This window comes from Camelina sativa, chromosome 17 (genome assembly GCF_030686135.1).
Source record: "Camelina sativa cultivar CO46 ecotype springtype chromosome 17, ASM3068613v1".
Classification (NCBI taxonomy): domain Eukaryota; kingdom Viridiplantae; phylum Streptophyta; class Magnoliopsida; order Brassicales; family Brassicaceae; genus Camelina; species Camelina sativa.
Genome location: NC_141896.1, coordinates 20,788,278 through 20,910,173, shown reverse-complemented (window position 1 = coordinate 20,910,173; position 121,896 = coordinate 20,788,278). Strand labels below are relative to the sequence as shown.

The window sequence follows — 121,896 nt, the reverse complement described above, 5'->3', positions numbered from 1 at the left end:
TATGTAACAAGTAGTCTTTACCAATCATCAAGTCCTGAATAGACTCCTGAAGATAACAAGAATCAGGAAAGAAATGAGCAGAGCCTCGATTATGCTGTAAAAGACTACTAATAGAAATGAAATTAAATTTGAAAGATGGGACATGTAAAACATTGTGCAAGATGAGTGTTTTTGTCAGTTGAAAAGAGCCAATGTGTTATATCCACCTTAGCCTCATTCGGTAACGAGACTGTGACACTTGAGATAGTAACTGTTTCACTAAAAAAGGTCAAATCAGAGCAAACATGGCTAGTTGCTCCAGTATCTATGATCCAACTACCATGAGGAATGTGTTTGGATAGAGATGATAGACATTGATGTTGAAAAGTAAGGCAGTTGTTCTCAAAACGTAAAGAGGAGGAAGAAAAACGAGTTGGAAATGTTAAAGGATTACCAGATGAAGACTGAATAGCCATAGCACCATGTTCTTTAATGGACGAGACTTGAGAAGATGAAACTGGACCATCCAAAGGTTTAACCTGAGCATTCAGTTGTTGAATAAGGGTTTGTATCTGATCACCTGTCAGAGTACTCACATCAAGATTGGAGGCAGCAGCAGGAGCAGATTGCAAATGAGAAGAAGTCTTTGTAACAACATTTGCAACCGTGTGTACTGGAGGTCGAGGGTTAGGGGAATGTCCTCGGAATTGATTCCCCGGTGCGGATGCTCGCTGCTGATTCGCTGCTTGGTAGTTAGCAAAAGTGCTCTTGAATCCTGGTATGTAACCCGGAGGATAACCATGGAGCTTGAAGCACTTTTGTACCACATGTCCAGTTTGACCACAATGGGTACATAAAGGTCGAGAACCTCGAGGGTGATAGGTATTCTGAATAGCAGCAAAAGTAACATTGTCGAAAGGAGCTAGATAAACAACATTGTCTTGAGTGGGAGCAGATGTTTGAAAGATCATGGTATCAGGCTTTGGCTTGATCGACCTCTGCCTTTTATCAGAAGTCACCATGTTAAAAGCCTCTTCTATACTTGGGATAGGCTTTAGCATCAGAATGTGCCTTCGTGTGGATGCATAAGACTCATTGAGACCCATCAAGAACTTAGTCACTTGACTCCGTTCCTGTAGCTTTTCCCACAAAGCAGCTGCATTACATTCACATTTACCACAAGTGCAAACAGGTAGCTCGGCATAATTCTTGTACTCTTCCCATAAAGTCACCAAAAGAGTGTAATATGAATTAACATCCAATGAACCCTGTTGAATAGAATTGAGCTTTTGTTCTATCTCAAAGATATGCGGTGCATCATCTTGTTTAAAGCGAGACATGAGATTTTTCCAGATGCCTTCGGCAGTAGGAATGAACAACAAACTAGCACCAATCTTCTTATCAACGGAATTGATAATCCATGTGGATACAATATCATTACAGCGTGACCAAGTACCAAAATCACGATGATCATCAGCAGGTTTCTTGAGAGTTCCATCAATGAATCCAAGTTTATTCCTAAAATTAAGAGCTACTTGAACTGACCTTCGCCAAGAATAAAAGTCTGCTCCAGACGAGAGACGATCAGAGACAATACTCATCCCCGCATGAAACTGCACCATGTTCTTTGGTGGTAGTGAAACAACATCGAAAGTATTGGAACGCTCCATGTTCCCCAATTCCACATTCATAGCTTGTGTCCACTTCAGAGATGCTATAGTTTCTTGAAAAATTTTAGGTTCTGTCTCGAGAGTAACAGATAGAATGTAGGACTTATCAAGACGGTTTCAGATTAGAATAGGTGAGATAAGATGATAAAGGATAAGGAGTGGTTAGTGTTTTAGTGGAAAGTGGAGCTAAAGAAGATGAAGATGAAGAAATTTGTGCGAGAGAACAGTGATAGTCAGAAAGATAACCTGGTGCTTTAGATGATCGCCTTGGCCTGACATTTAATGGTGAAACAATGGTCGTCCCGGGAGTCACAGTCTCATCATCAGAAGAGTCACCAGTAGGATTTTGACTTGTGGATGCTCGAGATGTAGCAGATGATGATGTATGCAAAGAACTAGAAGTATGAGATGATGAATTATGAAAGTAATCTATATTATAAGGAAGGTTCAATGGTAAGATAGAAGCATCAAACAAATCAGAAGAGCGGGGATCATGTGAACTATCAAAGAAAGGAAAAACATGCTCATGAAAAATAACATTGCGGGAAATAGAGACTTGATTGGTTTCTAGATGGAGGACTTTGTGACCCTTATAGCCGAAGGAATATCCTAAGAAAACACACCTATCAGCTCGAGCACTAAATTTTTGATGATCCTTAAGAAGAGTAGAAACAAAACAGAGACAACCAAACGAATGTAAAAAGGTATAATCCGGTTTCTTTTTATTAAGTAATTCATAAGGCGTACGATTCATTAACAATGGAGAAGGAGTCCTATTTATAAAAAACACAGCAGTAAGAAGACAATCTGTCCAGTAAACTAGAGGTACATTCGACTGGAAAAAGAGAGCTCTAGCAACATTAAGGAGGTGCTGGTGTTTCCTTTCGACAGAAGAATTCTGTTGAGGTGTATAAGCACAAGAGAATTGGTGAACTATTCTATGTGTCCTAACAAGATCAGTAAAGGCAAGTTCTGGGGCATTATCTGTTCTTATTTTTTTAATTCTCGTATTATACTGAGTAAAAACATAAGACACAAAAGTTGGAAAAATAGTAAGAACATCATTTTTAGTTCTTAGAAGATAAACCCAAGTAGCTCTAGTACAATCATCAACTATTGTAAGGAAGTATCTATATCCCTCTATAGACTCAACAGAAAAAGGTCCCCAGATATCTAAATGGACTAGATCGAAAGGAGAAGAAGCTAAAAAATTATTAGAAATGAAAGGTAACCGTTTCTGCTTAGCTAGAGGACAAATAGAACAAGGAGTGTCATGCTTGGGACTAGATACATGTAAAATACCAGTAAGAAGCTTTAACTTGTCAGGAGATGGATGTCCAAGGCGTTGGTGCCAAAGATGTCCATCGACTTCCAAGGATCCAGTGAAATGAGCAGGAGATGCGAATGCCAATAACTCAGGGATGATTGCAGGAGACGAATCAAGATGCAGAACGTAAAGATTATGTAACAAGTAGTCTTTACCAATCATCAAGCCCTGAATAGACTCCTGAAGATAACAAGAATCAGGAAAGAAATGAGCAGAGCCTCGATTATGCTGTAAAAGACTACTAATAGAAATGAAATTAAATTTGAAAGATGGGACATGTAAAACATTGTGCAAGATGAGTGTTTTTGTCAGTTGAAAAGAGCCAATGTGTTATATCCACCTTAGCCTCATTCGGTAACGAGACTGTGACACCTGAGATAGTAACTGTTTCACTAAAAAAGGTCAAATCAGAGCAAACATGGCTAGTTGCTCCAGTATCTATGATCCAACTACCATGAGGAATGTGTTTGGATAGAGATGATAGACATTGATGTTGAAAAGTAAGGCAGTTGTTCTCAAAACGTAAAGAGGAGGAAGAAAAACGAGTTGGAAATGTTAAAGGATTACCAGATGAAGACTGAATAGCCATAGCACCATGTTCTTTAATGGACGAGACTTGAGAAGATGAAACTGGACCATCCAAAGGTTTAACCTGAGCATTCAGTTGTTGAATAAGGGTTTGTATCTGATCACCTGTCAGAGTACTCACATCAAGATTGGAGGCAGCAGCAGGAGCAGATTGCAAATGAGAAGAAGTCTTTGTAACAACATTTGCAACCGTGTGTACTGGAGGTCGAGGGTTAGGTGAATGTCCTCGGAATTGATTCCCCGGTGCGGATGCTCGCTGCTGATTCGCTGCTTGGTAGTTAGCAAAAGTGCTCTTGAATCCTGGTATGTAACCCGGAGGATAACCATGGAGCTTGAAGCACTTTTGTACCACATGTCCAGTTTGACCACAATGGGTACATAAAGGTCGAGAACCTCGAGGGTGATAGGTATTCTGAATAGCAGCAAAAGCAACATTGTCGAAAGGAGCTAGATAAACAACATTGTCTTGAGTGGGAGCAGATGTTTGAAAGATCATGGTATCAGGCTTTGGCTTGATCGACCTCTGCCTTTTATCAGAAGTCACCATGTTAAAAGCCTCTTCTATACTTGGGATAGGCTTTAGCATCAGAATGTGCCTTCGTGTGGATGCATAAGACTCATTGAGACCCATCAAGAACTTAGTCACTTGACTCCGTTCCTGTAGCTTTTCCCACAAAGCAGCTGCATTACATTCACATTTACCACAAGTGCAAACAGGTAGCTCGGCATAATTCTTGTACTCTTCCCATAAAGTCACCAAAAGAGTGTAATATGAAGTAACATAATATGAAGTAACATCCAATGAACCCTGTTGAATAGAATTGAGCTTTTGTTCTATCTCAAAGATATGCGGTGCATCATCTTGTTTAAAGCGAGACATGAGATTTTTCCAGATGCCTTCGGCGGTAGGAATGAACAACAAACTAGCACCAATCTTCTTATCAACGGAATTGATAATCCATGTGGATACAATATCATTACAGCGTGACCAAGTACCAAAATCACGATGATCATCAGCAGGTTTCTTGAGAGTTCCATCAATGAATCCAAGTTTATTCCTAAAATTAAGAGCTACTTGAACTGACCTTCGCCAAGAATAAAAGTCTGCTCCAGACGAGAGACGATCAGAGACAATACTCATCCCCGCATGATCGAAGCTGTGCAAGAAGAAAGGATTCTCATTCGGAGCCATAATTCAGATCGGAGGAATGAGACTGTGCGATAAGAGGCAACAATCCAAGCTCAATCAAGCGAAAGAAAAGCAATTAAACCCAATACGATGCGGGTAACAATCGAAGAACACCGAACTAAGACGATCGCAACAAGATTCGCAACAAAAGACGTGAGAATCTGGAGATTGGAAGCGCTCATCGGAATATAACAGAATCGGAGCTCCGGGAACAAAGAAGAAGACAGGATCAAGCTTAATCAAGGAGAAAAAAAGCTCAAATCGAAGATAGAGAAGCTCAATATCGCCATCAATGGCGATTGAAAAAGTTTGTTACGCGGAAGAAAAAATGAGAAAATTGATTTTGCTCTGATACCATATTAACTTTGATAAAAGGACATTTTCTCATTAATGAACCAGTGTATCATACAAGAGGTATTTATACTCTATACAAGGCTTCTACTGGTAACCATTAGAGGAACAAAAGGAAAATGAACAAAAAGAACAATGCAGAACGGAATAAACAATTTTTAAGGAATGAAAAGAAAAGATGTAGAGAAGGAACAAAATAATAATTGGTGAACAAACAATAACAATATTTTTAAAATATATTAAATATTAAATAAACAATCAATAAAAATACTAATACTACTTTTAATGTATAGAAAATAAATTTTACATTTGATTTAAAAATAATTTTTTTTGAATTAAATTTTAGATACATCATATTAAATACTGATAGTTAATCTTAACCTATAATAAAATTTTAAGAATAATTTAAAATATTCATTATTTTTTATTTACGATATAAACATCTTTTAAATTTATTTTATTATTCATACAATTTCCAAATAAAGCATTCAGAATAATTTAACATGAAATTTTGTATCAAAAATATTGTTCTGCCAATATACTGTGAAAATATGAATATTATTGCATTATAAGATTGAAATATTATTAATAAACATAATTTTTATTCATTTTAAAATAAAAAACGAATTTAATATTTGTTTTTTTTTTTGTTCCATTTGTTCCTCATCAATTTTGAGGAGGACCATTTTTGTTCTATTGTTATGAGGAATGTAGAGGAATGATGAGGAAATAATACTCTTTGTAAATGGTAAAAAATTTGAGGAATGAAGAGGAATATCATATTCCTCCTCATTCTTTTCCTAAATTATAGTGTATAAAGTAAGAGCTAAGGGAGACTCTACTATGTTGATACACCATTATAAGTCAATATTTGTTAATCCGCAATGCAAATAAATATCTCGGCATAATCTTGTGGACACAGCTTCAAGGCTTCTCCCCAAGTGTGAACGACTGCTTCAGCTTTCTCTTACCATCTCTATATTTTTGCTACCTATTTTTCTCAACTTTTCAACAAACAACAACGATGTCAAACCATTTTCAAAATCCCTTAACCACCTCCCTTAAATCGGGTCTAATCAAAGAAGAGCAACAACTTGACAAAGAAACATTGAGCTTGCAAGCGGAGAAGATATTGTATACTATGGGCTTCCCTATGGTTTTCAAAACGGCGCCGGCCTTGGAGCTTGGCGTCATCGACACGATTGCTGCTGTAGATGAAGGCGTGTGGCTCTCTTCTACAGAGATCGCGCTACGTCTCCCTACCAAACCCACCAACCCGCAGGCACCGGTATTGTTGGACCGTATACTGGCTTTACTTGTCAGTCACTCAATCCTAAAGTGCCGTATGGTCGAAACGGGAGGAAGCGGTCAAACCGGAAAAGCCGAGAGAGTTTATGCTGTTGAACCGGTTTGCATGTTGTTTTTCTCCAACCGTGGCGGCGGCTCCGGTGCTCTTGCATCTCTCGTCATGGTAGCCAATAGCGAAGTCTATTTCAAGACTTGGTACGTTCTACTTTATTATTCACAAACAAGCCAAATAACTAGTTATTTATATGAATTGCATTACCCTTCACTATATTACCCCGTTTTAATAAAACCAATTTGCAAAAAAAATCGCAGGACACATCTCAAAGATATGATATTAGTAGGAAAAGATGCATTCACCTCTGCTCATGGCATGCGACTCTTTGAATACTATATTGGTTCAAACCAACGATTCGGTGAGATGTTTAACCGGGGAATGTCAGAATCTTCCACCATGACCATGAATAGAGTTCTAGAAGTGTACAAGGGATTCGAAGATGTAAACACTTTAGTGGATGTTGGAGGAGGATTTGGACACGTCATAGGTTTGGTGACTTCCAAGTATCCTCATATTAAGAGCATCAATTTTGACGTAGCCAAGGTTAAGCTCCTCTTTATCCAGGTACACTATATATACTAACTCATAAAGTCAACAAATTGTACTTGAAATTGCTAATTCTGATAACCATTATTTTAATTTTGTTTAATATATAAGATAATTTATCTTTCTCATATTAATGTTTTATATATAGGAGTGGAGCATGTTTCAGGAGATATGTGTAAGAATATTTATATTCTATGTGGCCTATGTGTCATTCGGTTTAATTGTAAAGTTCAAGTTCATAAAAACGTTTATGAATTCTAATATATAAGATGACACCGTAATGGATTGGTTTCAATTAATGATTAGAATTGGGTGTATTGATAACCCTCATTCCTTACCAATATATATAGTTAATATCTTTCTATGTTATTCGTTTATATATGATAATGTGTAATTAATCTGCAGTATTATATTAATTACATGAAAGGTCATTACATATGTTATTAAGTGGCTGTTAAGTAAGTGATGGTTACGTGAATGGTCACGTGGGTTCACTAGTGACTTTTGGTCACATATAAGAAGTGAGCGAACATCATTTTAATATGTCGTAACAAAACAAAAGAACAACAAAAGAAAACATAGAAAGAGAAGAGTGTGGATTCCTTGTCCATCAAAGGAATCATAAGAGAGAAAGGTCAAAGGAAAGAGAAAATCAATTTGAAGACTTGGATCCATCATCAAACATAACCAAGCAATGGATCAAGGTTAGTGTTTCTTCTTCTCTATGAAAGTGTTTATGGTTGAATTAAATTAAAATCTAGATGATCTTTGGGATAGATTTCATGAATATAGAAATCTAAAGTTTATATTTGGTATCAGAGCAATCTAGATTTGTTTAGTTCACCATCTAACGCACGACATGAAAATCTAATGCTTAACGGTTCGTAAATCAATTCTGGAATTTTTGGTGTGTATGAACCATCGTAACCGTACGTATAAGTAACTGCCATATTCTTCTAAATCGTTTCATGCATGCATGAATGAACATAACAGTTTAATTCACTTCGAATAATATTGTGTGTGCATGTAGAAACATGATTAGAGGTTTCTGGGTTATTTTATTATTCTGATTAGAATATATTATTATGAAATCGGTGTTGATTTTGTGCATGATTAGAATCTGGGTCACTATTGATAATTATGCTTACGGTTATTGCATCAATTATGTTCTTTGATCTGTGATGGTGCTAAACGGTAACCGGTGATTATGGTATGTTGAAAATACCATTAGCGCCACCGTAAAGTCGTGATCAACAGTGGTGACTTGTAGGATAATGGCTTGTAGTTTGCTTCCGCTGCAAAATTTTTAGTTTATGTTAATAACCGGATAATTTGTTATGTACGTAATATTAACAGAATATAAAACAGTTTATACCCATTAAATAATTAAATATTTTAATGTTTCTATGTATATTACTTGTTAATCATCAAAGGGGCCTTGTTATATTACATATAGACGATAAATTTAAAAAGAGTTATTAATTGATCATGATTAACGAGATGCTAAAAAAATGACATAAAAGTTTTTATTGGTCAATTATTTTGTTATCTATTTTCTTGCAGATCACCCAAAGGTGGATCACTGAATATAGGTAATAATGTGAAAAAAATTAATCATTTTTAATATAGGCAATAATTTGTATATCCAAAGGTAAAAAATTGATTTCATTAATACGTGATTTGATTAATTATAAAATTATAATTTTAGCATCAGCAAAAGTGTTTAAATATTGCCCAAACATTATTTAAATTCATGCATTAAATTTAAGGTAGGTTTTAAGAGTCTGTATAAAAGTGTCAAAGCACTAATAGGTAAGTATGTTTACATGTTTGCAGCTTCTTCAAACTTGTAAGCATCTGCTAACTCTGTCGTAAAGTTCAATGGACTGAATTATGGTGAATGGTCTGACCAGATCCGGTTTGCATTGGGTATCATGGCTTTGGACTCTGCAATACTAACATATGAGGAACCTGCAGCCATTACAGGAGATAGCTCTGAAACTGAAAAAATATCGTTATGAAATTTGGGAAAGATTTAACAGGCTGAGTCTGAACCTCATGAGAATGACGATGGCAGAAAATGTTAAGCCATCTATGCCTAAGACAGAGAAAGCAAGGGAATTCATAGATAAAATTAAGGAGTGTTCACAATCTCATTTGTCTGACAAGTCAATTGTAGGAAGTCTCATGAATGAGCTTACTACGAAAAAGTTTGACTGGTTACAGCCAATTCATGATCATGTGACCCACATGTCTAACTTGGCAGCAAGGTTGTCAACCTTGGGAATGGAAGTTCATGAGAATTTCTTGGTCTAATTCATTATGAACTCTCTATCTTTTGAGTTTAGCCAGTTCCAGGTGAACTACAACACCATTAAAGATAAATGGAACTTTAAGGAGTTAAAGGCTATGTTGGTTCAAGAGGAAGGGAGAATTAAGAAAATGAAGGATCATGTTGTCAACCTTGTGGGCTATGAAAATGCTAGCAGCAATAAAGGAAAAGCAAGTAGGAAGGACAAGATGATGGATAAAGCTTTCATGAAAGGCCCTGAAAGTCAAATCCAGAAGGAAAGGAAGTGTTTCTTTTGCAAGAAAATGGGACACTTCAAGAAAGACTGTCCGAAAAGAAAGGCATGGTTCGAAAAGAAAGGTACGCAACATATTTATGTTTGCTCTGAATTGAACTTTGTTGAAGTTCCTAAAAATACTTGGTGGTTAGATACTCGTGCTACTACTCATGTGTCTCATATTAAACAGGGATTCAGTTTGATTCAACCCATAAGAGGACCTGAACAATTTTTGTTCATGGGAAACAGAATGAAGGCACAAATTGAAGGCATTGGGACTTATAAGTTGATCTTGGACACTGGATGTCATGTAGATCTTGAAGGGTGTCTCTATGTACCTTAGTGTGCTAGAAATCTTGTTTCAGTTAGTAGGTTGGATAATTTAGGTTTTGTTTTTAAGATTGGACATGGTGTTTTCTCATTGTACCAAAATGATAACCTTAATGGAAGTGGTACTTTGTTTGATTCACTTTATCGTTTCAATCTTGACATAAAGTTTTATGAATCTTTGTTTAATATTGAAAGTCAAGGCATTAAGCGTAGTGCATCTGATGAAAGTTCAGCTTTCTTGTGGCATCAAAGACTAGGTCACATTTCCAAGGAAAGAATTATGAGGTTGGTAAAGAATGAAATTCTTCCTCACTTGGATTTTAGTGATCTAAATGTGTGTATAGAGTGCATGAAAAGAAAGCAGACTAAACACATTACAAAGAAACCAGCCAAAAGAAGTACTCAAGTTCTTGAGTTAATTCACACCGATATATGTGGTCCGTTTGATGCTCCATCTTGGAGCGGTGAAAAATACTTTATCACCTTCATTGATGATTAGTCACGTTATGGTTATACTTATCTGCTGCATGAAAAATCTCAGTCCGTGAATATCCTAGAGATATTCATTAATGAGGTGGAAAGGCAATTAGATAGAAAGTGAAAGTAGTGAGATCTAATAGAGGTGGTGAGTTTTATGGAAAATTCACAGAAAATGGACAATGTCCTGGTCCATTTGCGAAGCTACTTGAGAGTAGAGGCATTTGTGCATAGTATACAATGTCTGGTACTCCTCAGCAGAATGGTGTAGCTGAAAGGCGGATTCGTACTTTAATGGAAATGGTTAGGAGCATGATAGTAATAGTTCTTTACCCCTTTCATTGTGGACATATGCATTAAAGACTGCAACGTATGTCTTAAACCGGGTTCCTAGCAAGGCAGTTCCTAAGACTTATTTTGAACTGTGGACAGGAAGGAAACCTAGCTTAAGACATTTACGTGTTTGGGGATGTCCAGCAGAAGTAAAGCCATATAATCCACATGAAAAAAAACTTGATTCGAGGACCGTCAGTGGATTCTTCATTGGCTATCCAGAAAAATCAAAGGGGTATGTATTTTACTGTCCTAAGCATAGTACGAGAATAGTTGAAACGGGAAATGCTAGGTTCATTGAAAATGGTCAAACTAGTGGGAGTGGTGAACCAAGAAAGGTGGACATTCAAGAAATTCAGGTTGAAGTTCCTTCACCTTTTGTCACACCTAAGGTTGTTGTTCCTATTGTTTCAGTACAGTCAAATGAAGCAATAGAACAACATGATGATGTACCAATCCCAGTAGATGAAGGGGCAATTAATGAACCTGTCGCTGTTCATGAAGAAAATGGTGTACCACAAGAACCATTAAGGCGATCTGGAAGGAACCAGAGATCTGCCATTTCAAATGACTATGTGGTTTATGCTGTTGAAAGTGAATGTGACTTAAGCATTAACGAAGACCCGAACACATTCCGAAAAGCCATGGAAAGTGACAATTCTGAAAAATGGTCTATTGCCGCGTAAGAAGAAAAAAAATCTATGGGTGATAATAATGTTTGGGACTTAGTAGAGTTGCCAAACGGTTTCAAAACCGTTGGTTCTAAATGGGTCTTTAAGACTAAACGCGACTCGAAAGGTAACATTGAAAGATACAAGGCTCGTCTTGTTGCTAAAGGTTTCACCCAAAAAGATGGCATTGACTATAAAGAGACCTTCTCTCCAGTTTCAAAAAAGGATTCTCTTAGAATTGTTTTGGCTTTGGTGGCTCATTATGATCTGGAACTTCACCAAATGGATGTGTAAACCGCCTTTCTGAATGGAGAGCTTGAGGAAGAAGTATACATGGATCAACCTGAAGGGTTTGTGACCACAGGAAATGAACATCTGGTGTGTAAGCTGAAAAAATCAATATATGGTCTTAAACAAGCTTCCAGACAATGGTATTTGAAATTTAATGATACCAATACGTCATATGGGTTTGTAGAAGTTATCGTTGACCGATGCATCTACATAAAGGTCAGTGGGAGCAAGTTTGTGATTTTAGTCTTATATGTTGATGATATTTTGCTTGCTGCAAATGACATGGGTATGCTACATGATATAAAGAAATATCTATCTAAGAACTTTGCAATGAAAGATATGGGTGAGGCATCTTATGTGATCGGAATAGAAATAATTCGAGATAGATCACAAGGATTGCTAAGTTTGTCTAAGAAAGGATATATCAATAAGGTCTTAGAGAGATATAGAATGAGTGAATGCTCTGCTGGTAAAATTCCAATTCAGAAAGGGGACAAGTTCAGTAAAATGAAATGTCCAAGAAATGAATTGGAACGTAAAGAAATGGAAAGAATTCCTTATGCATCAGTGGTTGGGAGTTTGAACTATGTTCAGACATGTACTCGACCAGATATCAGTTTTGCTGTTGGTATGTTGGGTCGATATCAAAGTAATCCCGGAATGGATCACTGGAAGGCTGCAAAGAAGGTTATCAGGTACTTGCAAGGCACCAAAGAGTTCATGCTTACATACAGGAGATCTGATGACCTCGAGGTCATTGGATATTCAGATTCAGACTATGCCGGATGCGTTGGTAGTAGGAAATCGACGTTTGGATATTTGTTCTTGTTAGCTGGAGGAGCAATATCGTGGAAAAGTGGAAAGCAGTCTGTCATTGCTTCTTCCACTATGGAGGCCGAATTTGTGGCATGCTTTAAGGCCACAGTTTATTCATTGTGGCTGTGGAACTTTATCTCAGGGCTTCAGATTGTCGACAACATAGAGAAGCCGCTGGGAATTTACTGTGATAATTCCGCAGCTGTCTTCTTTTCAAAGAATGACAAGTACTCGAAAGGTGCTAAACACATGGAGATAAAGTACTTGTCTGTCAAAGAAGAAGTGCGGAAACGCAGAGTGTCTTTTTAGCATATAAGGATGGATATAATGGTTGCAGATCCGCTAACTAAGGGATTACCACCCAATGTGTTCATTGGCCATGTAGAGCATATGGGTGTTATCGATAAGACCTTGCTGTTTTGATTATAGGATGCTTATTATGTATGAGACACTATGAATTCACGTAAAGTTATGTTTCTGTTTTATTAAACATGTTATCATTAAAGAATGTGTACACATTTATGGTTTGTAGATAACATAAGTATTTTGAGAATGAAGATTCTTCTCAATATAAAAGAATAATATAAAATTGGAAATTGGTTTGTGATACATGGAAGGGAGCATGTCGTTCAATAACTTGTGACCACCATGATTCGATCAGTTCTGATTTTATTATGGTAAATAAATGTAAAATCCGCGAACCAAATGTTGTGGTTTTGGTGTGGGTGTCGATCGACACCCTTGGTGTATCGATCAACACCACGTGTTTCGGTTTGGTAGGGTTTGTTTTAATTGCTGTTTGGTTTGGTTTGGTTCAATTATAATCCCTAAATCGTATTTATAAGTGACTAAACGACGAATTAAAGGGTTTTAGGAGAGTTTTGTTGTCGCCGTTGAGTGAGAAAAGAGAGAAAAAGGAGAGAAAAAGTTTATGTGAGTTTCTGGGCTTGTTCTTGGTGTTTTGGAGAGATCTGTGGCTATAGAAGGAATAGTTGTTGCTGGGAACGAAGGAGAAGCTCCTGGAGGTGTTGTTTCCATCGATTTCTCACTCCAATCTTCCTGTATTTGAGGTGAGTTCTTAACCATGGTTGATCTAAGCATGAGATCTCTTTTGTTTGGGTGTTTCTTTGTTGTTTGTGTTGTTTGCTTGCTTGCGTTCGTTGTTTTCGTGATTACCAGAGATTCCTGAGGTGTTTGGGTGAGTTTGAGACGGTTTCGAGGTGGATTAAAACGGAAGTTCGACGTTCGTGTTCGCGCAGATCGTGTCTGCAGAAGAGGCATCGATCGACACCTTATTGTGTAGCATCGGTCGAAGGACGTAGCTGACTGGGTGGCAAAGTGTGACACTTGCCAACTAGTGAAGGCGGAGCATCAGGTTCCGGGTGGATTATTACAGAGTTTGCCCATTCCAGAGTAGAAGTGGGATTTGATCACGATGGACTTCGTGGTGGGTTTGCCTGTGTCGAGGACGTTTGATGCAATTTGGGTCATTGTGGACCGTTTGACTAAGTCTGCGGATTTTCTGGCCATCAAGAAAACTGATGGAGCAGCGGTTTTGGCCAAGAAGTACGTGAGGGAGAGAGTCAGATTGCATGGTGTGCCTGCTAGTATTGTGTCTGATAGAGATTCCAAGTTCACCTCGGTGTTCTGGAAGGAGTTTCAGGCAGAGATGGGCACGAAGGTGCATATGAGTACAGCCTACCATCCTCAGACGGATGGTCAGTCAGAGAGGACGATCTAGATTTTAGAGGATTTGCTGAGGATGTGCGTGTTGGACTGGGGTGGTCATTGGGCAGATCATTTGAGCTTGGTGGAGTTTGCTTACAACACCTGCTACCAGGCTAGTATTGGGATGGCTACTTATGAGGCTTTGTATGGGAGGCCGTGTCGTACACCATTATGTTGGACTCAGGTGGGGGAGAGGAGCATATATGGTGCGGATTTTGTTCAGGAGACCTTGGAGAAGATTCGGGTTCTAAGGCTGAACATGAAGGAGGCTCAGGATCGGCAGAAGAGCTATGCTGATAAGAGGAGGAAGGATCTTGAGTTTCAGGTTGGTGATAGAGTGTACCTCAAGATGGCCATGTTATGGGGCCCGAACAGGTCATTGTCAGAGACTAAGTTGAGTCCGAGGTACATGGGTCCGTTCAGAGTGGTTGAGCGGGTGGGACAAGTGGCATACCGGCTGGAGTTGCCTGAGGTTATGCGTGCGTTCCACAAAGTATTTCATGTGTCGATGCTGAGGAAGTGTCTTTACGAGGGTGATCGGTTGTTGCCTAAGATTCCTGAGGATCTTCAGCCCAGTATGACTTTGGAGGCGAGACCGTTGAGGGTACTCGGGAGGAGAGTCAAGGAACTTCGGAAGAAAAAGATTTCTTTGATGAGAGTCCTGTGGGACTGTGATGGGGTAAAGGAGCAGACTTGGGAGCCCGAGGCGAGGATGAAGGCAAGGTTTAAGAAGTAGTTCGAGAAGCATGCCGCGACTTTAGCTTGTCTAGCCGGGTCCAAGTTGTAGTCCGTGGCTGGAGCGGGTACGGAGTATTCCAGCCCATCTCTCTTGATACTTGGTTGCTTAGGGGTGGTTGGTTGTGCGACTAAGTACCAAGATGAGGTGGTGCTCGGAATGCAAGTGGATGACTTGGATTGTTGTATCTTTTTCTTCTGTTGTATTTTCGTTGAGGTTGTAACGATTATGACATTTTTGAGATTAATGAAATGAGTATTTTTCTTTATGTTTGACTGTTGTTGTCATGGGAACAAGAGAAATAGCTCGGGTTCTATTTTTGGAAGTTTCCATAAATAGAAAATTTCCACAAAAGGAGGTTTCCAGATTTAGAAAGTTTCTAAAAAGAGAATTTTTGTGGGAAGTGTTGATGTCGATCTAGCCGGGAGATACTCGATGCCTGAGCATAAAAACCGTACCCGAATACCCAACCCGGAACCCGATCCGAAAAACCGGGTTCGGGTTGGGTTCAGATTTACCTATAAAACCCTATTGGGTTCTATTTTCTAATACCCATGGGTTCGGGTTAGGGTCGGGTAATATCCGGTACCCATTTGGGTACCCAATAAACCCAAACATATAAATATATTTATAATATTTATTATTAATATAATGCAATTACCCTAAACTTATGATTATAATTTTGAATATTTCATTTAGTTTTATACCTAAATATCAAAAATAATCAAAATATCTAAAATATTTTATCACATAAGTCAAACTTTAACTAAATTTATTTAATTTTAATTATATTTTTTCGGGTACCCGGTAGTTCGGGTACCCGGTAGATTGGGTACCCGGTAGTTCAGGTAATAATCGGATTCTAAAATTTGTAACCCAAACCGACCCAAACCCGATAGTACCCAAACCGAACCGAACCCATATATCTAAAAATACTCAATGGGTTCTAATTTCTTAAACCCGTTTACCCGAACCCGAATGGGTAATACCCGAACCCAAACGGGTTACCCGAATGCCCAGCCCTACTCGATGGCATCAGATTTGTTTTTGCTCAAGGCCGTGTGGGCCTAACTCATGTGATACCGATAGCTCGATGGACTTTGTGGCCAGAGAGTGGGAGTGGTATGATGCTTCGGATGATGATCCGAGAGCGCGCTCGAGGGTGACGACCCCAGAGCGGGATATTTGAGACTCCCTGGATACCGTAGCTGTGAGCCGCGGCTCGGCAGTGAGCCGGTATGTCTCGAGGGTTGTGACCCGAGAGCGGGGGGGAGTGTGTGTGAGTGACTTCCTGGATGCCGTAGCTTAAGGCGGTTGGCCTGATAGCGAGCCAGCATGATTCGTTGGTTGCGACCACGGACGGGGGTAGCACTGAGTTGTGAGCAAATAGTGTCTTTGATGTGAGTATATTGGCTAGAGGGAGACCTCATGGTTCAGTCAGAGGTGTGCGGGCTGTTGTGACAGTGCACGAGAAACCTTGGCTGACGGTGATTAGTCCGGTCGGAGGACGTGCGGGTCGTGTTGATGGTGGCATGGAGGTCCTTGACGGATGGACGGTGTTGCGGGATTCGAGGACGAATGCTTATTGGTGGGGGAGAATTGTAACATCCGCGAACTAAATGTTGTGGTTTTGGTGTGGATGTCGATCGACACCCTTGGTGTATCGATCGACACCACGTGTTTCGGTTTGGTCGGGTTTGTTTTAATTGCTGTTTGGTTTGGTTTGGTTCAATTAGAATCCCTAAATCGTATTTATAAGTGACTAAACGACGAATTAAGGGTTTTGGGAGAGTTTTGTTGTCGCCGTTGAGTGAAAAAAGAGAGAAAAAGGAGAGAAAACGTTTCTGTGAGTTTATGGGCTTGTTCTTGGTGTTTTGGAGAGATCTGTGGCTATAGAAGGGATAGCTGTTGCTGGGAACGAAAGAGAAGCTCCTGGAGGTGTTGTTTCCATCGATTTCTCAATCCAATCTTCCTGTATTTGAGGTGAGTGCTTGACCATGGTTGATCTAAGCATGAGATCTCTTTTGTTTGGGTGTTTCTTTGTTGTTTGTGGTGTTTGCTTGCTTGGGTTCGTTGTTTTCGTGATTACCAGAGATTCCTGAGGTGTTTGGGTGAGTTTGAGACGGTTTCGAGGTGGATTGAAATGGAAGTTCGACGTTCGTGTTCACGCAGATCGTGTCTGCAGAAGAGGCATCGATCGACACCTTATTGTGTAGCATCGGTCGACACTAGTCTTATCCGAGACTTGTTTTCTTGGTTTGATGTATTGCTTGTGTTTTGTTTGCTTGCTTAAACATGAGGGTCTCATATGCTTGTGTGTATAAACTAGTAGATGGGAGGACGGCCTCACTAAGTATATGTGATAATACTTACGCATCTTAATTGTTGTTTGTGGTGTGCAGGTAAAGGCAAAGTGTGATCGTGGAATCAAAAGCGATGAGGAGGAGGATGTTCTAGAGGCTTGATTGATTGTGGTCTATCGATTGTTAGGTTGCTAGTATTGAGTTGGTAGAACATTGTAGGATGTTGGAACTTTGTTATTTCATTGTTGGTCTGGATTATTGCATTATTGGTTATTGGATTATTATTGTTGGAATTCTTATTGGATTAATGGAATTGTTTTCTTGGTTATCCGCTGTTGTTGATTGTTGCTAGGATGCTAGTGGGTATGGGACTACTAGTGAATTATATTGTATGATAGAAAAAAAACGAGAAGAGTTGTTTCAATAAAGATCAAATGATCTTGATATAAAAGCGCGCATTAAAGTTATTGAACCATCAAGTTGACACAGAAGCCAAGTGGGAGAATGTAAGAATATTTATATTCTATGTGGCCTATGTGTCATTCGGTTTAATTGTAAAGTTCAAGTTCATAAAAACGTTTATGAATTCTAATATATAAGACGACACCGTGATGGATCAGTTTCGATTAATGATTAGAATTGGGTGTATTGATAACCCTCCTTCCTTACCAATATATATAGTTAATATCTTTCTATGTTATTCGTATATATATGATAATGTGTAATTAATCTGCAGTATTATATTAATTACATGAAAGGTCATTATACATATGTTATTAAGTGGCTGTTAAGTAAGTGATGGTTCACTAGTGACTTTTGGTCACATATAAGAAGTGAGCGAACATCATTTTAATATGTCGTAACAAAACAAAAGAACAACAAAAGAAAACATAGAAAGAGAAGAGTGTGGATTCCTTGTCCATCAAAGGAATCATAAGAGAGAAAGGTCAAAGGAAGGAGAAAATCAATTTGAAGACTTGGATCCATCATCAAGCATAACCAAGCAATGGATCAAGGTTAGTGTTTCTTCTTCTCTATGAAAGTGTTTATGGTTGAATTAAATTAAAATCTAGATGATCTTTGGGATAGATTTCATGAATATAGAAATCTAAAGTTTATAATATGTTTAAGGAAATTCCAAAAGGAGATGCCATCGTCATGAAAGTAAGTTCTTTTTTTTTTAGTCACCGAAAGTAAGTTCATAATATTTTTTTTTGGACAAACATATGCTTCATTCTATTAAAACAGAACACAACATACAACAAAAGGATCATTGCAATGGATGTGCTAACAAGTAGTAATAAATGGACGTTGGGCATGACAAGATTGGTTGGAAGATGGAGTTGTCTTGTGTAATGTGTTGTCTCTTGTCATCTCTACTGTCTTTTGTTTTGTGTTTTACATACTATATCAATTGAACATTTCCAGTTGTACGTACGTAAATATATAGTAGCATAAAATTCACACATGCATTTTTTTTCTTAGAAACAATATTGGAAAATTTAAAATCCATATTACTCTGACACGAGTAAGATATGTTAGTTTTAATTTTTAAACGAAGGCATTAGTAAGAGACTAAAAGGTGATATGTATCTTCATAATATAAATGTGTGCATCAATTTTCTTCATAAGAAACTACAAAAACCCAAAAAAGAAAAAGAAAAAAAAAACAAGTAGAATGCTATGACTATGAGTCTATGATAACTCCATTAATTGTTTTTCTTGTTTTTCTTGTTATAATTGACGTAAATAATTTAATAATTGGGTCCATTGAAACGTGATTATGTTTTAATGTCTCCCATGATTGAAATCAGAAAAGATAATTAGACTTTATTAAGTGTGACGAAAAAAATAATCCCCCACTCGTCTTTTTTTGGTGTGACAATTAGTTTGTGAATAAGATTCGTTAACCAAACCAAATCAACGACGTGATCATATATGTGTCCGTCAATAAGCATCTGCCACCTAGCAATTTATACTTATGAGATTGAGAACTATACTAAATTTATTATTATTCCAATTTCCAAAGTTGGTAACTAAAAAGTAAAAACAAACACAAACGTTTTTTATTCTTTTAATTACATAATAGTTGCACATTAAAAACTCAAAACTTTAGTAAACGAAAAACACAATCATAATAAAAAGATCAAAGCTGAAAATCTTAAAGTCAAACAAAGATTTCAAGTTAAAAACATCCAATACGTAAATATTAACAGTCGTATCAAGTAGATAATATCTAATTTGGTATTGTGAGAATGTGTTGAAATAGTATTGCGAAGGGGATATGGCGAAGTAAAGTCATTTATGTCTTTGAAAGAGCTTCTACGTCAACCCATAAGTGTTGATTTGATCGTTTTCCCTGAGTTATGGCTACGTGAATTGGTGAAGAAGTAGTCGTTGTATGCAAAAATGGCAACAACAATTGGGCTATGCGTTGGTGCCTCTGTCCGTTTGATACATGATTGTTGACAGCAACCGAACAAAATATGATTCGTACTGAACGGCGCTGAAACTCTGCTTCCTCGTACTGATCATCTTCTCGTCCATCACTAGATTTGACATTGTTTCAGACTTAGTTTGAAGGAAGCGGTACCTCCACTACAATGCCTCCCGGCTCCCGCGAAAAATCAGCAAAAACTAACTTCATAAACTGTGTTTCTTCAACTTTATTTATCTTTTTCTTTTTCTAAGACCTTCCTAATTTGTTCTCAACAATGTATCATTTTGAAACCTTTTCATCTAGTCCTTAATACTTTATACTTAGATTACCAAATCTATCACAGAGATTGTACAGAGTTCTTATTTTAATTAAAAGATAACCACAACACTTTCATTCACACTCTCTCGACTACCCCTTACCATACAAATATACTACAAAAGTAGACATTCTCTCAGCGAAGATGATGCCTGTCGCAACCAAAGAAGATCTATTGTAAATCAAATCTGAATTCTGACATAGGAAAAAAAAAGGGTACACAACAATTGTTACCTTGGTTCCTTTGCGGATTTTGCAACGTATAGTCGGAAGGCCTAGCTTCTGATGCGCCTCGTACCTATGACAACCCGAGAACCCTGCAACAATCGAGTCTAAAAGGCTTAATTTGATTACAGAGAAATCAGAAAGAATCAATAAAATTTAAGAACAATCACCATAGTAAGTTCCATCAACTTCAATCACATCAATCTGTTCACAAAACGAAGAAAAATATTATATTCATCAATTATATTGAATCACGAATCGAAGCAAGAATTTGAAATCAGAAATTGGATAAACCGAGTAACTTAACCGGAACTTGAAGTACCGATTACACTGATACTATCCATAAGCTCCTTCACTTTGTTCTGATCATTGGATCTAGTTCTCATCAACGGTCTCCGTATCTTCTCCAACGGTAATTCCACTATCATCGTACCTACACCACCGCCGCTTGATCCTCTGATCACCGGCGGCGATCCTGATAATCAAATTTAAAAAAAAAAACACAGAGACTCAGGTTTAGCTCAAGCTTAGATTTTTAATAAACTACTGTCTAATATGGATTAGTGAGTTTGATCGTTACCGTTGTTGGATGAAGAAGCTGAAACGGAGAAGCTCCTTGAGCCAATTGGTAATCTCATCATCAAATTCGCCATTGTTTGTCTCCTTCCTTCCTTCTCTCAATCTCTAATTTGTGAACGAAATATAAAGTTTCAATAAGCTGTCGTTTGCTCACAACTTTTTAAAACGACGTCGTTTGTTCGAAAAATGTTCAGAAGAAAAGGTCTGATCGAAACGGTTAACGAAGCAGCAGAGCTTCTTCAATGGCTGTCACTTCCTCTTCTATGCTGCTGCTTCGGTAAAACTCTTTACCTCTCTCTCTCGAATTGATGGTGGTGTGATGTTGAATTTGCAAATAGCGTTGAGGTTGTTCGTGCTTTCAGGAACTTCTCTACGGCAGGGAAGGTTGTTCAGTCTGTGAGAGCGGCTTCGAGAATTTGCTACTCCACTGGGGAATTGATTAGGGTTCTTCCTTATGAAGTAAAAGATGTTTTATCGAGTCTTAAGTATTTTTATGTTAAGTTTGAAGTGGTCAAGTCGTAGGGTTGTGTCTTCCGTTGTTAACGGAGTAGTTGAATAAGTTGCAGGTTTTTTAGGAGGTAGAGCTAAGTTGTTAGTCTACTATATATTCCTTTTCCTGTAACTCCTTTGATTAATACGGATCATTCAGTTTTCTTTGGTTCTGAGAGCTTTCTTATTCGCAAAGATAACACCTTATACTCGTTCCTCTAGGTGAGATTTTTTTGTGTTATGTGTTATGTGGATTATTGGAATTTGAGCTGATTTTGGTTTAATCGATTGTGTAGATTCATTTGCTCTACTCGTGCTGCTCATAATGAAGAGGCCGCTGCGAAAGCTGCAGCTTCTCTTGCTGACACCAGAGCTCCGACCATGTATGGTTTCTCTTAATTTTTGATTTTGTCGTTCACGTCGCATTGAGATTTTTACATCCGAATTATGAAATTGTGGAGTTGAAATTATCCTATCTTCATATTTTGTGGTTTTTAGATTTGACATGATTATAGCGAAAGAGATTCCATCAGACATTGTCTATGAAGATGAGAACGTTTAGGCATTCAGAGACATAAATCCACAGGCTCCTGTTCATGTTTTGGTTATCCCCAAGTTTAGAGATGGCTTGACCATGCTTGGCAATGTGAGTCTCTTTTAGATTTCAACATTTAAATGATGTTTAATGTGCTCTTGGAGATCTCATCTTGAGGACAATATGATTGTGTTCTGTAACGAGTAATGACTAGTATTATGCGAGTGTTTCTGATCAATATATGAAAATGCTGCTTTATCTTTTGCCTGCCTGTGTTCGTAGTAGACCGATAACACGAGGAACAAGTGAAAAAATCATGTGAAAAAGAGTATTAAGCTTTTCATTTGGTGGAACAGATAAAGATTTTACCAGAATTTATCTAATCCCTAAAACGCTATCGCAGGCTGAACCAAGACACGTCGATGTTCTTGGCCAACTTCTACACGCGTCAAAGATTGTTGCAGAGAAAGAAGGCATCCTGGACGGGTTCGTGTGGTTATCAACAACGGTGTTGAAGCCTGTAAGTCTTTTCTTTTCCATCCAATCAAACATCATTATCATCCTCATCATCATACACTTAACTGAATTAACTTCCTCTCATCCAGGCCAATCTGTTTACCATCTTCATCTGCACGTCCTCGGAGGCCGACAGATGAAATGGCCACCAGGTTAAGAAAAAAACATTCATGTTAAACCAAAAAATTTGTGGCCAACGAGCTCCAAAATTGTCTACTTCAATCCTGTCTTTTATGGTTTATGAGTATTTACCACTGTTAAATTTATCCAGTTGTGAGTTCGTAGAGATTAGATGGCTTCCATTTCCAATTGTAGTCTAGTCGAGTTCTTTTTCTCTGTTCATTGTTAGAAATAATTATCAACATTTTATATGATTTGAGAGTGTTTCTCTCGTAATAGCGTTTTACAGTTACTGTATAAGGATTTATACATTTTAATGAGCTCTATAGAGTTAATCCACTCCACTTATAATTTTAAAACTCCTCAAATACCCCAAGTCTTCTACCAAAAAAGTACTGAATACACAGAATTATATGAGCGGTCCTTTAAAACAAAATGTCCGATACTTTTTTCAATAAAATCAAAATGCTAAAAATTAGAACTCCAAAGTCCAAATAGCATATTCTTACCAAAAACAAAAAAAAGTCCAAATAGCATATGCTTAATTCTTATAAAAGACATGCATGCGACTTATGACTTTTAGTGGTTTCATATGAGAAAAATTGGTGTAAACCAAATTCATTTAGGCCATTAATGGTTGTAGTTTTAAAATGGTTTTTTAAAAAAATTTTGATTTCTTTGATTTTGAGTTTGTAGAATATATATATTGTTTTTAAAAAACTTGAATGGAAGTTTATTTTGTTTTGGGTTTATGTTGATGTATTATATTTTTCTTTGACAAAAAAGTAGAAAACAGAAAAGTGATCCATAGTTTTATAGGGAAAACCCCAAAAAAATATGGATTTTCATTTTTCTTTGAAGTTGTTAAAAACACTCGGAAACTATATTCTTTTTTTTATAGGAAAACTTGTTTTTTCTTTCAAAATCACGAGTGGCATGACAACAAAACAGATTATTGCAAAAATTAAAACAAAAACTACTTCAAAAACCAAATAATATTGATGGCTTTAGTTTCTGGTCTATTGCACATTACTTCTAAATCAGTAAATTATTTAGGATCACCTTTAGGCCTGGAAGTTCGGATATCGATCGGATTCGGTCCGGACTTTCGGATTTTGGATTTTTGGATATTGACTCTAACATCCATTTGGGTATTTATAAAATTTGGATTGGTTTCGGTTCGGATAATTCGGATTTCGGATCGGTTTGGATATGATTATCGATAACCAAAATTAAACCAAAAGTTATTGGACAATGTTTTTTTTGAATACTTTTTAATGTTATTGTACCCAAATAACCATACTAATGGAATATCAAAAAAAAAAAGAATTAAGTAAATAGTTTCATATATAATAATATATAATAATAAGAACTATTTGACGTAGGTATCATGGAGCAGAAGAATCAATCAAGAAATTTGTTTCTAAATAATATCAGGTATTATTTTATATAATCAGAATGCATATATCGATTGTATTTTCATTTATAGTTGATTTAATAATAATTTTATTTATACTTGGATTGTCATATTTGCAGGAACACTATGATCGTTCATATCCATGAATTTGATTTTAGGGTATGTATAAACGAAACTGTTTTAATTTTTATCTTTAGCTTGAATTTTATTTAGATTATTTAATTATTTGAGAATTGCAAATAATTCCATGTATCATTAATTACCAAACAGGTTATACCTAAATAATACTACAATGAGGATGGTCCTGAGAATGATGGTATGATTCCTTCGACGACTACAAAAAATAAATTCACGGATTGGATTATATTCAATACACAAGGTACTCGAGGCAAAAAAATCACTTATGATGAGATTCCAAAACCATTCGTTTGGTGTCATAAAGAGATGATATGGAAGACAAAATCAAAAAGAGACTATTTCCATCACCATACAATATTCCTATGACATTTGTTTCTTTAAATTAATTTAAATTTATTTTAATGTAATAATAATATAATATTTAATTTGACATTTTAAGTGATTTATGTAAAATTTACAAATTCTATGTTATTCAATCATAGATTTTTAAAAGTACATTAAAATCCATTGTTATTGAACTGATGATTAAAAAATCTACTTTAAAATCCACTGTTATTCAAAACAGTTTGTGGATTTGGATTTTATTAAGTTTTAGGATTCTGAAGGATTACAAAAAAATTTACCATAAATCATATCAACTTCCCTAAAATCTATCAAAATTCTAAGGGGGGTGTATTCAAACCATGATTTTGATGGATTTTAATTTTTTTTTTGAAATCACATGTTATTCAACTTGGAAATTTAAAATCCCTTTCTAAATCACCTGTTATTGAAAATGACATTTTTATAAAATCACTCAAAATCACTTAAAATTGCTTGTTATTCAAACAATAATTATTTAAAATCATATAAAATCAACTGTTATTGAAAACATAACTTTCTTTTTCTTTAAAATCACATACTAATGATTTTGGGAGATTTTGAGAGACTTTGGATACATTTTTACACTAGAAATCCAATTTATAAATCACACCTCTACAAATGATATTTTCAAAGAATTATTTTACAAATCAAAAACACTTACAGGCTTTTGTAAATTGTAACATACGGCATTTTGTATGAGGGATCTTACATGCCTCCTTCTCCTCTAGGAACAAATAAAAAAGATATGTTTTCTCCTTAAGAACAAACACCAATCTTTTTCTTCCATATGGCTCATTTGCTGCCTACAAATCATGTTCCTCAAAGTCACGTTTTGCTATCAATATCCAAAAAAACAGAAGGGATTATGCAGTAGCAATTAACAATTAAAACCAGAAGACAAAAATTAATGAGGAAACAAAATTTGGGGGAAAGAAGAAGAAGGAAGAAGAGAATTTCTAAAAAAAACATTCACAACTTCCTTGCCGACTATGGAAAGAAAAGGGACGTACGACCTTCCCTAGAATAAAGGTAGACTTAACATATTCAATTTTGTATGACTGCTCAAGATAGAAACCTATTCTGATTCTAAATGGATACGAGATATTGATTCCTCCACATTTCCTTTCACAAGAGCTGGAAACGGCACTACAACAAATATGCACATTGTTAACCAGAGAAAAACGCTATCATAGGTCTTTGATAGCGTTTTCATGAGCGCTGTTTTAGGGCACTGTTATTATATGTACCCCATATACAATAGCACTTATTACGTATGCTATGTTATAAAAATATAACATAGCTTTAAGAAATTGCTATATTATCAAGATCATAATTTTGAAAAAATTTATACAACATTTGTTTTTTCGTGCTATGTTATAGTTTTATAGCATAGCTCTAATAAACTGCTGTATTATCAAGATTATAATTTTGCAAAAATTTATACAATATTTAATTTTTCGTGCTATGTTATACATATCTAATATAGCTGTTGCGAAATGCTGTTTTATCTTGTTTACTGTGCTATGGTATATTCTTTTATCATAACGTTTACCTGTACTTTTATAGCATTTTCTGATATGTGATTATAGCACACATAACCTGTTTTATAAAATCTCATAAAATCTGATTAATAAACGTCTCAGATCCAAAATACATAACAAAAGTCTCAAGAACATCAGTTTACCATCAAAGTCTCAAGAACATCCAAAATAAACAAGCAATCTCAAGTACTTAACATTACACAATAAAACCATCAGTTTAAGACATAATGACCTTGTTCTCTGGCCAAGCAATGCAGGAGCTAAGTGCATCTTCAATAATCTCTATTTCATCGGATGGCCTCCAAACTTTTACATTTTTCACCTTCACAACATCTATCCACACTTTAACTGCATTAGAACCCAAGCGAGTAAAGTGAACCTTATGTTCTGGATCATTTGTTCCCCATCGTCCTTCAGCCACAACCCTATTCTTTTCAGTTAAATCCATCAACTTGCACTTCTTATTCTCCTTGGAAATAACTTTATTAATGCGCTGCCATGTTTACAATATAAACCATCAGTCATCATATAATTAACAAAAACAACTTCATAACATATGAAAACACTTACTGGAGACTTCCTGAGAGGAGACTGTGATGGTAAAGTATTCTTTATTGGTGATATTGGACCCGTTGCATCATCAACAGGAGACTCAGAACCAGATGCAGACTTAGAAGACATAGATGCAGATTTGGCCTGCGATGCAGCCTTTGAAGCTGTTGCTGAAGTTTTGGACTCTGTAGCAGACTTAGAAGCTGTGGCTGCAGACTTGGCCTTTGATGCAGACAAAGAAGCATGTGATGTAGCATTCTGACCAGTTGGAGTTGAGGGATTTTCAAAATCAACCTTACTCAGGGGCCAAGATACGTAAGCCATCAAACAGTCCTCAAGAAATGACATTTCAGCTGTAGGTCTCCATAGTGATGTATCAGGCTGCTTTACTGAATCCACAAATACTTTAACTGCTTTTGGTCCAAGAGGAATTCCGTTAACCAACGCACTTGGTTCTTGTGTCTCCCAACGCCCCTCAGCAACAATGACGTCACCCTTAGACAAATCCAATAGTTTACATTTGTTTCCTTGTATACCCTGTTAAACACAATCAGTAAACAAATCCAATATAATTAATTAGCATTATAGACAGGGGTAATACATTGCTAACACATTGCTAGAAATTATAAATACCATAGGGGCAATGTCTTCCATTTGGATGTTGTTGTCTACCAGTCTACACTTATCAGTTGGCCATGCGATTATATGTCCAACAGCTTCTTTCATATGAAAGATCTTTTGTGCAGGTCTCCATAGAAATGCATCTGGTTTATATGCAGCTTCAACTAACACTTTGAGATCATAAGGGCCAAGACGACAGTCATTCACTATGTCATCCGGATCAGAAGAAAGAATCCGACCCTCACCAACATTTTCATCAATGTCAGACCAATCAACAAACACACACTTAGGATGTGCTCTTTTGTTTACACTCTGCAACAATTTCATGAGCAACTAAGAATCATAAACGACACTAAGAAGAATCACTTAGCTGATATGAAAAGAAGTAAGAATATGTTACTCTTGCAGCTGAGTTTTCATCCATTTCAGCTTCTGGTCTCTGTAACATAAACAAAAATAACATCAATTTATATTACTCTAACTGGCTGATGAATAGTAGAGAACTCTTAAGTATCTAACCTGATTCTTGATTCTGCCAAGTTCACTTTCCAAGGCATTGACCTGTTTTACTAATTTTACTTGCCGCTCTTCCATTTCAGCCATACACTTGCTCTGCATTTGTAAACAAGCTAATTTGGTCTTACTCATGCCTCTACCCATTGCCCTCAGCCTACCAGAATTGTCAGGTCCTAAAAGCTTGGCGAGGTGATCTTCATCTGGATTTGTTAAAAATGCTGGAGCATCACTTCCACCAATTTCAGCTGCTTTTTGCTGAAAAACATAAAGACAGTTTCAGGTTTTACTAGTCGATAACACACTATTTACTGGTGTACAACTCTATTCAGACTTACAATCAAATCAGCTGCATTCGTATCTACTGGTGTACCATCCTTTTTGGTGCGAGACTTGATCCAAACATCTAGTCTTGTCACGCTGGAAGGATCTTCACTTTCAGCTTTCTGTTCCAGAAAACAAAATTTCAGTAACAGTACAAGCACTATGTATAATAATAAACAACATAGTTGTAGTATATATGCTTGCCATTTCTTCTGTTAGTCTGCTGATCCCTTTACGACTAGTGGTGTGAGGTATCTGATTCTTTCTTTTTGCTTTATATTTCTCACTCACGGCCTAATAATGAAACATGTTAATTACTAATCACCAATCAACTACTAAACAATTATAATCACAAGTAATTACCTTAAATGCAGCACTAGTTTTGAGTTTGACAAATTTTTGCCAATCAACAGGACCAATATTTGGTGGTCTCAAATTCATCCTCTCTTGGTTATTTGCAGCCAAATTTATAGCCTTCACCGTGACAGACTTGTGTGATCGCCACAAATGTCCCATCTGGTGAATCACAGATATCCTTTGCCAATCTTCATCAAGCTCAAACCTTGCCTGCATTCACTTACACTCACACCATAACTATAAAAGTAAACATGTTCAATTGAGAGACTTTTTAAAAACAAAAAAAAATTCTTGTTACCTGAACAGATCTCCAGAGAAGTGTTTTAAGATCTGGACTCACTTTCTTCCAGTTAGGTATGTTGATAGGGATGTGTTCTCGCATCAATGTCCCTACATATGATGCCAACTTGACTGACCCTGGACCAACCGCTACTCCAAGTACATTGTAATCAACTTTCACTCTAACAGATGGATCCTTGGCTAGGTTTTTCATCTTTGTTGGTCCTCGTTTTCTTTTACGCGTAGCAGGCTGCTCATGTTCTTCAGACAACACAAACTCTCCTACTGGTTCTTCTGGTTGCTGTTGAGTTTGTGGTTCTTCGGAATGATGCTCCTCTTCCTCCACATGCTGTTCTGTTGCTACAGGTTGGGCCTCCACATGCTGTTCTGTTGCTACAGGTTGGGCCTCCACAGTACAAATAAACTCAGGTTCGTCATCATCCTTAGACTTTCTCTTTCTTTTTCCTCCACCCTTCTTCCCTCCAACCTTCTTTTTAGTTCCACCCATTTTAATTCACCTGCGTAAACAGAAAATTAATCACTTAGAACAGAAACTTAATCACGTAGAACTTATATAATAGAATACATCATAAAATCTACAACATTCAACAAACATCAACCATAAACAAAAACATATATATATATATATATATATATATATATATATATATATATATATATAAATGAATCAAGAATCTACTCTTGCACATATATGCCTTCACAATCAGATCTAGCATATTCAGCTTCATCCATTTCAGTATCCATGTCAACATCTACTGGCAATGGACCAATTATATCTGCATTTCCAGACTGAACATCTTCTTTACTATATCTTCTTGAAGCACCTCTCATAACAACAGACCAACTTGATCCATCTTCACTTGAATAAAATACTTGCTTTGCTTGAGATGCTAGAATATACGGATCCTTCTGAAAGCTTACTTGGCTCTGATTTAAGTTAACAAGTGTGAACCCATCTTCCACTTTAACTCCATTACCTTTTACTGCCCAGTTACATCTAAATATCGGCACATAGAACACATGGTAGTCCAACAATATGATGTCAGTAATTCTCCCATAATATGACACCAAATCAACTACTTGTGAAGTATCCTTAGCACTAGATCTACACATAGCCGTTGCCTCATAATAAACACCACTGTTCTGACTCTGCCTTTCAAGTGAGTATGTGTGAAAACGTTGTCCATTAACTATATAACCAGTATAGGACCTTGCAGTACACCGTGGACCATATGCTAGCCATTTAACTATGTCTTCATGTCCATCAGAAGTAATAGATATCTACAAAATTAAACAGACTAATCAAAATTATGAATGAGTCTACTATAGATTTATAAACAGACTCATCAAATTCATAACTTTACTCACCTGTCCTTTTAACCAAGCAGCAAAATTCTTAGAATGCATAGACCATAAATATGTTGCATCACGTCTACACCTTGGATTTGAGTCTTGTAGATATTGCAAATGCATACTACCAAATCATAAATACGAAAAGAAACTATCAGCAGCATAATTTTGACCTTATAATTTATAAGGAATGAAATACACAAGTAACTTACTCCACATAATGATCAAAGGCAGCTGTATTTTGAATGACAGCAAGATGGGCTATATTCTTCTCCATTTCAGTAAGAGTGAATGACGTTCCTGCTGATATTGGACGACCTTCTAATATAGAGCTGTTCACATACTCTACATTCCTCTCAGGTTTTTCTTCTACATTGGTTGTCTTTTTCAGAAACTCATTACAAAACAGCATGCTTTCTTCTGCAAGATATGACTCTGCTATACAACCCTCTGGTCTTGCAGGATTTCTTACAAAATCTTTTAGAACTTTCATATACCTCTCAAATGGGTACATCCACCTAAAATGCACAGGTCCTCCTAGTCTAGCTTCTCTTCCTAGATGAACAGTCAAGTGTACCATGATATCAAAGAAGGTTGGAGGGAAAAACCTTTCAAACATACAAAGCGTTTCTACAATTTCAGCTTCCAATACTGTAATAACCTCAATATCAATAACTCTCTGACACAAATGATTGAAGAATGCGCATAGCCGTAGTATTGCTGTTCTAGGACCTTTTGGTAACAATCCTCTAAGTGCAACCGGGAGAAGCTGTTGCATCAAGACATGATAATCATGTGATTTCAGACCTCCTACCTTACACTCTTCTACTGAAACTCCTCTTGAAATATTAGAACAGTATCCATCTGGACCTTTAAAATGAAATAGTCGTTTGCAAAAAATCTTCTTCTCATTCTTGGACAAAGACCAAGGTGCTGCTGGAAGATATGTTCTCTTTCCTTTTGTGGTAGGATGCAACTCTTTTCTTAGACCAAGATGTTGAAGATCCTTACGAGCATTAAGACCATCCTTAGATTTTCCACAATGCAACAATGTGGATACAATGCTGTGAGTCACATTCTTTTCTATGTGCATTACATCCAAATTATGCCGTACTGGTAGATCCTCCCAATAAGGCAGAGTAAATAAAATGGATCTTTTCTTCCACCTTGATAACTCATCTTCATCTACTTCTACTTCCTCATCTTCATCGGATTCACTTTCATCATCATCACTGTCAAACACTGGTTCTTTATAGACAGTTCTCTTTCTCTTCATCCCAGCCTTTTTCACATTTCCGAAATCATTTTGGAAGTTTTTCAGATTCTGATGAACTTCATGACCAGTTAAAATTCTTGACTTTCTCCTATGCTCAACTTTTCCATCAAACCAAGTCTTCTTTTCCCTATATCTGTGTGTTGGAGCCAAACCTTTTCTATGACACATGTAGACATGTTTCCTGCTAAACTTCAACCACATACTATCAGTATTTTTCCCACACATAGGACATCCCATTTTACCTTTTACTTTACAACCAGCAAGATTTCCATACGCAGGAAAATCACTAATGGTCCAGAGAAGCATTGCCTTTAGAGTAAATGTACTTTTACTAAAAGCATCATACGTTAGCTCTCCATTCTTCCACAGATGATTCAAATCCTCAATAAGAGGTTCTAGGTAGACATCAATATTATTACCTGGTTGTTGTGGACCAGGAATCAATAATGTCAACATTATATTCTCCTTCTTCATACAAAGGTGAGGAGGCAAATTGTAGTTTACCAATAGCACAGGCCAGCTACTATAATTACTATTCTTCATGTTGAATGGATTAAATCCATCTGTGGACAGCCCAAGCCGTATGTTCCTTTCTTCAGCTGCAAATGAAGGATACTTCTCATTCATCTGAGCCCATGTAACAGAATCTACTGGATGTCGAAGTTTTCCATCAGTGCTCTTGTTAGTGTAATGCCACCGTAAGTCCTTAGCCATGTCCTCTGATCTGAACATTCTCTTCAGCCTTGGTATAATTGGAAAATATCTTAATACTTTCTGTGGGACACCTTTCTTTACCTCATTAGTCCGCTTATTAGTCTTCCACCGTGAAGCATTACATTTGGGACATTTATCAAGCTTCTTTAACTTCTTTCTGAAGAGGCAGCAATCATTAACACATGCGTCGATCTTTTCATATCCCATATGAAAGCTCTTTAAAAATTTCTTGACATCATACAATGATGTGTGAAAGACATTACCATCTGGCAACATGCTTGGCAATGTCTGAAGCAGTTCATTGAAGCTCTTATCCGACCAGCCATTATGTGTCTTAATCCTAAACAAAGTCACAATAGCCGATAACTTGCTGTGGTTTGAACAGCTAGGGTATAGTGGGGTTTCAGCATCCCGGATCTTTGCAAGGAACTCATCCTCTTGTTGGTCCTCACCCTCTGCAATCTCACTTAAGTCGCCCACAGGTTGGTCAGCTAAGTCACCTCTAAAAGCCAACTCTTGATCAAAAAATTCAGCAGCTTTATATAACTCAAAAACTTCCTCATTCCACTGAGTTGGTTTACTTTGAAATTCATCTACTGACTTCACATCTCCATGATGATACCAATCACTATGCACCTTGTATGCCTCATCCATCCCTCTTATTACAAGATGCTCAACCACAACACTGTTTAACTGTCGTACTACATTACGACAGTCTTTACAAGGACATATTATCATTTCTATGTCACCTAAAGCCGCAGACACATCCCTTACAAATTTCCAAGCTCCACTTTTATAACCAGGATCAGCTCTTCAATGGATAATTAAAGAAAAAAATCATAACTAAAAGAACATCTTAAAGTATCCAAACCCAAAATAAAACCTAATTATGAAATATAATTCCTTACCTGCATAGATGCACCCATGCCTTGTCCAACATTATATGTTATAATATAAATTTTAACCTTTATAGATAAAATAGAGATACATATTATACAAAGCTCACATTAAGCAACAATTCAGACAATACTGCACTACTTCAGACACATACAGATGCTCTTAAACCAATATCTAACTGTGTAAAATCTCACTAATCTAATCACTATTTATACGAATCAGACTCAAAGGACAAAACATAGCAATCACCAATATTCGTGTGTAATAATAATGTTTAACTATTGGTTGAGTGATACTAACCTGTTGTGTGAGTACAGAGAAATGAGAAGCTTCAGTTCCCCAACATTTCAATCACCAACACTTGGGAAAAAAAAAAAATCGTTCAGTTTATGAAGGCGCAAATACTCAAATCCAAAAGCTATTTTTGAGTCAAATCTGTAAATAATCGAACCCTAACAAAACAGATGGATTCGAAACTCCACATTCTCAAAATCTGTAAATAATCGAACCCTAAAAAACAGATAACGAAATAAATCTAGATAAATCGAACCCTAACAAAACAGATAACTAAATCTGACCCTTATCGAAATCAAAAGCTGTTTGAAATCACAAATAATCGAAACAAATAACGAAATTAGGAGGAAGAAGAAAGACATGCCTCAAAAATGGATTCGAGCTATCAATTGCGATGGATATGGAGATTTAGGGCGAAATTGGGGCTTTTCACAAACGGCGAAATTGGGGCTTTTCACAAACGGCGATAAAACTGAAGAATTGATAAGAAATTTAGAAGAATTTGAGCACACACAGAGAATTTAGAAGAAGAAATCTTCTTAGGTTGAGCTTAGGTTGTAACGAGAGAGAGAGAGAGAGTGTGTCGAGTTTTTGGGTTTTTTTTTTATTTGGCGATTAAGTGAATAATTTCACTAAGTATTGGCGGACAAAAGTCACTTTTGTTTCCCGCTACATAATTTTCCTATCATAGCGTTAATAAGATGCTATTAAAAAGTAAGCGAAAAAAAATCTCATCTTTCATAGCAGTGACGGAAAATGAGCTATATCCGTCTGCTATCAATGTACATATTTGTTGTAGTGCGGTGAGATCAGCAGACTTAAGGATCAATAAAAAGTAGCAGAGTGAGGAGAACCAAAAGAGAACATTTCATTCAAACAACAAGAGAACAGCTACTATTAGAGCTCATATATGTTTATGATCTGCATGCTCAAGAAACTTTTCTTGTGTTCTTTTTTTTTATAATAAAATTCAGATGGCCTTTTCTTGAATTTCATATAGATAATCATCCATTTAGGTAATTATATATAACATATATATATATATATATATATATTCTTTGATATATTATTCAAACAATAGTTTTTGCTATCTTTATCTAATACTATATGAGGACCCGCCCGATGTGCGGGTTTAAAATTTTATAAATTAAATTAAAGTTAACAAAAATATATTGAAATTTGTTGTACGTTATTTATAAATTTTATTTTTGTTATAATACACTGATTTATATCCATTTACAAATCTTTTATGTATGTTACTATTAAAAGTGTATTTTTTTTACACCTAAATATACTCTATGTTACAAATATATTCTTTATCACCACCTAGAAAATGTCTATATGAACACATTAAGCCAACTATTTTACTTTCACTTCTGCATAGATTTTTAATTACTAAAATTGTTGGCTCAAAAACCATTTTGAATAAAAAATATATTACATAATATACTAATCAATGATGTATCATCACGATAATGTATGACCACCATGGAGAAAACCCTGGCTCCCCCCTCATCCCTTATGGAGAGAACCTTGCGTACAACCCCCTCCACCATGTAAAGAACCTTGGCTCCGCTTTCCTCCCTTGGAGTGATAACCTTGCGTCCAACCTCCTCCACCTTCCTCCCTTGGGGAGATAACCTTGTGTCCAACTTTCTCCACCATAGAGAACCTCGGTTCTGCCCTCCTCCTGTGTGGAGAGAGCATGTTCACGTCTTTTTGCTATCTCAAAATGGCTTGCTCCGACAACCAATGAAAGTGAAAACCTTTTTCTAACGTCGAATAATCTTTTGATAGTAACTAATGTTAAATTTCACAATGTATTTGTGGAAGTGTGTTTGACACACCATGATATAGCCTGTCTATGCAACGCCTCAACCGCCATTGTGCTTAAAAAGAGCCCATGTCCACTCTTAGTCCATGGGCCCACCTTCCTACGTGGGGCATACATCTATTCCCGGCCCATGGATCCACCTATATTGGATGGCTGGTTTGTTACATCTGGGAGGCTTTAAAAACTTTTCTTGTGCTGTAAATTATTGGTTTTGTCATGTAACGTCTGAACTAATTAAACATCAGAATAATGTATGACCACCATGGAGAAAACCCTGGCTCCACCCTTATCCCGTATGGAGAGAAACTTGCGTCCAACCTCCTCCACCATGGAGAGAACCTTGGCTCCGCTTTTCTCCCTTGGGAAGATAACCTTGCGTCCAACCTCCTCCTCTTTTCAATACACATTTATAGTTGCATAACTTAAGGTTAAACGACAAATCAAAGAGTTTGTGATGAATAAACATATTCTGATATGTTTCAACTTTGGATGCCCCAAAAAAACGCAAGTTAAGCGTGGGCTTAAATAATTTGTCTGTTGTGTTTCTGGTCCAATATTTGTAAGATTAAGCAGTGTGTTTGTAACATGTAAGATATTGAGAAAAGACCAATACATATATTTGCAACATACCAGTTTGTATTAGTAGTAGTACAACTTAAGGTGAATGCGTAACGATCACCCATCATGAAGTTCTCTCAGGACTCTTGACCGAAAAAATAAGTGCATTTTGGTGACATATATGGCCAAATCAATTATTTTAAACATTTCCGCAAACCAAGGTGTCACAGTCTTTGAGCTCCTATGGATCTATCAACAACGATTTATGTTTTTTCAATCTATCTATCTATGTTTGTTGTAAGCTTGTGTTTGATTAGCCTATTTTATCCATCCATTAGGTTGATGAGCTTCTACTTGTTATCTCCCATTGGGATTGAATGAATAATGGTAACAATTATGTTTGAACAATACTTAGGTTCACTCCTAGGGGTGAATCTCTTCATTCACCCCCTTATAAAATAAGAAAATAAAATCTGTATACATTATTATAAAATTAAAAATTTAAACCACTCTTTTATAAATCCAAACCGATATATAATTTTGTTCTAATCGTAAAACCTAAACCCTAAACACCTCATTTGTAAATCCAAACCGACATATAAATTCATTCTAATTGTAAAATCTAAACCCTAACCACTTCATTTGTAAACCCAAACCGACATATAATTTCGCTTTAATTGTAAAATCCAAACCCTAACCATCTTATTTGTAAACCCAAACCAAAATATAATTCCGTTATAATTGTAAAATATAAACGCTAACTACATCATTTGTAAAATAATTTCGTTTGTAAAATCTAAACCAAACCGACATATAATTTCGTTTTAATTGTAAAATTAAAACCCTAACCACTTCATTTGTAAACCCAAGCCGACATATCATTCGCTTTAATTGTAAAATCTAAACACTAATCACCTTATTTGTAAACCCAAACCGACACATAATTTTGTTCTAATTTTAAAGATCTAAACCAATCCAATACTTAAATTTCCTTAATTAAAAGTATACAGAATTTGTTTTCATAATTTGTTTTGCTTTTTAATTTAATTTTGATTTATTTTTTAAATAAAATATTAGATGGAATATTCTGGTTGAGAGGAGAGGTGGTGAATACAAAGGTTGAACCTAAGTATTTTTCATTATGTTTGCAAAAAAAAAGAAGGGTTTATGACCTACCAATCAATATTGAGAAATTAGAAGAAATTAACAAAACCATATTAACTTTTACATATGTTAAAATCTGAAATTGATAAGTTGACACATGTCAAAATCTTGTTAGTTACTAAATTTAAAAACCCAACATTATATAATAAGATAATAGATCCTACGTTTCATTCTTCCTTCTAGTATTCAGATTATTATTATTATTATTTTTTTTCACTAGTAGAAATTTCTCCTATAGCCATGAAAGAGTCACGATCAGTACGTGGCACTTTTCAATTTAGACACGAAAAAGTCACAAAATGCCACGAAATTAAAAATAATGAAATACGTAACATATTCGTGTTTTAATCGTGGCTTAATTAACCACGAAATGGTCTCGTTTTTTACGCAACTTCATTTTCTACGTTATGGTCACGACATATACGTTACTAAGTGGCCACAAATTAAAATTGTGGCTGAACCATGACAAGCTGCCACAATTTATCCATGAGCTATTTGTATAAACTGTGTCTTTTTTTATTACTAATTTAAAATCAAATTATAAAACATATGTTTTCTTTTCAAAATGCTTTCATAAATATATTTAACTAAGAAACCAAACGTAATCAAATAATATTTGGTTTTCCTAGGATAGCTGAATTGTTTGGCACCAAAATATTTGGGTTTCCCGGGTTAGGTGAAAATTTTAACCCCAAAATATTTTCATATTTTGTTTCAGTATAGTTAACTTATTAAAAGTTATTTGTTAGACAAAAAAAAGGAAAAAACAAGAAAACCCTCTCACTCAAATCCCTCGACTTCACACTTAACAAAAAAAAAATGCAGTCACTCTTATATCTCTTACACGAATCTCTTCATCTCCAAGAATCATCATGCCTTCGTCCGGCCAATTCTCCGACCGTCATCGCCTACGAACCTCCGACTTGAATCCACCAGTACGTCTTCTTCATCTCCTTCTTCTCCTTCTCCAGTATTTCATCTCCTTCAATGTATTTGCTTTCTCTGTTTCAACAATCCCTGTCCCTTTAAACCACCAACGCTTTAGGTTCGGATATGTTTGTGAAATTCGACAGTGAATCCCTGATCTTCTGTTAAGTCGGGACTTAACTTGAAGAGATAGGAAATAGAAATGATTAGAGATAAGGTAAGAGAAGAGATAGAAGGATAGAAAGAGACAGGATTAAGAGATTAATACTTGATTCATAAGATAGGAAACCCTACTGTTTCAGGTTCCACTTAAATACACACTTATAATATTAAAACGACAGTGCATTGAAATAACATAACAAGTGAACCCTCTTCTTCACTCTGAAGCTTCTCTTCCTTAAGTCTGACTTTAGCCACTTTCATTGACCTGCTTCTTCTCCCATTGTCTAGCTCTTCTCCCCTTAGTCCTCAACTTCTTCTTCATGAACGCTAAGGGAATTCTCAGCCTATCAATACTCTCCCGAAGTGAACTAACCTTGTCCTCAAGATTAATGTCTGGATACTGGTCGACTAGGGTTGACAGAGGCTCCCAAGTGGATTCTGCAGTTGGTAACCCCTTCCATTTCACCAGAACCTCAGTTCCACCCTTCGTATTGACATCCTTGCGGATATCCGTGATAGTTTCAGGCTCGGTTGCCCACTCCAACGTTGGTGTGAGTATTGGAGGAAGCTCTGAAGCCGTGTGACCATTAGGGACCGCCTTCTTCAGTTGAGAAACGTGGAAGGTTGGATGAATCTGACTCTGAGCCGGCAACTTCAATTTATAGGCGACTCTCCCAATCCTCTCAAACACTTGGTAGGGACCAAAGTAACGCTGTGCTAGTTTCTCATTCCTTCTCTGAACTAACGACTGTTGGCGATACGGCCTCAGCTTCAAATACACCCAATCACCTACCACAAAACTCACATCCCTACGGTGCTTATTCGCTCCCTTCTGCATCCTCTGTTGAGCTAACTCCAGATTCTCCCTCAGCTCCACCAGCAAACTGTCACGGTCCTTCAACAATTCTTCCACCAACGCATTGACAGTAGGTGTGTCTCCATAGCGCAACAGTTTCGGAGGCTCCCTGCCATAGACTGCAAGGAAAGGTGATGTTAGGGTTGCGGAGTGGTAAGAAGTGTTATACCAGTACTCCGCCCATGGTAGCCATTGAAACCACGAGGTTGGTCTCCTACTCGCAAAGCATCGCAGGTACGTTTCAAGGCACCGGTTCACGACCTCCGTCTGACCGTCTGTTTGAGGGTGATACGCCGTGCTTTTGTGAAGTGATGATCCTTGCAACTTGAACAACTCCGACCAAAAACTGCTTAAGAACACCCTATCCCGATCAGATACAATTGTTTCTGGAAACCCATGCAGCCTCACTACCTCTCTTATAAATGCCTCAGCCACGGTTTTAGCAGTGAACGGATGTTTCAGACCAATGAAGTGACTGTATTTAGATAGCCTATCCACCACCACCAAAATAGCATTGTATCCTTTGGACTTAGGCAACCCTTCCACAAAATCTAGACTGATATTAGACCAAATTTGAGACGGAATGGGTAAAGGAGCTAAGAGGCATGCATGAGATAAAGTGGAATACTTGTTCTCTTGACAGACTTGACACTTTGTTATATACTCCACCACATCCTTCCTCATACCCCTCCAATACACTTCCTGACTCAGCCTTTTAAACGTCTTCAACGCCCCTTCGTGTCCTCCTACAACACCAGAGTGGAACTGTTCCAAGAGCCTTGGAATGAAGGGAGATCCCGAAGGTATAACCAAGCGACCTTCTTTTAACAACACATCCTTCTCTAAACTGTAACCCTCCTTTACCTTCTCTCACCTTTCCAAACCTTTTACAATCTCACCGAACTCCTCATCCTTCCTAACGAGCGTCATGAGTTCCTTCTTGTCTACATTCAGGGGAGCCACCAGAGTAATTTGAAGCAAGGTTTCGTTGGGTGGTCTCCTGGACAAGGCATCTGCCACCCTATTCTCCACTCCAGGCTTATACTCTATGCGGTAATTCAAACCAATGAGTTTGGCAGCCCACCTCTGTTGCACCGTTGATACCGCCTTCTGGTCTAAGAGATGCCTCAGACTCCTCTGGTCAGTTTTAATGACAAACTCCCTTCCTGTCAAATAGTGATTCCACTTGGTAACTGCCTTGACAATCGCCAACAATTCCCTCTCGTAAACCGACTTGATGCAGCCTTGAGATGAAAATGCTTGGCTGATGAAAGCCACGGGTCTTCTCTCCTGAGACAGAACGGCTCCAATTCCTACTCCTGATGCATCCGTTTCAATGGTAAACTCCTTCTCAAAATTGGGTAGCACCAGTACTGGTAAGCTTGTTACGGCTTGTTTGAGAGCTTGAAACGCTTCTGTTGCTGCTAACGACCACACAAATCCATTCTTCTTGAGCAACTCCGTTAATGGTCTTGCTATTTGCCCATAGTTTCGCACAAACCGCCGATAGTAGCCTGTTAGCCCCAAAAACCCTCTTAATTCTGTGATTGTCTTAGGCTCAGGCCATTCCACCATCGCTGAGATTTTATCAGGATCAGCGGCTACTCCTTCCCGCGATATCACATGCCCGAGATAAGCAACCTTGGTCTGTCCAAACGAACACTTCTTCATATTGGCGTAGAACTTGTTTTGATGAAGTAACTTGAGGACAACTTCGAGATGTTGCAGGTGCTCCTTCATATTCGAGCTGTAAACCATAATGTCGTCAAAAAACACCAATACAAACCGATGCAGATGTGGTCGAAACAGGTCGTTCATCACACTCTGAAACGTCGATGGGGCATTGGTAAGGCCGAAAGGCATTACTAAGAACTCATAGTGCCCTTGGTGAGTCTTGAAGGCTGTTTTAGCAACATCACTGCATTTAACTCGTATCTGGTGATATCCATACTTGAGATCCAATTTAGAGAACACTCCTGCTCCGTTCAGCTCATCGAGGAGTTCTTCAATAACTGGAATGGGATATCGATCAGGTACCGTCACCGTGTTCAGTGCTCTGTAGTCTACGCAAAATCTCCATCCACCATCCTTCTTCTTGACCAACAGCACCGGACTTGAGTAAGGACTAACACTCGGCCTGATGATTTGTGCCTCTAGCATCTCCTGGATCAGCTTCTCTATTTCGTTCTTCTGCACAAACGAGTACCGGTAAGGCCTCAGGTTGACAGGACCAGCTCCCTCCTTCAAGTTGATAGCATGCTCACGGTTCCGTATTGGGGGTAATTTGTGTGGCATTTGAAACACTGACTAGTATCGATCTAACAGCCTCCTCATCTCCAGCCCATAGGGTTCATCATCCTGTCTCTCCTCATTCTCAAATAGTGCAGTCAGCTCCAATAGGTACGCTACTCCCTTCCTCTTAACCATTCTCTCCATTGAGTTTAAGGAAACTTGAGCCTTGCTTAATGCTGGATCCCCTACAATAGTCACCCACATTGCTCCAATCTGCCAGCTCAGCCTTAGCATGGCCCAGTTCGTTCTAGTATCCCCCAAAGAAGCCAACCACGGAAATCCCAAGATAACATCCGAATCCTTCAGATCAAATAGCAAAAAATCTTCTACTATATCCACTCCTTGGATCTCTAACAGCAACCTCGAACATTTGCCACTACCCTTGAGGATCTGACCTCCTGCTACACGTACCCCAAACCGTCGGTGGCCTGCAACTGGTAACTCCAATTCCTGTACTAGCTTATCAGAAATAAAATTTCGAGAGACCCCTGAATCAAGCATCACAACCACAGACTTACCTTTGATCTTACCTCTCATTCGCATGGACTGCTCACCCGAAAAGCCTCCCATGGATCCCAAGTTTTCTGTCACCAGCTCCTGATCATCGTCTTGTTCCATGGCAAGTTCTTCGGGTTTCTTCTCCTCCAAACCAAATGAGTCATCTTCTTCCTCAACTTCCACGCACTTAAGTCTCGGTTGTCTGCACTTGTGCCCACTAAACCAACGATCTCCACAGTGTCGACAGGGGTTGTACCCGCTTCCCGCAGACGGTTTACTCGCCACCCTCACTGTCTCCACTGGCTTCCTGGGTGATTGCGCTTGGTGAGAGTAGGAGTGGTTCACCGCAGGACGTGAGAAAGTTCGGTTTTGAGCGCTGCTGTTCTCTCCTTCCTGAAACTCCACCAACCGAGCCATATCAACAATAGCGTTCATGTCCTTAGGTCTACTCCGAATGACTGGGTCTCGCAAGTATTTCTTAAGCCCCCTCAGAAAAGCTGCCTCAAACACGTCATCAGTCACATGTGGGAGCTCCACCGTCAGTTCGTCAAACCGATCACGGTACTCATCGACAGTTCCCTGTTGACAAATGGTGAGCAAACGATCCATAGCAGAACAACCTCTGCTGGGTTTAAACCTCTCCTTAAACCGGTCCTGGAAATCCTTCCAAGTTGTAATCCGCATCCTGTCCTCTGAGTTTCTCCACCAAGTGACTCCCGACCCAGTAAGACACGCGACTGCTTCATCCAACTTCTCATATTCAGGTGTGTTGTTCATAAAGAACCCCTTTTCCATTCGAAACAACCAATCGTCTGCGTTCTGACCTTCAAAAAGCGGCAGATCGACTCGTTTGCGAGGCCAACCTCCCCTGTTTTGTTGGTATTCCCACCTCTGAACCGCCGTCGGAGTTGGTAACAAACCCTCGGCAGGAATCTCCACCCGATGTTGTGGATTTGCCAACCGCGTCACCACTGTCGTAGCAGGAACCACCGTTGGAGCTGTTAAGACCCCTTCAGTAGATCTAGGGTTCGCTAGTGGTAAAGCCTTCTCTGGTCGACCTTGCTCTCCACTTCCCGAAGCTGTCACTGGGGTCTGAGGAAGAACCCCAGTCGCCGGAGTGCTGAACCCCGGTGGAGTGCTGCTGCGGTTGAGTGAAATCGCCTGGAGCTGAGCGTTGATGTTGTGAACCACTTCCCACAACATCGACATCTCCCTGTCGCGGCGAGCTTCGCGTTGGTCGGCTGATTCGTTCGGTTGTGGTGTCTCCGCCACCACCCTAGACTCGAGTTCCGAAGAGCCTTGTCGTGGATCTGGTGTGGAAGCCATCGTCTCTCAATGAAAGCACCAAATGTTAAGTCGGGACTTAACTTGAAGAGATAGGAAATAGAAATGATTAGAGATAAGGTAAGAGAAGAGATAGAAGGATAGAAAGAGGCAGGATTAAGAGATTAATACTTGATTCATAAGATAGGAAACCCTACTGTTTCAGGTTCCACTTAAATACACACTTATAATATTAAAACGACAGTGCATTGAAATAACATAACAAGTGAACCCTCTTCTTCACTCTGAAGCTTCTCTTCCTTAAGTCTGACTTTAGCCACTTTCATTGACCTGCTTCTTCTCCCATTGTCTAGCTCTTCTCCCCTTAGTCCTCAACTTCTTCTTCATGAACGCTAAGGGAATTCTCAGCCTATCATCTTCGGCTTGGAATCAACCCTCTCAAAGGTAAATCTCTTTTTTCCTCTGTTTCAGATCTGATTTTTTTCAGATCTGACCATTATATCCGACCATTTCTTTTCAGATCTCGTCGCCGTTCGATGTCTAAAAGGTAAATCTCTTGTATTTACTTCTAAAATCAACAAAAACAATTGGATTTTGTTTCATTTCTTAGGATCCAAAGAGGGAAATGCATATAGAGAAGAATCAGTGACAAAAGGAGAGCGGCAGAAAGGTGGCGGGGAAGAGCGGCGGAGAGCAAATGTCTTTCTCAGTTGAAGCATTTTTTATTTTCTATTTCAATTTTGTTTTGTATAATTAAAATCATTTTCACAATTTAATAAACAAATCATTGTGATATTTTTAATTTTCTGTAATCGCCAATTTTTTTTTTTTTTTTATTAAAACTATATGAGAATGCCGCAGATTATCTGTGGCTAAAGCTAGTAGCGAATTACTCGTGCCAAAACCGTGGCTATTATGTCACGAAAAGACACAAAAATTTTTAGGTCACGATCGTATAGACACAACTTTTTTCCGTGTCTTTCCGTGTCTGTGCGGTCACATAGTCACGAAAATATAGCCTTAGTCACTTAATTTTCCATGTCTATACGAGAAATTTCTACTAGTGTTTTTTTTTTTTTTAGAGTACGCAGAGACTTAGGCAAAAAGAAAATGAGAAATTCAAAGAGCTAAATTTGGAAAAGGAAATAATATCAAAGTAATCTAACATCCAGACCAAACATGAACCAACGTTGTAATGACATGTTTTACTGTAGCTTCAGTTAAATACAAGCTGACAGGTAGGTGAACGCCTGATGGACAATAACTCCTCCTTGATCATCTCAAGTTTCTTCTCGCTGTCAGTGGATGTGGAGGACACAGTTACCTTTTTTAAACAGCTTCCGTTTCTTAAGATATATCCTAGCAGTTCTTTCTCTTCTTCTTTTCCTTCATAGTCTCTACATTCTAGAGTTTCAAAACTCGATAACAAACATTTAGGAACTGAACTCGGTTTAATCCAGCAGGGGCTCGGTTTAATCCAGCAGGGGCTCGGTTCTTCATGGTGCTGATATAAACAGTACATTAGACAATGAATTGGAAAATAACCTGGTCAAAGACACTGAATGAGTTGGGTTGAGATTTACTTATGTACCTGAATAAGTCTGAGAGATCGTAATTTAGGGGAATCTCCAAGCAAACGAAGAAGTAGGTTCAACCACTGCTCATCACATGTGCATAGCGTTAACTCTACAAGATGGTGGAAGATACTACCAACATGATATGCATCCTGCATGCATACAAGACAAAATAAGTACAAGAAAGGTTAGTGACTAGAGACCTGATCGCAAGAATACTAACTATTTCCAATCGTGCAGATGGCAGAATGATAGAAACCACAACTTGCAATTAAGAAGAAAATACCTCTGAGGTTGGTAAACATAAAAAGAGACACTTGACTGACATAATTATAGAACTCAGAATAATCCTCCCACGATGAGTCTGATTACAGTCAATAGATGCTCTTACAATATTAGGCATTTCATTCTCAATGACACAAAACCCATCCGTATAATCAACTATTTCCAACGTCTCCAAAGAAGGAACATCTATCACAAAACCATGTGCATTATCACTATAATGTTGTAATGGTTTCAGCATCCGTAGATGCTTTAGAGAAGGCACTCTAATGGTGAAAATAGTCACATTATCACCAGGAAACTGCATCACAACCAATTTTTCAAGCACAGGACAACTTGATAAAAGCTTGTTGACAAATTCATCACCACCTGGATACGTCAAGTATACAAGATGCAATAACTTGAGGGAAGGGAAAGAAATTGGACAATTAACATCGTCCACAAGAACCGCCTCAACTAGTATCAAGGTAACAAGCATTCTGCACCGTGTGTACAAGCTCCTCGGAAGTATGGTTGGAGATGCATCAGAAGGGCTGACGAACTTGATATGCAGTTCACGCACAGAAAACTTTTCTGCAGCTCTAATCCAGACTCTAATATCTTCAGCACCACATGTTTGACCAAGTTTGAAATACAAAGTTTCTATAACTGGAGCCTCGTGCAGAAACAAAGACCTGTCTACAAAGCGGGAAAATCTTTCATAATCAATGGATTGATAGCTATCATCGTATACCAGTTCTGGCACAAACATCCAAAGAGACTTCCATTGTTTTGACAAAACCATTGTGGCCACAACATCTTTCATTGTAGGCAGAAACGACAATATTCTCAAGAGCAATTCTTCAGGTAACTGATCCATGACTGAGATTTGAGAGCTAACCCTTTCCAAAATTCCTCCACAAATTTCCCTATCAACCCTGAAAACGTCGAAAAAGGAAAACAAGATATAAGAGACTCTCAGTTTCTGTTTTCCTCAGGAACCAAACAAAAATATTCCTACGCAACAAGCAAAACCCTAACGAGGTACATATCACTCACAAACAGAAAGGAAGCAAACGACATCCAATTATCCAAACTCAATGAACGCTTAATGTTCTAAGAATTAAAGAACTTGAAAAATAAGAACACCTCTCTTATTGATTTAGAAACTTCTCAAAACTAAATCTCTCTCAAGTTTTACAGAAGACTATTATATTTATATCCTCCTAAACCTATTAGAATTAACATTATACAACTTATTGATTTTGGAACTTTTTTTTTTTCTATTCTATCTCTTTTGGCAACTTCCTAGCAGATAACTTCTTCTTCAAGTTAGAAATTATCCAACAAATGTTACCCAAAAAAGATATATTCTTCACGAATTAATACTACTTCGAAAACATATATATATATATATATATACACGTTTACCTGTAACTAGTCCGGTACTTTTCTCGTTCAACGAAGAAGAAGGTCTTCTTAATTTATACCCTCACCACTTAATTCATGTTCTTTTTTATATACCTTGTCATATAATTCTAAACCAAGATGGTCCAATTTAACCGAACCAATCAGACCAAAAGAAGCTCAACCGGAAATCGGTAGATTGATTAGTCTAACACTATATAAACTAAACAAGGGAACTCCTTCTTCACTTGCCGGTGCATGATGTCATCATCTCCTTGCCTTTGACACTCCAAGGCACGTACCGGATTGGATAACTGTGTGCTTCCTTCATCCATGAGTATTTCCTAATGAACAGTTATACCAATAGTTAAAAAATGGTCATACATTCTATTCTAAAGCTTAAAAACTTAATTTTTATTTTAGCTATCATCAGATTATAAACCATTGGCAAGAGAACTCACATTTCCCTTTCCCTTATACTTGTCTGTTTGTTGCTGCTGCCGCATGAACTCAAACTACATAATTAATAAACAAGAAACATGAACCATTGAAATTGTAAAAGTTGGGATATGTGTATGTTTTATAAAACTGTTGTTCATCAAAATACATGTTGTATATGAGTCGTTTGAACAATGAAATGTATGTATATAGAGCGTGTATATTATATACCTTACGAGCTCGAGCATTATGCAGAGAAGATTCAAGTTGGATCTCAAAACGAAGGAGCTCGTCGTAGTTTAAATGATTCAGGCTATGTCCTTGGTACAATTGAAGACTCAGTTTAAGATTATCTATCTCTCTCATCATTGATTCTTTCGTCTTCACACAATTTGGACAGTGATCCTAAAAGAAATTGAATATATAATTATAATCATAAGTGAGATGTGAGATGTAAAGGGAGACAGAGAGGAATCAGATAAAAATATGGGAATGGGATGTAAGAACGTAACAACACTTACAGAGTCGTTAATTTCCTGCATCAAATCATCTTCTTGAGTGATCTTCAGAGCATCTCCATAATCATCATACTGATCAAATGTACCGGGGCTTTGCGCATTTCCTTCATTCCATAGACTCTGTACACCCTCTCCACCTTCCCTAACCTGTGTCCCTAGAAACTGAACATCCTCTCCACCTTCAATGTCACCCGCTGACTCACTTCTAGTTAATATGGAATGATCCTCTACCCTTTTGCGTTTTCGAGTTTCATTTGGGGATGCATCAGTGTTAGCCATCTTTTCCATACAGTTGGTGTTAAGCCTGTTTGATCGGCGCAGATTAGATGGTCCTCCTTCAGGTGTGTCCTCTTGTGTTATCACATTTCATCCCAGTTGCAGAAAAGAAGAAAGATTAACAGAGGAAACGTCTACCAAAAGGCAACCTTTCTCACACAAATCACATGAAACTTCAAAACCATCTTTGTTTGGCATTGTTTAAATCTCCATTTGTGCCACACTTGGAACTGTACCACACCAATGAGAATATGTAACATGTCCTTGAAATCAATTCTCAAGTACGAACCAGTAACTGTTTTCATTTTCCGTAGAAACTGAAACATGTGGACTTGCTTCATGAAATGCAGATTTGGAAATTGTTGTTTCTTCATCTTTGCGAGTCCAATTATCAAATACTCTATTTGGAAGGAAGCTGTTAAATGAGGAACACCTTGTTGATCATTTCTCTGAACCACAGTCGAGACCTCATACCCATTGATGGGCTGAAAAATGGCTCGGACACACATCTTATGTATAGGAACCTTCTGCAGTTTATATTTGCACTTCCAAGATTTTGAATCCTTCACCTGTTGCAGCTTTTTTCTGTAAATTGTGCTCTCTAAGAAGCACTCTATCAAAATTTTGATATACGAAGGGTTTTGTCTCCATACTTATTGACTCCTTGTAGTCAGCCGCCACTTCTGCGATATGTAAAATTTCTAATATCCCTTCTTGTTGAGTTTTCAATAGATCAATGCCAAAACCAGAGTGTAAACCATCAAAAGCCAGGTCAGGTTGTGACTGGATTTGATCCAATGATGCATTGGAACAAGTCAATGATGTGTCATCTCCGAACACCTTTGTTTAATTGGAGAGTCCAGTGGCAATGAAGTGTAATAATATCTAGTTTACTCCTTGTACCTTTATCTTAAAATGCAAAAATAAAGAGTTTTTTTTTTAGTATCGATATTTATATTAAAAAAGCTTACAATAACATACATATAAAAAATGAAAACACGATAGAATAACACACAAAGGCAGAGTGTTATGGTATCAGAGCTTGACTAGTAAAGCGATGATGAAAGTTATTACAGACAGAGTGTTATGGTATCAGAGCTCTCCGATCATAAGTGCCTCTCAGAATTGATCTTGTTCTCATTCAATTTCTTTTGGATTTTGCTAATTTCAGCTGTGTTGTCTTCTTCATAAGTGCCTCTCAGAATTCGTCTTTTGTTTGTGTCTCTCTTGATCTGATTTTTTTTCGTTTTCTTTGACCTAATCGAGCTCGGTTCTTGTTATTCTCTTTATTCGACTCGATCTCTTTGTTAATTCCTTGATTCGATACAAGATATGGCGTCTCACTCGTCTTCAGCGATTCCAAATGGTACGACGGCGACTCTGGCGACGAATTCGTCTTTATGTAATGATCTTTATGAGAATCCGTTGTATCTACACAGTACCGATCATGTTGGGCTCCAGATAGTCACTGATTGCCTCAATACTGGAACAGAGTTTCATTCTTGGCGACGATCTGTTCGCATGGCATTGAATGTACGTAACAAACTTGGATTCATCGACGGTACTATCACTCAACTTTCTTCTGATCATCCTCTGTATGGTTCTTGGTCACGTTGTAATGATATGGTTAGTACTTGGTTGATGGGATTGGTTTCTAAGAAAATAGTGCAGAGTTTATTGTATATGCCTACTGCTGCTGCGATTTGGAAGAGCATTATCTCTCGTTTTAAACAAGATGATGCACCGCGTGTTTTTGAGATAGAACAACTTCTAGGATCACTACAACAGGGCTCAATGGATGTTAGTGCTTATTTTACTGAATTGGTCACATTATGGGAGGAGTATACCAATTATATCGAGATTCATGTTTGTACATGTGGACGTTGTGAGTGTAATGCAGCGGTTTTGTGGGAAAGGTTGCAACAAAGGAGTAAGGTCACCAAGTTTTTGATGGGTCTTAATGATGGTTTTAATCAAACTAGGCGGTATATATTGATGCTTAAGCCTATTCCAAGTATTGATGAAGTATTCAACATGGTTCAACAAGATGAATGGCAGCTGAATGTCAAGCCGATTGTCAAGGCTGAGAATGTAGTTTTTCAGACCATTGGATCTTATGATGGAGCAATGTATGAGTCTGGTGAATTTTCTGGTGCTTACAGTTCTTATAGACCAAGGGGTAACAGGCCATTGTGTACTCATTGTGATCAGATGGGACACACGGTGCAGAAGTGTTATCGTCTCCATGGCTATCCTCCTGGATATAAACACTATAATAATAACAATGGTCGCAATAATGGTGGTAATAATTCTGGTTATCGACCTACTAATTCCTTTGCTCCTCGAGGTCAATCTTTCACAACTCCAAGATCCACGTCTAAACCATCTGAGACTAATATGCAACGGACTGTTGCTAATGTGTTTGATGGAACACCGAGTGGGCAGCTTCTGTATTATCCTCCTCCACCAGTTTCTCCAATGAACTTGGATGTTACTAAACTCTCTCAGTCTCAAGTTCAGGGGCTTATTCACCAATTGAATCAGATGTCTGCTCAAGTAGCTGCTTCAGAGCCTCTAGCTCCGATTTCTCAGTCTTCCATTTCAATCTCTGAAAAAGGTGTCATGGCTGTTAATTCGACTTCCGGTAATGTCTTCTCTATTTCTACTAACTTGAGATATGAAAATCATTTGCTTACCTTCCACTATCATTGTCTTTCATCACTACAAACTGTATTGCCTAGTGGTTCTTGGATAATTGATAGTGGGGCAACAAGTCATGTTTGCTGTGATTTGTCTAGATTTAAAGATGTTCGTGTTATATCAGGCATTATAGTTACTTTGCCAAATGGTATCAAATTGCCCATTCATCATTCTGGAAATATACATTTGTATGCATCATTAGTTCTTTATGATGTTTTACATGTTCATGATTTTCATTTTAATCTGATTAGTGTAAGTAGTTTACTTCATCATAATCAATGTTCCGCTCATTTCTATCCTACTTTTTGTTTTCTTCAGGGGTTTTCTCAGGACTCGATGATTGGTAGGGGTCATCTCATGCATCATCTTTATATTCTAGACTTACAATCCCTATCATCTCTCAAAATTCCTGAGTCCTCTTCTTCTGAGTTCTTTTGTGGATCCTTGTCGTCTGATGCGACTCTCTGGCATCATCGCCTTGGACATCCGTCAAGTGCACAAGTTACAACATGGGTTACAACATGAGTTCTCTTGTCCATTTAGATATAGGGGGACCCTTTTCTACAGAGTCTGTTGAACGTTATAGATATTTTCTTACTTTAGTTGATGATTGTACTCGAACAACATGGGTTTACTTCTTAAGAAATAAAAGTGATGTTTGGACTATTTTTCCACAGTTTTTACAGCATGTTTTTACTCAATATCAGGCAAAAATAAAAGCTATTCATAGTGATAATGCACCTGAACTTTCATTTGATGAATTGGTAAAAGAAAATGGCATGATCCATTATTTTTCTTGTGCATATACACCACAACAGAATTCAGTTGTTGAGAGGAAACACCAACATGTTTTAAATGTTGCTCGAGCTTTATTATTTCAGTCGAATGTGCCTCTTGCTTATTAGAGTTATTGTGTTAGTACTGCTGTCTTTCTGATCAATAGAACACCTTCTCCATTATTAGATAATAAGTCTCCTTATGAGAAAATGATGAGTAGAAAACCAGATTACTCTTTGCTTAGGACTTTTGGTTGCTTGTGTTATGCTAGTACTTTACAAAAGGATAGACATAAATTCACTCCTAGGGCTACTTTTTCTATTTTCTTAGGCTATCCACCAGGCTATAAGAGTTACAAAGTGCTTGATTTGGCTACTAATTGCATCTCGATTACTAGGAATGTCATTTTCCATGAAACTGTTGTTCCATATAAAACTGCATCTTTGATCATTCCTGATTTTTTCCAAGCACATTGTATCCCCTGTTCCATCTCCTGATCCTTCCCCCATTCATGATCATTCTTTTCCTTTGTCATCCTCCACTGCATTTGTTCCTTCTAACACTCATTCATCATCATCATCTGATCCACCCTTATTGTCTCCACCTCATGCATCATCTCATTCTACTACTCGACAAAGTAATCATGTAGTGTTTGTTGAAGCATTGCCATCTCAACATTCTAGGCGCTCACAGCGTCAAACTAAGGCTCCTAGTTACTTATCCGAGTATCACTATGCACTTGCACAAATTTCTCCATCTTTACCTTCGAATCACACCACACCTTATCCTCTTTCCTCTGTTTTGACCTATGATAAACTTTCCACCCATTTTTGTGCCAATCTTCTTACATATTCTCAAGAGACATAACCGAAAACGTTTCAACAAGCCATGGCTTGTGAAAAATGGACTGGTGCTGCGAATGACGAACTTACGGCTATGAAACAGAATCATACTTGGGATGTTGTTTCTCTTCCTCTTGGTAAGAATGTGGTTGGTTGCAAGTGGGTTTGGACTATTAAGTACCATTCTGATGGATCTGTTGAGCGTTATAAGGCTTGTTTGGTGGCGAAAGGCTACACACAGGTCGCAGGTGTTGACTATATCGAGACGTTCTCCCCTGTTGTTAAGTTGACTAGTGTGAAGCTAATGTTGGGTTAACGGCTAAAGAGGGATGGTCACTTGCTCAAATGGATGTCTTGAATGATTTTTTACACAGTGACTTGGAAGAGGAGATCTATATGAGCCTTCCTCAAGGCTATACTCCAGGTCCCGATGAGGTTCTTCCTCCTAACCCTGTTTGCAGACTTCGTAAATCCATCTATGGACTTAAACAGACGTCTAGGCAATGGAACAAACTGATTACCTCTGTGTTGCTTAATGATGGTTTTCTCCAGTGTCCATCTGATACAGCTTTATTCATCAAATTTACCAAGAGAGGAATTACTATTCTCCTTGTTTATGTTGATGATATTGCCATAGCGAGTAGCAATGATGAGGATTTAGCTGCTATAAAGAGTGTGCTGCATAAAGCTTTCAAGATCAGGGACCTTGGTCAATTAAGATTCTTCCTTGGCCTGGAGATTGCTCGCTCATCTAAAGGCATCTCTGTTTGTCAGCGGAAATACGCATTGGATTAGTTGGAGAATACAGGTCTTCTTGCTTGCAAACCAAATGATGTACCGATGGATCCATATGTCAATCTTACTCAGGAGACTGGTGTACCTTTGGCGTCTGTGACTTCATATCGTGAATTGATTGGCAGGCTTTTGTATTTGACACTCACAAGACCGGATATTACTTATGTTGTCCATAAGCTCAGTCAATTTCTTCAGGCTCCTACTGATGTTCATCTACATGCAGCACATAGAATCTTGAAGTATATCAAAGGTAATCCGGGACTTGGTTTGTTTTACTCTGCCGTTACAGAGAATTGCTTGAATGCCTTTGCATATGCTAGCTGGGGAGCTTGTCGTGATTCACGACGTTCTGTTTCTGGTTATTGTGTCTTCTTGGGCACTTCATTGATATCTTGGAAATCCAAGAATCAAAAGACGGCTGGTGTACCACTTGACTATGGTGTACCATCTGACTCTGGTGTATCATTTATGTCTGGTGTACCATCTGAATCTGGTTTACCATCTGAATATGGTATTCCATTTGGGTCTGGTGTACCATTTGAATGTGGTGTATCATCTAGATCTAATATACCATCTGGATTTGGTGTACCATCTGGGTTTAGTTTACCATTTAGATTTGGTTTATCATCTAGGTTTGGTGTACCATATTGGTTTAGTGTACTATCTAATTAGTTTTTCAAAATAAAAACCCTACAATCTATACACCAAACTCTATCCCTTCAAAACTATACCCTAAATGTATAATAGAGAACTTAAACCTAAAAAAATCTAAAAACTAACTTTAAAATATTGTATTGTGTGAAATATTGTAATTATGGTGTACAATCTGGGTTGGGTGTACCATCTTGGGTTTGGTGTACCATTTAAATAATTTTTCAAAAATAAACACTACACTCTAAATAATAAACTTTATCCCTTCAAAACTATAACCTAAATGTAAAATAGAGAATACAAAACTAAAAAAAAATCTAAAAACAAATTTAAAATAATTTAATATGTGAAATACTGTTATTCTGGTGTACTATCTGGGTTGAGTGTACCAAAACTAGGTTTAGTGTACCATCTGGGTTTAGTGTACCATCTGGGTTTTGTGTACCATCTAAATAAATTTTCAAAATAAACTCTACACTATAAATACTAAACTTTATTCCTTCAAAACTATAACCTAAATATAAAATGGAGAACTCAAAACTAAAAAAAACAACAATTCTAAAATTTTTGGGAAGTTTATAAAATTTCTAAAAATTAATTTAAAATATTGTAATGTGTCTAATAATGATATTTTGGGAAGTTTATGAAATGTGTGACATAATTATCCATAATACATGTTTTAGTGTTGTTTAGGATATTTCTCAAAAATCAATTACACATCTAAAATTCAAAACACATAAATCCATTAAAAAGGATTTATTAATTTGTAAAGATAATTTTGTTAATTTAGGTTATTGTTTTGGTCATGTCTAAAAAAATAAAAAGTATAACATTCATCAATTATTAAAACATTCCTTTGTTATTGAGCTGATTTTTATTAGGCTGAAATTTAAAAACCAATTTGTCTTTATGTGGATACATAAAGAAAGAAACAAAATGTTAAAAATGGATTATTAAAACATACATTTATTATTGAACTGATTTTTATTATTCTCAAATTTAAAAACCAATTTGTCTTTATATGGATACATAAAGAAAGAAACAAAAGGTTAAAAATGTCATTTTCTAAATCCCTCTCTAATAGAGCTTTCCATAAGAGAGGAAAGAGAAAAGTGTCTACTTCTCAAATTTGTTTTTAAAAGTGTCTACTTTTCAAATTATTTATTGCAAAAGTGTCTAATTTACCAATTAAGTCTTAAGCTATTATTAGGCTTATGTTAGCTTAAGCTTATGCTGTATATAAACAGAGAACACTGAACACTGTACAGTTTACAATTAATGAGAATCATAATCAATTCTTCATCTTGTTCCTTAAGCTCAATTCAGAGTTTGTTAAAGTATATTAGTAATTGCAAGTGTAATTAACAGAAGTCACATACATAGGCAAGTAATAGTTTTTATTTTTATTGTTCCAATCAACATCTATTTATATGTGGAGAAGTATGCATTTTTATACATCTCAAAAGAATGAATACTGTCTAAAACTCCTCTTCCCAGAAAACAAAACTCTCAGATCCATACAAGAAAGTTGTATACAAGAGAAGCATTGTCAATTTGTCATAAGCACATCATGTTTTCCTCTGAGCTTTCGCATGAGCTCCCAAAGTTTAGAGTCACGTCATGTACTGAGAGCCTCAGTGTGTTTGCTTTCGTTGCAGACGTGTCAAGGCACTCACTGAGGTCAGCATCACACGAGACCGAGACCCATTCGCTGTCGTCATCTAGATACTTGAGCTCAAACGCAGCCATTTCGAGCTTCAGCCTCTTAGCCACTTGCTGCTTCAGTTCCATAATGCTTATCGACTCCGGTGAGATCTTGAACCTGATGATGTCTTCTCTGTACGTTGCCTTTATACTCGCGAGCTTATTGTGGAGTGTTGTTGGAGAAGCTGTATATTGGCAGCTTAAGTGTGTCCAAAAATTAGCTATGTTTTTAGAGCTACTGTCCGAATCGTCCAAGGCCGTCTGCCTGGCTGGTTCTTAATTGTGTGTTGGAAGCCGAAAACGCGTCTCGCATATAGGACCCACTGTGGAACACGAGACAGTATGAGAACAATGGTGACGGATCTTGAGATTTTGCAGTAGAATACATGTAGATGATGAAATGCTTTTACTTTTACCTTTGCAAGAAGCACGCGATTTTGATGAACCTGCACCGTCTTCTGCATCTCTGTTTTCAATCTTGACATCTTGGAGATAACTTGGAGGAGATGTAGAAGCTGGAGGGAAGTTCTTTGGTGGTTGGTTTTCGGTTGGAGATATTTGGTGAGACCAAGGGCGAGGGGAGAGGGAGGTCAAATTGAGTGATCCATCAGCACCTTGAACAGAGTCTATAACATGTTTAAGTCGTGTTAGAGATCGGTTCACCTTGTTGATTTTGCAAGATGGCCACCGTGAGATCCCGTGTTGTCGACAAATGCGTTTCATTGTTGTTGGGCAAACAGGAAAAAGAAAGCACAAAGTTCTTTTAGTTTGCCATCAACAATTACAAAAATCAATAGACAAAGTTAAGAGCATACCACCGAGGCTCTTTGCTGCGTCTTTTAGACTACCAGCAAAATATTGTTGAAGCACTTCTATACTGATTGTTTTCTCGGTTTTACCACGCTTCCTTTCTGATTTTTTCACTGTTTTGGCCTCCGATAAAGGTTCAAGCGTTTGGAACCTCTCAAACCCATCAGCTATAAGATCAGAGTTTAAGCTCAGCTTCTGTTCGGGGGCGTTGAGCTCAAGATAATCCTTAGAGATTGGTGCTGGATGATGTATCCTGATAGGTTCATATTTCGAGTAAACCATTCCGTCTTCTGAAGCTTCCAAGACTTCAAGAGATATTTCGTTTTCGCAGAGTTCAGTTTCAGAGACAACCTTGAGACTCGAATAGTGCTGCTTCATTGTCTGAAACAGAGAGCCCAACAGAAAATCTTGCTCACTCTTGTCTGTGATGGCTGGAGGAAGAAAGAATTCAAGAACATACTCATCGTCCCCGGTGAAGGTGCTCTTTAAGCAGACCGCGAAACAGCTCGTCAACTTGAACATGCGTGCATAATGTACTAAGGGGTAGTCGGTTTTGCAGAACCGAGTAACATCCCTAGAGAAGCATAGATTTCCAGAGAGAAACGCCCTCCCAGCAACACCTTGTCCCTTCTGCAGATGGTGTTCCGCACAAGCGTCTCTGAAACCCCAAACATGAGCGTCCACAACATAAACCGCTAAATCACTGGTAGACATACAGAATTTCCCCATACAGCTCCCATCAAAGCTTGAACAGCTTTTCTTAAAACCACCTCCAAAAGCTAGAACACTGCGATGCCTGCAAGGGACCCATGTCTGAGCTAAAGGCAGTTTGTATGTCTCGCACACCACAGTGAGTATCTCCAAAATCTCAGCCAATGCATTTTGGCGACCCTCGTTGCAGATCTGGTATAGGAGAAGTCAAAAGGAAAATGGGGATCAAAACGACAAGGAACAGCACAAAATGAACTCAAGACAGTTCTTGAAAGTTTCTGAAAGAATACTCGAGATTTGACATTTGGACTCGCAGATAACCTGAGTGGTCTCGTGGTTCAATATTTCCGAAGTTTTCAGATTCACAGCCTGCAACACATGTAGAAAACGCTCATATCAGCGCAAGATCAAAGGATACTGATAAAGGAACCCCCAAAGAAAAGGAGAAACGAAAAGCAAACCTCAAGCCCTTTACAAACTTTCTCAAAAATAGGCAAAGCCAAGGTTCCCTGAACATTATAGTGTAAGGCGTGACCAAGGCGGGAGAACTCTTTGCTGGAGTAATACTGCACATTGGGAGTCCACTCAGGCAACTTTTTCCTGAAAACGCGACCGGGAAGGCCGAGGTCACCGTCGCGTTCACCATCAAGGGAAAACATATAGGTCAAGGAAACCATCCTGTATTGATGAAGGCCGTTACTATTGGGAGCAAGAACAAAGGGCTGTCCTGAAGTAGTAAGAACATATCGTCCACGGTTTTTAACAGGCGCCCAAACCTGAGCAATCCTTGAAGTATCTCAGCGCTTGAGTCATCTTGGCTTTGATAGCACAGTAAGAATCTGGATTATTATTCTCGGAGGGCATTATACCATACAACGGAGAAGGAGCATGATTATCAATAATAATCTCCTTGGTCGTGCTATCAGATTCTGAACCTGCATTGCCATCGAGATCCAAATTCAACTTAATCTAAAAGATCAAAGCAATGCAACATTTACTTAATCCGTCAAAATTCGAAACTAAGAAGATTCCAAAGGAGCATATCCACGTCCATACTGGTACTACATTATCCGAATAGGATTCTAAAGTTCGAATCTAAAGAGGAGACAACTTACTAGGAGGAGCAAGGATAAGGGAATAATCAGTGAAGCGAGAGGAAGCTACGTAAAGATCGCCGGCGCCGACATCACCGGCAGCTTCGGAGAAGGACCAGAGAGGAGAGAAAGGCTGTTCGGAAGAAGAGAAGATGACCGGAGACTTGAAATTAGAAGAGAAAGTTATCTGATCTAACGGCCAAGAACCGCTGAGATCCAAATCGTCAAGTTCCATCAAACAACCAACAGCAAGCAAGCAGGCGACGAGAAGACCACACCAACAACAAGAAGAAACTGTGATTCAACTATTCAAGCAAGTTGAGAAGAACGAAGAAGAAGAAATGAGAGAGGAGAAGGAGAAGAGCAAGTTGTAAATATTATAATTGAACAAGACATATAATATTTGAGGATTCCACGCTGTACCATTTTACCCCAACCACTAGAATATCTTCATGCAAATTCTTTATTTTCTATTTTCTTTGGGACAAAAAGCATCGAATTTAAGTTTTTTAATTGGATCATTTCCACCCAAATTCGATTATCTTTTTTAAGATTGGTATTTATTTTACTACTCGAATCCTTCTTTAGTATTTTTTTTTGTGGAAGTTTCTAAAATTAATATATCGATATTGATTGACCATCTCTCTTGACAATTGTCTTTGACAAAATTCGATACACACTTTAATAAGGTGTGGAATCAGAGAGATGATACGATTTGTATCAAATTTCATTAAAAAAAAAAAGAAAAAATGAATTGATTATGTCTAAGACGTTTCTTACTCGTCCAGCACCAACAAGTTAGACGCTTTTTATGCGTCTAAAAAGCCTTTAAGACGTAACTAGATTTAGGCGTCTAAAAAGTGCTGCTTGTTGTGGGTGAGTAGAATATCAACGACTCCTGTTCTTTAATTCCCATTATTATTATTAACTTTCGGAGATGAATAAAAAAGCTAGAAACCACTCAGCCACTTTCAACTACTTACCCATGGATCATTACTTCATCCCTTTTGGTTAAAATTCATATTTGTATACTTATTAACAGTAACGTGTTTTTTCCTAGTGGGGACATCTAAATAGTGCAAGTATTCTTTCTTCTAATGATATCATTAGATTACTAATTTGTTAATTAGCTGTGTTAATCAATCGTTAATCCCCAAACATAAGAATTTGTTGCAACGTATATCCCCACTTGTTTCAAGTTGTCTGCCAAGTTGACAAGTGTTTTGGCTATGGACAAATTGTGTCCTACACGCTCTAAATGACTTTTTCCTTCTTCCATATTTGGACTAGATGGTTAATCAAAGCAAGCCATCGGCTACACTACCTTATGAGAATCTCCAAAACCCGAGCCAAATAACCAAACTGAACTAGTAACTCCATCATAAACAATATAATATGACGTAAGAGGCTTTGGAAAACTATGAAAGAACAGATTGATATCGTAACAAAATCACTTCTTTGAGACATACTTAGTCGCTCCATATCAGTCATTACATGATAACAAAGTTTTATGACCTGGAGATTTCCAGGAACATAATTGAAGACTAAGAGACGAACACTGAGAAAAAGCGGATCTTACACGATATGCTCCAGCTCTCTTGCGTAGCTTAAGAGTCTGGTTGATGAGTTGCAGAGACGGAATCTCTTTGCAAGGTGCAGTTTCTTTGGCTTTCTGGAAGACAACAGACCCGTCCTTCACTTCCCACTCGGGGTGCTCTCCTATAAGATATGATAAAACCTAAATCGCGTCAAGGGTTCATGAAATTTAAAAAGGTTCCAAGTGGTTACACAAAATGTTTTTTTTTTTTTCTTTTACCTCGTTGACATAGTTCAAGAGATCTTGATCAGAAGAGAACAGCAACATCTGCCGAGCGTCACTGATAGAGACATAATCATAAGCTTTCTCACTGCATCCAGCTATTTCATCTCTGATAATTCAGTCATCACAAAAGAAAAAGGTGAGATAACAAGCGAGAAGACATTAGACTGAACTAAACTAGAGAAGGATGGAAGCATTGATGTTACCTTATGGTCTTTGCCAAGAGATCCATGAAATAGACGTAAGTTGCATCAGGCGCGGTCTGTCTAGCACTCAAAACACGGTTATAGGCACCTTCCATGAAAGACTGCTCAAGCTCAACTGCATGCTTGATGCAAGGATTATCCAGTGTAGCTGATGAAAGTAACTCGAGTTCGGTGTGGAGGAATTCAGCAATTCTATTTTGTACAAGCAGCCTCAGAAGGTTCAGACCCAGGATAAGATTCTCCTGTGCGGATGGGGGAAGACGGTTCCTGGTGCAGAGGAAAAGAAGATATGTCAAAAAAAAAAAAAAAAAAAACATTGCATCCAAATGGAAAAGGATAGTGTTCAGAGAAAGTTGCTTATTTCTTCACCTGGCATCCACATAGTAAGGTTTCAACTGGAAGAAATCTCTCTCAAAGGCATCTTGATCCTCGGTTTTTACGCTCAGAACAACAGCATGCTCATAAATGGCCCCTAAAATTCACCAATTGTTAAACTTTTATAATCCATAAGAATAATGTAAACCCAGTAAACAGCAATCTAAAAGCTAACGTCGTCCATAGAGATATTGGGATAGACAGACGAACTAAAGAATAGTAAAGCCTGATACAATCCTCAAGTCTTGTGATACTTTAGAGTTTAGAGGTATAAACCAAAGTAAACTATAAACTCTTGGCAAGAAACAAGTAGTCTAAACCCAATAATGAAATCAGAAACTTACTTGCAATAAGAGTAGTAAATTTGGTGAACTCTCGAACAATGGAGGAAGACTAGCAAATTTGGTCAGAAGAACCAGAAGAACATAACAATCCCTTAAAGTAGAAATCAGCACTTACGCTCTTCTTCTAAAAGATCTCACTAATAACCTAAATTTTTCAATTCAATACATCAAAGCTATCATAGATTCGAGACAAACCCCATCATTTTCCCCAAAATTCATTCAATAAACCAGATATATATGCAAAGAAGAGAAATCGAAACAAACTAGGGTTCAAAGAAGAGAGAGAGATGTATACCTTAAGCTGAGACAACAGATCACTACAGGTATCGTAATCCTTCCTCGCAAACGCCGCCTTGAATCTCTCAAAATGCTGTGAAACTTCCGTTAGCTGCGGATCCATGGCTTGAGCTTTCTGTCTCTCTCTCTATCTTTTTCCTCTTCACCGGCGACGATTCTTTTCTTATAGATTTGATTTGCTCCGAACTGGCTTGATCGGGAAGATAAAAGGTATAAAAACAGTAACATGTGTTTTACAAAATGGGCCTTTAACAGGCCGAATCCAATCTAAAAAGCCCAAAGCGCATCTTAGCATAATGACTAACGTGTACTAACATCATCATCTCTTATTCCACAAACTAGGGATTAGACGCTAATCAGTTTTAATTACTCAGAGTTATATCATTAATTAAAAATCTATATATATACTATTCTATAAAATTATTATAATTAACATTATTTTTTTGAATTTAGTGTTTTTGCACCCTTAGCACATGTGTTTAGTTGGCATTTATTGTGAAACCCCGGTTTGAAATTATAAATTGGAGGTTAAAAAATATATTTTAAATTATATGTTCCAATGAAAGTGGTATTTACGTTAATTTTGTTTTACTGTACAATTATATATAATAGTATTTTGTCTAATTTACCATTTGGTTTAAATGTGCCATGTGTTAGACAATTATCGAAAACATTTTTTTTTCCATTTAATGAGCCTATTTGTTTTTTTAGTATTTGAGTTTTTGCTTATTATGTTTTTTATTTTTTTGGGTTTTGTTCTATAATTATTTACTTCTTATTCCTTTTTTTTTTCTTTGTGACGGTATTGGCTTTGCTCTGTTTCTTTATTTCTTTCTTCTTTCTTCATCCATTCATCCTCCGTTTCCAGCTTCAGCTTTCTCTTTTGTTGTACCAACTTGGATTGCAATTTATGATGTAGTGTGGATGTAGACTAAGTGTGTTTCCTATTTCTTGGTTGGGATAGATTTGTTTTTTTTTTTGTAAGATTGTTTTTCTAAATTTTAACTGTTATATTGTTTGATGGTAATAGGATGAAGAAGGGAAGTAAAAATTTGGTTGTTTGTCAATTTTTTTTGTTTTTAATGCCAAAATATACATAAACATTACGTTATATGTGTGGTTGGATTACAAATCTTACTATACAATTACAATTTGTTTTCCTCTATATCTTCTAAGCACAGTCAATTTAATCCTAAAAAAGTAACAATGTCGGTTAAAGACCATTATTTTTAATTAGTGAAATTGACTAAAAAGTCAATCACGTGAGAGAGAGAACTAAACTTTACCCTCTTCTTTATTTGGAAGCAACACCACATTCTTCTCGCCCAATACTCGTCGGCTCCGATTTGCTCCTTGTAAACACCGGCCGCTGTAGAAACGTTAGTTCTACTTCATCTCTATCAATATTCTCTGACTCGTTAACACTATTGATCTTCTCCATTGGTACCTCTGATTCAGTTTTCTCCGATCTCTGTGATTCAGCTTCTCCTTGTTTTTTTTTTCCCAGAATCTAAAAGCCAGCAACAAAGATCTATATGGTCAATATCTGCTTCTTGTTATACAGACAAAATAAAAGTTGCTAGTGTATACCTAAACTTTTCTAACCCCTAACAAAATAGAGATTTGTTTTCGAATCCTGAAATTCTTGACAAGAACAAAATACAAAACACAAATTAAGCATACAAAAGAGAAGAGATGAGTATAATAAAGTGAAGGTACCTTAGTGGTGTAAACCTTCTCACCCTTCTCGTTGATATAGCACTGAAGATACATCGTCGTTCAAATCCCTATGGAGATAAATAAAGTTAAGAGCTGATGAAAACAAACAACACAAAAGTAAGAAATCCTGATTTAAGAAAGATTCCTACTCTAAAACAAAGACCGTACCTCAGAGAACTGTTTCTTGGTTCTGAATTTTTTTTGGAGACGGAGAAGCTGATTAGGGTTTTGCTGGAGCAAAAGTAGAGGTTTTGCGGCGACACCCGTCAATGTGTATGTATAAAGTTCTAAAGGAAAAAGGGCTTTGAAGTAAAACTACACACACACAAATCATAAAAAAAACCTTACAATTCAGTTCTATCCCCACCGATGAATCACTTCACACACAAAAATCAACAAAAACCTTACAATTCAATTATATCCCCATCGATAAATCACTACACACACACAAAATCTTCAAAAACAACCTTACAATTCAATTCTATCCACACCGATAGATTAAGGCTTTGAATGGTTGTACAGTATGCTCCATAGAAGACTAAAAGTAGATTAGTCTGCACTTAATTTACTATTCAGACTAAAACTAAATATAATTAAAGGATATAATTAAGTTAGAAAGATAATATAAAAATTTAATTTTGGGTGTTAATTGTATTTTTTCAAAAATACAATGGTAAATAAATGTAAATATTTTTAAAAGCTGATGGCAAATAAAAAAAAGAGTGTTATGAACTCTGTAATGTTGACACCTCAGCTTTTCGCCAAAATGTTCCTCTATTAATATATAGGAGATTTACAAAATCTATTATATTTATGGGTAATTGAAATATTTAAAATTCGATTGTGTAGTATATATCTATAAAAAATTGTATAATAATTAAAATTTAACCTAATAGAGTTATTATAATATCAATCTTATATTATTATATCATATGAACAAAGAGTTCTTTAAATTTATTTTAAAGATTTTATGAAAATATAATTAAAGGATATAATTAAGTTAGAAAGATAATATAAAATTTAATTTTGGGTATTAATTGTATTTTTGGAAAAATACAATGGTAAATAATTGTAAACAATTTTAAAAGCTGATAACAAATAAATGAAAAAGTGTCATGAGCTCTGTAATGCTGACACCTCAGTTTTTTTGTCAAAAAGTTCATCTATTAATATATAGGGGATAACAAATAAAGGAAAGAGTATTCTGAGTTCTGTAATGCTGACACCTCAACTTTTTGGCCAAAAAGTTCCTCTATTAATATATAGGGGATACGTACAAATACAGTTGGGTTGAAGAAGGAGCAGTAGCACAAGTTGTTCGACGATATTCCTAACGGAAAGGTTTATTTGATATTTCAGTCCGGTTTTCTACAAACCGGTCGAGAATGGAGTGTAATTAAATAATAACGAAACCGAATGTTTTGATTTCCGGTACAAAACAATCGAAGAACCACACTCGTCGGACCATCGGAGGCGTTGAATTGGAGAACACACGAGAGTGGACTCTTTGACTCAGGAGGACGAGTCAGTCACACGACACAACACAGAGCTCCATTCCATGAAGGCCAAGAAACGATCGCGCTTGAAAAAAGGTGAATACAGCGCTCCCCTGAAGAATCTATGTGCGACCTTTTCTCCAAATTTTGACAATTGTAATAAAAATCCCTAATTCTTCTTCTGCAACTTTACTGCAGGGAAAAAACTATCGATAAAGAAAGAAAACGGTACGAGTGCTAAGATCAGCAAGTACTGGTTTCAACGTTACGATCTCTTCTCAAGATATGACCTAGGTATCGAGATGGACGAGGAAGGATGGTACTCTGTTACCCCCGAAGAGATTGCTATCAAACAGGCTGAGAGATGTCGGGGCCAAGTCGTCATTGATTGCTTCTCAGGCGTTGGTGGTAACACTATTCAATTTGCCAAACTGTAAGCTCTTTTGTTTCTCTCAAAATCATGAGAAGTATGATTTTAATGGCTGTGAGATGTTTTCTTTCTAAAGCAGTCTTTTATTGTATAGATGTTCTTCTGTTGTTGCTATCGACATTGATCCGGTGAAAGTTGAATTGGCAATGAACAATGCATTGGTTTATGGAGTTGCTAATCGTGTTGATTTTCTCATTGGTGATTTCTTCCACTTAGCTCCATCTCTTAAAGTAATCTTCTTCTCCTTCTTCTTCTCTTTATCACTTTTATCTGCAATCTTTTTTTACCCTTTGTTGTTATGCTAAACTACTACATTCACATAGGGAGATGTAGTGTTTCTTTCACCACCATGGGGAGGACCAATGTATAAAGAAGTTGAGAGTTACAAGATGGATATGCTCCAACCGAGAGATGGGTACATTACGTTTACTGACTCTTTTACCTATTTGATGATTGTGTTCAGTATACTTATGGGACATGGATATACACCGGTTGGATCGATCTTGTAGTGAAGTTTTGTTTTTGTGTAGGTACACATTGTTTAAGATTGCCCTGTCCATTGCACCTAACATTATAATGTTTCTACCGAGGAATGTTGATTTAGCCCAAGTGGAAGAACTCGCTTGGCTCTCGTCTCCTCCTCTAACTCTTGAGGTACTTATTTAAATGAACACTAGGAGAGCTAATTTTATTTCAAACGCTTTTCTTGAAAATTTTCATATGTTTTGATTTCAGATAGAAGAAAACTTTGTTGGAGGCAGAATGAAAGCCATAACAGCTTATTTTAGTTGCAATGCAGTGTAGTTGAGAAATAGGAACCATTGCTTTAAGTGAACTATCTTTTTGCATTAGGAAATAGAGGATTTGATCATTGACACTTATCATTCAATATCTGTTCCTACAAAATTTCTTCAACAGATTTTTTTCTACTAATATAAATTCTACTTCTAACAAGGACACAAAACTGTCTTTCTTTTTTATAAATTTTAGTTTACGTGTGACTTAAAAATGGAACCTTAGAAAAGGATTTACCACACAATGAATGACAAGATGAGGAGTCAGATGATCAGTCCTCCCTAGTAGAGGAAGAGCAAAGCGTTTAGGTTCTTTTGAGAAATGTAAGGCTGCATGGTGCCAACACCCCTCTAAACCGAGCATTTTGAGCTCCTACAAGATATGATATCCCACTTATGAACTTCCAGCAGCGCTATCAAAACGCAACACAATGGACAACTAGGGCCAAGGTATGGCATCCATTTCATTGTAAATACCATGTCGTTAACCTCTTGTATTGTCCCGATGTTAAAGGTTTGACTTGCTTATTTTTTCTAATGATGATCTTGATAAAGTCACACCTTGTGGAGTTTGAATTTTGCATTTTGTTCGTATTTGTTTGAATTGAATGTGTCCTGAAAACAAAAGGTTGGATTATTTTGCTGCCAGTCTAACTTGTTATATACATTTTGGATATTAGGATTGACAGATATGAGTATATTAGTTGCATTTGCACATTGCATGTTCTAGGAGGAGATGATCTACCCTAGAGAACAATGTTTACTTTAAGTGACTCAAATTCTTAGAAAAAAGCTAAGCTAGTGGGAATGCTAACCGGAATGAATGGAAAGATGTATAAGTCACTTGCTGTAAGGACTTGCGACGTCACATAACTAGGAGGTTTCATGATATGGTTTTTAAGCGGTTTTAATGTTTTTGTCATCCATGTCTCAGGGCATTGAAAGAGAAAGTTGAGTTGATTTTGATCTGGTGAGGAGATATCCTAGCACATGCAAACATATAATCTGTAACGTGTTCTTGAGCTAGATCATCTGACGACATTAGTTGTGAAAGCAAACTTTGCCCATTTACCGGAGGTTTTCCTTTTGTCAAAACTTAAAGCAGAAGCTTTGTTTTCTCTTCTCATGTCCCAGTCCTTCAAACTTGTTTCTTTTTAAAGTTGAACCAAAGAATGTATATACAAACACGATGTCCATCTATAGTAGTGTGTGGATAAGTGTATCAACAATGTACTCCTCTCAAATATTTCACCTAGAAAAAGAAAAAACGTGTAATAGAGATTTTGCTATAATTGTTTATCCTCTCTCTCTGTGTCGTCGTTGATTGATCATAAACCCCTTTTGAAAAATATATTTCCTGAAAAAGTCAATTAGGCTCAAAGATAGATATATCTTTCCACGAAAATTGTAAAAATTGAGGTATCCCCCGATTCCCAAAAACTTGATCGCCGATCGAAAGGCTCACTGACTTGTTTCAACAATCGAAGACCCATTTCTCCATTTTCCTTGATCTCATCTGGGTTGGTGTTATCTGCGAATGAGGAATCCACATAGAAATGGAAACCTTCGGGATGGAGGAGAAGCTACGGACGAGAACGGCTTCGGTGATGGCGTCATTTTAGGCCTTGATGGTGGCGCCACCTCAACCGTTTGCGTTTGCGTCCCGTATTTCACGTTCGGAGGAGATCGTTTACCGGAGCCTTTTCCGATCCTCGGTCGTGCCGTCGCGGGCTGTACCAACCGCAACAGCGTTGGAGGTTCCCTCTCATCTTCTCTCCTCTCAATTCTGAATTCAGCTTTTCGTGTTGGAGTTTGTTGAATTGCGATCGTTTTAGCTCTGGGCAATAAGATATCTTCGGTTGATTGTGACTTCTTCAGCAATGATTGAATGAATGTTTGGCTTTGTTGACGATGATCATGATTCATGAGTGTGTGTGTGTGTGATATGAATTAACTACGTTCTCCTGCAATGTGGTTTTGGTGCCTTGTTTGATTCTGGGATTGAAACTGGATTTGTTCGTAGCTAAATATTAGCATTGTGATGTGTTTTTGCATCTAGTTGTGTGGAATTAATCTGTTTTGTGTGTGCGGTATTGGTTTTGCTTGCAGCAAATATTTGGATATAGCTGTGGCACCACTTGGATATTTCTTCTACCACTATTAAAGTCACCTTTCAATGTGCATCGTGTATGCAGAAACTGCAGCAAGGGATTCACTAGAGCAAGTGATTTCTGAGGCACTTGTACGATCGGGTTCTGATAAATCAGATGTTCGTGGTGTATGCTTAGGTGTTTCAGGTGTAAATCATCCCTCAGACCAAGAAAAGATAGAAAGTTGGATAAGGTGTGGAAGTAGTCATGTCTAGTGTTAATCACTCTATGGGAGTTTCAGTTGTAAATCATCTTGATATACCCTCTTATCATAATCTTTTGCAGGGACATGTTCCCTAGTCATGTCAAAGTATATGTTCAGAATGATGCTATAGTGGCGTTAGCTAGTGGAACCATGGGAAAGCTCCATGGCTGTGTTCTAATCGCTGGTACAGGATGTATAGCCTATGGCTTTGATGAAGATGGCAAGGAGGCTAGGGCATCTGGTGGTGGACCAATCTTAGGCGATTGGGGAAGGTTATTTCTCTTTCTATGTTATCAATCTCAGTTTTACGATTAACGAGACTTTTTCATCACATGTTTTTCTGGAGATACACTAATAATATATGGATAGTCTTTACCGATGATTGTGTGAATGATGATGTGCTTATTTACAGTGGCTATGGAATTGCTGCACAGGCCTTAACGGCGGTGATTAGAGCTCATGATGGTCGTGGCCCACAAACGCTGCTTACAAGTACCATCTTAAAAGCACTTGGACTTACCTCTCCCGACGAACTCATCGGGTATCTTCTTTTTCAGAACTAATGATGAGTCGGTCTCAATAATGTGTACCTTTCTATAATTTCTTGGTACCTATCACTGCATTCAAAGATCTTCCGTAATCAGGAGATAAAACTCCCTTTCTTTTTAGTATCTGGTAAGAAGAAAACCCCCAAGACCACATGAAAATGCTAGTGTGATGTTTCTGGATGTAGGTGGACTTACGCTGATCCATCTTGGGCACGTATCGCTGCTCTTGTTCCTCAAGTAGTATTTTGTGCAGAAGCTGGTGATGAAATTTCAGATAAGATCTTGGTTGATGCAGCTGAGGATTTAGCTCTAAGTGTGAAAGCTGTTGTACAAAGACTTGGTTTATGTGGCGAAGGTGGTATTACATATCCAACTGACGCTTCTTTTTATTCTGTTTTTTTTGCCACTTGGTTCCTTATAGTACCAGACTTGTTGCAGATGGGACAGCTTCTTTCCCGGTTGTAATGGTGGGGGGAGTTCTAAACGCTAAACGGAAATGGGACATTGGAAAAGAAGTCTCAAAGCGCATTAACCGATCCTTTCCCGGGGCTCAAACTATCATACCAAAGGTGCAACATTCTACCTCTCATTCATTATCTTTGTCTCTCTCTTCCAATAAACTGATTGAGTGTATACTGATATGTATCTTCAGGTAGAGCCAGCTGTTGGAGCAGCGTTGTTGGCCATGAACTTCTTAACAAGTTAACAATATAACCAGTTGGTCACGTAAAGCATTATTATTTGCAATCGATGTTTCTTAAATCTTCAGACATGCCATAGTAGTATATTTTTTTTTCCTTACTGTGGTTATGGTACATATGTACAAGTGCATAAGAATCTTGTTGTCAAATTCTAATTCTAGTTATTGATGATCTGTCTTTGTTTTCTAAACATACCTACTCAACAAGGAAAAGAAATACATTGACAGAGGATTTGGATATGTACAACATAAGTATAATGAAACTTGTGAGAGGAATTGGTTTGATCATATGAAACTTGGTCAGAAGACTGATAGTCTCTTCGATTCCCCTCTTAATTCTCTCCGGACAAGCTTCAAGATCTCGATAATCTGCAATGTATGAGAGGATGAAAAGATTGATGAAAGCATACCTTACACTGCAAACTTCGTATGATAAAATTATGAGAATTTATGGAGGGAGAGAGGGAGGGATTTGCTTACGCCAGGGTAGTGCTTCAGGACTGGAGAATAATGATCAAGAGCTATATAAATTTTCTTAAGAAGGTCCATGAGAGATTCGATTTCATTGCCAAGGAGATCAACCTATGATTCAAGCAGCAGAGGAAAAGGATTATCAAGCTACCAAATGGGCAAATAATGTTAACAACACAAATGCAAAGGACAATACAAAGAAAAAGAATCTTGGGTTCACTAGTAAAATCCGATTCAAGAGCTAAATCATACTCGTTGAACACCACTCAGGTAATTATGAAATGGGCTAAGATAAACACATCTGTGCAATGTGAAGACTAACCTCAGTCTCAGCCTTTTGGAGGTCACAAGTCTTCTTCTCCATTAGTTGCTTGAAAATTGATTCTCTTGTCTTGAGTTCATTAACTTCATCTAAGAGATAACTTAATTGGCTTTGCATACCTTTTAACCTACAAGTGAAAGAAATTCTCATATGCCTACTGAAACAGATGCTTAAATAGCTTATTGTCTATGTCTAACGAAAACATTATAAGCAAGCAGAGATTGAAAAGTTGAGTGTACCTAGAACTAGTCTTTATCGTCTTCTCTTCTACCATGCACTCGAGATTGTCAAAATCTTTGCTCCACTTAGAAAGACTCAGAACCGTCGATACAAACTGATTCTTAAGCCTCTTTTGCTCTGCCTCTATTGATGATAATTTTAGCTCGGACTTCACTTTCTCATGTTCGGATATCTTCATATTGTTTCCAGCTAACTCAAGCTTCTGTTCCAACTCAAATATCTCCATCTCATAACCTTCTGTTTTCTCCAGAGCTCGAGCTGAAACAGCTTTTACTTCTTTCTCCATATCTTCAATCACTATAGCTTGCTGCTCAATCTGATATTGCAGACTCTTAATCTGTTGAAAGGCTATCTCAAGTTTCTCCCTCTCTGTAGCCAGATCATTATCATGAATCTGAAGTGAATTGTCTTTCTCCTTAACATGACATTCCAACAAATGAATCTCCTCTTGTAATATTTCCTTCTCAAGCACCTCTGATCTCAAAGCTTGTTCTTTCTCTGATACATTCATTTTCAATTCTCCAAGTTTCTTATCAGCTTCCTTCAAAGCTTCTTCGTATATTACCGCGCAATACTCATGGACAGAAGCTTCAGCATGTGAATCTTCAAGCTTACTGATCAAATTTCGATGGTTTTCCTCAACCTGAGAAAGCTTTGATATCTTCTTGCCAGCCTCTAAAAGTGAACCTTTAAGTTGGCAGTTCTCTCGAAGCAGAGAATCCAATTGGCTCTTGATATCAGTATCGTTCTTTCCTTCAAACACACCTTCCAATAACACCTTATCCAACCTCAAAATGATATCCGGGAGCTTCTTTCGCAGCACATCAAACTCCTTGTCTGTCTTCAAAGAAGAAAATGAACCACACTTCTCTAAGTTCAAACACCTTCGCTTAATGCTAAAGTACTCATCAGTCATCTCTTGAATCGTATAATCATGCTCTCTTTTCAACTGAACCATCTCAGTCTTAAAGTGCTTGATCAATTGTTCACGCGATAACTGCCTCAAATCCTCCAACTTCTCAGGCGTCAACGTGACAGATCCTACATGCCTACCATTTGTAGATGATGAAACAACGCTTCCAGAGTGTTTCCCATCCAAAGCCTCAACGTCCTCATTTTCATGACTTGTACTAAGCAACTTAGTAAGCAACTCTAGTTCCCGGCGCAAACCAGCAATCTCTCTAGTCTTCTCATGCAACAAACTATTTTTACCACAAGATTCCACACTTTGCTCTTCCCACAACCAATGTCCATACTCATCTTTAAACGCTGCTTGGTCAAGAACCAAACGAGAATGCAGCAGGGGCAAAGTTTCCTCATGACAATTCTCATTCTCCTTAATGACAGTACTAATAAGGATTGATCCATCAATATCAATATCACCCATCATAACCTCTTCATTCATAAAGCAAATTCCCTATAAAAAAAAAAAGATACAAAGTAGATGATTAAGAGACGCTTTACAGTAACCGGGAAACCAAATAGCTGTTAACACTAACCGGTAAAATACAATGAAAACTAATTAAGAAACTTTCAGAAATCTCACTAATTGCAAAAGAAGCCAAAATAGAAACAAAAGGGTAACTTTTCTCTAGCTATATAAACTAGTGATCTGAAAAGAGGCACTAATTATGATTATGATTATCCAAAAATGACTATAACAAGAAGTGATTAAGCAACTTACAGACTATTTTTCCCCGAGAAAGTGATGAGAAAGTCCAATTTCAATTTCGAAAGATCTGATCTTTAGGGTTTCTGATTAGGAAGGGAGACGGAGAGAAGATGGACCGACCTCAATACGTCGGGAAACGGAGCGGGAGTGTTAAAATGAACTAAAGAGACGCTTTTATTCTTTTACGGATTTACCCCTTCGGGTTTATTCAAGCCACCATTTATAGTTTATTAGATAAGGACCAGACCGTTGTGCTGGTTTAAAGTTTAGTAAATTAAATTAAATTTTATAAAAATATATTAAAATTTGTTGTACGTTATTTATAAATTTTATGTTTGCTATAATATACAGATTTAAATCCATTTACAAATTTTTTATGTATGTTACGATTAACAATGTGTTTTTTACATCTAAATATACGGTATATTACAAATATATTATTTACCACCACCTAGAAAATGTCAGTATGAACACATTAAGCCAACTATTATATGTCTTTTTACTTTCACTTTTGCATAGTGTTTTTAATTACTAAAATTATTGGATCAAAAAATATTTCGAATAAAAAATATATTACATAATATACTAATCAATGATTATCATCACAATAGTATATAACCAACCATGAAGAGAACCTCGGCTCTGCCCTCCTTCCTATGGAGAAAACTTTGCGTCCAACCTACTCCACCATGAAGAGAACCTTGGCTCCACCTTAGGAGAGATAACCTTACGTCTAACCTCCTCTACCATAGAGAGAACCTCGACTCTGCCCTTCTCATGTATGGAGAAACATGCTCACGTTTTTAAGTTATCTTAAATGGCTTGCTCCGACAACCAATGAAACTAAAGACCCTTTTTTAACGTCGTAAAATTTTTTGATAGTATAAATTTTCCAATATATTCGTGGAAGTTTTTTTCACACCATGATGTAGCCTTTGTCTTTGGAACGCCCTGACTGCCACCTTGCTTAGTGAGCCTATGTCCACGGGCCCACCTTCCTTAGTGGACCCACGTCTACTCCTAGCCCATCCATATCTGACGGTCGGTCTGTTAAGTCCGGGAGGCTTTGAATACTTGTTTACCGACCCTACAAATCACAATATGATATTTCCCTGTGTTTTGTCCCCACTCGCACAGTTCTGACAATCACTTCTCGAAAGGTCACCTATCCTGAAACTTCTCCAGCTCAAGCACGATTAACTCTGCAATTCTCTGAGGACCCTTGATCGAAATGATAAGTGCACTTTGGTAACATAGGTGGCAAAATCAATTCTTTTAAACCTATCCGCAAATCAGGATGTCACAGTCTCCGAACTCCTATGGATCTATCAACAACAATTTATGTTTTTCCATTCTATCTATCTGTGTTTGCTGTAAGCTTGTGTTTGATTAGCCTATTTTATCTAACCGTTAGGTTGATGAGTTTCTACTCCTTATCTCCCTTTAGGATTGAATGAATGGTAACAATTAAGTTTGCAAAAAAAGGTTTATGACCAACCAATCAAGGTTGAGAAATTAGAAGAAAATTAGTTTGACATAAATATATAAATAATTAAAAATTATAATCAAGATAATATATGAATCCCACAAATTCAAAGGTGGAAAGATAAATTAAATAAAACAATCTAAAAATACTACATTAAATTTAAAAATACATTATTAGAAAAAAAGATGCATATATTAATCTTTTTTTTTTGGTCAACATATTAATCTTACCGATTCCAAACTGAAAAAGGAGAAATTAAAGTAGGAAAAATTTTGGTTAAAAAAAAAAGAAAAAATTACCTTTCCATTAAAAAAGTTTTACCAATAGAACAAAGTTGAAAGCAATATTTTGGAATAAATTATTTTGTTAGATGAAAAATATGAGACGATCTATATTTATATAGAAGTGAGTATTTACAAAATTTTGAATTAATTATTAACTGTATATTTTTCTTAATCCCATTTCTATTTTTTTTTGGTAATACTAATAACTTAAAATTAAAAATAAATGTTATAATTTTGAATTTTATGAAATATATATATATATATATATGTATATATCTCCTTATATATTTTTTAATTAATTTTTGTAAATTTTTGATAATTATCTTTTTATATTATTAATATTATTTAAAACAAAATATTTTGTTTTTTTTTGATGTAATATAAAATTTCTCCTATTAAATATTAACTTTTACACATATCGAAATCTCAGATTGATATAAACTTGACACATGTCAAAATCTTATTAATGGCTAATTTTGAAACCCAACTTTATATAATCAGAGTAGATAAGGGCTGCACGATGTCCGAGTTTAAAAATTGTTGAAAAAACTAAATCCTAAATCTTAAACATTTTTTTTTAAAAATATATAAAGAAAATTTATCTTCTAAATTAAATATATAATTAATTTAAGTTAGAGAAAATTTGTATTTATCTTCATACATTTATTTATATTTATACATTTTAATATATTATAACAACTATTACAATAATTTAAACCTAAATTATATCCCACTTAAACTTTTGCCAAATACTCATCATTACAAATATTATTATTGTCAAAATTCAAAAACGTTTCACAATTTATTCACAAAATATTTTACATGCAACAAATTCATCAAAGCAACATCTAATAAGTAACCACATACAATTTTAATATGTGTTTTACTATTAAAAATATGTTCTTACACCCATAATTATTTTATTGTTAAATTATACTCTTTATCACCACCTATAAAATATCTTCTAAACAAATTAAATAAATTTTATGTTGCTTTACTTTCATTTTGGCATAATTATAGTTCTTATAATTACTAAAATTGTTTTGTGACATAATTTCTTTAGCCATGAAGTTTTTTTTCACTCCAAAGATATTGGATGAACAGCTGGTGTAAATTATCTACTCGATTACAATGATTTTATAACTAACCCAATAAACGTTGAGAAATTGAAAGAAATTTAATATAATATAATAAAAATAAAATTTGAAAATTATAATCATGATGGTATATATAAGTCTTAGATAATTCAGATATACAAAATAGAAACTTTATATACAATCCAAAACATGACATATGTCATAATCATGTTAAGGATCAACGACCTATTTACTCTTCAGAAGTATCCAATTGTACCAAAATAGCTTAAAGTTATGACCTTGTCTTAAATATTCTCGAATCATAAATTCTCAACTTATTTTTACCCGAACCAAAAGTTCTCATTTATTTCTCCATATACCTGGTTTAAACGGTTTACAAACCTAATCCAATAGAAAACCACATAAATCCGATTAGAAACGAATTTTCAAAAGGTATACCGTTCCAACTTCCCTAATTTGAAACCGCTTCTCAATAACTCGATCAAGCAGCTTTTGTTTCAGTACCAGAATCATCAACATTAGTCAGAAAAGAAAACTCTAAATTTTGACCAGAAACATCAACCCACGACTTATCTTCCAAACTTATAATGCTACTAAATGTAGAATAACTTTTGGAACCTCCATCAGTGTCTCCATCCTCGATTAAATTAGCGGGCATTATATACTTCGATTTCATTTTATTGCATATGATAGCTTCCATTGAAAAACCCGCACGAATCAAAAACCCACGCGATAGATAGGCAAAATTATATCAGAAAAAAAAATCAAAGATCAAAGTTTTCGATGTAAACATTTAATGTTATGTAGATATAATATTTTCTTCATTAGCTGTCCTATTATGTTTCAAAAACAATAATTCTTTTGACATAACTTATGTTATTCTTTTTAAATTTGTTATTCACTATTTATTTATTAATAATAATATGCATGCTTAGTGAATTACTTTTTTTGTTTATACATGTCCAAATATTATTGAAAAACATGTATGATATAAGTAGCGTACAATAAAAAATAGATTAGTTTTGTTAAATTTCCTTTTTAATTTAGAAATTTTATTTAGATTTAATGTTATTTTCTTAATTAGTTGTTTTGAAAATAATAATTTTTTACATGTGTCAACATCTCATCAGTATACTTGACATGTGGCTAATTTGAAAACCCAATTTTATAATAAGATTTTAATATAATAAAAAGATTAGTTCAGACTTCAGTTCAAGCTTTTTTCCTAAGACTGCTGAAACGACGCGCCCCATTTTTTTATAAATAATAATAACATATAATTAAGCATCTCATACTACCTAATTAAACCAACAACCCACACATTACTAACCAACTACAATACCAATAATAAACCAACATCCAATAACAAGCACAACGCAAATATAACATTAATCATCTCAAATATATAACATCCAACATTCATAACTATTCTATCCAGCAACCTAGCAAAACTCTAACAATGGTTCCAACATCAATAACATAACCAACAAAACACAAATGAGACCCTAGATCATCCTCCTCCTCATCGCCATGATTCCACGTCAGATACCTGCACACCACAAACAACAATTGAGATGCGTAAGTATTATCACAAATACTTAGTGAGGCAATCCTCCCATCTACTAGGCTAGACACACAAGCAACTGAGAAACCAATGCTTTAAAAATAATAACCAAACACAGACAAACCAGGCAAAACAGACATCAGCTGGACAGAGATGGGTGTCGATCGACACTACCTCCTTGGTGTTGATCGACTCTGCAACTTGTTTCCGCATGAAGCTGAAAGTCGAAGATCCATTTCCCAAATCCTCCAAATCGTCTGAAACTCATCCAAAACTCCTGAAAACTCATAGAATCCAACATCCAACCACAAAGACACAAGAATACAACACAAACAACAACAAAACAAGCAAATCAAAGGATTCTCAGGCTTAGATCAGCCATGGTCATGCACTCATCTCTTCGCAGGAAGATTCTGACCAAAAGATGACAAATCCAACACCTTAGGAAGTTTCTCCTTCGTCCTTAGCTCTAGCTCTCCACTCCACAGGAACATATCTCACCCCACAAGCCTAGAAATCCCACAATCTCTCCCAAAAACCTCAAGAACACTTCCTCTCCTTTTCTCTATGTCTCAAACGGCGTAGCACCACCAAAAATACGACCTAGGTTGTTCTCCCACTTAAATATGACGGTTCAATGGTTTTCCTTAAACCAAACCGACCCAAAATGACAAATTAAACAATCTGGTCAAACTAGAAAAGCTGGTGTCGATCGACACTACCTTGGTGTCGATCGACACCCATCCCTAAAATCTCCAATCTTGGTTCACGGATGTTACAATTCTACCCCTCTAACAACAGATTCATCCTCGAATCTGAACACACCGCCAATCATCCGCAAAACTCATCAAACCACCGTCGCAAAGGTTTGCACCATCCAACCATATGGTCTGCTGCATCCAGGACACCACTGGTCCAAACTACCCCGACCCCACCGGTCAAACCAAACCAGAATCTACCGGTCAAATCAAACCAGACTCCCCAAACCATCATAACTCTGGTCCCCCCAACCAGCATGCACCTGACCCTCCCGGTCAACACACAGAAACCCCGAGATTGAACCCCCATCAAACCCGAGATCCGCATCCAATCTCAACCGGAAACCTGAGATTGAACTGTAAGATTAAGCGAAATAAGAGAGTAGAGTTGAAAGATAAGTATGATGAGAGAAGAGATAAGGTGAACAAAGAGAATAAGAGTGAAAAGAGATTCTTATTATAATAGAATGTCTACAATGTCGGCTAAGAGCCTTAAATAGCATATAAGATTAGGGCTACACCCTTTTACAAAACAATAGCGACATAGAGAGAGAGAGAGCTATTCCCCATACTGATAGCGACGTCCCATAGTTTCCCTTAAGGAAACATGTGACCTTATCTGCAATGGCTACAAGACTTCGTCTCGATCGATCTCTTCTCTTGGGCCTTGTAAGGTGACTCGGCCTCTTATTTTTATCTTAGTGGCCTTATTCACAATCGTACGGACGAATGTACAGACCAGACCATGGTACGGACTAAGCATGACCGACCAGATCAAGTCCGACCTTATCTTAATCAATACTCCCCCTCAAGCTTAGTCGAGTGAAATGACTAAGCTTGGAACTCATGAAGCATCACCTCGTTAAAAACCTTAACATAGAAAACCTCTTGGGACAAAACTATGTTAAGGGAAAAAGAGTGTGATGTCCATGGATTAGAGGAGATGATCAAGGGCGAGTGATGTCTACAAGTCCAAGCTTGATATCAATGTGTTCACACACCTTGGGACATGCAGCCTTAGTGAATATATCCGCCAATTGGTCTTGACTTCGAGTGTGACACGGTAGAATCACCCCTTCTTCAATCTTTTCTCGAACCTTGTGACAGTCAACCTCAATGTGTTTGGTTCTCTCATGAAAGACTGAATTCGTGGCTATATGAATAGTAGCTTCATTGTCACAATGCATGGTGATTGGTTTCTTTGTGTCAATACCAAGATCCTTAGAAGTGCCTTCAACCAAGTCAGTTCATTTGTTAACTTCCTCATCGCTCTATACTCAGCTTCGACACTCGGACAAGAAACCACTTTTTGTTTCTTTGACTTCCATGTAACCAAGTTCCCACCAACAAATGTACAGTATACAGTGGTTGACTTCCTATCTAAGGCATCTCCAACATAATCAGCATCACAATAGCCGACTATCTCGGTGTTTGAATTCTTTCCCATCCATATGCCTTGACCCGGGCTTCCCTTGAGATAACTTAGGATCCTCTCGACCATGCTCCAATGATATTTGGTTGGAGCTTTCATGTATTGACTAGCCTGGTTCACAGCATAACATATGTCAGGTCGCGTGATGGTAAGATATATTAACTTACCTACAAGTCGGCGATATCACGTGAAATCCTCATACGGCTCGTCCATGGGGTCTCGCGGTTGTCCCTCTTTAGCCTGAATGCTCTCCCCCTTTCGCTTGGCCTGATAGCCTTCTTCCAGCGGAGTCACATCCGGTTTCGCACCTAGTCGACCAGTCTTGGCTAAGAGATCAAGTGTATACTTTCGTTGAGAGAGGAAGAGACCCTCCGACGAGCGATAGATCTCAATTCCAAGGAAATATCGAAGTGCACCAAGGTCTTTATTGTCAAAGGCGGAGTGGAGGAAGGTCTTGGTGGCCTGGACGCCTTCTTTGTCATCACCGGAGATAATAAGGTCATCAACATAAATAAGAACCACCACTAGACCGTGTGCGGAACAACGAGTAAAGAGGGTGTGATCAGATTCAGAACGCTTGAACCCTTGGGCTTTGAGGGTAGAACTCAGTTTGTGATACCAGGCCCGAGGGGACTGCTTGAGACCATAAATGGCCTTGCGAAGTCGGAGAACCTTGCCTGGTGCGACCATGGCTTCTAACCCCGGTGGAGGATGCATATACACTTCTTCCTCAAGCTCCCCCTGAAGAAAGGCATTCTTGACGTCCATTTGCCAAAGATCCCATGATAAGTTTGTAGCAATGGAGAGAACAACCCGAACGGTGTGGAGTTTTGCAACTAGAGCAAAGGTGTCCGTGTAGTCGGTTCTGTATGTCTGAGTAAATCCACGGGCCACAAGACGAGCTTTGTATTGTTCGATCTCACCAGTGCTCAGATACTTGATGGTAAAGACCCACTTGGAGCTAACCGCTTTCTTCCCATGAGGTAGGTCGGCCTCGTCCCAAGTGTGGTTGCGAACCATGGCACCGGTTTCATCGGCTACAACATCTAGCCACACTTTATGATCTTTGGCCGCATCATATGTTTGGGGAATATAGTGAGCATCAATGGCTCTAGTGAATGCAGCATGTTCAGGTGGCAACATGGCAAGCGAACATACGACCTAAATCGGTTGAGCCACGGCTTGATTGTTGTAGTAGACACGCTTGTTCTTGAGACGGTCACTACGCCGGAGTGGCTGTTGAGATGAGAGTGGCTCGGATGGTGATTCTGCGGTCTGGCTCGCCTCAGCCTCATTGACATTAGTCGGTAGGACCGAGGATGTTGTCAATGATCCTACGGGTAGTGTCTCTCTCAGCTCCGGGATAGTTTCCTCGGGGTGAGAATCGGCATCATGGTTGTCTTGAGGGTCTGGTAACCTTGTAGGCCCGTCTAAAGGTTGGGCCGTTAGAGACTCCTTGGGATAAGATGGCTTGGTGACACCAAGGTGGTCAAGTAGAAATTGGAGATTGGTAGCACGGTCAGTGGTGAAATGGGAGAGATCTTTGAGGCTGTTCCAGTCCTTCGTCTCATAGTATCCTTAACCCTCCATGAACTTGACATCCCGGGACACATACATGCGGCCGTTGACCGGGTCATAACACTAGTAGCCCTTTTGTGTACTTGAGTAGCCAATGAATATGCTTTTGGTACTCTTAGCATTGAGTTTACTCCTTTGTTCTCCTGGTATCAAGACAAAACACACACAGCCAAACACTCGTAAGTGGTCTAATGATGGTTTAGTCTTAGTAAGAACTTCAAAGGGAGTTAGATCGCTTAGGATTTTTGTTGGCGTCCGATTGTAAGATAGCAGGCTGTCATGACCGCGTCTCCCCAAAACCTCTTAGGTACATTTATGAAACATCATTGATCTGACCACCTCCATGAGATGCCTGTTCTTTCTTTCCGCCACTCCGTTTTGTTGAGGGGTGTATGGACAGCTGGTTTGTTGAAGGATGCCATGCTTAGATAGGTGTTCTTTGAGTTTGTGACTAGTGTATTCCCCTCCATTATCGGACCTAAGCACTTTGATCTTAGCATTAAAGTTATTAGTAACATAGTTTTGAAAATTTATAAACGCAACATACACACCGTCTTTAGAAGGTAACAATGTTAACCAAGTATATTTCGACTTTTCATCAATAAATGTCACAAAATACTTGTTGTTATCTCTAGACAAGCATGGTGATGTCCAAACATCAGAATGAACCAAATCAAAGCAATGTTCATAAATCGTAGAGGATTTTGGAAACACAGTTCTACAATGTTTTCCAAGGATACATGACTCACAACTAGAATTACTAAAAGAAACATTAGGTAACAACAACTCAAGAGCACGAGAATGAGGATGGCCTAGCCTAGCATGCCACAACGCATTATTATTATTAGATGAGAGACTAGAGGTAAAAGAAATCGAATTAGATGGACTTTGTAAAGTTTTCTCTAAGACATAGAGGTCTCCAGTTCCATTTCCTTCCCCAAGTATCTTTCTGGTCTTAATATCCTGAAAATGAACGCTATTAGGACCAAATACAGTATAGCAATTCAAATCATTAGTTGCTTTCTTTACCGATAAGAGATTAGAGGTAAATGTGGGCATATAAAACACTTTAGAGTTCTGTTCAAACAGTTTCAAGTTACCAACACCTTTCACAGGAACTCGGTCTCAATTAGCAATAACAACATTACCTAGTGCTTGTTCTATATTGTCTAGTAGACTCGGGTTACTAATCATATGGTGAGAAGCCCCCCAAGTCAATGACAAGCATTTTACTTGGTTTAGAAGCAAAGAAAGTTGTACCGGATTCTTTGAGTGCGGCAATAGACTTAATAAGGGCCTCCAGGTCAGAGTTCCTCACCAAGTCTCCATAGGATGCCGCCATAGCCATTGCCCCTCCTTGGTTCACCGCTCCGGTCCCTTGGCCGCTTGTACCCTATTGTGAAAGGTTGGCCTTGAACTTGGCCGGCTTGAGATGAGGGTGGAGGATCCAACACTTGTCCTTCACATGACCTTTCTTCTTACAGTGGTCACACACCACCATATTCCTCTCCTCATGCTTGTAGACCCCTTTGTTGGCCGTGACAAGTTCCCCTATACCACTAAAGAGACCAAGTGACCCTTGTTCTTTTTGAACTTGGGCACACACGTCATCTAGAGTAGGGAGCTTGTCACCACGGAGAATATGCTTAATGAGGTCATTGAATGCAGGGTTGAGGGTGAGGAGTAGGCCAAAGACCTTGTCTTGCTCTTTTCTTTTGTTTAGAATCGTCGGATCGATGGTGCTTGGCCGGAGCATCTCAAGTTTGGCCCAAAGGGACCGAAACTTCCCAAAGTGCTTGGTAAACTCAAAGTCTTCTTGATGTAGGCTGTTAATGGCCTTCTTGACTTCAAACACACGGGTTAGGTTGGTTACATTCCCGTACACGTTTGCTAGCGTGTCCCACAGCTCATTTGCTGTCTCACAGTAAGAGTAGGCTTCTAAGATGGGCGCGTCAAGCGAGTTTTGGAGAATGGCAAGCACAGTCTGATCTTCTTGGAACCATTTGACTTCTTTTTCGAGCTCAGCCTAAGGACAGTTATTTGTTTGTGATTTTAATAACTTTGCATACTTTTCAATCTATAAGTGAAAGAAAATTCGTATATGTCTACTCAATCCGATGCTTTGGTAACTTATTGTCTATGTCTAACGAAAACATTATAAGCAAGCAGAGATTGAAAGTTGAGTTTACCTAGAACTTGTCTTTATCGTCTTTGCTTCTACCATGCATTCGAGAATGTCAAAATCTTTGCTCCACTTAGAAAGATTAATAATAGTCGATACAAACTGGTTCTTAAGCCTCTTTTGCTCTGCTTCTATTGATGATAATTTTAGCTTGGACTTCACTTTCTCATGTTCGGTTACCTTCATATTGTTTCTAGCTAACTCAAGCTTCTATTCCAACTCAGATATCTCCATCTCATAACCTTCTGTTTTCTCCAAAGCTCGAGCTGAAACAGCTTGTACTTCTTTATTTTTATCTTACTATAGCTTGCTGCTCAAGCTGATATTGCAGACTGTTCATCTGTTGAAAGGCTATCTCAAGTTTCTCCCTTTTTGTAGGCAAATCATTCTCTTGTATCTGAAGTAAATCCTCTTTCTCCTTAAGATCCCTTTCGAAGAATTGAAAATCCTCTTTTAAGCACCTCTGATCTCAAAGCTTGTTCTTTTTCTGATACATTCATGTTCAATTCTCCAAGTTTCTTATCAGCTTCCTTGAAAGCTTCATTATATATTACCGCGCTATACTCGTGGAAAAAAGCTTCAGCATGTGATATCTTGTCAAACTTGAGATTGCAAGGTATTCATAATATTTGTGTTATTGATCTTGAACAATTACATCCCGTATATATACAAGAGAAACCGAATATACTAGGCTTGAGGACTAAGCTATATAACTTCCTAAACTATATTAGAGAATATTATAATATAACATAAATATGTAAATATATATTCCAATACTCCCCCTCAAGTTGGAGCATGAAGATCACAAATGCCCAACTTGTATGATAGTCTCTCAAATGGAACACGTCCTAAAGCCTTGGTAAAAATATCAGCAATTTGATCTTCAGTACCAACATGAACCATTGTTAGTATACCATCTTGAACCGCATCCCGAACAACATGGCAATCAGACTCAATATGTTTAGTACGCTCATGAAACACCAGATTTGACGAGATATGGATAGCGGACTGACTGTCACAAAACGAACAAACCGGCTTTGACGGAGGACAGCTCAAATCAACAAACAGTTTCTAAAGCCATAAAAATTCCGTTAATACATTTCACATGGAAGGATACTTGGCTTCTGCAGAGGAGTGAGACACTCTGTCTTGCTTCTTTGTTTTCCAAGAAATAGGTGAACCACCTAAAAACATGACAAAACCACTTAACGAACGACGTGTAAGAGGACATGAGTTATAGTCTGAGTCACAATACGCTGTGAGAGTTAAATCCGAATCAGAACTTAAAAGAATGCCTTGACCCGGAGTACCCTTTAAATATCTGACAACACGCATCGCGGCTTCCAAATGATCAACGCACGGAGCCTTCATGAACTGGGAAAGAAGCTGAACAGAAGACAATTCTGGTCGCATAGTAAGAAGATAAATAAGACGTCCTACCAAACGTTTATACACCTCTGGATTGGGAATAAAATCACTCTTACTTAGACCCAATGTATGATTCTCTTCCATCGGTATCGGTGATGGCTGACAACCAAGAAGACCAACTTCAGAGACAATGTCGAGAACATACTTCCGTTGGGACATATATACCTTCAGAACTCCGAGCAATCTCAATCCCAAGAAAATATTTTGCCTTACCCAAATCTTTCATGTGAAAACAACAACCCAAATACTCTTTAAACCGCTGAAGCATGTGAGAATGATTCCCACAAACCAAAAAATCATCAACATATATAAGAACTTGAATCTCAATGCCATTCTTGGAGTAGGTAAAAAGAGAATAATCCTCATATGATTCAACAAAACCAAACCGTATCAACGCATTAGTAAGCTTAGCAAACCAGCAACGCCGAGCTTGCTTAAGCCCATACAAAGACTTATGAAGACGACAAACTTTATTTGGAGCCGAGTGATGATAACCGACGGGAAGCTTCATATAAACTTCTTCGCCGAGATCACTGTGTAAAAACGCATTGTATACATCCATCTGATGAGCTTCCCAATTTTTAGCTACATCAAGACGAAGTAAACTACGAACAGTAGTCATTTTCACAACCGGGGAAAATGTCTCATTATAATGTTCACCTTTGACTTGATGATTACCACAAGCAACCAATCTGGCTTTGTAACGTTCTAAGGAACCATCGTCATTATATTTAATTTTGAATACCCACTTATTGTTGATAGTAACTTTGCCCGGAGGTAAATCGACAATGCTCCATGTACTACTGTCTTCCATCACTGTAATCTTGGTACCACAAGCATTAGTCCAACGAGGATCTTGCATGGCTTACTTAAAAAAAGTCGGTTTAACCTCATCCATAACTGCTGCTAAAACAACTCGATGGACAGGAGAAAAATTTTCATCAGAGATATAGTTTGTGAGAGGATATGGAGTATGTGTACCTTGGATCATAGACGAAGAACCTGAGACGAAGTCGGGTGAATCGTGATGGGGTTCAGGAAGACAACGAGTGGAATAAGTTACATAATCATGTAACCGAACGGACTGAAACTTTTGACGCCATCCTCGACCTAACTCATCATCACCAGAAGATGACACAACAGTATTATCAGTAGAAACCCATCTTCTCGAACTGGAGGTGTGGGCTCGTTTATTTACCTTGGCACAGCCACAAGAGAATCATGAGAAATAGACCTATCATCATTAGGTGACGGAATAGTTTCACTCACTGCAGGTTGATCACGAACAGCAAGAGTACTTCCCCTGTCATCATGCGTAGGAGCAAAATGGACCAACCAATCATCATCAACATCATCACTAGTTAAATATAAGTTCGGTGATTGAGGATCTCTAGTTTGTAAAGCAAAAGCAAACTGATCTTCTTGAATAAACACATCACGGGATACTAAAAACTCTTTGGTGTCAAGATCATAGACTTTCCAACCCTTCTTCCCAAAAGGGTAGCCCACAAAAATACATTTGCGACTCCACTCTCCGAATTTGTCCTTATCCCGATGATATGTATATATTTTAACTCTCTTTCATCATGCATTTGTTATTCATTTTGTTCTCTTAACTCATTGTTTTGCATTGTTTTCAGTCTCTTTTGCATAATATGCACACTTAGGTAGTCTTTGCATTGGTCTTGCATACATCTTGCATATTGGAGTCATTTCAGGTATCTAGGAGACGTCGGAAACGTACCAGTCGAGCACCAGTCGAGCCACCAGTCAAGCCACCAGTCGAGCCACCAGTCGATCCATCAGTTGAGCCACCAAGATATCTTTTTATCTTGTTTTGTTAAGTCTTTGCCCAAGATATCTTTTTATCTCGTTTTGTTCTTTTCCTTAAAGTTTTACCTAGCCACCTAAAACATTTTGAGACTTGTAATCCGATATCCTTGAGTTTATTCAGTTTTTGGCATTTAATTTCTTCTACAAAGTTGTTCATCCTATTTTTATCTATCTAATGATGCTTGATTCAATGTTATCTGAGTTTAATTTGTATCCTTGATGATGATTTCTAGATCCGAGTAGTGTTTGGGTTCTTGAGGATGGGATAGACTAAGTGGAAGATCTTAGGATGTAGGGTGCTTAAGCTTTGATTTGTATGATTCCCTTCTGGACTAGAGTTAGAAATACTAGTTTCTCTCTGATCAATTGAAACTAGGGCTTAGACATTTCCACACCCAAAAGGTGTTTGATGAAATGTCTGACCAACTAGTGCCAGAGACTTGCTTTCCTAGCTTAAGAGATTAGTTGTCTAGGATGTTTGTTGACGTGAATGAACTTGTTTGTCATGCCTGCTTGATCATGTTTCTCTAGCGAGAGCTAGGTTTGGAAGTGGTTGAGTCTGAGTAGCTTATGTCAAGAGATTGTATTAGCTAAGTTGTGATGTTCTTTGTTTAGGGATAGTTTACTTGTGGCATGTTAAACACTCTATAGACTAGGAGACTCCATTGACATCGATTACTCCATCCTTAGGACTCCTTTCTTTCTGATTTTTATTGCATTCCTGAGACTGTTTCGCTTCTTGCTGTTTAGTTCATGCTTAGACTCGTTTCGGTTTTCATTCATTTTCACTTCTTGTCATGCATTCTCGTTTCTAGTTCTGTAACTCATTTCCGTTTTGCATTCTGATCATTCTAGGATTGTTAGACAAACACTCTCTTTGAATTGGCTTGACTTGTGATTGCTTGATTGCATCTCAATTGTTAGTGAAGTTTTCCAACTGGATTGACACCTTAAGTATTACAACTGCATAAGCTAAATTGAACCTGCTAGGACACACAAAAATCCTAGTATCACCCGATCACGCCTATGTGTATAACTAGATGCTCAAAACACTCTGATATGATCATAGGAAGGTTTTTCCACATAAAGAAGCTCATACGGAGTCCTGTTTTGAAGAACCTTCGTAGGACTTCAATTAATGAGGTACATGGCTGCTAGAATAGCTTCTCCCAAAAACGAGACCGGGAGACTGGCTTGAAATAGAAGAGACCGAGCAACATTCAAAATGTGACGATGTTTCCGTTCTATCCGTCCATTTTCCTGCGGAGTAGCCACACATGACGTTTGATGAACAATGCCTTTGCTCTTAAAATACTTTGTAAGACACAAAAACTCAGTTCCGTTGTCACTCCGGACCGTGCAGACGGGTTTATTAAACTGTCGTTCTGTATAGGCACAAAAATTCTCAAGAACTTGGCGAACTTCTGATTTTTCTAGCAAAAGATGTGTCTACACCGCTCTAGAAAAATCATCAACGATAGTCAAAAAATATACAGCTCCACAAGAAGCCGAAACACGATACGGACCCCAAACATCAACATGGATCAACAAAAAACATTCCTTTGCTTTATTATAACTATCAGAAAATTTTTCTCTTGTCTGCTTAGCTTTAAAACAAACGTCACAAGGACCAGAACTAGCCAAATTTAAAACACAAGAACTTATAGGTAATGTAGATAAAACTGAAAACGCAGTATGCCCTAGCCGACGATGCCGCAAAGTAGAATCACACCTTGCTTCATCCTTGTTCACACGCACAACATTCACATCCGTAACAAAATAGACCCCATCACGTTCTTCCCCGGCTCCAATCAGAGTCTTCAAAAAACGCTCATGCACAACAAATAATGTATTACTAAACAACGCAATACCACCAGTCTGCTTTAACAGCTTCGAGACAGAAATCAATGAACAATTCATATTCGGAACATTGAAACACAAAACACCCCCATTATTTCTGAAATTGTTTTACTTCCATCGGCAAAACCAAAAGAGCACACCGGAGTTGACTTTACGTCGACTAGCAACTTAAGATTCCCAGTCATGTGGTGTGATGCTCCGCTACCTAGAATGAGTTCTTCGTGTATCTTACCGAAAAATAACTTACCAGAAAGTTTGTCCGAACTAGAGATGAATTTCTTCGATGCCACCTTGCTTATCGCTGCCACTGTTATGGTGTAAAACTGGGATAAGCTGAAAAATGTGGACTTGTAGCATGTGCAACCGTCGCATAACCACGACCACAGCCAGAAAAATTGTTGCCACGACCAGCTCCCCCTAAAGTCGAACCTCCAGCACCACGACCCGTCGGATGACTTCCTTTGTTTCGATCGGACCACCATTCAGGATATCCAACAATTTCCCAACAAAAATCTTCCACAGTGAGAACAGAGCAGCAAACGTTTTCTGTTCCTGTTGTTCCCTTGAGGAAAATTTGAGGAACCGGAACGAGTTGCAAAACTGGAAACCTCCACAACGTCGTTGCCAACAGAAGTTGTAACCAAAGCTGGTTGTTGAGATTCTTGTCGAGCAACAAAACCTACCGCATCATACTATTTCTCTTTCTTCTTCGCGATTTGTCTCTGCTCCTCACGGACAGCCTTTGCATACGCTTGTGCCAAATCCGGCAGTGGTCCTGCATCAACAATCTGACAAATAACGTTGCCAAAACGAGATTCATTAAGTCCCATGGCGAACTGATGAACCCTCTCCTCTTCACGATCTTTCGCAATCTACGCAGCAGCACCACACGTACACACCGAGAGCTGGCAATACCTTTGAAGTTCGTCCCACAGATTCACAAAACGTCCGTAGTAATCCATGACAGATTGTCCTTCTTTTTTACATGATGCAAGCTGACGCACAAGTTGATGTATCCGAACCTTGTTTCCAACAGAGTAACGGCTCTTCAAATTTTCCCACAACTCTGCTGCATCATCAATAAAAGACACCATAGATCTCACACGCGGAGTAATCGATGTGCACAACTGTAACGCCCCCGAACCGTACTAAGACCAGCAAGGCCATCGGACAGTCCCGGAATGCCACTAGGGAAACATCCACCAACAGTCCGGCCGGGTGCAAGAACAAATCAAACCCCTTGGCCAGTCCATCGGTGAGGTTCCCGACCACATGACACATCCTTAAGGCTTTGCAACCCTACAGACGCATCATGCGTTGAGGCGACTCGAACAAAGTCCATATCAGTACCACTCGTCCGAAAGAAAAGAAATCCGATTACATCAATACAATAAAAACACAATGTGTTGCTTTCCTTGTTTGACACATCAGCTTCTGTATTGAAGCAGGTGTTGACACCTCAGTAAAAATAAACAACCAATAAAATTATAACAATTAATACACATAAGCTAAAAAATGCCACTCCAAATCCTTTGCTAGTAAACTCTCTCTTATCTTTGTTCAATCTTAAGCTCCAACATCGATTTCGAATCGCCGTCGACTATCACCGTGATTTAGCAATGGTTTTCTCATCTGATTGTTACTTCTCTCCCACTATCCACCGCTGGGTGACTCGATTTCGAAACTTTAGCCGGGAACCTCTATAGTAGATCTCTCTCTTATGCATATCTGGGCTTTTATTTGATCTTCCGATTGATTGCTTATGGCAGTTGACATTTGATTATTTTCATATATGCATATGGTAGTCTAATGCTTTTGTTAATTCATCTTCTGCTTTCTAATTCAATGAAACAATAAATATTTGTGTGGTGAAAGATGGAAGATGGAAGTATATGCAATGGTAAGATATGGATGGATGGGTGTTTCAATTCCCCTTATGCAGTTGCAGTATAAGAGGTGTCAATCCAATCTGAGTGTCTGTGATATCACTAAGGATGTGCTTATTATGCCTAAGTCAAGCCAATATGTAAGGATGTTTGTCACTAACAATCCTATGATGAAAATGTAAAATGCAGAAAGTAAACTATAAGAACTAAGAACTAAATGCAAATGAAACAGGATGATTATAACAGTAATAATGCAACTAACAGAAATAGAAACTATGCTAATGAACTAATGCAAGACAAGTAGTGAACAGGACAATAAGTAAATGCAACAGAAATGCAACTAGAATGAAAGACAGGACAATCACAAAGCATAAACAAGAGTTCTGGGGTTGAACTCGAGCAAGCACTCGACCGAGTGTAGGTCGAGTGGGTAGTCGAGCTAGACTAATACACAGAAAAAGAGCAATGCAACAAAAACAGAGTAATGCAAAGACGAATCAAACTACAAGCAAGCAACATGATTAAGACTGTAAAATCAATAAACAAGGAAGGACTTGAGAAGGGACTCATGGGCTGAACTGATCATTGTGGTTATCTAACTTGATCAACAAATCTCAAACAAGCTTTGAGCTAATCTCTAGACATATGAATCTAAGACAAGTTTCTCCCACTCTCATGGTCAAGAAACAATCAAACCTATGCATCTTCTAGACTTGTTCTCACAAAGTAAAGAATCTACACAAGCAGACATTAAGCAATACATCTCAAACCAAAGAAAACCTCTAATCTCTTAGCAAGCAAGATGGTAAGCTCTAGATCTAGCCTTATCTATGCCTCTTAAACATTGGTGTGATGCTAAGATGCTTGAAATCAGATCCTACCCTCTCAGATATAGGATCAGCATTAAGAACATCTACCCTAGAAGAGATCTACAACAATCAAGCTTGACCAAATCAAACAAACCACAAGATCAACTCATCCTAACCCATCCTCAAGATCCTAAGCCACTACTCACAAGAACACATGATGAACATCAAAGTCATAAACCCAGAAAAATACGAAAATTGCATCATTGGAAAGATGAAAGAAAGATCTACAATATTGGAGAAGAATCAAACTCAAATTCTCAATATTAAGAAATTTATTAAACAAACAATATTGAGGAATTTTAGCTTTCTCCTTAAGAAAGTACAAGATCTAAAATAAAAAGTAAAGTGCAAAAGGAATAATCCCAAAAGGGGAAAAACTAGGTTTAGAGAATATCTAGAAAGCTGGACTCTTTTGGTGGCTGCAGGTACAAGGCTTTATATAGGAAGGGGAGTGGAAGCCCTAAAAATGCAAAAAGTCAAAGTAGTCAACGGCTCGGTCAACTCGACCTGTGCTCGGTCGAGTGGCAGGTCGAGCTGGCTTCTCTCGTGCATTCTCCACTCGGTCGAGTCCTCCTCAGCACACGGTCGAGTGTCTGGTCGAGTGTGCGGTCGAGTTGGACTCTGGACCTTGGTTATTCAGCCCTAACTCCCTTGCTTTCCCTTCATGATTGCTTCACTTCTCCTCAGCATTGCTTCCATGCTCCTTAAGCTCCAAAATCACCTGTTTATGCATGAAAAGATGCAAATGCAATGCAACTAAACTCTAATGCATGATTAGTCCTAAAGCTACACAATAATGGTGAAAATGGCTAGCAAAAGATGCAAAAGATGTGAATAAACTAAGGGAAAACATGGTAAAATATATGAACATCAACACCCCCAAACTTAGTCTTTGCTTGCCCTCAAACAAATAAACAAGACATAAGAAGGTAGATGAGGTTTGAAAGTGGGATCTCAGCTCATAAAGCTTGCAAATAGACCATCTAGAATCAATCTACTATGATGCAAGTTGAATGAGCTGTACTTAAAAATTTTAGACAAGCATATCACAACCTTTACTAATTTAAGCCTTAGATATCCACATGCATTCAAATCAACCATTTCCTTTAACATTCATTAATCAAGAACATGAATCAATTCTATGCAATGCTTAAACTCATTTGGCTTGGTAATAAGGATTTTGAGACAATGATGGTCTCTTTTTAGAGTGGGGCTTGTCAATATCAAGGTTCTCTCATAAAAATGGATTGAGCTTTAGAAGAATGCTAAAGGTAAGAACACTTAGACACATACAAGAACAAAACCTTGTCTACCCAAAGGTACCCAAAGTGTTTATCCTATCAATCTAAACCCAAATGATCCTAGTGCTACCCTTTTAACTTCTTCTTTTCTCTTTCACCCTTTTCTCTTTTGGTTTTCAAGTCTTAGGAGAGGTTTCTTATTTGAATTCTCTAGTAGGATGGGGGATTCTTACTGATTTGTTATGGTTCTTTCCTTTTCTTATTCTTAAGACATACAAGCATTTTGCTAGACTTTTCTTTGCTTTCTTTTCTTTTCTTTAACTAGAACCATCTTAGATAACAATTTTTGCTTCCCATCCTTTCACTAGACTTTAGCTTTTACTTAAACTCACTCTCCTTTTAAAGACTCTACCCCTTTTTCTCTTTCTCTTTTTCCTCTTTTCTTTCTTTTCATAACCGCCAAGTCCCAAACCCAACAAGTGAACCACCTAGTCCTATCTAGTTTGAAAATTGCAAACTAGAACTACACAAGGTTTTACTCTTGTCAGTTCAAACCTAACACTTTCTACCAAGCTCAATCCCAAAAATAGGCCTCACACACACACGAATAAACAAGGCTTGAAAGAAGGTTTGGTTAAGGGGTAGGGAAACTGATTTAAAAGTGAAATCAGCTACTTGGATCAACAAGAGTGGCAAAAGGAGAAAGATGATCCAAATATGTATATGGTATCCATGAGTTTAAAGCAATGCATACATGATACTAGGATTTTTGTTTCTCCTAGTAGGTTCAATTAACCTTATGTGTTGTAATACTTAAGGTGTCAATCCAAATGGGATGATGCTAGTCACTCAAGATGCAATCAAGCAATCACAAGTTAAGCCAATTCAAGAGAGAGTTTTTCTAACAATCCTAGAATGGTCAAAATACAAAATGAAATGAATTGCAGAAACAGAAACGAAAATGTATGACAAGAAGCAAGCAAGAATGAGAGAAACTGAAAACGATTCTAAGCATGAACAAACGAAACAGTTCCGGGAATGTAATAAAAATCAGAAAGAAAGAAGTCCTAAGGATGGGAGTAATTGATGTCGGTGGAGTATCCTAGTCTATAGCGTGTTTAACATGTCACAAGCAAACCGTCCCTAAATAATGAGCATCACTTCTTAGCTAATCCAATCTCTTGACAAAAGCTACTCAAACTCAACCACTTCCAAACCTAGCTCTCGCTAGAGAAACATGATCAAGCATGGCATGAAAAACAAGTTCATTCACGTCAACAAACATCCTAGACAACTAATCTCTTAGGCTAGGAACGTAAGTCTCTGGCACTAGTTGGTCAGACATTTCATCGAACACCTTTTGGGTGCGGAGATGTCTAAAACCTAGTTCCGATTGATCAGAGAGAAACTAGTATTTCTAATTCTAGTCCAGAAGGGAGTCATACAATCAAAGCTTAAACACTCTACATCCTAAGATCCTCCACCTAATCTATCCCATCCTCAAGAACTACTACACTACTCAGATCCGAAATTCATCATCAAGCATGCAAACACATAAATCATTGAATCAAGCATCATTAGGTGGATAAAAATAAGGTGAACAACTTTGTAAAAGGAATCAAATGCAAAATCTCAATAATCTCAAAGATATCGGAAAATACAAGTCTCAGAACGTTTTTTTGGAGGCTAGGTAAACCTTAAGAACGAAACGAGATAAAAACTCAGATATCCAAAACAAGACTTAACAAAATGTATTTATAGTAAAAAACATGTAAATCCCTAAAACTTAAAACGACAAGGTGAAGCGTCGGTTTGGAAATCTCCTGAAGCGCATAAGACGGAACGTCTTCCTGACATGTGCGGTTGAGTCGTGTATCGTCTCTCCCTAGAGTGAGGTCGAGTGGAATGAGTAGGAGTGGCTCCAGTGGTGTGAGTGAAAATGGCTCGAGCATGGTCTGTGAAAGTGGCTCGAGCTGGGTGTATACGTATCCACTAAAACGATGATAACTCTTGAACCACACCTCCGATTGGCTTGAAATAAACGGCATTGGAAAGATGACTCAATTCTCTACAACTTTCATGAAGACGTCAAAAGCTGAATCCCTATACCGGTGGCTCGAGTGATGGCTCGATTGTTGAAGCGAGGAGTAGCCCGATTGTAGAACTGAGGAGGGCTCGACTGTGGAAGTGAGGAGCATGGCTCGGTTGTAGAAGTGAGGAGCGCTCGAATGTGGAAGTGAGGAGCATGGCTCGGTTGTAGAAGTGAGGAGCGCTCGAATGTGGAAGTGAGGAGGGCTCGGTTGAGGGAGTGAGGAGCATGGCTCGGTTGAGGGAGTGAGGAGCATGGCTCGGTTTAGGAAGTGAGGAGGGCTCGGTTTAGGAAGTGAGGAGCGCTCGATTGTGTGCGCTTCCAACGTCTCCTAAACACCTGAAAAACTCCGAAATGCGCAATGTATGCAAGAATGATGCAGAAACTTCCTAAACATGCAAAATGTACGAAAGAGGTTCTAAAATGATGCAAAACAACTAGTTGTCCTAGCTAAAGGCATGACAAATACAGGCTAAGGAGATGCAAAATACAGACATATCAACTCCCCCAAACTTATTCTTTGCTTGCCCTCAAGCAAACTATCAAGAACAGAGTATGGAAGAGAGGTGTGAAGATGGGGTCTCAGAACCTAAAACATGCTGAATAGAGTAGTTAGAATCAAGGTCCTTGTTTTTAGTTCTATGATGCATGGTGAAGGAACTTTATTTCAAATCTACACATGCTATCCTATCAATCATCCCCTTTAACATTCATTAACAGAGAACCGTGAATCAAGCTAAACAATGTCATTGAACTCATTTGGCTAGGGTAAAGGCTAGAGACATAGATGGTCTCCTCATCACGTGGTTTTATCAATACAGAACAAGGTTCTCTCACGAAAAGGAGTTGAGCTTAAGAGAAAGCTAAAGGTTGAAACCAACTGATACATACAAGAGCAGCGCCCTGTCTACCCAAAGAACACTCCAAACCGAAGTTGGTCCTATCTCTACCCTTCATCAGAAACTTCATCTCAAATTTTCTACACTTAGTCTTAGGAGGAGTTCACTTCTTTTCATTCTAGCGGATTGGGAAATCTTTATTATCACTATGGTTCGTTTTCTTTTCTTGGCTTTGTATAATCTGCCCAGAACCAATAACCTTTTTTTTTTTACTTTGCTAAACCCAAATCCTTTACTAGACTTGCAAACTATGTAAACACATCCCCCTCCTAAAGACTTTCTACCTCTTTACTTTTCTGCACAAGTCCATACCCAATACCCAAAATCGAGTTCTCACCTAGTCCTACTAGTCCGGAAAACGCGAACTAGAACTACACAGGATCCTACTCTTGTCGGCTAGAACCTAACACTTTCTAACAAGCTCAACTCGGAAAAGGCCTCACACTCAAGAATACAATTGGCTTGAAAGAACGGTTGGTTAAGGGTGCGGGGAACTGTTCCAAAGATGGGAATCAGCTACTTGGATTGACAAGGGTGGTAAAAATGCGAAGGACAATCCAAGTATGTGTATGGTATCCATGAGTTCAACTTCAATGCATCACATGATAATTGCAAGTCAAGATTAGGTTCAGGTAGATAGGGAATGATATCAATTCAAAACATGCTTCAATCTTACATTTTCAAGTTCAATCAACAAGCATCAAAGAACTAATAACAAGGGCCTTGATCCTATCCTATTGAATCCAACATGCTAACAAGGTTACAATCATCATCAACCCCTATGCTAAATGCAACAACCTTACATGCACAACACTAGACTCAATCCTAAAATGCGAATGCAAGCTACATGAACACTCTGTTTTTGTGGAGATTTTCGATTTTTTTTCTGTTTTTTTTTATTTTTTTATTTTTTTAATTTTTTTTATGCAATAGATATGATGCAAACTCAAATATGATATGGTGTAAAAATTAAAATAAGAATCACAGAACACAACATCAATACATCATCTCAAACCCTCCCCCAAACTTAAATTACACAGTCTCCTGTGTAAGAAAAATTTGCAGGAGGATTTAAGAATCACAACAGAAACAATGCAGGAATGAAATGGTATGTACAAAGGGAGAGTCGGAGTACCTCAGTAGTAGAAGAAGGAGTCTGAGCTCGCCCAAGGAGTTGGTGTGTGAAACTGACTCTGCCCTTCGCCTTGTGCAGGATCCGCGGGTGTGACATCAGCCGGTTGGTCGACTTGCTGCTCAACAGCTTGCGTGTTCTGATATATGTTCGGCTGCTCGTCACACTGCATGTCGTCGACTCTGGACTCACCATGGTCCGAGACTAATACTACCACATCCGTAGGCTGATAATCGTCTTGCTGCTCAACTTGTTGCTCAACCTCTTCCTCAGCTTGAGCTGCAGAACGACGCGCTGATCGACGACTTGAGGTGGCTCTTGAACCACGCGAACCGTGTCCTTTTCTCTCCCTAGATTCATGTGACGAGTGGCGTGAAGGGACGGGAGAAGGTTGGCGCTGCCGTGGCACATATGAGGATTGACGTGCTGGGGATGGAATCGGAGAAGGTGTTCGCTCTAGGTTCGCGGAAGGGCGTCCTGGCATTGGTCTGGTATCCTCGGGGATAGACCTAGGGACCGCGGCTGTGGAAGTGGAACAGCTAAACTTACGCATGAAGTTCATGACAGTCTTGGTAAAACGGGTCACCGTTTTGTCTCTGGCTTTCCCCCATTGTTGAAGCAGGTTGAGTCTGTGATGAGCTGCTCTGACCCCCTTTGACATTCTCGGATCCGAGTACTCCTCGAAGTGGAACTGCGCTGGGCGGTACTCCTCTGGGCGATATTCCGCTGTGTCCTCTTCCATTGGCTCGGCGCACGTTTCCCCTTCAGCGTCAGAATTGTATAAGAGATCCGTGGGAGGGATGAACTCGATATGCTCTCCCCCTAAGATTGAAGTCAACTCGACGCAAGGGAGGAGTAATCTCGAGGGACCGACCGCATGATACACAAACTTGTAGATCAACCGTCCCTGTCTCAGACCCCGCTCCAGAGTGCGCAACTGTCGCAGGTTGTTGATGTCAATCCAACGTGGTGGGTGCGGCTCAGAGTTTAGGGGAACACCAGCAGCCTCAAGGAACCAAGTCACTACGCCTCCCATGCACATCACTCCAGGAGTGCTGTTGTTGCTGACTCGCGATACCCAATTCTTGTATGTCATCATGTAGTTGATAAGGTAGAGGGAGACGGAAGTGTTGGATATGTCACCTTGCAGCGCGGTGCAATCCATGGCAGTGAATGAGAGTCCCTTAATCGCCAGATCGATCATCTCAAGCTCGCCATTTGTCATGTACCCCTTAATCTCTTTGGCGTAAAATGCATTGGTGACCGCCTTTTGGAAGTAGCGCAACACTGGGCTTCGCACGTTCAGCGCTTTTGTCTTCGATGAAGTGAATGAGGGCGTGCCCCCAATCGTTGCCCAGAGTGCGGACATCTCATCCCGATCAAACTGCGGCGTAGTCCCCGTTCCGCTGGGAAATCCAAACATCTCTTCAACGGTTCTGAAGGTGAGATTGTAGAACTGGCCGTGAACGCGAAATGTAATGTAGCCCAGACCTCCATCAGACATCATTCCCGGCTCATCCGCATACAGGTGCGTCTCCAGAGTACAAAGGAACTGAATTGTCTCCTCCCTATATCCGTTTTTGGGTGTGTTCATGATTCTCTCCAGATGGCACCGCCTAAACAGATATTGAACATCCTCCAAAATCCCGAGTTGCTGCATAGTCTCGACATGGGGATATCTTGTTCCAGCGAACTCCACCTGCTGGAACAACTCATAGTATTCCTTGGGAGTTAGTTTCGTCTCAGCGCTCCTCCGTTTTACAGATTTCCTGGGAGCTTGTTCGGAGCGCAACTTAGGTTCCTCCTGTTCGTAATCACTTCCCTCCTCTCTTGAGTTTGAAGCTTGCGCCGGTCTCTTCCCGCGACTCTTGCTTTTAGTAAACGGATTTGCTGGTCTGCTTGACTCCGCTGCTTGGCCTGAACCCCCAACAACCTCGTCAACCATGTTCTTCATTTCCATGAAACGCCTCGCCATGGATTCGGGGGATGAACGTTCTCCAGCAACACAACCGTATGCTTCTCTCATCTCGTGTATAAGCTTTGTACTTTTTCTGTTTCTCTGAAACATGTAAACTCAAAATTAAGCGTTAATAGGTTAGTGAGCCAATAACAAAACTAATTACCGAGTTGAAAATGAAGAGTGCTAAGAGAGAGATAACCGATCGATTCGTGCGCGGGTCGTGGCTCGATTGAGAGCTTGAGGGACTGCTCGAATCGTGCGTGGAGGAGAGAATCGAGCGTGGCTCGATTGAAGACGTTCGACCGTGGCTCGATTGATGGTATGAGGACGGCTCGATTGATATGTGTGAACGGTTCAGGCGTGTCGATGTGCGGTAGCTCGAGCAAGGGTCTGCAGCGAGAACGACGGGTTGAGCAGGATTCCAAGAGCGTTGTGCAGTGGTTGCTCGAGCGGAGTTGAACGGTGGATGGCGGACGCGGCTCGATTGACGCTCCCTGGACACAGCTCGATTGTGATGTGCAGCTTTGCCGGAGCAGGTGAAGACAACGGCTCGATTGGTGCTTCTCGGACACGGCTCGATTGACGGTATGTGGATGTGACGCGATGCTTCACGGAATGGGGAATCGAGCAGTGTTGTTGAAGCTGGTCTCGGATGGAACAATGGCTTCGAGTCGGTGATGAACAAGAGGAATGAGGAAGTTTGTCGAATCAAGTCAATCTTGATAACGTCAGGCGAGTGGGGCTGAAAGGCGAGAGCTCTAGCAGCGTGGAAGCTTGTGTGGTTGAGTGTGATGTGCAGCGACGGCGAGGGGAGAAATTTGGGAGGAGGGGTTGCAGGAAAAAGATATGATAATGGTGAAGGTGAAGGTGAGCGTAAGTGAAGAAGAGAAAGGAGAGTTAATTTAAAGAGGAGGAAAGTTGTAAGAGTGAGGAGAGGTGGTGGGTGATGGGATAGAAAGTTTGGGTGTTTGGTGTGAGGGAACAAGAGAGGGGGAAGTGAGGTGATGGGAGATGATAGAGGTTCACGTGGGAGGGGAAACCAACAAAGTGGGTCGATATATTTTCTTTGTTTTGTTTTTATTTTTTTATTTTTTTTGAATCACTCCCTCTCCTTTTCACTCTGCTTTTCTCTGTATCCTCTATCTTTGTTGCACCCACTCCCTTCTGTAGATTCCTGAACACAGAAAACCAAAAACAAAAATTAAAAACACAAGGATCCTAAAAATATTTACAGTGATACCTTTGGGACTTCCTCCCAAGTGAGCTTGTTTAAAGTCCCTAGCTTGACTTTTCAGCTTTTTAGGCTTTTGGGGGTTCATAGAGGAGCACAGAAAACCCCTCTGGTCGGACCTGATCAGCTAAATATTTCTTGACTCTCTGACCATTTACAGTGAATTCAGTACCATCCTTGTTCAGAAGAGTGATGGCTCCGAATGGCAGAACTTCCTTGATGTCCAACGGTCCAGACCACCTAGACTTAAGCTTTCCAGGAAATAACTTAAGTTTGGAGTTGAAAAGCAAAATTTGATCCCCAGCCTTGAGATCCTTGACAATAATCTTCTTGTCATGAAAATTCTTTGTCCTTTCCTTGTAAATCTTAGAGCTCTCATAAGCATCAAGTCGTATTTCTTCCAGCTCATGGATGTCTAGAGTTCTCTTAGCTTGAGCTGTGTCAATGTCCAAGTTCAACAACTTAATAGCCCAAAGCGCCTTGTACTCAACTTCTACAGGGAGATGACATGCTTTACCATAAACCAGCTGAAATGGTGTTCTGCCTATTGGCGTCTTGAATGCTGTTCTGTACGCCCAGAGAGTCTCGTCCAGCTTCACAGACCAATCTTTCTTTGAAAACCCAACAATCCTTGACAAGATACCTTTAATCTGCTTATTCGAGACTTCTACCTGTCCGCTGGTCTGAGGGTGGTATGCAGTAGACACCTTGTGCTTGACCCCGTATTTTCGCAGCATACTCTCAAACACTTTGTTGACAAAATGAGTACCACCATCGCTGATCACTGCTCTGGGTATCCCGTACCTTGGAAAGATTATACTTTTGAACAGCTTCAGAACTACCTTGTGATCATTGGTAGGACTGGCAATGGCTTCAACCCATTTGGAAACGTAATCAACTGCTACCAGAATGTAGACGTTACCATTAGATGGAGGGTTGAAAGGTCCCATGAAGTCTATACCCCAAACATCAAATATTTCTACTTCCAGGATCGGATTCTGGGGCATCTCATTCCTTCTTGTGATGTTGCCCATCCTCTGACAAGCGTCACACTTGGTGATGAAGTTGTGAGCGTCTTTGAACAAGGTTGGCCACCAGAGACCTGCTTGGAGAACCTTCTGAGCTGTCTTGAATGTGGCGAAATGACCTCCATAGACGGAACCATGACAATGCTGAAGCACTCCCTGCACTTCCCCTTCTACTATGCACCTCCTGAACAGACCGTCAGAACCTCTCTTGTACAGATAGGGTTCATCCCAGAAGTAGTGGTTGACCTCTCTAAAAAGTTTTTTCTTCCTGTATGGATCCATGTCATCAGGAACTTCTCCACATACCTTGTAATTCACAACATCTGCATACCAGGGTGCAGTCTCAGAAGTGATCGCCATGCATCTGATTTTTAGGTTCTCAACCCCTGTGTCATGCATCCGCTCACAAACCTGGGCGACGAGAAGTTGTTCCTCAGGCATTGAGTCATCAATTGGAACAGCATCTTCAATCCTCATCCTTGACAAGTGGTCTGCAACTCCATTTTCTATTCCTTTCTTGTCTACTATCTCCATGTCAAACTCTTGGAGAAGCAGGATCCATCTCAACAGTCTCGGTTTGGTATCCTTCTTCGAGTAGATGTGTCTCAGAGCGGCATGATCGGTATACACAATGACTTTCGAACCCACAAGATAACTCCTGAATTTTTCGAATGCAAACACAACTGCTAGGAGTTCCTTCTCCGTGGTAGCATACCTTCCCTGGGTCTCGTCCAAGGTGCGACTGGTGTAGTAGATGACGTGAAGCTTCTTGTCAATTCGCTGTCCCAGAACTGCTCCAACTGCGAAGTCTGAAGCATCACACATGATCTCAAAAGGATGATCCCAATTCGGAGCTTGAACTATGGGTGCCGAAACCAAGGCCTCCTTGATCTTGCTGAAAGCTTCCAAACATGCTGAATCAAATTCGAACTCAACCTCCTTGCACAGCAACCTTGTCAAAGGTCTTGCAATTTTTGAGAAATCCTTGATGAATCTCCTGTAAAACCCAGCATGTCCCAGAAAACTCCTGATGTCCTTCACTGTCTTAGGCGGTTGAAGCTGAACCATGACCTCTATCTTAGCTTTGTCAACCTCAATCCCTTTCTCAGAAATTTTGTGTCCCAGAACAATCCCTTCTTCAACCATGAAATGGCACTTCTCCCAGTTCAGCACCAGGTTCGTCTCCTCACATCGCGTCAATACCCTGCATAAATTAAACAAACAGGAGGAGAAAGTGGAACCGTATACAGAGAAGTCGTCCATAAACACTTCCACTGACTCCTCAATTAAATCCGAGAAAATTGAAGTCATGCACCTCTGAAAGGTGGCAGGAGCATTGCACAAACCAAATGGCATGCGTCTGTAGGCAAAAGTGCCATAGGAACAAGTAAAGGTTGTCTTTTCCTGATCATTTGGGTGAATAGGGATTTGGAAGAATCCACTATACCCATCAAGGAAACAATAATAGGGATGACTAGCTAGTCTTTCCAACATTTGATCAATGAAAGGCAAAGGAAAATGATCTTTCCTAGATACAGCATTCAACTTCCTATAATCTATACACATCCTATGTCCTGTGATGGTTCTAGTTGGGATTAACTCATTTTTGTCCTTTTTGATCACAGTTATGCCTCCCTTCTTAGGTACACAGTGCACTGGAGATACCCAAGTACTATCAGAGATAGGATAGATAACTCCAGCATCAAGCAGTTTTAGGATTTCTTTCTTTACTACTTCTTTCAGATTAGGGTTCAATCTTCTTTGGGGTTCAATACTAGCATAAGACTCATTTTCAAGATTGATCCTATGTGTGCAAAGACTAGGTGAGATTCCTTTGATATCATCTAAAGAATAACCTATGGCCTTTCTAAACTTTTTTAGCTCAGTTACTAGCAACCCCAATTCATCATCACTCAACCTAGCATTCACTATGACAGGATAAGTAGAATTGGTTCCCAGAAAAACGTACCTGAGTCCGGAAGGGAGAGTTTTGAGTTCTACCTTCGGAGCTTTCAGTTCCGACCAGTCGTCAGCACGGGAGTCTGGAATGATCGCGGTCGAGTGGGAGATATCACGTTCTGAACTCTCTGTCTCAACTGCACGTACCTCCTTTGCGTCAGATAGCTGCTCGAATTCCTCTGATCCATCCGTTTCTCTGTGGGAATCTAGCATATTCTTGTAACAAGTGGTCTCCCCATGCAGGAACCCTTCTTCTCCATCCTTGGTTAGAGCAGTTTTGAGATGATCCTCCTCAGCTAGTTCCTCCAACAGCTCATCAACCAACTTATCCATCTCTTCAATATAGAAGACTTGTCCTCCTATTGTTGGCTTCTTCAAAGTATCCTTGATATCAAACTTCATGATGAAGTCATCGCCCAGATTAAGATCAATCTTGCCATTTCTGACATCAATGATGGCTCCAGCAGTCGCTAGGAACGGTCTTCCTAAAATCAGAGGATCTTTAGGTTCTTCATCCATCTCCAGAACCACGAAGTCAGTTGGTACTTCCACGTCTCTGATCCTGACAGGTAAGTCCTCTAAGATACCATGTGGAAGTCACACTGATCTATTTGCAAGGATGAGGGAGATGTCGCATCCCTTAAACCTTGTGAAACCCAACCTCTTAGCCACAGAGAATGGCATCAGATTCACTGAAGCGCCAAGATCACATAAGCACCTCTCAAAAGACATGGGTCCAATGGAGCAGGGAAGAGTGAATGATCCAGGATCTTTGAGCTTCTTGGGTACAACCTTCTTCTAGATGATTGCACTGCACTCAAGACTTAGTACCACCATGCCTTGAACTTCTTTTGATCTCTCCATCACCAAGTCCTTGAGGAATTTCTGGTAGTGAGGAACAAGTGCGAATGCATCTAGCAATGGCATTCTCAACTCAATCTCCTTGACTTGCTTTTCGAACAAGGCTTTGTACTTCTCAGTAAGCTGCTTCTTGAACCTCACTGGAAATGGTAGAGGAGGCTTGTACGGTGGAGGGATGAACCTCGCAGGTCTGTCTTCAGGAACAGCAGGCTCCTTAACAGCTTCAGGCTCGGATTGCTTCACTGGCTCGATTGGATCTTTGATTGCCTCGACGGGGTTCTCCATCTGAGTGTCATCCTGAACAAAATCCTCCCCATCTAATTCCGCACTGTCCTCAGTGACGTCTGGAACTCCTTGCCTGGGAGGCAATGTTTTCCCACTTCTCAGCGTAATGGCATTGGCAAACTCCTTGGGGTTCTGAACAGCTTTACCTGGGAATTGGCCAGGCTTTGGTGCAGAAGTAGAAGCCGATTGGCCCTCCATGTACCTTATCTTCGAATTCAGAGTTTCAAATTTGACGTTCAGATCATTGTAGGAACATTCCATCCTCTGACTTAGGTCAGCGAACTTCTTCGCAGTATCCATGGAACCGCTAGCTTGACCCTGAAGAATTTGTTGCATCATCTGCTTCAGTTCTTGATCTGGGGTTGGTGTAGGCTGAACTGGTTGAGGGCGGAATCCTGGCGGTGGTCCCGAGGGAGCTTGGTAACCCTGCTGGAACTGTTGTTTTGGAGCGAATCCCGGATTGTAAGGCACAAAAGGTTTTTGTTGCCCTTGCTGTTGTTGTTGAGGAGGGTACACCTGATCTTGTGGATTAGCAACATTGGTACTTCGGTAAGACAAATTGGGATTCGTCTTGTAGGGGTTGTAACCTTTGTTGTAGCCACCCTGATTCTGAACATAGCTGATCTCTTCACTCTGCTCACCCTCCCCATCTGGAACTTGGAAAGGGTCGTCCTCAGAGACGAAGTGGACGCTCCTCTGCTGGCTCAGCAAGATACGGTCAAGCTTCTCATTTACATTCTTGAGGTCCTTCGTGTACTTCTCTTCAGACCCAGCGTCGCTGCGAAATGTGCGGTCATAATCCTCGTTGTAGTTGCCGTCGGACTGAGCGAGATTCTCCACCAGTTGCCAACCTTCATTGACGTCCTTGTTCAGGAAGTTACCGTTAGAAGCGGTGTCAAGCAGCATACGTATTTTGGGAAGGACACCACGGTAGAGAGTACTCAGTAATGACTCGTTGCTGAAACCATGGTGTGGGCACTGGCTGTGGTAACCCTTGAAACGCTCCCATGCTTCACAGAATGATTCTGAGCTCTTATGAGTGAAGCTGGAAATCTCATTCCTGAGACGTGCTGTTCGAGAGTTGGAGAAAAACTTGGCCAAGAATGCCTTCTTGCAGCCATCCCAGGTGGTGATTGATCCCTTGGGAAGGTTTTTCTCCCATCGATGAGCCTTGTCTCCCAGGGAGAATGGGAAGAGGCGCAACTTGTAACCGTCCTCACTCACGCCGTTGATCTTGGTGAGACCACAAAGACGGTCGAACTCGTCCAAGTGGTCGAGTGGATCCTCCATAGGCAACCCGTGAAACTTGTTTCCTTGGATCATGGTGATCAGACCACTTTTGATCTCAAAGTTGTTGTTCGGCACTGCGGGAGGGACGATTCCAGCACGCTGAGTATGAGTGTTCGGGGCATCCCCAGCACCAATGTTTCGCGGTCCCTGATGTGGTTCATGCTGTTGTTCCATAGTGACTTGTGCGGGATGATCAGTGGGTTGACGAGCCTGTCGTGGGCGTTGCAACCGATTGATTTCGTCAATAACAGGAACGAGATTTTGATGCCCTCTTGATCTGGTGTGCATGCAAGGTTGCAATCAACAGGTACCTGAGATGCAAAACAAACAAGCAGAAAACCAAAGCAAGTCAGTATTCGGAATGATAATTGTAACAAAACTTAATCTTGCAAAACTTGAAATCTTAAATGTAGCAAAAAGAATCCCAAATGGCAACGGCGCCAAATTGATACTAGGATTTTTGTTTCTCCTAGTAGGTTCAATTAACCTTATGCGTTGTAATACTTAAGGTGTCAATCCAAATGGGATGATGCTAGTCACTCAAGATGCAATCAAGCAATCACAAGTTAAGCCAATTCAAGAGAGAGTTTTTCTAACAATCCTAGAATGGTCAAAATACAAAATGAAATGAATTGCAGAAACAGAAACGAAAATGTATGACAAGAAGCAAGCAAGAATGAGAGAAACTGAAAACGATTCTAAGCATGAACAAACGAAACAGTTCCGGGAATGTAATAAAAATCAGAAAGAAAGAAGTCCTAAGGATGGGAGTAATTGATGTCGGTGGAGTATCCTAGTCTATAGCGTGTTTAACATGTCACAAGCAAACCGTCCCTAAATAATGAGCATCACTTCTTAGCTAATCCAATCTCTTGACAAAAGCTACTCAAACTCAACCACTTCCAAACCTAGCTCTCGCTAGAGAAACATGATCAAGCATGGCATGAAAAACAAGTTCATTCACGTCAACAAACATCCTAGACAACTAATCTCTTAGGCTAGGAACATAAGTCTCTGGCACTAGTTGGTCAGACATTTCATCGAACACCTTTTGGGTGCGGAGATGTCTAAAACCTAGTTCCGATTGATCAGAGAGAAACTAGTATTTCTAATTCTAGTCCAGAAGGGAGTCATACAATCAAAGCTTAAACACTCTACATCCTAAGATCCTCCACCTAATCTATCCCATCCTCAAGAACTACTACACTACTCAGATCCGAAATTCATCATCAAGCATGCAAACACATAAATCATTGAATCAAGCATCATTAGGTGGATAAAAATAAGGTGAACAACTTTGTAAAAGGAATCAAATGCAAAATCTCAATAATCTCAAAGATATCGGAAAATACAAGTCTCAGAACGTTTTTTTGGAGGCTAGGTAAACCTTAAGAACGAAACGAGATAAAAACTCAGATATCCAAAACAAGACTTAACAAAATGTATTTATAGTAAAAAACATGTAAATCCCTAAAACTTAAAACGACAAGGTGAAGCGTCGGTTTGGGAATCTCCTGAAGCGCATATGACGGAACGTCTTCCTGACATGTGCGGTCGAGTCGTGTGTCGTCTCTCCCTAGAGTGAGGTCGAGTGGAATGAGTAGGAGTGGCTCCAGTGGTGTGAGTGAAAATGGCTCGAGCATGGTCTGTGAAAGTGGCTCGAGCTGGGTGTATACGTATCCACTAAAACGATGATAACTCTTGAACCACACCTCCGATTGGCTTGAAATAAACGGCATTGGAAAGATGACTCAATTCTCTACAACTTTCATGAAGACGTCAAAAGCTGAATCCCTATACCGGTGGCTCGAGTGATGGCTCGATTGTGGAAGCGAGGAGTAGCCCGATTGTAGAACTGAGGAGGGCTCGACTGTGGAAGTGAGGAGCATGGCTCGGTTGTAGAAGTGAGGAGCGCTCGAATGTGGAAGTGAGGAGCATGGCTCGGTTGTAGAAGTGAGGAGCGCTCGAATGTGGAAGTGAGGATGGTTGAGGGAGTGAGGAGCATGGCTCGGTTGAGGGAGTGAGGAGCATGGCTCGGTTTAGGAAGTGAGGAGGGCTCGGTTTAGGAAGTGAGGAGCGCTCGATTGTGTGCGCTTCCAACGTCTCCTAAACACCTGAAAAACTCCGAAATGCGCAATGTATGCAAGAATGATGCAGAAACTTCCTAAACATGCAAAATGTACGAAAGAGGTTCTAAAATGATGCAAAACAACTAGTTGTCCTAGCTAAAGGCATGACAAATACAGGCTAAGGAGATGCAAAATACAGACATATCAATACATTGATAATTAAAAGTCAACATTAGGTTTTTATAAATAGGAAATGGAATCAAATCACAAAATGCTTCAATTTAGACCAAATGCAATGCAGGAATTCAATACTTGGTTCAATCTTATGCTTCTAACTACTCAACTAGCATCAAAGTACTATTAACTTGGGCATTGATCCTAGTCTAGTGAATAAGCTAGCTAACAAGGCAAACTCATCATAGATCCCTAATGCAAATATTATACAATCCTACATGAAACATGCTAAACAAGATCCTAATATGCAATGCAAACTACATGATCACTCTTTTTTTATAAAGATTTTTGCAAAAAAATTTCAAAGTTTTAGGGTTTTTCTATGCCTTAGATGCTATGCAAATACTAACATGACTATGCTAAAAATTTGAAATAAGAAAACAAAACACAATGTCAAATGCTATCTCAAGCCCTCCCCCAAACTTAAATCACACAGTCCTCTGTGTGAAAGAAATTTGTAAGAGGATTCAACACAAAACACAATGTCAAATGCAATGGTATTTACAAGGTAAGGTGATGATGGTACCTTAGGGATTGTGGAAGAAGTTGTCCACATCCATCTGCATGCTGTCATATGAGTAGTTGGGGTCTTGTTGGTGGCTTGGAGAAGGACTTTGGGGCAGCTCGACGATGGCAATCGACCTTGACTCAGTCGAGTGCGTGTCCGAGTGGGGGGGGGGGGGGGTCGAGCTGGACCACGAGTCTCCATAAATTGACCCTTCCTCTTCTATTCAGACTCCCTAGCTTCCCTAACCATGAAGATACCAAAGCAAAAATCAAAATACCAAAATTCCAAAGCAATATATACAGGGATACCTTAGGGACTTCCTCCCTAGTGAGCTTGTTTAGAGTCACTAAGCTTGACTACTATGACTCTTCAAGCTTGAGTTAGAGACCGAGGAGGTGATGAAATCCCCCCTGGTTCTACTTGATAACACTTGTGTTCCTTCTTGATCACTACTTCCTTAGCACTTGTACCATGTTTCTTTTTAACCTTGAGCTTTGGCCTTCCTCTCTTCAAAGTCCTTTTGTTCAGCTTGACTTTGAGATCCTTGACTAAAGCAGTCAGTTCTTGAACAGAATTCTCAAGCTTCTCCACTGAATCTTCTTGAAAGGTTAGCTTACCCCTTGAAGCAGTTTCCCCACTTGAGACCTCATGATCCTCCTTTCTTTTGATAGTGTAAGGTGGATCATATTTGGAGGGCGGATTAGTGAGATTGTTGATATCAAACTTCATAGTGAAGTCTTCAGTTAGGTGGAGCTTGATAGTCCCCATCTTCACATCAATAACTGCCCCAACTGTAGCTAAGAATGGCCTTCCCAAGATAAGAGGGTCTTTAGGCTCTTTTTTCATGCTCATGATTGCAAAATCAGTTGGGATCCTTGCTTCTCCTATTTTGATAGGGAGATTTTTAATCACCCCAACCACATCCCTCTTGGATCCATCTGCTAGACTGACATAGTAGTTGCTGTCCTTGAAGTCCTCATACCCCAACTTCTCAGCCACTGAGTATGGCATCAAGCTCACTGAAGCTCCTAAATCACAAAGGCACTTATTGAAGTGCATGTAGCTGATGGAACATGGTAAGTTGAATGAGCCTGGATCTTCAAGCTTTGTTGGGACAATAGCTTGCCCAATCTCTTTCAAATCCTTCATATCTTGGTCATGAGCCCTCTTCTTTGACATCTCAAGTAATAAATCCTGATAGAGAGGGTATGGAGCATACCGTTCCAAAGCAGGTCCTCTCTCTTCTTCTTGGTAAGCAATGATGACCTCTTGTATAGCCATCACTTCCTTCTTCTCAATAACAACCTCTTCCTTCAAGGCTTTCTCCTTCTCTTGTTGCAAAGCTATCTTCTCCTTTTTCTCAATGATCTCCCTCAATTCCCTTATCTTTTGAGCCTTGAAACGTCCTGGGAATGGTAGAGGCGGTTTGTAAGCAGGAGGAATGTATCTAGCAGGCTTAACAGCTTCTGTGTCTGCAACTCGATCAGTCACTCGATCAGGTACTCGATCGTGTGTGTGGTCGAGCACCTGGTCGAGTGGTTTCTCTGCTTCAGTCTGCTCAGTAAAACCTTCACTCTAGGCTTCAATTAGTGACCAATCCTCCCCACCTTGAACCTCACTGTCCTCAGTGACATATTCCTCATGGAGATGGATAGCTTTAACAGTGATCTCCCTTGGGTTTGGAATGGCTTGTTCAGGAAGTTGGTGTGTCTTAGGAGCTGAAGTAGAAGAAATGGAGCTCTCCATGCACTGGAATGAAGAGGTCAGACTCTCAAGCTGGTTACTCAGGTCATGAGAATAAGAATCCAATTTTTGGTTCAGCTCTTCAAACTGCCTTGCCTCCTCAATCTGCTGATTGGCTTGCCCAAGCAACAATTGTTGCATCATTTCTCTTAAGTCAGGTTCTTGGGCTTGGTAGGTCTGAAACGCTGGAGGGTGACACCATTGAGTCTGGAAACCTTGTTGCTGGTGCATGGGTGGATAATGGAACTGACTGCTTTGAAACATGGTTACTGACTCGCACAGACACACGGTCGAGCACAGGCTCGAGTTGATGGTCGAGTCGACTGGGAAGTGCTGGCTATTTAGATCCGGCGTCTGACTCGATCAGGTGCTCGATCACGACTCGGTCGAGCTGGGGTCGAGCTGATGTTCGAGCTGGTACCTGAAACTCAATCACAGCCAAGCAGGAGAAGAAACAAGAGCAGTAGTGAACAAGTGGTTATACGAACTTAATCTTAGACTTTTAATGATCCTAAATGTCACAAAAACACACTCAAATGGGCAACGGCGCCAAATTGAAACAATAAATATTTGTGTGGTGAAAGATGGAAGATGGAAGTGTATGCAATGGTAAGATATGGATGGATGGGTGTTTCAATTCCCCTTATGCAGTTGCAGTATAGGTGTCAATCCAATCTGAGTGTCTGTGATATCACTAAGGATGTGCTTATTATGCCTAAGTCAAGCCAATATGTAAGGATGTTTGTCACTAACAATCCTATGATGAAAATGTAAAATGCAGAAAGTAAACTATAAGAACTAAGAACTAAATGCAAATGAAACAGGATGATTATAACAGTAATAATGCAACTATCAGAAATAGAAACTATGCTAATGAACTAATGCAAGACAAGTAGTGAACAGGACAATAAGTAAATGCAACAGAAATGCAACTAGAATGAAAGACAGGACAATCACAAAGCATAAACAAGAGTTCTGGGGATGAACTCTAGCAAGCACTCGACCGAGTGTAGGTCGAGTGGGTAGTCGAGCTAGACTAATACGCAGAAACAGAGCAATGCAACAAAAACAGAGTAATGCAAAGACGAATCAAACTACAAGCAAGCAACAGGATTAAGACTGTAAAATCAATAAACAAGGAAGGACTTGAGGAGGGACTCATGGGCTGAACTGATCATTGTGGTTATCTAACTTGATCAACAAATCTCAAACAAGCTTTGAGTTAATCTCTAGACATATGAATCTAAGACAAGTTTCTCCCACTCTCATGGTCAAGAAACAATCAAACCTATGCATCTTCTAGACTTGTTCTCACAAAGTAAAGAATCTACACAAGCAGGCATTAAGCAATACATCTCAAACCAAACAAAACCTCTAATCTCTTAGCAAGCAAGATGGTAAGCTCTAGATCTAGCCTTATCTATGCCTCTTAAACATTGGTGTGATGCTAAGATGCTTGAAATCAGATCATACCCTCTCAGATATAGGATCAGCATTAAGAACATCTACCCTAGAAGAGATCTACAACAATCAAGCTTGACCAAATCAAACAAACCACAAGATCAACTCAGCCTAACCCATCCTCAAGATCCTAAGCCACTACTCACAAGAACACATGATGAACATCAAAGTCATAAACCCAGAAAAATACGAAAATTGCATCATTAGAAAGATGAAACAAAGATCTACAATATTGGAGAAGGAATCAAACTCAAATTCTCAATATTAAGAAAGTTATTAAACAAACAATATTGAGGAATTTTAGCTTTCTCCTTAAGAAAGTACAAGATCTAAAATAAAAAGTAAAGTGCAAAAGGAATAATCCCAAAAAGGGAAAAACTAGGTTTAGAGAATATCTAGAAAGCTGGACTCTTTTGGTGGCTGCAGGTACAAGGCTTTATATAGGAAGGGGAGTGGAAGCCCTAAAAATGCAAAAAGTCAAAGTAGTCAACGGCTCGGTCAACTCGACCTGTGCTCGGTCGAGTGGCAGGTCGAGCTGGCTTCTCTCGTGCATTCTCCACTCGGTCGAGTCCTCCTCAGCACACGGTCGAGTGTCTGGTCGAGTGTGCGGTCGAGTTGGACTCTGGACCTTGGTTCTTCAGCCCTAACTCCCTTGCTTTCCCTTCATGATTGCTTCACTTCTCCTCAGCATTGCTTCCATGCTCCTTAAGCTCCAAAATCACCTATTTATGCATGAAAAGATGCAAATGCAATGCAACTAAACTCTAATGCATGATTAGTTCTAAAGCTACACAATAATGGTGAAAATGGCTAGCAAAAGATGCAAAAGATGTGAATAAACTAAGGGAAAACATGGTAAAATATATGAACATCATTCAATTTCAATTTATAATTTCCGATCGAATCACATCGTCGGTTCTTGATTTATTTTGGGCTGACCATGATCTAATTTGAGTTGCCACTTCACGAAATTTGATTAGTTGGTCAGTTTTTTTTTTGTCATCTATAATTGGCTAATCTAAGTTTTAGGAAACTTTGGGATGCTTTGACCGGAGATGTCCTGCATTCTTTTGAGCACAAGCATATTGTTCGAACACGAGCCTTCTCCCAGGTATATAAACAACCTCTTTGCTTGTTAAGAGTTTTCTGACATAAGATTCATTAGACTATGTTGTATTGGTCTTGCTATATATGTATCCGTTCATTGTTCTTTTGTTATGCTTAAGGCTTGTATTATGTAAAAATCATGTAAGGACATGATTATGCTCTGACATGGTTCTTTCTTCAAGATACGCAGTTTCTAATCACGAGAGGATTTGAGAAAAAATTCGTGTTTTCGACTTAATTCTCTTAATTCTCTTCGATGGCACCTCCTACAGAAATTGATAAATCTCTTGGTTCTATTAGAACAGTAACATGGCTTCACGGTGACCAAACGATATTAACTTCTTGCACCGATATTGGTGGTGTCATGTATAAAGTATATATCTCATTAAGAAAAGAAAAACAATCACGGTTGCATACCTAGAGAAAACCTCATTCTTTCTTCTCTTGAACATGTTGTGGGACGTGAGGACTGGTAAAAACATTGACTGTTGATTCTTTTTGTTGATGGTTGATCTCAACTTTGTCACTGTCCATCTGCAATTTTTTTCCTCTACTCATCAGTTTATCTTGGTAATTTCTCTAATTCTCTAAAACATATATCAGTTTTGTTTTTTTGTTTTACCAAATTAAAAAAGAGTAATAAGAGAGGGTGGATTTGGTCAGAAGAAGAATCTCAACTGCTTCATGCGTAATTTCAGAAGTATATGACAGCGAAGAAGCAGCAGCATATACGATCTGGCTGCTCTCAAGTATTGGGGACCCGACACACCATCTTGAATTTTTCGGTAAACCGAAAAAAGAAATCAGATTGATGGGGTTTTATGATTGTTAGTGTAAAATATCCCACATCGGAAGATGTAAAGGATGTAAGTAATATATAAAAGGTTAGAGCCTCTCCACTCATTGCCAATTGGTTTTGAGTTGGAAGCCCACAGTAAAGTCCAAATTTAATAATGATGCATCTCAATATAGAATTAGTTTGGTGTGTGAACTGAATATGAATCTTAGCAAATTTGGAGAATAGATTGGTGATGGAAGTACGAAGAAACCTGCAGAGGAGAAACATAAGCTAGAGGAGAGAGTCCTCAAATCAATTGTAGAGTATTTCAAGAGTAGTGTTCTTGATATGCATTTGCTACATTTTGTTCTTGAAGAACAAACGACAGAGATAAGAAGATTACCAATTACGGTAAGACCAAGATCTGAGGAGAAATTGGAGGAGGCAAAGAGAGTAGAGGACAAATAAAAAGAGACAATAAGAGGAAATGCAAGTAACCGTGGTAACAAAAAGTCAGAAATAAAAATTACTATAACACCATGTATTCTATAATTTAGAGTTATAAGTAACTAAGCCTGGTCCATATTCACCTACAATTACAAGTTTTTATGAACTGTTTACCATATTCATTCAAAAATTCCAGAAAAAAGCATGGTCCCTCTTTTTCGATTTATATAACGTGTGTTCAAGATATGCAAAACATAACAAAAGCAATTAAAGAGAAACAACAACATCTTCAAGCTATAGTATATTTTTTATATTTGCTTATTTATCTACAAGAACAAACAGTTTTAATTAAAGTATGATTTTTGAGATAAAACAAATATAAAATAAAACTTTTCGAAAACAACCCTCGGCATAGCGCGGGTATTAACCTAGTTACTAAATAAAAGAGTTTGATACAAACGTTTTAACAAAAGGTTGAAGAGGTTTTAGACAAGGCCTAAAGCCGAGGTTGAACTGAGATAAAACATACTTTGAATTTTACAATAGACACCAAAACAAATCTACTCTGGGTCCTATCGTTCACCACGCCCGCTAGTTCCCTCTAGGGTTACCTGCAGCACCAAAAATTTATCATAAGTAATCTAAAATTACTTAGTGAGCTCAGGGTTACTGCAAGAAATAAACCCCGCTCCCAACCCCATCAACAAACAACATGCAAGCATATGCGAACATCATGCAAGCAGAAACATCCAACATGCAAGCATAAACATCAACATGCAAGCATAAACCAACATTAAGCAAGCGTAGCAATCAACATGCAAGCGAGCTAACAATAATACCACTTTCAGAGTTTACATGCGGAAGCTTAAACCACAACATGCAACAACATGCAACTTAAAATAAAATAAGAGATTTAACAGGTTTTATTTTAAATATTCGGCAAGCATCTCTTCCTTAACTCCTCACAAACATCCGCCTTGTAACCACAGAGGCATGCAACCGGAGTTCTCCCCAATGTCACACCGTCGTGTCGACAGCCTCGGCCAGGGTAGCGAACCCAGTAACCTTCAAGCTCTTCGTAGCCAACCCTACAACGCACGAACATGGATTGCACATTGCGGTTGCATGTGGTACGGATCGGAAGGATGACACTACCAAGTTCCCATACGCTTAGCCGGAATCCCTCACGGACTAAAGACGTATTATAACCTCTCCATAAATTCGTACTTGAGTTTTACATGGCTCTCAAGCGCATAAACTCGCAAGTACCTCAACTCGTTACCACTCTTGTTACTAGAACATTTCGATCTAGCAACCGGTGTAACCTCACCATACATGCATTTAAACAAGAAGATCACAAAAGAAGTTCAAGTAAATGCAACTAAATGCCTCATGCAAACCGCGCACTAGATGGATATCTTTCTTTCTCCATCTAAGCCGGCAAAAGATGTGCCTGAACTCACAGTAATCTGTCGATGATCAGTCTTCTTTGACGAAGCTTCTCACGCGGCACACTCGGTCCTCTTCTTCGGTTAGAATCGATTTTCCTTATCGATTTAACCTGGTGGTCGATAGTATTTGTCTTGATTTTCTCTTCTCCTCTTCTTCTCTTCTTTCTTCTTTCTCGAACTCTCTTTCGCAACAGCACTTCCCTTCTTTCTCTCTTCTCTCACTCTCTCTTTCTCTCTCGAAAATTTCCTCTCCTTACCCCCTTATGTTTTGTGAGGAAATGAGAGAGTTGAGAGCTTATTTATAGGGAAGTTGGGCGGCAATATCAACCAATGCATGGAGCTCTCTCTTGCTCCCTTAGTGTGTATTTGTGCATGGCTTGACACTTGTGAAGAAATCGAATTAACACCTTGATCTCCACTAAGGCTTGATCAAATTGTTTAATCCCCACTAAGCTTCCACTAACCTCTTGAGATTATTTAATTCTTCCACTAATCTCACTAACTTCTTCTTGAATATAATAATCCTCCACTAAATTCCCACTAACTTTTCATGATTAAAATAATCATCCCACTAATTCTTCTTGACTTAGAAGATTTTTGGGTGAATCGGTTTTGTGCTCTCGGTCGACCGTCGATCAGCTCTCGGTCGACCGTCGATCAGCTCTCGACGACTATCGACTCGTCTCGGCACCTCTCGGATAATACGTCTCGGACGGTACGCTTTAGTACGTCCCGGACGATACGGACCACACATCTCGGCCAACTTGACCAATTTTCACTCCGTCCAAAATTTCTCGGACTTTCTTTCAATGATCTTTCTGTTCTCCTCATTGGCTCCCTTTATTGGTCTTTTGACCTTGAGTTTTCATTTTGTAATTTACCCCGGGGTGAGGGTCATTACATTCTTCCCCCCTTAATAGAATTCGTCCCGAATTCCATAGGGTTCCGATGGTCCTGCCTCATCTTCCTCGGCTAACAATTGAGGATACTTGGCTCGAATCCTATCCTCATCTTCCCATGTGATAACTTTACGGTTCTGCTTTCCCCAAAATACTTGGATTTGAGGAATACTCCTATTTTTCAACTTCCGAGTCCTCCTCTGCCCTATCCCAAACGGTCCTTCGGGATATGTGAGGTTCGGCTCCAATTCCTCAATAGGTTCGGGCACAATCATGTTAGGATCTGGTACATGCTTCCGTAGTTGTGAAATATGGAAGACTTTATGCATTCGCATAACTTCGGGCATAGATAGCCGATAGGCCACTTCTCCAACTCTCTTCTCGATCCGGTATGGTCCGATAAACCTTACCGCAAGCTTTCCCACTTTACCAAAGCGATCCTTTCCTTTTTGTGGTGCCACCTTCAAGTATACCATATCCCCGACTTCAAATTCCACTTCCCGCCTTTTACGGTCCGCGTACTTCTTCTGGCGGTCCTGCGCCTTTTTCATACTCTCCTGTATGAACTTAATCTTTTCCGTCGTCTCATCGATCAACTTATGATTGAAACTTGTTCTCTCCCCTACTTCCGTCCAACACAAAGGTGTTCGACACGGCCTTCCATACATTTCTTTTAATGGGGACAGCCGGTACTCGAGTGATAACTATTGTTATACGCGAATTCAACCAACGGCAAATTCTTTTCCCAATCTGACGACCATTCCAAAGCACATAATCGATCATGTCCTCAATGGTTCGGATCGTCTTTTCCGTCTGCCCATCAGTCTCTGGGTGAAATGAGGTGCTCATATGAACATATGTTCCCAACACTCTCTACAAATCTTTCCAAAACAACGATGCGAACTTTGGATCGCGATCAGAGACAGTGTTGGCTGGCACACCATGCAACTTCAAAATCTCATCAATATACTTCCCTGCCAAGACTGGCGCTTGATCCATGCTTCTCACTGGAACTAAATGGGCTACTTTGGTTAAACGATCGACCACTACCCATACTGCATCATTGATTCGTCCCTTCCTTATCTGTAGACCGGTTATAAAAACCATCAAAATAGAGTCCCATTTCCACGTTGGTATAGGAAAGTTGCGAAGCAAACCTGCAGGCACTTGATGTTCTACCTTGATTCTCTGACATGAGTCACATTAGCTTACCCATTTTGCTACTGCTCTCTTCAGTCCAGGCCAATGATAATATCTCCGCACATCTTTGTACATCTTTGTGCTTCCCGGATGTATACTTAATGCTGAGCTAAGGATGGCTTCTAATATCTCATCTCGTAGCCCGTTCCGGTTAGGCACAGTTACTCTTCCATTGAGTAGCAAGGTGTCATCATCAGCTAAATGGTAACCACTTGCATTCGGTCCTTCCGAATTCTTCAATTCCTCGATAATCTTCTTCAGATTCTCATCCTGACGTTGCTCTTCACGAATTCGGTGTAGTAGGCTCGCTTGAGTTACAGCTCGTAATCCCAACGGCTCACTAGATTCTCCCTCTAAGGCTAAAAGCCTTACCTTCTTTAACTCATCAGATAAAGACTCCACATCTCTCTCGGCACTAACTTGTGCTTTTCTTCGGCTTAGCGCATCTGCCACTACATTCGCTTTGCCTGGGTGATACTGAATCTTCAGATCGTAATCGGCAATGAATTCCATCCACCTTCTCTGGCGCAAATTAAGATCTGGTTGCGTGAACAAGTATTTAAGACTTTGATGATCCGTAAATACCTGAACCGCTTCTCCATACAAATTCGATCTCCATATTCTTAACGCGAATACCACGGCTGCCATTTCTAGGTCATGTGTGGAGTAGTTCTCCTCATGCTTTCTCCACTGCCTAGCGATCACTGTATCTCCTTGCATCAAAACACATCCAACACCAACTCTTGACGCATCTGTAAACACAGAATATGGTTGATTTGGCTCGGGTAGGGCTAACACTGGTGCTGTTGTCAGTGCTCCCTTCAGCTTCCTAAAAGCTTCTTCCACATCCTCACTCCATATAAACGGTACTCCTTTACTGGTGAGTCGTGTCAAAGGTTTTGCAATGGACGAAAACCCTTTCACGAACTTTCTGTAATAGCCCGCAAGTCCTAAGAAACATCTGACCTCCGTCACTGAGGTTGGCTTCGGCCAATTCTGTATTGCGGCGATTTTCCCCGGATCGGCGAACACGCCTTGCTCCGAAACTTGGTGTCCTAAGAATCCAATCTCCCTTTGCTAGAACTTACACTTGCTAAACTTAGCGAACAACTTCATTTCCCTCAACCTTTCCAAAACTTTCCTCAAATGTTCCGCATGTTCCTCCAGACTCCGTGAATATATAAGGATGTCATCGATAAATATTATCACGAATCGATCCAGGTAATCACGGAAAATCTCATTCATCAATCGCATGAATGCCGCCGGTGCATTGGTGAGTCCAAACGGCATTACTACGAACTCATACTGACTGTATCTGGTTTGAAACGCCGTCTTCATCACATCTTGCTCAGCAATAGAGATTTGATGGTAGCCGGAGGCTAAATCAATCTTCGAAAACCGACTTGCTCCTCGGAGTTGATCTAACAGTTCATCAACCCGTGGCAACGGATACTTATCCTTAATAGTTATGTTATTGATTCCTCGGTAATCAATACATAAACGCATGCTTCCGTCCTTCTTCTTGACGAATAGCACTGGGGCTCCCCATGGCGACGAACTTGGTCTTATAAAACCCTTCTCCAGCAAATCCTCTAACTGAGTCTTGAGCTCAGCCAACTCGGCTGGTGCCATGCGATATGGTGCCTTAGCAATCGGGGTAGCTCCGGGCTCAAGATTTATGGTGAAAGGATGGCTTCGTGGTGGAGGCAATCCTTCCAACGGCTTGAAAACATCGTCATAGTTTTTAACTATGGCAATATCCTCAACCTTCATACCTTCTTTGTCATCTCCTCCCATCGCGGTAAGAGTGACTAGATAAACTTCATCTTCATCGTATGATCTTCCGATCCTTGCTGCCGATGCAAAGTACACTGTCTTACTTGGCCTAATTCCATTGAAAACCAGAGGTGTGCTTCCTCCGTTTTCAAATATCACTCTGCTTCTACTGCAGTCTATATGGGCTTGGTGTTCTGATAACCAATCCATTCCCAAAATAGCATCGAACCTATCCAAAGGCATCACTAACGGATTTACCGGAAGGTTTGTATCTTGCAAGACTATCGACACTTCCCTAAACCATCTTCTTGTCTTCAGAGGCGGTTGATTACCAGCTGTGTAGACATTGATGTTCACCTCTTCCTCCTCACACAAGTCTCCAAACTTGTCTGCCACTTGGGGAGTCACAAAACTATTGGACGCTCCCGAATTGAACAGTACATGTGTGGGGTTACCACCAACAAGTAGTGTTCCTAAAAGACAGAGCACATACCACAATGCAATGCAATAACTATTCACACAAACACACAAACACACAAACAATCACAAGGGAGTCAGAACCCAAAGAACCCTGTTATAGGGCCCTTCGCGGCCTGTGGAGGTTTAGGTGGTTCTACTCCTAAAGCAAAAACATTTGTTGGGGTTGCTTGCTTCTTTGCTGGGGGTTCCTTCACTTGCTGCGCTGTCAGGGCACAGTTCACAGTTTGGGCGCTCGGTTTGGCCGGCTTCGATGGACATGAGGTCACATAGTGTCCTAACTCGGCACAGTAGAAACATGTGACAGTTGACAGATTGGTACTCTTAGTTTCCTCAACAGTTGGACAAGCTCGAGAAAAATGCCCAAGTTGACCGCACACATAGCATCCCCTCGGATCCATGTTGCTCACAGTACGTCCTCCTTGATTTACAGTCATTTTAACTTTCCCACGTCCTGCGCCCCAATTTCGTCCTGCGACTTGATTCACTTCCGAGTGTTCACAATCTTATTCTGCTGTACAGGCTCTTTCTTTTTCCCCTGAGCCGAATTGCGTTTTCCGCTTTGATAGCTTCCTCAACACTTACCGCTCTCTCTTCCACTTCCTCAACACTTCGGTATGTCACCGCGTGCAACCTTCCTTTTATCTCCGGCCTGAGACCATTAAAGTATCTTCGGGCCATTGCTAACTCATCATCATTACCTTGATACAAGTATCTCCGAAGTCTTGTAAAAATTCTTCCATAAGCTCGAACGCTCAGATCACCTTGTTCTAGTCGCAAGAACTGGTTCTCCAACCGGTCACGCGACTCCGGTGGAAAATACTTTTGTTCAAACTCTCTTCGAAAAATCTCCCACGTTATAGTCTGGAATTGGTAACGAGGAATTACGGTCTCCCACCACGCACGAGCATCCTCTTCCAAGAAACCAACTGCAACGGGTCTCTTGAACTCCTCCAGACATTTTGATATATCCAGATTAGTTTCCAATTCTTTTATCCATGCGTCTGCTAATATTGTGCTCATGTCTCCTTTGAACCTGCAAAGCCCTAGGTTCCTCATCATTATTACTAGTTTAAGAAAGTGATCGGATGGGAATTCTGCTGATTGGTTTGCTTGGTTCCGCTGCTGGTGGATCATGTGATTCAAAAGGTTTTGAATCATGTTAAGCGTCTGCTGGGTCTCGTTGACGTTCCGCTCACTCGGCCTTCCTCCACGAACTTGGTCTTCCCTTGACATGGTCTGACTTGGATTGGTAGGGTACCGATCTATCAGTGAGGATCCTGGCGGATAGTCACTCTCGGGCGTACTGTATCGAGCTGAACTTGATGGTGCGTACCTCGACGTCATGCTAGGTACATCCCACTCTGGCATAAACATGTTTGGTTCAAACATCTCTGGGAACGACTCTTCTCCTTGCGCATCATCATAATATGAACCCCATTCCTCCGGACCAAACTGCTCTCCTGAACCCCTCCCTGTGTCCGGCGAAAAGTGCGTCGATCTGGTCCTTTCGAATCCTTGACGAGACATCTGCATCCACGACCAACAAAAGGGTTTACTTAATCCCATCTAAGCCTAAGTGATGAACGAACCGGATTATCCTAAGTGTCTATTGCGACCCCTATTGACTCGATAAATCTTTGAAAACACGAGTAATATATAGCATCATAACAATGCTTTGATACCCCCGTTGTAACACCCCCGAACCGTACTATGACCACCAAGGCCAACGGACAGTCCCGGAACGCCACTAAGGAAACATCCGCCAACAATCCGGCCGGGTGCAAGAACAAATCAAACCCCTTGGCCAGTCCATCGGTGAGTTTCTCGACCACATGACACATCCTTAAGGCTTTGCAACCCTACAGACGCGTCATGTGTTGAGCCGACTCGGACAAAGTCTATATCAGTACCACTCGTCCGAAAAAAAAGAAATCCGATTACATTACTAAATAAAAGAGTTTGATACAAACGTTTTAACAAAAGGTTGAAGAGTTTTTAGACAAGGCCTAAAGCCGAGGTTTGAACCGAGATAAAACATACTTTGAATTTTACAGTAGACACCAAAACAAATCTACTCCGGGTCCTATCGTTCACCACGCCCGCTAGTTCCCTCTAGGGTTACCTGCAGCACCAAAAATTTATCATAAGTAATCTAAAATTACTTAGTGAGCTCAGGGTTCCTGCAAGAAATAAACTCCGCTCCCAACCCCATCAACAAACAACATGCAAGCATATGCGAACATCATGCAAGCAGAAACATCCAACATGCAAGCATAAACATCAACATGCAAGCATAACCCAACATTAAGCAAGCGTAGCAATCAACATGCAAGCGAGCTAACAATAATACCACTTTCAGAGTTCACATGCGGAAGCATAAACCACAACATGCAACAACATGCAACTTAAAATAAAACAAGAGATTTAACAGGTTTTATTTTAAATATTCAGCAAGCATCTCTTCCTTAACTCCTCACAAACATCCGCCTTGCAACCACAGAGGCATGCAACCGGAGTTCTCCCCAATGTCACACCGTCGTGTCGACAGTCTCGGCCAGGGTAGCGAACCCAATAACCTCCAAACTCTTCGTAGCCAACCTTACAACGCACGAACATGGATTGCATGTTGTGGTTGGATGTGGTACAGATCGGAAGGATGACACTACCAAGTTCCCATACGCTTAGCCGGAATCCATCACGGACTAAAGACGTATTATAACCTCTCCATAAATTCGTACTTGAGTTTTACATGGCTCTCAAGCGCATAAACTCGCAAGTACCTTAACTCGTTACCACCCTTGTTACTAGAACATTTCGATCTAGCAACCGGTGTAACCTCACCATACATGCATTTAAACAAGAAGATCACAAAAGAAGTTCAAGTAAATGAAACTAAATGCCTCATGCAAACCGCACACTAGATGGATATCTTTCTTTCTCCATCTAAGCCGGCAAAAGATATGCCTGAACTCACAGTAAACCGTCGATGATCAGTCTTCTTTGACGAAGCTTCTCACGTGGCACACTCGGTCCTCTTCTTTGGTTAGAATCGATTTTTTCCTTATCGATTTAACCTGGTGGTCGATAGTCTTGTCTTGATTTTCTCTTCTCCTCTTCTTCTCTTCTTTCTTCTTTCTCGAACTCTCTTTCACAACAGCACTTCCCTTCTTTCTCTCTTCTCTCACTCTCTCTTTCTCTCTCGAAAATTTCCTCTCCTTACCCCCTTATGTTTTGTGAGGAAATGAGAGAGTTGAGAGCTTATTTATAGGGAAGTTGGGCGGCAATATCAACCAATGCATGGAGCTCTCTCTTTCTCCCTTAGTGTGTATTTGTGCATGGCTTGACACTTGGGAAAAAATCGAATTGAGACCTTGATCTCCACTAAGGCTTGATCAAATTGTTTAATCCCCACTAAGCTTCCACTAACCTCTTGAGATTATTTAATTCATCCACTAATCCCACTAACTTCTTCTTGAATATAATAATCCTCCACTAACTTCCCACTAACTTTTCATGATTAAAATAATCATCCCACTAATTCTTATTGGGTGAATCGGTTGGTGCTCTCGGTCGACCGTCGATCAGCTCTCGATGACTATCGACTCGTCTCGGCAGCTCTCGGACAATACGTCTCGGACGGTACGCTTCGGTACGTCCCATACGATACGGACGACAAATCTTGGTCAACTTGGCCAATTTTCACTCCGTCCAAAACTTCTCGGACTTTCCTTCAATGATCTTTCTGTTCTCCTCATTGGCTCCCTTTCTTGGTCTTTTGAAGAGTTTTCATTTTGTAATTTACCCCGGGGTGAGGGTCATTACAACAACTATCCAACAACCATTGAATTCACATGCGTCCATGACTCCAACTCAGACCCACTCTCACGTGGTTTACTGATCGATCCATCAATAAAACCGATCTTCCTCTTGGCTCGTAGAGCAGTAAGCATCTCCGTAGCACACTCAATATAGTTATCTCATGTCAACATGACCAAAGATATCATAGAGCCGGGGTTATCAACAGAGGACAAAGTATAAGGCGTGACTATGGTGGAGTCAGAGGCCTTTGAAACAATTTTTTTTCTTCTGTCATCGTGATTGATCAAAGACAAGGACCAAACGAAACAAGAAAAACTAGAGAGTAACAAAAACGGAACTCGGAAACAAAATAGAGACGAGAGAAACAAGAACACGAAAACGAGAAAACTAGATTTAGGTGTTTGGTTCTGATATCATGTCAAACTTGAGATTGCAAAGTATTCAGAATATTTGTGTTATTGATCTTGAACAACTACATCCCATATATATACAAGAGAAACCCGAATATACTAGGCTTGAGGACCAAGCTATATAACTTCCTTAACTATATTAGAGAATATTACAATATAACATAAATATGTAAATATATATTCCAATATATCTTCTTGCCAGCCTCTAAAAGTGAATCTT

At 39.1% G+C, this 121,896-nt stretch overlaps 9 protein-coding genes, 2 long non-coding RNA genes, 1 other non-coding gene and 4 pseudogenes across 25 annotated transcripts; 6 read left to right on the top strand and 10 right to left on the bottom strand.

Moving 5' to 3' along the window:
* The first annotated feature begins 5,873 nt into the window (after window positions 1-5,873).
* LOC104757436 (indole glucosinolate O-methyltransferase 1-like) lies at window positions 5,874-10,049 on the top strand. 3 transcript variants are annotated; one of them, XM_087494370.1, is made up of 6 exons: window positions 5,874-6,607; window positions 6,725-7,031; window positions 7,162-7,717; window positions 8,577-8,605; window positions 8,850-9,663; window positions 9,771-10,049. In XM_087494370.1, exons 1-3 carry the CDS (start codon window positions 6,129-6,131, stop codon window positions 7,279-7,281), a joined length of 906 nt encoding a protein of 301 aa, XP_087350496.1. In that variant the 5' UTR covers window positions 5,874-6,128; the 3' UTR covers window positions 7,282-7,717; window positions 8,577-8,605; window positions 8,850-9,663; window positions 9,771-10,049. The 3 variants fall into 3 exon arrangements, with proteins under 3 accessions (XP_087350496.1, XP_019094840.1, XP_087350495.1); XM_019239295.2 differs by lacking the exon at window positions 8,577-8,605; XM_087494369.1 differs by having other exon boundaries at window positions 7,162-9,663.
* Window positions 10,050-18,119: 8,070 nt separating this feature from the next.
* On the top strand, window positions 18,120-18,766 carry LOC104757435 (uncharacterized). Its single transcript, XR_762428.3, has 2 exons — window positions 18,120-18,281; window positions 18,514-18,766. It is a non-coding gene; the product is annotated as an uncharacterized LOC104757435 (long non-coding RNA).
* A 1,239-nt stretch (window positions 18,767-20,005) lies between these two features.
* On the bottom strand, window positions 20,006-20,978 carry LOC104757433 (sulfiredoxin, chloroplastic/mitochondrial-like; annotated as a pseudogene). The gene is made up of 5 exons (XR_015587174.1): window positions 20,826-20,978; window positions 20,553-20,720; window positions 20,416-20,449; window positions 20,255-20,337; window positions 20,006-20,172 (listed from the first exon to the last, which is right to left on the bottom strand). The product of XR_015587174.1 is annotated as a sulfiredoxin, chloroplastic/mitochondrial-like (transcript).
* A 9-nt stretch (window positions 20,979-20,987) lies between these two features.
* On the top strand, window positions 20,988-22,676 carry LOC104757434 (14 kDa zinc-binding protein-like; annotated as a pseudogene). Its single transcript, XR_015587175.1, has 6 exons — window positions 20,988-21,101; window positions 21,187-21,309; window positions 21,610-21,696; window positions 21,812-21,959; window positions 22,252-22,368; window positions 22,454-22,676. The product of XR_015587175.1 is annotated as a 14 kDa zinc-binding protein-like (transcript).
* A 3,328-nt stretch (window positions 22,677-26,004) lies between these two features.
* On the bottom strand, window positions 26,005-33,874 carry LOC104700195 (uncharacterized). 2 transcript variants are annotated; one of them, XM_087497342.1, is made up of 11 exons: window positions 33,506-33,874; window positions 33,148-33,207; window positions 28,609-29,107; window positions 28,317-28,520; window positions 28,158-28,247; window positions 27,968-28,075; window positions 27,636-27,887; window positions 27,517-27,555; window positions 27,129-27,428; window positions 26,514-27,032; window positions 26,005-26,436 (listed from the first exon to the last, which is right to left on the bottom strand). In XM_087497342.1, exons 3-11 carry the CDS (start codon window positions 29,095-29,097, stop codon window positions 26,161-26,163), a joined length of 2,277 nt encoding a protein of 758 aa, XP_087353468.1. In that variant the 5' UTR covers window positions 29,098-29,107; window positions 33,148-33,207; window positions 33,506-33,874; the 3' UTR covers window positions 26,005-26,160. The 2 variants fall into 2 exon arrangements, with proteins under 2 accessions (XP_087353468.1, XP_087353469.1); XM_087497343.1 differs by lacking the exon at window positions 33,148-33,207 and having other exon boundaries at window positions 33,506-33,789.
* Window positions 29,664-32,781, bottom strand: LOC147924106 (uncharacterized; annotated as a pseudogene). Its single transcript, XR_015587779.1, has 3 exons — window positions 30,173-32,781; window positions 29,979-30,084; window positions 29,664-29,891 (listed from the first exon to the last, which is right to left on the bottom strand). The product of XR_015587779.1 is annotated as an uncharacterized LOC147924106 (transcript).
* A 10,058-nt stretch (window positions 33,875-43,932) lies between the features above and the next one.
* LOC104759555 (putative FBD-associated F-box protein At1g32375) lies at window positions 43,933-50,429 on the bottom strand. 2 transcript variants are annotated; one of them, XM_087493989.1, is made up of 4 exons: window positions 50,412-50,429; window positions 44,577-45,422; window positions 44,300-44,442; window positions 43,933-44,203 (listed from the first exon to the last, which is right to left on the bottom strand). In XM_087493989.1, the coding sequence occupies exons 1-4, from the start codon at window positions 50,427-50,429 to the stop codon at window positions 43,933-43,935; spliced, it is 1,278 nt and encodes a 425-aa protein (XP_087350115.1). The 2 variants fall into 2 exon arrangements, with proteins under 2 accessions (XP_087350115.1, XP_087350116.1); XM_087493990.1 differs by lacking the exon at window positions 50,412-50,429 and having other exon boundaries at window positions 43,933-44,220; window positions 44,308-44,442; window positions 44,577-45,434.
* Window positions 46,162-47,699, bottom strand: LOC147924105 (uncharacterized). The gene is made up of 6 exons (XM_087494954.1): window positions 47,358-47,699; window positions 47,094-47,262; window positions 46,918-47,051; window positions 46,628-46,801; window positions 46,427-46,467; window positions 46,162-46,255 (listed from the first exon to the last, which is right to left on the bottom strand). Exons 1-6 carry the CDS (start codon window positions 47,697-47,699, stop codon window positions 46,162-46,164), a joined length of 954 nt encoding a protein of 317 aa, XP_087351080.1.
* A 3,920-nt stretch (window positions 50,430-54,349) lies between the features above and the next one.
* Window positions 54,350-57,653, bottom strand: LOC104757431 (protein NLP6-like; annotated as a pseudogene). The gene is made up of 6 exons (XR_015587297.1): window positions 57,296-57,653; window positions 56,642-57,115; window positions 56,502-56,549; window positions 55,477-56,372; window positions 55,076-55,398; window positions 54,350-54,982 (listed from the first exon to the last, which is right to left on the bottom strand). The product of XR_015587297.1 is annotated as a protein NLP6-like (transcript).
* Window positions 57,654-58,670: 1,017 nt separating this feature from the next.
* LOC104757429 (26S proteasome non-ATPase regulatory subunit 8 homolog A-like) lies at window positions 58,671-60,503 on the bottom strand. Its single transcript, XM_010480173.3, has 6 exons — window positions 60,314-60,503; window positions 60,019-60,067; window positions 59,669-59,771; window positions 59,300-59,566; window positions 59,091-59,202; window positions 58,671-58,993 (listed from the first exon to the last, which is right to left on the bottom strand). Exons 1-6 carry the CDS (start codon window positions 60,416-60,418, stop codon window positions 58,970-58,972), a joined length of 660 nt encoding a protein of 219 aa, XP_010478475.2. The 5' UTR covers window positions 60,419-60,503; the 3' UTR covers window positions 58,671-58,969.
* Window positions 60,504-61,408: 905 nt separating this feature from the next.
* On the bottom strand, window positions 61,409-62,590 carry LOC104757430 (uncharacterized). Its single transcript, XR_762426.3, has 3 exons — window positions 62,203-62,590; window positions 62,035-62,102; window positions 61,409-61,825 (listed from the first exon to the last, which is right to left on the bottom strand). It is a non-coding gene; the product is annotated as an uncharacterized LOC104757430 (long non-coding RNA).
* Window positions 62,591-63,263: 673 nt separating this feature from the next.
* On the top strand, window positions 63,264-66,058 carry LOC104757426 (uncharacterized). Of its 4 annotated transcripts, XM_087495902.1 has the most exons (8): window positions 63,264-63,375; window positions 63,483-63,626; window positions 63,729-63,963; window positions 64,055-64,190; window positions 64,284-64,375; window positions 64,491-64,614; window positions 64,696-65,204; window positions 65,689-66,058. In XM_087495902.1, the coding sequence occupies exons 2-7, from the start codon at window positions 63,593-63,595 to the stop codon at window positions 64,762-64,764; spliced, it is 690 nt and encodes a 229-aa protein (XP_087352028.1). In that variant the 5' UTR covers window positions 63,264-63,375; window positions 63,483-63,592; the 3' UTR covers window positions 64,765-65,204; window positions 65,689-66,058. The 4 variants fall into 4 exon arrangements, with proteins under 4 accessions (XP_087352028.1, XP_087352030.1, XP_010478471.1 ...); XM_087495904.1 differs by lacking the exon at window positions 63,264-63,375 and having other exon boundaries at window positions 63,392-63,626; window positions 64,951-65,204; XM_010480169.3 differs by lacking the exon at window positions 63,264-63,375 and having other exon boundaries at window positions 63,448-63,626.
* Window positions 66,000-68,548, top strand: LOC104757427 (uncharacterized). Of its 3 annotated transcripts, none has more exons than XM_010480171.3 (7): window positions 66,000-66,511; window positions 66,950-67,097; window positions 67,190-67,381; window positions 67,522-67,650; window positions 67,843-68,012; window positions 68,096-68,226; window positions 68,310-68,548. In XM_010480171.3, the coding sequence occupies exons 1-7, from the start codon at window positions 66,292-66,294 to the stop codon at window positions 68,361-68,363; spliced, it is 1,044 nt and encodes a 347-aa protein (XP_010478473.1). In that variant the 5' UTR covers window positions 66,000-66,291; the 3' UTR covers window positions 68,364-68,548. The 3 variants fall into 3 exon arrangements, 2 of the variants coding, with proteins under 2 accessions (XP_010478473.1, XP_010478474.1); XM_010480172.3 differs by having other exon boundaries at window positions 66,081-66,511; window positions 66,864-67,097; XR_015587095.1 differs by having other exon boundaries at window positions 66,092-66,511; window positions 67,544-67,650.
* On the bottom strand, window positions 68,500-71,258 carry LOC104757425 (WPP domain-associated protein-like). The gene is made up of 5 exons (XM_010480168.3): window positions 71,075-71,258; window positions 69,390-70,807; window positions 69,151-69,277; window positions 68,838-68,939; window positions 68,500-68,726 (listed from the first exon to the last, which is right to left on the bottom strand). The coding sequence occupies exons 2-5, from the start codon at window positions 70,793-70,795 to the stop codon at window positions 68,658-68,660; spliced, it is 1,704 nt and encodes a 567-aa protein (XP_010478470.1). The 5' UTR covers window positions 70,796-70,807; window positions 71,075-71,258; the 3' UTR covers window positions 68,500-68,657.
* Window positions 71,259-102,965: 31,707 nt separating this feature from the next.
* On the top strand, window positions 102,966-103,072 carry LOC147924104 (small nucleolar RNA R71). Its single transcript, XR_015587847.1, has one exon. It is a non-coding gene; the product is annotated as a small nucleolar RNA R71 (small nucleolar RNA).
* Window positions 103,073-114,005: 10,933 nt separating this feature from the next.
* Window positions 114,006-114,659, bottom strand: LOC104759552 (uncharacterized). The gene has a single exon (XM_010482459.1). The coding sequence runs from the start codon at window positions 114,657-114,659 to the stop codon at window positions 114,006-114,008; it is 654 nt and encodes a 217-aa protein (XP_010480761.1).
* Window positions 114,660-121,896: the final 7,237 nt, after the last annotated feature.

Coding starts and splice junctions, on each gene's coding strand:
- LOC104757436 (XM_019239295.2), top strand. CDS start 6,129: ATGTCAAACCATTTTCAAAATCCCTTAACCACCTCCCTTAAATCGGGT. Junction 6,608..6,724: donor GAAGTCTATTTCAAGACTTG/GTACGTTCTACT, acceptor AAAAAATCGCAG/GACACATCTCAAAGATATGA. Junction 7,032..7,161: donor TTAAGCTCCTCTTTATCCAG/GTACACTATATA, acceptor TTTTATATATAG/GAGTGGAGCATGTTTCAGGA.
- LOC104700195 (XM_087497342.1), bottom strand. CDS start 29,097: ATGGGTGGAACTAAAAAGAAGGTTGGAGGGAAGAAGGGTGGAGGAAAA. Junction 27,888..27,967: donor CGAATGCAGCTGATTTGATT/GTAAGTCTGAAT, acceptor TATGTTTTTCAG/CAAAAAGCAGCTGAAATTGG. Junction 26,437..26,513: donor CTCCTCTCAGGAAGTCTCCA/GTAAGTGTTTTC, acceptor TAAACATGGCAG/CGCATTAATAAAGTTATTTC.
- LOC147924105 (XM_087494954.1), bottom strand. CDS start 47,699: ATGTGTGTCCGAGCCATTTTTCAGCCCATCAATGGGTATGAGGTCTCG. Junction 47,263..47,357: donor AGATGGTTTTGAAGTTTCAT/GTGATTTGTGTG, acceptor ATAACACAAGAG/GACACACCTGAAGGAGGACC. Junction 46,468..46,627: donor ATAATGCTCGAGCTCGTAAG/GTATATAATATA, acceptor ATGTAGTTTGAG/TTCATGCGGCAGCAGCAACA.
- LOC104759555 (XM_087493989.1), bottom strand. Junction 44,443..44,576: donor TATGTTTACCAACCTCAGAG/GTATTTTCTTCT, acceptor GTATGCATGCAG/GATGCATATCATGTTGGTAG. Junction 44,204..44,299: donor AGACTTATTCAGGTACATAA/GTAAATCTCAAC, acceptor TGAAGAACCGAG/CCCCTGCTGGATTAAACCGA.
- LOC104757429 (XM_010480173.3), bottom strand. CDS start 60,418: ATGGATCCGCAGCTAACGGAAGTTTCACAGCATTTTGAGAGATTCAAG. Junction 60,068..60,313: donor ATCTGTTGTCTCAGCTTAAG/GTATACATCTCT, acceptor CAAATTTGCTAG/TCTTCCTCCATTGTTCGAGA. Junction 58,994..59,090: donor TCTTGAACTATGTCAACGAG/GTAAAAGAAAAA, acceptor CATATCTTATAG/GAGAGCACCCCGAGTGGGAA.
- LOC104757426 (XM_087495902.1), top strand. CDS start 63,593: ATGAAGGCCAAGAAACGATCGCGCTTGAAAAAAG. Junction 64,191..64,283: donor ACTTAGCTCCATCTCTTAAA/GTAATCTTCTTC, acceptor ACATTCACATAG/GGAGATGTAGTGTTTCTTTC. Junction 64,615..64,695: donor CTCCTCCTCTAACTCTTGAG/GTACTTATTTAA, acceptor TTTTGATTTCAG/ATAGAAGAAAACTTTGTTGG.
- LOC104757427 (XM_010480171.3), top strand. CDS start 66,292: ATGAGGAATCCACATAGAAATGGAAACCTTCGGGATGGAGGAGAAGCT. Junction 67,098..67,189: donor AAGATAGAAAGTTGGATAAG/GTGTGGAAGTAG, acceptor AATCTTTTGCAG/GGACATGTTCCCTAGTCATG. Junction 67,651..67,842: donor TCTCCCGACGAACTCATCGG/GTATCTTCTTTT, acceptor TTCTGGATGTAG/GTGGACTTACGCTGATCCAT.
- LOC104757425 (XM_010480168.3), bottom strand. CDS start 70,795: ATGAATGAAGAGGTTATGATGGGTGATATTGATATTGATGGATCAATC. Junction 69,278..69,389: donor ACGATAAAGACTAGTTCTAG/GTACACTCAACT, acceptor TTTCACTTGTAG/GTTAAAAGGTATGCAAAGCC. Junction 68,940..69,150: donor TCCAAAAGGCTGAGACTGAG/GTTAGTCTTCAC, acceptor CTTGAATCATAG/GTTGATCTCCTTGGCAATGA.
- LOC104759552 (XM_010482459.1), bottom strand. CDS start 114,659: ATGTATGGAAGGCCGTGTCGAACACCTTTGTGTTGGACGGAAGTAGGG.